Source organism: Ovis canadensis, chromosome 15, assembly GCF_042477335.2.
Source record: "Ovis canadensis isolate MfBH-ARS-UI-01 breed Bighorn chromosome 15, ARS-UI_OviCan_v2, whole genome shotgun sequence".
Lineage (NCBI taxonomy): Eukaryota > Metazoa > Chordata > Mammalia > Artiodactyla > Bovidae > Ovis > Ovis canadensis.
In genome coordinates this window covers 29,374,516-29,517,907 of record NC_091259.1, presented here as the reverse complement: position 1 = coordinate 29,517,907, position 143,392 = coordinate 29,374,516, and the positions used below count along the sequence as shown (strand labels likewise).

General features: G+C 44.5%; 3 protein-coding genes and 1 long non-coding RNA gene across 10 annotated transcripts; 3 read left to right on the top strand and 1 right to left on the bottom strand.

Moving 5' to 3' along the window:
* Window positions 1–45,599: 45,599 nt before the first annotated feature.
* POU2AF1 (POU class 2 homeobox associating factor 1) lies at window positions 45,600–71,690 on the top strand. The gene is made up of 5 exons (XM_069555082.1): window positions 45,600–46,236; window positions 65,589–65,719; window positions 66,210–66,252; window positions 66,337–66,602; window positions 69,582–71,690. The coding sequence occupies exons 1-5, from the start codon at window positions 46,221–46,223 to the stop codon at window positions 69,894–69,896; spliced, it is 771 nt and encodes a 256-aa protein (XP_069411183.1). The 5' UTR covers window positions 45,600–46,220; the 3' UTR covers window positions 69,897–71,690.
* A 21,693-nt stretch (window positions 71,691–93,383) lies between these two features.
* On the top strand, window positions 93,384–113,091 carry LOC138420384 (uncharacterized). Its single transcript, XR_011249227.1, has 2 exons — window positions 93,384–93,526; window positions 112,598–113,091. It is a non-coding gene; the product is annotated as an uncharacterized lncRNA (long non-coding RNA).
* Window positions 113,092–125,091: 12,000 nt separating this feature from the next.
* POU2AF3 (POU class 2 homeobox associating factor 3) lies at window positions 125,092–132,979 on the bottom strand. The gene is made up of 4 exons (XM_069555495.1): window positions 132,891–132,979; window positions 128,766–128,820; window positions 127,139–127,368; window positions 125,092–125,764 (listed from the first exon to the last, which is right to left on the bottom strand). The coding sequence occupies exons 3-4, from the start codon at window positions 127,205–127,207 to the stop codon at window positions 125,399–125,401; spliced, it is 435 nt and encodes a 144-aa protein (XP_069411596.1). The 5' UTR covers window positions 127,208–127,368; window positions 128,766–128,820; window positions 132,891–132,979; the 3' UTR covers window positions 125,092–125,398.
* Window positions 132,980–133,039: 60 nt separating this feature from the next.
* Window positions 133,040–138,562, top strand: LOC138421332 (uncharacterized). Of its 7 annotated transcripts, none has more exons than XM_069555494.1 (8): window positions 133,040–133,987; window positions 134,722–134,826; window positions 135,920–136,082; window positions 136,213–136,260; window positions 136,428–136,534; window positions 136,862–136,968; window positions 137,802–137,914; window positions 138,442–138,562. In XM_069555494.1, exons 1-2 carry the CDS (start codon window positions 133,122–133,124, stop codon window positions 134,768–134,770), a joined length of 915 nt encoding a protein of 304 aa, XP_069411595.1. In that variant the 5' UTR covers window positions 133,040–133,121; the 3' UTR covers window positions 134,771–134,826; window positions 135,920–136,082; window positions 136,213–136,260; window positions 136,428–136,534; window positions 136,862–136,968; window positions 137,802–137,914; window positions 138,442–138,562. The 7 variants fall into 7 exon arrangements, with proteins under 7 accessions (XP_069411595.1, XP_069411593.1, XP_069411592.1 ...); XM_069555492.1 differs by having other exon boundaries at window positions 134,722–134,941; XM_069555491.1 differs by having other exon boundaries at window positions 137,802–138,562.
* The last annotated feature ends 4,830 nt before the right edge of the window (window positions 138,563–143,392 follow it).

Below are 143,392 nucleotides of genomic sequence, written 5' to 3'. Positions count from 1 at the left end.
AGTTAGAAGATAAATATTATTATCTTTCTCTTTCTGACTCACTTCACTCTGTATATAGGTACTAGGTTCATCTACCTCATCAGTACTGACTCAAATGCATTCCTCTTTATGGCTGATAATATCCCATTGTGTATATGCACCACAACTTCTTTATCCATTCACCTGTCGATGGACATCTAGGTTGCTTCCATGTTCTAGGTATTGTAAATAGTGCTGCAATGAACAATGGAATACATGTGTCTTTTTCAATTTTGGTTTCCTCAGGGTATATGCCTAGGAGTGGGATTGCTGGGTCATATGGCGGTCTTATTCCTAGTTTTTTAAGGAATCTCCATACCGTCTTCCACAGTGGCTTTATCAGTTTACATTCCTACCAACAGTGCACGAGTGTTCTCTTTTCTCCACAGCCTCTCCAGCATTTATTGTTTGTAGACTTTTTGATGATGGCCATTCTGACTGGTGTGAGGTGAGATCTCACTGTGGTTTTGCATTTCTCTAATAATGTGCAACGTTAAGCATCTTTTCATATGTTTGTTAGCCATCTATATGTCTTCTTTGGAGAAATGTCTGTTTAAGTCTTTTTCCCACTTTTTGATTGGGTTGTTTGTTTTTCTGTCATTGAGTTGTATGAGCTGCTCATATATTTTGGAAATTAATCCTTTGTCAGTTGTTTCATTTGCTATTATTTTCTCCCATTCTGAGGGTTGTGTTTTCACTTTGCTTATAGTTTCCTTTGCTGTGCAAAAGCTTTTAAGTTTAATTAGGTCCTGCTTGTTTACTTTTGTTTTTATTTCTGTTACTCTAGGAGGTGGGTCATAGAGGCTCTTGCTTTGATTTATGTCATTGAGTGTTCTGCCTATGTTTTCCTCTAAGAGTTTTATAGTTTCTAGTGTTACATTTAGGGCTTTGTCCATTTTGAGATTATCTTTGTATATGATGCTAGGAAGTGTTCTAATTTCATTCTTTTACATGTAGCTGTCCAGTTTTCCCAGTGCCATTTATTGGAGAGGCTGTCTTTGTCCCATTGTATATTCTTGCTTCTTTTATAAAAAATAAGGTATCTATAGGTGCGTGGGTTTATTTCTTGGCTTTCTATGAAAAGTGTCTTTCTAAAGAGTTTTGGAAGCATCAAGAGAAAACAGTAGGTGCTGGGGTCTTGAGGAGATGTAACTGCTCACTCTCTAGCCCTCCTTTACCAATTTTTTTTTTTCATTTACTTTCATTTCCTGCTAGCAATCCTCCCCTTTCTCATTTTAGATTGAAGTATAGTTGATTTAAAATGTTGTGTTAGTTTCTGGTGTATAGCAAAGTGATTGTTATACCTCATTCTCTCTCTCTCTCTATATATATATATGTGTATATATATTCTTTTTCATATTCCTTTATTTTTCTTCTTATTGTACTAGTCTTGGTCATAATCTCTCATCTAGGTTACTACAATAGCTTTCTAACTGGACTTTCAATTTTTTCCTCTTTTCTAAAAAAATTATTTACTTATTTATGGCTGTGCAGTACTATTTTGGCCACCTGATGTGGAAAAGACCCCAAGGCTGGGAAAGATTGAGAGCAGGAGGAGAAGGGGGCAACAGGTGGCTGGATGGCACCACTGACTCAATGGACATGAGTTTGAGCAAACTCTGGGAGATAGTGAAGGACCGGGTAGGCTGGTGTGCTTCAGTCCATGGGATCACAAGGAGTCAGACATGACTTACTAACTGAACAGTGTCTGCGCCGTGTCTTCGGTCTCTAGTTGCGGCCAGCGGGGGGCTACTCTTCCTTGTGGTGCACGGGCTTCTCTTTGCGGTGGCTTCTCTTGTTGTGGAGCACAGGCTCTAGGCGTGCAGCCTTCAGTAGTTGTGGTTGTGGGCTTAGTTGCTCCGCGGCATGTGGAATCTTCCTGGGGATCGAACCCACGTCTCTTACGTCGGCAGGAGGGTTCCTATCCACTGTGCTACCAGGGAAGTCCCACTTTTCTCCTCTTCTTAAATTTACCTTTTAATCTGGGCCCAGATTAATCTTCCAAAAGTCTCCAATCATTTAAAACTGTCACTAACTCCCCAGGACCAACCCCCAAATCTCCAGTCTACACAGAAGGGCAGAATTGGGAGTTCCCCAGTCTTCCTTTTTGGCCTTCTCCTTGGGGGGACTGCCAGCTCTGTGAGGTTAAGGACTCTGTGTGTTTTGCTTTCTGGTGTAGCCCTGCGGTCAGCATGGGACTTGCACACAGCTCAGGAACTGGCCTGCGGCAGGGCTGAGCGGTGCTTGCGAACAACTTCCCCAATCATGCATGCTACCGCCTACCAGAGCCTCACTGCCTCCCCGAAACACCCCGCCTTTCCCCCTCCTCTGCTGCTGCACATGTTCTCAGAATGCATGTCCCACCATGTATGTTCCATTCCTACCCACTTTTCAAGGTCCACAAACCTTGCTTCTTTCGTGAAGTCTCTGTGAGTCCCCAGAGAGACAAGACCGCCCCTCTTGGAGCTGCAGTGGCAGTTTGTCCCCGCCCATGGCACTTGGCGTGGTTTACCTTTATTCTCACATCTTGCTCTACTAAGGTTTGAGCTACTTGAGGGTAGGGATTATCTTTTTTTAATTCATCCTTTGAAGTACCTGAGACAGTGTCTTTCTTTGAAAAGTACTAGGTAAATCTTATTGAATCAATAAATGAATACATAGGTGACTGGTAAATCTTTTACTCTTATCTGCAAGCCTGGTTGATTAGTAACCACACGGTCTTACTGCTTTAACGGTGATGAATGACTTTGAGGCCAATTAGCATTCACCTACGCGGCTGCTGCTGGCTTGACTAATCCACTCCAATAAATGTGAACAAATTAGCATGTGTTGTCTTACAGCAAAAATGACATCAAAGTGAATCCCATGCCAAGTTCTGAGGGTGCTGGATTGTATAAACTTGGGCTGCGGATGGGAGACGCCCTGAAGTTTTATCCACGAGGGCCTCCAGCTTTCTCCCAGCTGACTGCTCTCCTGGATCCTTCCAAAGACGCATTTCAAGGTCATGGACAGGTCAGGGGAAGTCAATCAAATCCTTGAGACTTTGCTAATTCCCTTTGTATATCTAGCTTCTCCATTAAGTTTTTTTTTTTTAAATTTCATTTATTTTTAATTGAAGCATAATTACTATATTGTGTTGGTTTCTTCCATACAGCAACATGGATCAGCCATTGTTATTGTTGTTCAGTTGTGTCTGACTCTCTGTGACCCCATGAACTGCAGCATGCCAGGCTTCCCTGTCCTTCACCATCTCCTGGAGTTTGCTCAAACCCATGTCCATTGAGTCAGTGATGCCATCCAACCAACTCATCCTCTGTTGTCCCCTGCTCTTCCTGCCTGCAATCTTTCCCGGCATCAGGGTCTTTTCTAATGAGTCAGCTCTTTGCAAGCACCAAGTGTATTATTACTCATTTCATGGACATTAACAGGTCCCTTAGATGTTGTGGGCTTGTGTTTAGCTGCCTGTGGCATGAGAGATGGGCAAAGTGTCTAAGGATTCCCTTGGGGAAGGTAGGCTAGCCCTCTGGGTGGCAGTCTGTATGGGCACTTGATTGAATCACCTGGCACACATGATTCTTTGGGCTTGGTCCAGTGAGGACCCTGAACACGTTCCATCAGTCTGGCCCAGTGCTAGGTTAAGGGCCTGTCCTGGGTGTCATTTCAAGTTCTTCTGGAAGTTCTGTGCTGTCTGGGGAGCCCTGGCATGGATATAAAGGTCTTTGCTTCTCAAGATCTCCAAGATAGAGCTGTGGTCATTTGTGAGCAGTGGACTGAGGGGCAGAACCTAATATCACAGGATGACTTAGGGGAAGATGACTCAGCCCACAAGCCTTCCTGGCCCAGCCACCACCGTGAGCTGTCAGCAGGGGGAGCTCTGTCACCGTGGTGCCTACTTTTGCTGCAGCTGGGGTGAGGGTCTGGGGTGAGCATCTGTCCGGGGTGAGTGTCTGTCCGGGGTCAGGGTCTGTCTGGGGTCAGCGTCTGTCCAGGGTGAGCATCTGTCTGGGGACCTGAGAAGGGGCTTCAGGACTGGCCAGTGGAGATTCTCTTCCGCAGGCCTGTGCTGAAGAGCCGCCATGTCTAGAGTCAGGGCTGAGAAGCCATAGCTGGAAAGGAAGTGGAACTCCATGGTGCCTGGTGCCCTTGGTTGGGAGGATGCTCAGCACACAAAGAAAAAGCATGAATGTCCTGACTGGGGGAGACTTAGAGGGAAAGGAGAGAGGGGTGTAGCTTCATCAGAAGCTGTCACAGCCCCTACCTACTAGGATTGCCCTCTCTTCCTCACTTGAGCAGGGCTGCCTGTGTGGACCAGCTGCGGTGGGGGCCCAACATGTGGAGCCCAGAGCTCCCAAGTGTTCCCTATGTGGGAGCCTCAAGCCCATGCTCCATGAGTGGCCCTCGGGGGTGCCCGCCCTGGCCCCAGCTGGTCTGCTGCACCCAGTGGCAGAAAGGCTCTAAACAAGAGGGTTTCCAAGTGGCGGTAGTCCTCCTTGACTCAGGCTGACTGTCTTCACTGCACTCAGATGGTGAAGAGGTGAGGAAGGGTCAAAGGAGAATCCTTCCCTTCCAGGGCTTGCGGTGGCTGTGTGAGAGCTTAGGGGGCCAGCCGTGTGTGTGCACGTGTGCTCAGGACTCATGTGGTGGAGGGTGGCGGCACAGGCGTCCATCTCCTGCAGGTCTCAAGCACAGATGGGGCTTGTATTTTCCTGCTCTCAGGAGACCTCAGGGCCACCTTGTCTCCATTTTCATGCTAGGTGAAGTCCTGGAAGCTGAGGGCAGGACAACATATTTGTTGTCAGTCCTGCATACATGTGAGATGCGGCTGTGTGCCGTGGGCTTTGGAGCAGGACGAGCCTGGAAGGTGTGAGAGGCTGAGCCTGGAGCCGTTTCTTCCAGGCAGGTAGGGGAGAAGTCTAGTAGAAGTGTGGCCCTGTGGCCTTGTTCAGATCCTCCCAACCCCTACTGGTGACTTCTGAGTCAAATTATTTATGCCTTAACACTGAGACTGAGATTGATGTTGGGGTGCCAGGGAGGGCTGTTGGCTCAGAGGTGGGGGAGGGGTTTGCTAGACACCTTAGTGATGGTCCCTGGGACCAGAAGAACATTCCCTGCATCCTTCCTTGGGGTCAGAGAAAAGACTGCCCTACCTGGGGCATCTTTGGAGAATCCTAATGGACAGAGGTTTTAGAGATTCTGTTTGAGTGAACGGAGGAGGAACCAGCTTCCTGTTTGTGATGGACTTTGCAGGGAACCACAGAGCTTCAGAGTTGGAGAAGTACTGACTCTTCAGTTTCCGTGCTCTGTGAGTCCCTCGAGTTTGGTCTCAATGGTACCTTGAGGAATCGCTGTGATGCGCCACCAATTGTGGGTCTCGATGTAGCGTTGCTGACCAAGCCAGCCTCCCTTTCTCTTTCTTGCACACTGAGTGGTCTAGGCCCTCTGTGGTGCGGGTACCATTTAATATGTGGTCCAGGTGGGAGCCCGCAAGGACAGTCTGCCCTTCAGCACATGCAAGTGCAGACTTTAAGTTTAGAAATCCGTTGGCTTAGCTCTGTTCACTAGAAGCAGAGTAACTCTCTTGAATTGTTCGGGTTAGAGTTTTCGCATCATGATGAACCCATACTCAAGATCAAACCTCCCTATCTGCATCTATGTTAGGTAAGCGGGCAGGGCTGAGGGCTCAGGTCAGCATAGCTGGCTACGTCATCTCTTTCTGCCCTGAGCTCTTCTATGGCTCCCTACTGCTTCTAGATAAAGATAAAAGTCTTTAGAAAGTCTACAAGGCCCCCACATGGCATAATTTCTGGAGAAACGTGCTCTTCAGACCTATCTTACATCATTCTCAGGACTCCAAACAGTCAGGATCTCTTAGTTAAGTTTTTTTTTTTCCATTTCTTCCCCAACTTTATTGAGATATAATTGATGTAAAACATTGTCTAAATGTAAAGTGTACAATGGGTTTACCTAGTGACTCAGTGTTAAAGAACTCACCTGCCAAGCAGGAGACACAGGTTCAATCCCTGGGTTGGGAAGATCCCCTGGAGAAGGAAACAGCAGCACACTCCAGTATTCTTGCCTGGAGAATCCCATGGACAGAGGAGCCTGGTGGGCTACAGTCCATGGGGTCACAAAGAGTTGGACATGACTTAGTGACTAAACAACAATAACAACACAGTGTACAGTGGGTTGATTAGATATACTTGATGTCATATATTGCAAAATGATGACCACCACAGCATTAGCTAACACCTCCATCACATCACGAAGTTACTGTCATGTGACGAGAACATATAATATTAACTCTCTTAGCAACCTTCAAACTACTATATATATATGTATAATGCGGTTCTGCTAAATATAGCCATCCTGCTGTACGTTAGATTCCCAGAACTTTTTCATCTTATAACTGAAGTTTATATCTTTTGACCAGCATCAACATCTCCCCATTTCTGTCACTCCTTTGCCCCCAATACCCACCATTTAACTATGTTTCTATGACTTTGACTTTTTTTAGATTTCATGCAAAAGTGTGATCACACAGTGTCTTCCGTTACCTGACATTTCACTGAGCATAATGCCGTCAAGGTCCATCCATGTTGCCACAAATGGTAGGATTTCCTTCTTTCTCATGCTGAATAATATTCCATTGTGTATATGTCTATGTCTATCAATACACATATCTGTCTATCTATACATATATATATATATATACACTACATTTTCTTATCCATTCATCTGCTGATAGGCACTCAAGTGGTTTCCATATCTTGGCTATTGCAATGAATATGGAAGTGCAGCTATTTCTTTGAGGATCTCTTAGTTTCTTGATTTTGTCGTGCTATTTCCAACCCAAGGCTTTTGCACATGTTACTCTTATTTCGTGGCATGCTTTCCCCTTTCCCCAGCCCCACAGGCTTGGAAGCCTAGGTGTCACTTAGAAAGAAAGCCTTCTTGGACCTCCCAGATAAGATCCTATTTATCCTTCCCTGGAAAACTATCTGGGTAGCCCATTTCATACTCTTTCTTAGGTGTCCCAGCCCCTCTCCACCTCTGCAATTATTGATATTGTCTATGAGAAGAATGGAGAAGGCAATGGCACCCCACTCCAGTGCTCTTGCCTGGAAACTCCCATGGACGGAGGAGCCTGGTGGGCTGCAGTCCATGGGGTCGCTAAGAGTCAGACACGACTGAGCGACTTTCCTTTCACTTTTCACTTTCATGCATTGGAGAAGGAAATGGCAACCCACTCCGGTGTTCTTGCCTGGAGAATCCCAGGGACGGGGGAGCCTGGTGGGCTGCCATCTATGGGATCACACAGAGTCGGACATGATTGAAGTGACTTAGCAGCAGCCGCAGCATTTTCCACAGTCATAAATACTTAGAGTTGTGTGATTATTTTCTCTTCCCCCTGTTACAGTTTAAGTTTCATGAGCATGAGGCCTATAAGTTACTTTTGTTCACCACCCAGCATAAATTAGACAGTCAACAAATATCTGTTGAATGAATGAATGAAGAGGGGATGGCCAGGTTGCCTATAGAATCCCTCTCTTCTTATAGCACACTCACTTCTGGTCTTAGACTGTGTGGATGATTTTCCACCTTACTACCTGTTGAAGGGGAGAACCACAGCTAAACTAAGTAGCTCTACTTGATGCTCCTGTGATGTTTGACGCTTGGCTATGTGATCACTAGTCTCATCTCCTCCTGTTTTATTTAATATCTCTTTGCTAAGATAGAGTCCAATCCCTGCCATGTCCCTTGCCTTTTCTCCTCCCTGTTCTTAGCCTTATAACCATTGTGTGAAGAAGATGGCTTTCTCTCGGCAAAGCCCATTATGCTATCTGGTCCAGGGAAGGATGTTGGCTCTTATCCCCTGAGTTCTAGCTCTAGAGCTAGGCTTCTTAGATTGGTCTACACTGCCTCATAGGAGACCGAGGTGCAGGTCATTTGAACTGCCTGGGATGACATCAGAAGAAGCTTTAATATCTCCTGGAGCAATCAGAATTTGGTTTTTGCAAGTCCCCCAGGACGCTGTACCTTGAGACCTTGATCAGGGGTAGCTGAGAAGCCTGCCCTGGAGTGTCTCATCCCCCAGAGAACTAGACTGTGGATTGCTGGCTGAGCTCTGAGCATCCCTAGGTCACCCCAGTTGTCTGCAGGGGGTGTGCTCCACCCAAGGGACTCCCTCACCTGCCTGTCCTTCAGCTCCCCTGCGCTGAGTCAGCAACATGCCCCCGCGGCCATCTTGGCGTTACGCAGTCCAGCCAAGCCAAGTCTGGTTACAATGAGTTGGTTCATCTGGAAGATCACATCCTGTACTCTTTTCCAATATGACATTTAGCCAACTGGCTCCCAACAGTGAAGAGCAACCCTGGGAGCGGAGGCTGCTCGGGACTCGTGACCTTGCACAAGCCGACAGGCAGGGCGGTGCTGGGGACAGGGCCGTTCTGCTGCCAGGCTGCCCCGTTTGTTCTATCTTGGTTCCTGTCTAGCAGCCCGTGGCTCTGGCTGGCAGTCAGCAGTCCACCGCTGGTGCTTGCTGGTGGCTTGGCTCTCCTCCATCTAGCCAGGGCATTTGGACCTTTTTCTTTGTTCTGCTTGGGAGTTTGGGAAGTGAGCCAGTGGGCCTCCTTAGAAACTGCCTCCATCAATGTCATTTTCCATCCTCGTCCTGAGCCAGACATGTTTCTTTATTTTTTCCACACGGACACCTTCTCTTGCCCTTGGCTCAAACCTGAAAACCTCATGTAATATCTATACTGGGGCGAGGGAAGGGACATGTAGGAGTTGGGGGTGGCAAAATCGGGTTCTGTTTGGTCACCTGTACTGGATGAATCTCCAGGCTTCTAAGTCAGCCAAGAGAGGAGGTGATCACAGGCCTACTTCTTGGCTCCTGAATTGATAACCTGTGGCTTTTATCAGGAATTCTCTGGTGCTTCTGTGAACACCAGGGTTGACCTCTGTCATGGGCTGAATTGAGTCCCCTCTCACCCTAATTCATAAGTTGAAGTTTTAACCCCAGAATCTCAGAAAATAATTGTATTTGGTGAGAGAATCTTTTAAAAAGGTAATGAAGGTAAACATGGGGCTTCCCTGGTGGCTTGGATGGTGAAGCATCCACCTGCAATGCAGGAGACTTGGGTTCAATCCCTGGGTTAGAAAGATTCTCTGGAGAAGGGAATGGCTACCCACTCCTGTATTCTTGCCTGGAGAATTTCGTGGACAGAGGAGCCTGGTGGGCTACAGTCCATGGGGTCGCAAAGAGCCAGACATGCTTGAGCACATGCATACACAAGGTAAAATGAGATCATACAGATGGACCCTAAGCCAGTATGACTAGTGTTTTTATAAAAAGAGGAGATAAGAGGGAATTCCATGGCAGTCCAGTGCCATGAACTCTATGCTTCCACTGTAGGGGGCCCTGGTTTGGTCCTTGATCAGGGAACTAAGATCCCGAACGCTGAAGGGCACAACCAAAGGAAAAAAAGAAGAGCTTAGAGAAAAGGCCATGTGAAGACGAAGAGGAGAAGGCAGTCATCTGCTAGCCGAGGAGAGAGGCTCTCAAAGAAACTAACTCTACTGACAGCTTGATCTTTAACTTCTAGCCTCCAGAATTGTGAGAAAACACATTTTTGTTGTTTAAACCACCCAGGCTGCAGTAGTTTGTTATGGCAACCCTAGCAAGCAAATACAGCCCCCCTCTAGACATAGCAGACAAAGTTTGCGGAAGGGCCAAGCCAAAAGTGCAGCAGGTGAGATGATCTGGTTTTGACCGGCTTCTTCACTGGTTGCCCAGATTGGTGGTAGCTCTCTGGCTTTTCTAGTTCTTTCTTCTTCAGGCAGCCGCCAATCTCGTCGTGTTTTGGTTGTTGGCCAAATAGCCACTATTATTGGTGGCTAACAAAAAGAACATTTCTTCTCTTGTTTCCTTACGACAACCTAATGATATGAGCCACAGAATCTCAGCATCACCAGCATGTCTGGTCCTACCCTCTGGAAGCTCGCATTCTGTCGGGGAGAAGGTCATGGTGATCATTTCACTGCAACATAGTAAGTGCAATGCTAGTGGTCAGCAGAGGGATATGGGACCACAGAGGAAGGCAGTCTGAGCCTGCCTGGGGAGGTCCTGGAGGGCTTCTTGGAGGTGATGGCAGAGCTGGAAGTTTGTTACTTCTGTGAAGATAGGAACCTGGTCTTGTTCACCTGCCTTCGCCTGTGGAATCTGACACAGTGCTTTGTATTATAGTGAGTGCTCATCTGGGCTTCCCCGGTGGCTCAGCAGGAAAGAATCCACCTGCCAATGCAGGAGATGCAGGAGACGTGGGATCGATCCCTGGGTTGGGAAGACCCCTGGGAGAAGGAAATAGCAACCCACTCCAGGTTTCTGGCTTGGGAAATCTGCATGGACAGAGGAACCTGGAGGGCTACAGTCCATGGGGTTGCAAAAAGTCGGACACGACTTAGTGACTCAACAACAACAACAGCAAGTGCTCATCTAGGTTGTTGGGTGAATGACCCTCTCAAAGTGCCTCCCAGCTTTATGAGTCTATGATTTTGCAGTCTTGGAGGCCCACAGCAGTAAGATGGTGGAGGGTGCTACTGGCACACAGCATGAGGGGTGAACAGAGGCGGGGGTTTGCCATATGCAAAGTCACTTATGAGCAATTAAACTGGGAGGAGGGTGGAGAGCATCATGAGCGTCCTTCCCATCTCGTCGTCTCTGGGAGAATCCTCGGGCGTAACAACAAGAGCCCAGCCAGCACACCTGCCCCACGTGCATGATCAGAGGCGATGTCTCCCTCTCCACAAAGCAAGGGCTGGTCAAGCCTCCTTGCAGCTGTTTCCCGCAGAGAGGAAAGCCCCTAAGTTCCCAGGCAGTGTAAACTGCCCGTGTGTTTATACAATATGCCCCATGGCCCGAGAACACGACAACGCCTCAGACGCACAAACTGGCAGCTGGTGCAGCGGGGATTCAGGGTGCTTGGGAGCGGGAAGGAGGGCGTGGGAGACGGGATGCTTGAATGCCAAATCAGCGTGGCTCTCCTCTGGAGAACACCCAAATGGATCTAAAACTGAAGCTCGGAAAATAACAAACATCCAAGCCTTTGAAACCCACGTTGTGCCCAGACATCTTTTAAAGCCGAGTGGCTGACCCCCAGTCGCTGTGCTGAGAGGCTGGGTGTGGACACTGCCCAGCACCCTGAGGGCAGCTTCTGCTCCCTGCCCGAGGTCTGCAGGAGCTTCGCTAAACGCCCACCTGCCTGGCTGTTGCAAGAGGGAGCACAGAGAGCCCACTGGTGAGAGGGCGGGAGTCGAGGAGGGTTCACTCTCTCTCCCTGTAGGGGGGTGTGGTGCCTTCAGATGAGCTGTTTTGTTTCACGCTGAGCTGAGCTCACCTGGGCGATGACCTTGTGACAAGAATACCCGGCCGAGTCCAGATCAGCAAAGAGAGGACAGGAAGAGGAAGAGGAAGACAAGCAGAGGCAGCCATGCGGAGCAGTGACTGGCAGAAACCTAGTCACAACTGCTGGTTAGCATCGTCTTTAGTCCTTCAACCAAAGTTGCTAAAACCTGGATAAGGGCAAGTCCTTTAGTTAATCTCTCCGTCTCTCAAAATGCTGGTTGAGACCCCAGGGGGCCTATGACAGGGGCACTGGAGTCGCAAACTCTGTCTGAAATATAAACCCACCCTGAGGCTGCCCTGGGACTGGAACCCTTCAAGGCACCGTGTTAGTTCAATATCCTCAAGCGCTCGCTGGGACTTGGGAAGTGCTGGGGGACCAGCTGCCTCAAAAATCTATTTTAAGAGAATTCACTGGAGGCCCAGTGAGGCTACCGATCTGGGGGAAACCCATGATAATAGTAATAAAATTAATAAGAGTGATGATTAGTTACTGAGTGATCTGCTCAGGTGCTGTGTGGGGCGTCACAGCAGCTCATTTAGTCCTGTTGAGACCATTAGGATCCTCTTTCTACATTTGAGAAAATGAGGTTCAGGGAAGTCAAATGACTTTCTCAAGATCACAGAGTATGCAGAGGAGCCAGAATGCAAATCCAGGAGCCCTAACCCGAAAGTCTGTGGGTCAGTGTGACCTCCTAGTGGGCAGAGACCTTCTGTCCCTTCAAAGGGTTCCAGGCTGGGAGGAGGCGTGAGTATTAAACTAGAATCAAGGTATGCTCTGGATCTACCCGAAGGACTCCAAATCATTACACTCCACTGGCCTGACCGACAACTTCTCGCATCTATTCTTCTGACCTGACCTCAGGAAGCCAGAGTCCCCCTAGGTCTAGGGTATGCATGTTCCTTCCCGAGTGAGGAACATACCTTACCTAGGAATCAGAGTAATCATATCAGCCCTGGGATTTCTTTGGAAGGAATGTTGCTAAAGCCGAAACTCCAGTACTTGGGCACCTCATGCGAAGAGTTGACTCATTGGAAAAGACTCTGATGATGGGAGGGATTGGGGGCAGGAGAAGGGGACGACAGAGGATGAGATGGCTGGATGGCATCACCGACTCAGTGGACGTGAGTCTGAGTGAACTCCGGGAGTTGGTGATGGACAGGGAGGCCTGGCGTGCTGTGATTCATGAGGTTGCAAAGAGTCGGACACGACTGAGCGACTGAACTGAACTGAACTGAACTGAAGAAGAGATTAGAGAGAGAGGGTGAGTCAGTTGTTTATACCAGGCCAAGAAAGGAGCTGAGGAAGGTCCTATAGACTCAGTGTCTACAATTCCAACCCCCAACCAGGCCACCCCGTAAGCTCCTCTCCAGCCTTCCCTTCCCCGCACCTTCTGAGCCCTTCTCCCTTAACAGCTAGATGTCTCCTGTTGCCGGGAATGAAAAATATCCTGAAACTTAACAAAGGGAGCTGCCAGATTCTATCATACTTCCAACCTCTGGGCCTCTGGTTCCTCTACCTGGTGCCCCTAACTCCATCCCCTTCCCCCAACTCCAACCCCCAGACATCCACTCCTTCTAGCTCTGTGACCAGCTGGACTTCCTTTCTGGAAGCCAGATTCTCTTTCTTGTTTAATGTGAATGTGTCTTGGCAGGCTACTGGACTGCCCGTCTGGGGAGGACATGCCTGGGTCCCACAGGGCAACAAGCCATAACCCCAGTTCATCCCCTCCTCTTCCTTCCAGGAGACACATGAGAAATCCCAGTCTCTCCTTCCCCAGCCTGACCTCAGGATGTCAGGTCAGGAGGCTGTGATTCTTTTAATTAGTAAATTAAGGGGGACTCTCTAGTCCTGTTATGCTCTCAAGCCTTCTACCCAGTGTGGCCTCTTAGTCTCTCTCTCTGATTTCTCAGGAAACAGCCTCAAGGTGACAGGTGTTACCAGCTGCTCCCTTGTATGACCAGGGAGAGTGGAGTGGAGAAGGAGAAGCCTTGGAGGAAGGAGGAGTGATCACAGTGAGATTTCCCTCCTCTGGAGCTGGCGGAGCTCGCTGGGAATTAGCAAACCAGGCACGAGTTGTCCTGAGACAGGCCCGCTCTGCTCTGTGCCCTGGGTGAGCACAGCCCTCGGCTTCCCGCTGGGTCCCTCTCTTAGGACACCTTGCAGCTGGCATACCAGCTCAGAGGCAAAGCTTTGTGTGCATCGGTATGAGTTCTTTTAGCTGTCTCTCTCTTCTGTCTTGCCAGAGCTGACAGCTCTCCTCATCCCAGGCCCCCCAAAGACCCCACCACTGGTTCCCTCCTAAGTACTCGTCTCCTGCTCAGCCCTTAGAGCCAGGAAGGTGGCAGCATCTCCCCAGCCCTGGACTCCAGGCTCTCTCTGCGAGGTAGGACTTGGCAGCCTATGCAAATCGGTTTTGCCTGGAGACCTTCTGAGAAGAAAGGGAAGCTCAGAGACCTTGATCTTCTTGCCCTGTGTTCTGGGAAGCTGCGTTTTTCTCTGCTGCTGCTTTCAAGCGAGCTGGATCTCATCACAGATATTGAAATGGGGCATGATTCTGAGGACGCGCCTGAGAAATGGGAACCTGGCTTGCCCGCTGCCTTTGAGGGTCGGTGGGGGGAGAACCACAAGCCCGTCCAGATCTTATCTCCTCAGGAAGGGGCAGGAAAACAACACAGCAAAACAGCTGCCGGCCGAGAACGCCACCCCGTGTCTTCACACCACACACCCACGTGTGGTGAAGTTGCTGTTTCCCATGAAGATGAAAGTGGAGGGTGAGGCCTGCTAGGGATTCCCTGAGCCCCGGATGGGAGGCTCAGCTGGGCGAGAAGAGACCATCCAGCCGGTCCATGGGCATGGACTCAGCACTCAGCACCCATCACCTCTACCTGCCTGCTCTCCCTGGAGGGACCTGAGAGAGGCTGGGCTGCTTCTGTTCTCTGGTGACGGGGCAGTCCATCGCCCCACACTTGTTAAATACGCACGGTCTCTGCCAGGGCTCTGGGGAACCCAGTGAAATCCAAGATGGTCCTGGCCCACGGGGAACTTAGGAAAAAGACCAGTGAGGAGACCAACCGCAGAGAGAGGAAAACAAATAACACAGAGCACACTCACAGAAATAACACGCAGGAGCGGTTACAAGGTGGCACATGACTAATTGGCAAATTAAAGACACGTTCACTCTCGGTTTGCTCCCACACTGACATTTTGCTGAAGAACGGAACACAGGCTGCCGCTAGCTGAGCTGGCGGGGGGGGGGGGGGGTGCCCTGAGTAGGGCAGCAGGTCACGCTACAGCTACCTCCACGGGTCCCGTTACCCTGTCGAAGGGAATCATTTTCTGAAAGGGATTCAGGACCATGTCTGCCACCCTCTCAGGCATCAGTAACATCCGCTCGCCTCTGCCCTCACTCTTTCCACTCCTGTGACACCTTCCCTTCCTCCACTGTCCACTGCAACACATACTAAGAGCTGCCAGCAGCAGCTTCTCTGTTTGTGTCTTGGCCAGGCCGCTCTTTTCTCAGACCCTAGGATGAATTTCCATCAAATTACTCATAGGAATGCAGACAGAATCTGAATTAAATTGGTTTGGTAACAAATCCCAGCTCTGAATTCATTAGGCATGTGGCTACGACTGTGGGCCTCAATTTCCTCATCTGTAAAGTGGGTACAAAAATGATATCTTTATTGTATTATTGTTTCAGGGATTGAAAGGGGTTGTGAATGTGAAACACCTGGCGTGTGTTCCAAGCCTCTTGCTGTGGGGAAATTCACCAGGCTATGCTAAAGTGGTGCTTCTCAAACCTGCAAGTGCCTTCATCCCCCCCACAAGGGGGGATCTTGTTAAAAATGCAGATTCTGATTCAGTAGAACTCAGTGGAGCTGGAAATTCTACATTTCTGGTAAGTTTCCCACTGATGCAGATGCTGCTGGTCCCAGGACCACACTGAGTAGTAGCAAGGTACTAAAAGACTTCTGGTTAGAATCTTGCATTTCCAGGATTTCCCTGGGTCTTCACTGCTTACACTGACTCCTGACTGCTCTGCATTTGGAACTTCCTGCCTCATCATTCTGGGCTCTGTTTTGTCCCATTCCCGCTGCTCACTTTCTTGGGTCTTTGACCCCTTCAGTCTCCAACTCTACACTTCTCTCTGCTGGACTTTGCCCCCCTAGAGTGGCACTGCTCCCACAGATACCCCCTTTTAACATTTGTGGCTTTCTCTCACAAAATTTTCTTACGATTTGCCAGAAGTCACCTTTGGCTAAAACTCATCCTATTTTCCTTTTTCCCTGGGCTGCCAGGAAGCTTACAGTTAACTTTATGGTGTGCTTTATCATTTCTTCCCCCAAGTTTTATGATAAAGTTAGTTTCCTCCCACACCATGTCTTTTCTTCTTTTATGACTTGGTTCTTAAATAATTTATTTCTTAGTTTTGCTGTAAACATTGCTGTTGGCTAGCAGAGTGATCTTGGATAAGTCACTTAACTTCCCTGGGATTCAGTTTTCTCCCCTATGAAGTGGGGATAATAACAAACAGTACCTACCTCAAAAAATTTTGGGGATGATTAAATGAGTTAACATCTGTAGAGTTCTTAGAAGTGTGCTTGGCACATGGTAAGCACCACATGAGTGTCATTTATTGTTTTTGTTATTTTATAAAGTGCTTCACATCCTTTGACAAGCAAGATGGGTACAACTGTCATCACCATCATCAACTATGTTGACATTAAAGTGCTATACAATAGACCTTGAAATTATCTTATTATCTTGGAATACTTGAGTTATGGTATAACATATAAGCTAGAAAGAAATAAATTTAGAACCAATTAAGTAGTTTATAGTACTTATTTCTTATATTCTAAAATCAGGTAGTTCCAATGGAGAAATAGAGAAAACAGACTTATGGACATGGGGAGAGGGGAGGAGAGGGTGAGATGTATGGAAAGAGTAACATGGAAACTTACATTACCATATGTAAGAGAGATAGCCAACGGGAATTTGCTGTTTGTCTCAGGAAACTCAAACATGGGCTCTGTCTCAACATAGCGGGGTGGGATAGGGAGGGAGATGGGAGGGAGGTTCAAAAGGGTGGGGATATATGTATGTATCAGTTCAGTTCAGTTTAGTTGCTCAGTCGTGTCTGACTCTTTGTGACCCCATGAATTGCAGCATGCCAGGCCTCCCTGTCCATCACCAACTCCTGGAGTTTACTTGAACTCATGTCTACTGAGTTGGTGATACCATCCAACCATCTCATCTGTCGTCCCCTTCTCTTCCTGACTTCAATCTTACCCAGTATCAAGGTCTTTTCCAAGGAGTCAATTCTTCACATCAGGTGGCCAAAGTATTGGAGTTTCAGCTTCAGCATCAGTCCTTCCAATGAATATTCAGAACTGATCTCATTTAGGATGGACTGGTTGGATCTCTTTGCAGTCCATGGGACTCTCAAGAGTCTTTTCCAACACCACAGTTCAAAAGCGTCAATTCTTCGGTGCTCACCTTTCTTTACAGTCCAACTCTCACATCCATACATGACCACTGGAAAAACCATAGCCTTGACTAGATGGACCTTTGTTGGCAAAGTAATGTTTCTGCTTTTTAATATGCTGTCTAGGTTGGTCATAACTTTTCTTCCAAGGAGCAAGTGTCTTAATTTCATACCCATGGCTGATTCATGTGGAGGTTTGACAGAAAACTAATTCTGTAAAGCAATTACAAAATTCTGTAAAGCAATTTTCCTTCAATAGAAAATTAAAGAAAAAAATCAGGTATTTCCAACATGAGTTAAATGGAGTAGAATTTGTCCTTCCAAACTGTGTGTCTTTAAACCAGCACAGTCCATGGAGGTACCGTATACCCTCCACCCCCCAGAGTGGGCTTTGAGCACTGCAGTTGTGCCTGAAGCAATTTTCTTGAACTTGTTTGCTTCTCTTTTGCCTGTGCCCTAGCGTTATAGTCCATTTCAGCTCCTGGCTCTTGAGCCTCACCTCTTAAAGCTGGCCCAACTCAATCTGTAAACCTAATGACTGGATCAGCTGAACTGATAAGATCCTGTTGCCTTCTTGGTCTCATGGTATTTCTGTCTGCTTCTGGAAATCAGCCTGTTGGCTTCCACTTGAACTCCTAGGACTTTATTAGGTGGCTTTCTGGAGTTCTCTCTATGCTCTCATGCTTCCCTTATTCATTCCCTCCGTGAAATTTATTTTGTGTCTTCTCTGTGCCAGTCACTGATATAAGTCAGTAGGGAATGTAGAAGTAAAAAAAGTTCTGGCCCTCATAGAGCTTTAGTGAGGGGAGAGCGAAAATGAATTAATGCATACTGTGTTCTCTATCTCCTCGCGACTTAAAGTGTAGTCTGTGGGCCACGTTAGGTGGAAATGGTGTCTAGAAAATCAAGTAGACATACTGAGGAGGCAGCTGCTTCATAAGTTCAGATTTAAGCGAGGTGTTTACTTGCATCTCTACCAACCACAGCATTTCATAGTTGAATGAGATGAGTTTGTGTGACGTGAACAGGCCTTTAACCAAGGGCACACAGTTAGTTGGTTGTAGAGCTTATTTTTGGTCTTTTCTGCTTGTGACACCCCATCTTTTCTTACACGATGTCTAGGTCAGTGAACTACTAAGGCAAATTGGTTTATTTAGGGGAATTCCCAAACCTGATGGGGTTGTGGAAATTTAGGAAAATCCATTTCTGATATTTTCTGTTAAAAATTCATTTCCAAGTCAGAGGGCTCCTGGGTTGGCTCCCACTAGGCAAATCCTGAATCTCTAATCATATGTGTCCTAAACAAGGAACACTTAGGGGTAAGGGACAGTGACAGGGCAAGTTCTTTTCTAAAACTCTGAAAGAGGGCTCTAGGCAAACAGATTAAGAGAGGGTTTCAGAGAGACTCATAGATTCACATGCAAATAAGGAAATTGAGGCTTAGAGAAGTCAAGTGACTAATTCATCGTCCCACAGCCGGTTAGCAGCTGGCCAGAGCCCAGAGCTAAGTCTCCCCAATCATGACAGAATTTAAGACCCGGAGGTTGAAGATCTGTTTGCCTCCCATCATTTCCATTAGCCGAGTCCCTTACCTTCCACTATAGACCTCAGCTTCATCATTTGTAAATTAGTGTTCATCAGATGAAGTGATTTACATAAGATTGTTTTGTGAAATTGCCTTTTTTCCTACCATAACATATGGCATTCTTTATGCCAAAACTTCCAAAAGAGAGGAAATAATCATTATCCAGATTGCTTCTGCATTAGGACGAGGACACTGACTCGGGAGAGATGCATGAACTTCACACGTGTATCTGGTCAACTCCTTTTTCAGCTCTCTTCATCACCCATGTGTGTGCTCAGTTGCTCAGTTGTGTCCAACTCTTTGCAACCCCATGTAGCCCACAAGGCTCCTCTGCCTGTGAGATCTTCCAGATAAGACTACTGGAGTGGGTTGCCATTTCCTACTCCAGGGGATCTTCCCGATCTAGGGATCGAACCCACATCTCTTGTGTCTCCTGCACTGGCAGGTGGATTCTTTAACACTGTGCCACCTGGGATCTAGTCAACTCCCTTTTCAGCTCCTTTCAGCTCTTAAAGTGGTGATTTTTTAAAACTTTCTCTTTTCCATCACCTCTTCTGTTGTTCTGAGAGAAAATATTGGCTGATGAATGAGAGTTCAATCTCCTATAACTACAGCGGACAAATATCTGTATAAACTTTCATCTTTACCTTCTCCTATTTCTGAACTGGCATTATCACACCCTTTCTTCCCATGGTTAACTCCAATCTCCACGTAGACTTCATAATGCAACTCAGAAGTCATGGCAGCTATCCTTATCCACCTTCCCTTGACTGATTGGCACCCATTCTGTTCTCCCAGAGCACCCTGTGTCTCCTCTACAGGCACGAATCCCATTGTCTTATGGAAGCTTTGCTCACTAGAACACAGGGATTCTATTTACTTCTATGTCTCCATGGTGTCTGGTACGTGTATGTTCTCACTAAATGTTTTTCGGATGAATGAATGTATGTGTGATGCTTACTTAGGTCACTGATAAAGATGACTTTATCAGTTTCTGTTTGCCATCCCTCGTGGGTTTGAATATCTTGGTGAGAGAAACGTCTCCAAGTTGCCTGGGCCCTCTGTACCTTCCAGCCTCAGGTGGAAATGAATGGAAACAGAGGTGCTCTCCTTGACTCTGCCCCACCATGCACCCGTGCCTTGCGTCTGAAATCTTCTTATGAATGGTGGAGGTGAGGATGTTGAGAATGGCTTCTGGAGGAGGCAGGCCTGCCCTGGCCAAGTGTTAGAAACTCTGGTTCTCTCAGCTGTGAGCCTACTCTTCTTTCTCCTGCTTGGAACCTTCCCTGAGGTGCTACAGCAGCCTCTGCCCTCAAAAAAAATCTCTCCCCAGGGCCAGTGAGTCAGGCTCATGGGCCTCTGAGTAGGTGGTGGTAATTGGTATTGGTGATTGGTATCAAAGCAACCAAGAGACCTAGGCAGTGGGGCATGGAGGAGAGACAGATGAGAAGGGGATAGGGCTGGCTTCTTGCCTCCTCCCACCCTGTTAATCAAGTGTGATCCCAACCCCCGTGACTCTGTGCACCCATTTCCATCTGTCCTCCAGATGCCCATCTGGGTTACCATAAGAGCTTAGAGGTTTTGGATGGGGAAGGCTGAGTGTTATAAGAGCCCTACCTCAGTAGAGGTGAGACTTCAGTGGATATGTGAGACGTTTAATGTTCTTTCACTGCCCTGACAGCACCTCTTTGCACCAGCACTGTTCTCTGGCTGTAGAGGCCTTCCTCCCTGTCCCTGTCCATCTTAATTCCCCCCACACTACACTCTTCCTGTCTTCTGACCTGCAGCAAAAGTCACACATCCTGAGGAATAAGCAGGGTGGTTGAGAACTTGAACTCTGGGGGCAGTCTGACCCAGCTGTGAACCTGGCTCCACCACGGACTGCTGTGCAAGCTACTCACCCTCTCTGAAGATTAGTTTTCTCATCCAAAATATGGCAACTATTATCCACTCAAGGCGTTTTGTGAAGATTATATTAGATAATGCTTACAAAGGGCTTAGCATATTTTGAGCTCATAACAGTTAGCTACTATTGTTGTTTTATAGCTGTATCTTTTTCAGATATACCTTAGAAATAACTACTCTTTCCTTGCTGCTACTAAAGAACATTGTAACAATAATAATAGTTATTGTAATTACAGTTTGCTGCCGCTACTGCTGCTAAGTCGCTTCAGTTGTGTCCGACTCTGTGCGACCCCAGAGACGGCAGCCCACCAGGCTCCACCGTCCCCGGGATTCTCCAGGCAAGAACACCGGAGTGGGTTGCCATTTCCTTCTCCAATGCATGAAGGTGAAAAGTGAAAGTGAAGTTGCTCAGTCATGTCTGACTCTTAGCAACCCAATGGACTGCAGCCTACCAGGCTCCTCCACCCATGGGATTTTCCAGGCAAGAGTACTGGAGTGCGGTGCCATTGCCTTCTCCGAATTACAGTTTATATTATAAAAATATGCTGTGTATAGAATATATGCTCTAAAGTATATGTAGATATATACTTATATGATAGTAATATAACTGTATATAGTGTTATTATATATAATATATACCATATTTAGTAACACATAAATTAGAGAAGGCAATGGCACCCCACTCCAGTACTCTTGCCTGGAAAATCCCATGGACGGAGGAGCCTGGTAGGTTGCAGTCCATAGGGTTGCGAAGAGTTGGACACGACTGAGCGACTTCCCTTTCACTTTTCACTTTCATGCACTGGAGAAGGAAATGGCAACCCACTCCAGTGTTCTTGCCTGGAGAATCCCAGGGACGGTGGAGCTTGGTGGGCTGCCATCTCTGGGGTCACACAGAGTCAGACACGACTGAAGTGACTTAGCAGCAGCAGCAGTAGCAACACATAAATATACAATACATGTGATAATAATAATAGCAACTAACTTTTATTAAATGCTTACTATGTGCAGATGTTGTTCTATGAGCTTTATATGTATTAATTCACCGAATCCTCTCAAGATAGGCATAATTGTTAGCCAGATTTTATAGACCAGAAATTGAGGAGCAGACAAGAAACTTGCTTAAGAATATAAAGTTAGTAAAGAGGATGAACAGCATACTAATACTAATACTGTGGTTCCAGTATTAGAGTTTGCTGTGTGTGTACTTTGCACTCATCCCCGGCCTGTAAGTGTCACGGGTGTGTTGCCTGTGTTTGATTCATCTTTGTAGCCTCCCCAGTGCCTTGCTCCAGATTTGCACTGGTTCTGGGTGCCTGTACAAAGGCGATGCCATGAGTGAAAACACCAGCTTTTCAGTAGCTGACTGCCCAGGGAGGAAGGGTGCTGGCTTTCTGGTGCCCACGTGCCTGCAGCCCAGGTCCTAGCTCCCAAAGCCCCCTGGCACATGTCTGGCCTAGCTAAGCTGGCTAAATCTGAGCTTGGCAGCAGATTTTTATCCCCAGGGAAAAGCACTTAGAATATACCAGGTTTTCAATAATGGGGCAAAAGGACCATCAAACTAATCAGAGCAAGAAAAATAGAGGTTCGTTTTGCAGCTAGGGACTGTGTTTGAGGAGCAAGCAGAGGCAAGATATAGGGCACAGGCATGGACTTGATTACGTGGGGTTGGTCTGTCTATGAAGAGAGACGATCCTCAGGAGTCTATCCAAAAGAAAAATCTACTGGGGCCAGCGAGGCCCTGCTGAGCCATCTGCCCCTGCCCCTCTCCAGCAGGACCTGAGGTCATCTGAGGACCACTCTCTGCACCATCATCAAAAGCCGAAATTGTATGGCCAAGTGAGTATAGCATTGCTAACAAGTCACTTAAGTCTTCTGATTTTATTTTTTCTCTTTTTGGTAGTGAAGATGATAATAAAATCTGTCTCCTGAGTTTGTTGAGAGATAGTGAAACATTTTCCTTGTGAAGAGTGGTAAAAATACCTTGTATCTGCAGAATGTTTTGATAATAATAAAAATCATAGCAATAATAACATCTAACCTGTACACAGCACTTGCTATATGCCAGGAACTCGTCCAAGTGCTTTTCATATATGAATCCTCACAACAGTCTTTGTGAGATATTCATTTTACAGAAGAAAAGCTAAGGCACAGAGAAGTTAAATAAATTATCCAAAGTCAAACAGTTGATAAGTAGCATGGCCAGCATTCAAAAACAGGCAGTCTGGGTCCGAGCCTATGCTCTTAATTACCATGTGGTGAAGATGAATGAAAGCATTTATAAAGTATGCCTGCATCCATCATCTCAGGTAATCCTCTCTACTCCCTGCACAGCACAACTCCTTGGAAACTCATTTCCCTGGGGAAATGGGTAATTCTTTACACCTAACTGAATCTGCCTGTTGGAGAAATATCCTGAGTCTGCTACAGGTCCCAAAGCCTGGGAAAGCTTGCTTGATGCTTGCAGAAAAATATCGAGGGTCATCTTTGTTGTTACAGGTAGAACAGATAATCTCCAAACTCTCTGGGTTCCCATGGTTCTGACATTTCAGTGCTGGCTCTGGCTGAGTGGAGGTTCCTCAATAAATCAGAACACAGTGATTCATTTGGCACCTATGCCATGCCCAGCATAGGGGCACGGGGGCATACTGTATAAAGAAGCAGGGTATGATCTTCATTTGCAAAGCATTAGCAGCCTAGTCGGGAGGATCAAACAGATGAAACTAGATCAATTAATAAACATGATAATACCATTAAGTAATAATGTGATAACATAAAATCATTTTTTATTGACAATGAGACCACAGGAGATGAACAGAACATGTCACTAACTGTGTCTCATTCATCTCCTGGTCTTTTTCTCAAAGCTATGAGTTTTTGCAGAAACATGTATGCAACCTGAGTGACCTGTCCTCCCTTTCCAGGGAAGAAAAGAAAATTCCAAGTAGAAGAATATTCTTCTCCCAGCCACTCATGCCATGTTCACCAAAATGTATCTTTGTCTTTTCCTATTTTTTTTTTTTTAGCATGGATGGTAGAGAAGCCAATATGAGTCTGTTATGCCTGTAATAACTGCCATAGTGACATTAGAAGAGGGGACCAGAAGTCGAGGGGTTGAGTCAGAAGGTGCTCTTCCGTCTCCTCCTTTTGTGGTGTGTGCTTACTTCTCCAGGAAACTTGAATCTCCTTCCTAACCCTGGAAAAGTAGGGTGTTTCAGCCAGGGCACCATCTGAAATCTTTGGGGAGCTTCAGCCCTTTATCTCCTAGCTAGGTGACTATAGGCAAGTTGCCTAATCTCTTTCAGCTTCATTTTTTTCTCTTCTGTACAACAGATACATAAAAGTGAATGTGAGGATGGGAACTTCCCTGGTGATCCAGTGGCTAAGACTCCAAACTCTCAGTGGGGCCAGAGTTTGATCCCTGGTCAGGGAACTAGGTCCCACATGGCACAGTTAAAGCTCCTGCATGCCACGAGGAAGATCCCGAGTGCTGCAATTAAGGCCTGGTGCAGTTGAATAAGTAATATTTTTAAAAAAAGTGAACATGAGGACGAAGTGAAATAATTAACAGAGTGCTTATTATAGTGAATGGTACATACATTTTTCAAAAATGATATTTTTTTGTTAACAGCTCTACTACCAACACCCTCAACCATCATCACCCCCATCACTGTCCCCACCATCGTTAGCCGTATCATTGCTATCATCTGCGTCATCATCGGAGAACACAACGGCAACCCACTCCAGTACTCTTGCCTGGAAAATCCCATGGATGGAGGAGCCTGGGAGGCTGCAGTCCATGGGGTCACGAAGTCAGACACGACTGAGCGACTTCACTTTCACTTTTCACTTTCATGCACTGGAGAAGGAAATGGCAACCCACTCCAGTGTTCTGGCCTGGAGAATCCCGGGGATGGGGGAGCCTGGTGGGCTGCCGTCTCTGGGGTCGCACAGAGTCGGACACGACTGAAGTGACTTAGCAGCAGCACGTCATCATCCTCCTCTTCCTCATCATTGCCATCATCACTGCCATCATCATCACTGGCAGCACTGCCATCATCTAACCAGCACACTCCCGTGTCCCTTCTCTTTGTTGTTGTTTAGTCTCTCAGTCATATCCGACTCTTTGAGACTCCACAGACTGCAGCACGCCACGCCTTCCTGTCCTTCACCATCTCCCAGAACTTGCTCAAACTCACGTCCATTGAGTTGGTGATGCCATCCAACCATCTCATCCTCTGTCATCCCCTTCTCCTCCTGCCTTCAATCTTTCCCAGCGTCAGGGTCTTTTCTAATGAGTTGCTCTTTGCATCAGGTGGCCAAGTATTGGAGCTTCAGCTTCAACATCAGTCCTTCCAATGAATATTCAGGGTTGATTTCCTTTAGGAAAAGGACATCTCTTAAGACCTTTTAAAATGACTTGGCTAATATGATCAATATCAACTTCTCCTCGCATGACAATGGCCTAATTTGTCACCCCCCTCATATAATATCTTTATTCAACTTTTCAGTGATGAGGGATTGACTTACTGAAAACGGATGTACCTTTGGATACTCCTCAAATCGCCTCCTCTGCAGCTGTTAGATCCGTTCCCAAGATAAATTCTTTCACAGTTCTCTGTTTTCCCACGAATAACAATGGAGACAATGCAGGTAAAGGAGACCTTAGCCCACTAAAATTATTTCCCTCTTCTCTACTAACTACAGTGTCCTGGTGAAGAGAGGACACTTCTTTTCAATTTTAGCCCCTGATAGTGGGAGTGCCTGGAGGAGAACAACAGAAACATTTGAGGTTGTGATTCTGAAGCAAAAAAAGCAGAATTAATTTCCTTTGGCTTCTCAAGTAGATTTCTATGTACACTGTTGTGTTGCGTTTTTGGAACCTGTGGCTGTACTTTGAGGGTTCCTGAAGTAGAGAATTACCTGTGCTGTATCCAGAGTCAAGAGTTCACATGAGTATGGATATGAACACCATTTGAAGACTCCACAAGAGAAGCCCTGCCCTGGAAAGATGTTTATTTGGTAATTGAGAAGGGAAGGGGGACTCTTTCTGCAATTTTTGCTCGGGGGCTCTCCTGTAAAGTTCCACTCTGCAAAGAGCTGTTCAGTTCCGTTGAATTTCTTCGCCAAGTCAAAACGAATGGCAATGTGGTAATGAGTGCAGAGACATTTCCGATGTGGCATTTCTTTTCTTGCCTTTGAATAAAAACACAGTCAGACCTTTGTGTACAATGCAGATTCTGAAAGGCCATGGAAGGCGGAGTGGGAGGACCTCTAAGGCATCCCAGGGGAACATTGAGCACAAACACAGCACAGGCCAACTTGCCTCAAGGCTGGGAGACCGAGGGCTTCTCTGCAGCAACCCTGCGCTTCCTACACACTCAACTGAAAGGAACTGGAAAGCAGCCCCTTGGCATGTACATGAGGTTTGATCCATTCATCCATTGAACAAATATTTATTGAGTGTCAGCTAATGCCAAAGTTATTCTAAGTACTGAGGACTCAACAGTGAGCAAAATAAGGCAAAAATCCCACCTGACATAAATTCGCTTCTCAGATTGGCTTAATATTGTTGCTGTGTTCTCTCTGATTATATATGTAACATATTACATGTACGTATATTCATATATATAACATATATATGTATATTCTTAGATTTTGTATGTAAATCTTAGATTTCTCGGGTTTATATACAAATAACACATAATAAAGTATAAATAAAATATTTTAAAATATATTTTCTTAGATTGCATATTCCAAGAACTTAGGGGTTGAGTTTATTTATAGTTGTGTGCATACAAAGCCTGGAATCACATCATTCTCTTTCTGAATGTCTACTCTGAGGTAGATGATGAGAATACAGTGATGAATAAGATAGAACATCTCTTATACAAATTATAGGGTAATTTAGTGAATATGGAGACAAAGATAGTGATGCTATGGCTTTGGGCATTTCCCTCAGGTTTAATGATGTACAAATTTAAAGTCTTATGTTTAAAAAGGGATGCCTTACATCCAAAGAGTAAAGCCATATTCATTGCTAGTTGACACATTTTCAGCTTTGACAGCTTTCTCCACTTCTTATATGATCTATTTTTTACCTTTTTATTTCGAGGTAATTTTAGTTCTATAGAAGACTTGCAAACATTAAGTACAGAGAATTCTGTCAATACTCTTCACCCAGCTTCCCCTAATGTTAAGATCCTATATAACCATGGCATATTTATTAAAACTGAGAAATGAACATTGGTATAATTATAATGCTGTTAATTAGATTATAGAGTTTATTTGCATTTCACCACTTTTTCAATTAAAAAAAATTTTTTTTCTGTACCAGGATCCAATCCAGGATACCTGGTGGCATTTAATTATCATGTATCTTTAATCTCTTCTGGTCTGTGACAATTTCTCAGTCTTTCCTTGTTTTTACGACTTGGACAGTTTTGAAAAGCACCATTCAGGCATTTTGCAGCAGGTCCCTGAATTTGGGTTTCCTAATGTTTTCTCATAATTAGACCAAAGTTATGGAGTTGGAGGAAGAATGTCACAGAGGTGAAGTGACTTTCTCATCTCATCAAGGGTGTACAACATCTACTTGACTTGTTACTGGCTGTGTTGACCATGGTCACTTGGTGAAGGTGGTGTCTGCCAGTTTTCTCCACCATAGTTATTCCCCGCTTTGTATCCTCTGCATGCTAGAAGTTAATCACAGGCTGTACTCACAGGACAGGGGATCAATCTACCTCCTGAAAGAAGGTTTCCTTTCTTCAGTTTTCCTCATGTGTCCTGCCTTTTGAATTAAGGGTTTTAGGGACCATGGTTTTATTTCCTCTTTAAGTGACACCAAAGTTTATAAGTTGAATCTCTTTGCACAGGACTTTGTTTAGAAAATCCTTCTTCAGGTTACAGAAATTTTTATCAGGGAGAGAGAGAGTGTTTTCATCGAAGGGTTCTGAAGTTCTTGTTACTTATAAACGAACTCCAGTACTACAGATGAAACACTTTTTCTTCAGTTTAATGCAGTTTTACCAGAAGCTTATTGTATTTTAGGGTAACTGGCTCAGTAACAGTTCAATAGTGGAATCATAGAACTCTGGACCTGTGTGATAAAAGAATCATTTCACTGAACCTCCTTAATTTACAGACGAGGAAACTGAGACCGTGCAAGGAGGCATGGCTTTTCTTTTTCTTTCTTTTTAATTGAAATATAGTTGATTTATACTATTAGATTAATTTAGGTGTAAAATATAGTAATTCAATATTTTTATAGATTGTTCTCCATTTAAAATTATTAGGAAATAATGGCTCTATTTCCCTGTGCTGTCCAATGTATTTTTGTTGCTTATTTACATATAACTTGTGGCTTCCCTGGTGGTTCAGATAGTAAAGAATCTGCCTGCAATGCGGGAGACCCAGGTTTGATCCTGGAGAAGGGAATGGCAACCCATTTCTGTATTCTTGCCTGGAGGATTCCCTAGAAGTCTGGTGGGCTACACAGTCCATGGGGTCGCGAAGATTCGGATGTGACTGAGCAACTAACACTTTCACTCTCACGCTTCTTTGCCTCTTAATTCGTCCATCTCACCCCTCCCTCTTCCCTTTCCTCACCGATAACCACTAGGTTGTTCTCTGTACCTTTGTCTGTTTCCATTTTGCTCTATATATGTTCATTTATTTATCCTAGATTTCACATATAAGTGATTATATGGAGTATTTGTCTTTCTCTGTTGATTGATTTCACTAAACATAATGCTCTCTAAGGTCATCCATTTTGTGCAAATGGAAGAATTTCATTCTCTTTTTATGGCTGAGTAATAAACACCAACTGAGATATCACCTCACCCCTATCAGAATGGCTGTCATAAAAAATGACAAACCCTGGGAGATGGTGCAAGACAGGGAAGGCTGGCATGCTACAGTCCATGGGATCACAGAGAGTTGGACACAACTTAGCGACTCAACAACATGTCATCAGAAATAATATAAATAAAGAATGTTGGCAAAGATGTGTGGAAAATGGAACCATAAATACACTGTTGGTGAAAACGTAAAGTGATGCAGTCACTAGGGAAAGTAGAATGGAGTTTCCTCTCAAAGCTAGAAATGGAGCTACCATATGACCCAGTAATTCCACTGCTGGGTATATATCTGAAGAAAAGAAGACACTAATTTGAAAATATATGCGCACCCCAATGTCCACAGCAGCATTATTAGCTAAGATATGAACTGCAGGGCTTCCCTGGTAGCTTAGCCAGTACAGGATCTGCCTGTAATGCAGAAGACCTGGGTTCAGTCCCTGGGTTGAGAAGATCCCCTGGAGAAGGGCATGGTAACCCACTCCAGTATTCTTGCCTAGAGAATCCCCATGGACAGAGGAGGCTACAGTCTGGCTACAGCCCATGGGGTCACAAAGAGTCAGACACACAAAGAGTGACTAAACACAGCACATATGAACTGAAGTGCAACCTAAGAGCCCATCAACAGATGAGTGGATAAAGATGTGTTATGTCTATACAGAGGCATGGTTTTTCTGAGGCTGTTCAGCTGGTCAGAGGGGTTCTCAGGGATCTTTTCCCCTGGATGTTCTGCACCGACACGTTCCCCCCTGGTCTAGGGTCTTCAGGACTCAATCCCTGCCCTTCGTTAAAATCTCTCAGGAAATCAGAGGAACTCCTTCACACTAGCATGTAAATCACTGATTCTACTTCTGCTTCAGCCCTTTAGAGAGATGATTGCCTCTAAATAGGGATAAATGTTTACTTGTGATTCTCAGCCTTGGCTGTGTGTTAGCATCCCTGGTGGTTTATTGAGAAATGAGGAAGCCCAGGCCCTACTGGAACCCTAAAACATTAAAGGTCATCACAGGTGATCCTCATGCACCCGCAGGCCTGGAAACTAGCCTTGGCTGAGTGAGAGGTTGTGTGTGTGGTCCCTGGACCAGCATCATCAGCTCTGCCTGGAACTTAGGAATGCAGAGCTGGGGGCCTGAGCCAGGCTCCCTGAACTGGAGACTCTGGCAGTGGGGCCCAGCCAACTGTCTTTTGTTAAATCTTCCAGGTGATCTCAATGTGCATTAAAGTTCCACTCCCAGGGACGGCAGAGCCTGGTTGGCTGCCGTCTGTGGAGTCGCACAGAGTTGGACATGACTGAAGCGACTTAGCAGCAGCAGCAGCAGCAGCAGCTTTCAAGCAAAAGGACTATGGTCTAACTGGTACATTTGATCAGGAGTTGGGGAAACATGGAGGGAGGCCAGGGGTGCCCTCTGAAACCACACTGCATAAATGCGGGGGCTAGTCTGTGGATGCATAAAGACACCTCTGGTTATTTTTTCATCAATTGACTGATGCTGTCTGAGATTCAGAGACCACATTAGAACCTTTTCTTCCAATAGAAGGGCAGTTTTACTTAAAGTGATGGCAACACACTGGGTAGCAGTATTGATTGGTGGTTGTTCTGTTGGTGGTCATAACTGGCCCCCTTCCTTCCTCTTATGCCCCGCAAGCCATAGACCACAAGTGAGGCTGGTGGACAGGGCAGAGGCAGAGAATAAGGTAGTGGTAGGGGAAGTAAATGATTTGATTTGTGAAGCTAAATTGGACTGAATTAGAGGCCATGGAACTCTTCTGCACAGTATTTCTTTAATCATAAACTTTATCTCAAAACCAGTGATCCTAAAGTGCTCACGTGAAGGGTAATGTCTTCATGGCCTGAAGTTTGCACATCCTGAGCACTGGCTGAAAGGTGAGGGTGTTTCGGTTTTATTCAACCACTTAGTATCGGGTATATATTGATGAACAAAAGGGACATGTTCCATAGCCTCAGGGAGTAGGATGAAAAATAAGTGCAAAGACTGTTAATGAAGAGGAGACATAGGAAAGACACTGTGTGAGCAACTGGCAGTTTCTCTGACCTAGGTCTGGGGCACAGGTAAGTCCTCTCTGGGTGAGTGATGTTTAATCTGAAAACTGAAGGTTTAAGAGTAATTGACCAAGTGAAGGCATGCAGAGGAGGGAGAGAAAGAGTGAGAAGAACATGAAAGAGCAGAAGAGCTCATGCGAAAGCCTGAAGTCGAGAGGGGGCATGGTATGGAAGTTTTAAGAACTGCAAGCCAATTATGCCAATCCTAGAAAGCACGGGCCACCTGATAGAAGGTGATGTGAGAAAGGCAGCAAGTCCGGATCCCCAAGGGCCTAGGAAGTTGGATGAAGGATTTGCACTAGGGCCTAGGGGTGATTGGAAGCCTGTGAGAGGTTTAAAGAGGACAGTGGAAGAAAACGACAGATTTGCATGAAAAATAAATCTCTTGGCTGCATTTTGGAAAGTGGATTGGAAGGGAGAAGAAGGGGTGTTGGGAGCTGGGAGGTGTGTGTTACACAGGCCAAACTTATGAATGTTTGCTTAGGAAAAATCAGAAAGGAACTAGGAAATTATGAGATTAAAGTTGTGTTTGTGCTTATACGCTTTTTTCAGTTTTGCTTTTCGGATGGAGCAGGTTTATGGCAGCTATCTTCACAAAGTGCATAAATATCTAACATGTGATGGACCTAGACAGTGCAGGGGTGACATAACCGATGCTGGTTAAATGCTAGCTGCTTGCAAAGCACAAAAGAAGACGTGCTGCTAGGCATTATAGGGGATTCCAAGAAGACTTGGCCTTTGCCTACAAGAAACCAACAACTGAATCATGGAAATAAACAGGAACACTTCAGTGTCCATGGAAAATTTGAGCAGTAAGGGGTGATCACAACTGAGAAAGGGGTCATACACTCTAAAAGGAGTGTTTGAAGTAGTTTCACAGAACACGTAGGTCCCAGGCAAGGCTTTGAGGATCCTGGGAAGTGAGCAAGCTGACAAGAATGGGGAGGACATTCCAGGTCGGGGGAGTAGGAGGAGCAGTGTGTGCAGTGATTGGACCCACATTTGTGGTTTCAGCTTGTCTTGGTTTTTAGGGAAAGTCGACCTAACTTCAGACGTAACAGCAAAGCACACTAGCTTTTGGCAAAGAAGAAGGGAGTGGTGAATGTTGCCATTTTAATTACTGGTCAGTTTTCTGCTAAACTTGCTGGAACTGCAGCAGAGTGGGGCCTGTGGGTGCACTTGCTGAAAAGGCATTTGGGGTTGACTTGAGGCCTGGGAAGGGTGGGTGGGCAGCTTGGGCTTTGCCACAGAGGAGCACGGTGGGCCTTCCCTAAGTGACCAGTCAGCCCAGAAACCACCGTGCTCTGGTTTTTAGAACATTACCTGATACCGAGGCAGTTTAGAAGTTACATCTAACAGAAGGGGCCCTTTCTGAAGCCCACCCCTCACTCTCCCAGAAGCCCAAGTGCGCTGACCCTTCGCACTGACAGAGTCTGCTCTTGAGTGGGAAGTTCAGCTGCTCTGAGGGGTAGATTCAGCTCTGAGTTGCCCTCACGTTTCAGGGACAAGTTGCTACTTCGTGGCCACCTGCCACTGTCCTGGGCTGGGAGTGAGGTGGTTGAAGAGCAGAGGGCCAAAAACGAAACCCTGTAACAGAAGAGTCAGGTCTGGGCCAGGCTGAGAGAAGACAGGCATATCTCTGAGGGGGCTCCTGGAAGACACCTGTTGCTGCCAGTGGGCCAGGGTGAGAGACTGCCAGGTGATTGGTAATACAGGGGGTGTCTCAAGGTTCACAAGGTGAGCTCAAAGAAGATGTCAAGGGGCTAGCCTTTCCAAATGTGTGCTTTCTGTGCAGATGCCCTGGGGCTGTCTGGACTGAGGGTTGGGGAAGCTAAAAAATGGGGAGACCCAGAGACAGCCTATGGACCCCACCCCATCTTCCCTGGAGCTGGGCCTCTTCTGTTTGTTTTATGGGGATCTGCTTAACAATTCACTCGGGGATTAAAAAAGGACTCTGATGATAGAAATCAGTTAGTGAAGTGAAAGTCACTCAGTCGTGTCTGATTCTTTGCAACCCCATAGACTATACAGTCCATGGAATTCTCTAGGCCAGAATACTGGAGTGGGTAGCCTATCCCTTCTCCACCGGATCTTCCTAACCCAGGCCCAGGAATTGAGCCAAAGTCTCCTGCATTGCAGGCGGATTCTTTACCAACTGAGCTATCAGGGACGTCCAGAAATCAGTTAAACTTTTATCAGTTAAATGACTTTCCACAATATGCTGTTTTGGTTCCTGATTGAAAGAATGTCCCCTAAAGAGGAGGGTGCGTTTTGAGCACCCTGAACCTGCGATGCCCACTGGGGTGGCAGTGATGAGCCCCAGGACCTGCTCAGGGGTTGCGATGGGCCAGCAAGCGGGAAGGAGGGGCAGAAAACGGCTGGCAGGAGGAGGAACAATGGGCCAGTGTGAGTGTGCCCGAGGGCCCACGGAGGTGACGGTCCACCAGGGCTGTGGAGGCGTGTTTGTCCAGGCAGGAAGCCACAGGGGATCCCGAGCCAGCCTGCCTTGGCACATCTCCTGACCACACCTGAGGCAGAGCCCTGGGTACCTTGAGGGTGGCAGGAGCTGAGCTGGGAAGCCCGCCCCAGTCCACCTGGCAGGGCCAATTCATCTCTGGTTTCCTGGTTGCACTTGATTACCCCCCTTCCACCCTTGGTCTGCACCCCCACCTGCCCCCTGCATTGTGCTCAAGTTGTCCAACCTTCTCTTTTTGTCGCCTCAGAGTCTCACTGTCTGGGAGACACAGCTTGAGCAGGGGTGCAAGTGGGGCACTAAGATCTAATGACAACTATCCAGGGCAAAGGGTCCCGCAGCGATGGGGGAGCCTTCTAGGTTCTCGTTGACACAAGTGGAATAGATGGTTTTAGGAGCTCTTCACAGCTCTCCAATTGTGTGAAGACCCTTGGGCCAGCACAGGTATAACCGTATCTCGGTGGTAATAGTAACTGTATGACAAGACGGTACCATTTCTGGTGTCAATGTCTTGGGGAGGAGGCCTCTCAGAACAGGTGGTGGGTTGGGCACAATTATCTGTGAAAGAGTCGGGGTGAGCCCACATGGAGACAAATAGTGGAAATGAGTGGGCAGTAGAGGTGGAACTTGGCATTCATTTGAACACTGTGTGTGGAAAAGGCAGAGCCTGTGAGCCAAGGGAAAGAGCTGATCATAGTGAGTTCTGAAAGCCAGAGTGTTGACTTGACTTCACCATAGCTGGTGCTGTACATGTATGTTTAACATATAACTAATCTAACTGTCACAGAAATGTTATCATCTTTGTACTCAGAGATGATAAGTAAACCTGCCCAAAGTTGGTGGAGGCAGGATCCAACCTAGGCATTTGGCTTCTCAGTCTGGACTCTCCATCACAAGTTATAGATATACCATTGCCCAGGTGATGCTTGCTTTCCCCAAAGTTCACAGCCAAGCCATGAGGGATGAAAGAGTCAGGCCAGGCCCCCCTTTTTTAGAAAAGACAGCTAGGTATTGTTGTCAGGAAGATCCCTTGGAGAAGGGCTTGGCAACCTACTCCAGTATTCTTGCCTGGAGAAACCCATGGACAGAGGAGCCTGGTGGGCTACAGTTCATAGGGTTGCAAAGAATTGGGCATAACTGAAGCTATTTAGCATGCACACATTGTAGAGGGCAACTGGGTAAGGCAGAGGTTCTCAAATGTAATCCCAGGACCAGCAGCTGCAGCATCACCCTTTGGAGCTTGGAAGAAATGCAAATTCTCTGGTCCCACCTCAGATCTACCACACTGCAAACTCTGAGAGTCATGATTTTGACATGTGAGAAAGTGAAAATCGCTAACTCGTCTCTGCCTTTGCCTATCTAAATAACTGTGGGAAGGTAATTTCATCTCTGATTCTGGTTTCCTCATTTTTTAAAATGAAAGGCTCATTCCAGATTCATTTACTTTTTATTAATCCAACAGGTACTCCAACAGGTAATCCAACAGGTAATCCACTCCAGTACTCTTGCCTGGAAAGCCCATGGACAGAGGAGCCTGGTAGGCTGCAGTCCATGGGGTCGCTAAGAGTTGGACACGACTGAGCGACTTCCTTTTCACTTTTCACTTTCATGCATTGGAGAAGGAAATGGCAACCCACTCCAGTGTTCTTGCCTGGAGAATCCCAGGGACGGTGGAGCCTGGTGGGCTGCCGTCTATGGGGTCGCACAGAGTCGGACACGACTGAAATGACTTAGCAGCAGGTACCTACCACGTGACAGATTCTGAGACTACAAAGACACATGGTCTCTAGAACGGAATAAAATGACAACTAGGTGGCTTGGGATCATCAATGGCCACCATTGTAGATTCAACCCGAGCTTATTCTTGCTGGAATAGTTGTCAGAAAGACTTTCTCTCTACACCTCCCCTTTCTCCTAACTCAAATATATCTCCCCACTGTTGCCAAAACCACATTTAAAGGGAGTATAACTCTGACCCTATTGCTTCTCAGTTAAAAATCTCCAATGGCCTTCCTGTTTGTTGTCTACACTTTCCAGGAGGATTGCAGTGAAGGGCCAGACTGCTTGCGATCCTTGGAAATGTCAGAGGCCTCGACACAACTCTGCTCAGCACACATAAGCCTGTGTGATGGTTAGGAGGAAGGATTCCTAGCCAGCAGAGGCCCTAGGTTCTACAGCACACAAGTTCATGGCTGAAAGAAGGAAACAATAAGATTCTCATGCAACATTTGGCAAAACTCTGCTCTCTCTTGGGGCTCATGTGACATTTCCCTGGACAAACTTGGTGAAGTTTCCTGCCTGCATTTCAAAACCTACAAAACATTCAGAGCAGAAGAAAATGGATGCGATGGCTCAAGACTCGTCATGGTGTGTTTTGTCTATGGTGGCAAGTGGGGCCATTGCGCTCACCGATCAGCAGCTTGAATCGGGCCCCTGGGACTTGGGGATGGCACTTAACCTCGATGGGCCGGGAATTTGTTCAGGTGCAGCCTTGACTTGTCTACATGGTTGTCTCACCCTCTGAAGAACAGGAGACTGGTGTCGATGAATCCCTGAGAGTTTAGTGACTACACCCTCTACAGCTGGCATTGTGCCAATTTTCCTGGATACAAAAGAAGTCTGAGATGCTTCCCCAAGGAACTCAACATTTCTTCCTCCAGAGGAGGTAGTCTTCCAAGATTTCTGCAGCCCACAAGCTTGTTGTCATCTACACACTGGGCAAGCCACACTCAAGGTGAGGTGGGTCTGGGACTGCTTAGCATCTGTCTGGAATTTGCTCCGAGTCTGAGCATCTTCCCATGAAGGCCACCTCACTGGTACAAAATAGTCCCATTGTTTCAGAAAGTTAAGTGTTCAGAGTTGCATCCTTGGCTCTGCATGTAGGACTGGAAGCCTTTGGAGAAAGAAGGCAGGCAAGGATGTCTGGGTCATATTAGGTTCTAGGCTTTTGGGCTCAGCATCCCCTGGCAAAATCTTTTTTGGCATCCATGGCAGAGAGGGAAACTCACCAGAGCCTTGACCCTACTTCCTGCTTATCTGACTGAGCATGGGCCTCCCTGAGTTCAGTTTCTACTTTTCCACTGTGAAGGCAATGGCTGGTGCTTAGTTGGTATTTGGTGAATGTATAATATCTGGGTTTAATGTCATTGATGATTTTATCTGTATCCCTTAGCTGAACTTTTCTTACTGTTTTTCTAAATGTGACCGGTGTAAATACCAGGCTGGAGGCCTCAAGATGTTTATTTGAAGAGATTCTTTTTGATCCACTGCTTTTGCTGTTTTGATGAAAAGAAATTTGTGCTGACTATCTCTCCTCCACCTCCGCCCCCTCCCCAACTCCCACTAGAATGGAAGCTCTTTGAAGTCACTAGAATGGAAGCTCTTTTTACTTTCTTGTTCACTGCTATATCCTCAGTGCCAAATACACACTGGATGACAACAGGGGGACAGTCAGCAAATATTTGCTGAATGAATAGATAGCTGAATGGCTGGTGGGTGAATGGATTGAGGGATGGGCAATGAATCACTGATTTCCTGAGACCTAACTCTCTTGGGAGGTAGTGTCACTGGTTGATTAAGAGGTGTGGAATCACACTGCCCAGGTTGGAACTCTGGCTCTTTTGATGAGCTATATGTTTTAGTCAAGTTTCTTCACCTCATTCTGTCTACTTCTTCATCTGTAAAATGAGGCTAATATTTCAAAGCATTGCTAGGAGGATTAGATGAAATAATACGTGCAAGTATTTAGAACAGTTCCTGGCATATAGTGAGTGTCCAAAATCTTGGCCATCATTTGCTTTGTGAACAGGAAAGTACATGTGGGGCTTTTGGAGTTGTTTGACCTCTGTCTTCTGCCCGCCCCCACTCCAATACTTTTTGTGTGTGTGGTGTGACTGTATCTATTTGTGGAATACAGTAACTAACCAACAGTTATTTATTTATGTTTTTAAGTTCTCATGCCAATCAGTTTATAGTTATTGGCTGTTACACTTCTTGCCCTGCTTTTGTTTTGTGTTTGCTTCCATACATAGTGGTAGAAATGCTGAGCTCAAGTCAAAAGCTTCCACATTCATTGTTAATAAAAAAGTTATACTAACAACAATAAAAACTACCGTTGGTAGAGTCCATGTGCTGGGCACTGCATACTTTGTTGGCTAAGTAATTGCCTGGATTGAAGGCCATGGATATCCAAGAATTGACTGACTGTTGTATCTGACTTTGTCTCTGGGTTTGTAGAGTCCAGACTGAGCTTCGTTCACTAGTTTCTCTCTTGTGTTACTTTGACCACACATGCCTCGCTTAGAGTTACTGTTTGAATTAACTGCTCTGTCTCTGGAGGCAGATCTCTTTCTCTTTGGATCTTTGAGATGTCTAAAATTCTGAGTGATCTTTCTCCCTTTCTTACCCTTTTCCCTCTTCATTTACACTTCCATTCCCCTCTTCTTTTCATCTGCTCCATGTCTTCATTCATTCATTCAAGTTGCTCTCCTTCCAAATTAGAGAAGTGGTAGTTCAAAAAAAGCAGCACAGCTGCTCACCCTGCAGCTCCACCTGTGACCGAAAGTTGCCCAGGAGCATGGCACGCATGCAAATAGACTTGTCTTGACATGCCGGAGCCTTTTCCTTTTTGTAGTCAACTAAACCTTTGATTCACAAGGAAATGGACTTTGGCTTTATTGTAATTCCTATTTTGATAGTGTGTGAGCACAAGTCATGAACTACACTTAGTGAAAATCCTGAGTCACTGGAGGGCTAGATGTTTCAGAAACAGGAAGAGGAGGAGGTGCTTTGTTGCATTTTCAGAAGGAAGGGTGGATGACAAGCATCACCTCAATCACTGGGCAAACTCCCTTCACTTTACTCCTCTGAGCCTTTAACTCAAGGGAAATGGGATTTGACAACATCCCTGAGATATGTTGTCTGGGGGCCTCTGGTCACTTGGGTCTTTTAATACCACACACAGAAGCAGTGAGACTGAGCAGTCTGCATCATGGGCATGCAGAGTGGGTGCCAGGCAGGTCACAGGGTCCCGATCACTATTCCCTGTGGTGGGAACTACAGGAAAGGAATTATCTCTGGGCTCAGAGTGTTCATGGTGCCAAGCTCCCTCCTGTGTGTGGAAAGTAATAGTTATGTGCTTAAGTAGACACGGGATCTTCTGTGCTATGCTTAACCTGGAGCTTTTTGTTTTTCTTCTTAATTAGCTTTTTAGGGGCATTCCAATGAATAAGAGTTGAAAGAAGATAGATAGAAAAAGAAATCTTGAGAAAAAAGGGAGGACTACATTTTGATTGCCTTCGTTGCTGCTGCAGCTGCTGCTGCTAAGTCGCTTCAGTCATGTCCGGCTCTGTGCGACCCCATAGATCATAGCCCACCAGGCTCCCCTATCCCTGGGATTCTCCAGGCAAGAACACTGGAGTGGGTTGCCATTTCCTTCTCCAAGGCATGAAAGTGAAAAGTGAAAGTGAAGTCACTCACCTGCTTCCTAAATCCCAGAGTAATGTCACCTAAAATTTTTTTTTTCCATGTAAGCCAACTAATCAAGCAACTGAGTCATGGCTCCTCCAGTTGTATTGAGCCAGCCTTTCTGAGGTTGGGGCCCAGAAATATCTCTTTATAATTATTCTGTATAATTGGATGGGAGCTACTCTCTAGGAACTCTTATGGGAATTTCCATTATTAAAAATTAGGCTTTTCATACCAGTGACAATTGCTTGAGCACAAGGCCTCTGTCTTCCTCACTTTGAAATAACATAAGTATTTGTAGAAGTATCAAGGAAGATATTTCTTGAAGGTGGCCATCAAATGTGCAAGTCTGTGGGGGAAAGTATTGTTGGTGACATGGAGATGACATTAATTAAGCCTATTATTCAATGTGTAGAGCCAGATGTTGGAAGAAACACATGGTGGATAGAATAATCTGGGAAATTTTCTCTTGCAAGTGCTGTTTTCCACAAACAAGGCCTTTTGCAAGAGCTGTTTTCCGTAGCTCATGGCTAGCTAGTCCCAACTAAATTAGTTTTTATGACTATCTTCCAGGATTTTTTATAACAGTCTTGGACCATAGATCTTAGTTATAACCTCCTGACTCTTGGTTTTCTCATCAGCAAAATGGGAGCATGAACACTTGCCAGTTGCCTCTATTGAAGAGAGGTTGTCTGTATGACTAGAGTCCATTCATCTAGTGCCAGAAGGCATTCAAGTATAGCCATAAAGAGTTGGGCATCCTCCAGACAGCCAGGGAGGCCAGGCTCTTACACATAATAAAGCCCTAGCTTCTAAACACTGGCATCCACCCAAGCCATTCGGACATAGGTCTCTGCAATTTTTGTTTGATCAGAATGGAAGTAATTTCCTTTTATCATTGATCCTAATCATAATATCTAGTTATTTAAAGCACAATAAAGCTGGAAATCTCAACCATTATGGCCATTCTTTGATAAGGATCTGCCAAGTAGCTGTCGGCCATATTTGCAGATGGTCCTGGGAACCGGGCGTGGTGTGGTGTGAATCCCACTACTTCTTTGGCAGGACCTGCTCTTCTCTTGGAAAAGTAAAATCTGGTGAAACTCAACAGGGTCCCTAGTGTGATTAAATTTGAGAACAAAAATGTGAAAGAAAATTCAATTATGTAGTCTCTTGATCAAAGTGAAACAATGAAAATTAGTATATATAAAAGGCTGTATACTAGGCTATTACATTTAATCATTGCAAGTAATATTATTATTTTTTGATGTGGAAGAAGAGAAAACTAAAGTTTGCAGAGTTTAAACAATTACCCAAGAACACACTGCTCTCAGTGTAGCCATATTTCAAACCAGATTCTCTTAAATAATCTCTCCATAGTGCCCTGCTGTCTTGCCCAGAGGCAAATTCTGTGGAAGAATGTAATGATATTCATTTGTAGGAGGAATGGATTTGGCTGACTCAGTGTGTAAAGAAAACACAGGAGATGGAATATACACAGCAATGGAGCTTGATATTATACACAAGGACTACCCATATCACTTGGGGGTCTCATTCTTGTTCCAGCTGAACTATTAATTTATCTCAAATATGTTAAAAATTTTTATCTCATAGTATTTATTTAAAATAAACAGTGGTTCTTAACCTTGAAATTCTCATGAACTCTATGGATTGTGTCCCAAAGAAAATGTATATATACTCCCCTTCCTCTTTAAAATCACCCAGGTCCTTCCTTCCCCTTTTACCACACCTCTAATGTCAAGAAATCTTTCTTTAGATACATAACTTTACAAATTCCTCCAAATTTCTGGGCCACAGAAAATCTTTATAGTTGAAGGGTTGTTCAACCTGCAGACATCAGATTTTCCATGCTCTAGTCTGTTCTGTGTCTTATAGAAGTATTTTCTCTTTTTTATTCCAGCCTTAAGAAAATTTCTATAATAAACTTTATCCAGGTGTTTGATCACCTTTTGCTCCCATATTTTTTGCAGTATCCTCTTGGGTTGCCCTTTTATCTGATTGCTTCCTCCAAGAGCAATTTTAATGTGAGGCCTTGTATGCTTGTGGATACTTTTGTTATGCTACAGCACTTGAATAACAGTTTAGTTGGATTTAAAGTTATAAGTTACATGATCTTTCCTTCTATACTTTAAAAATATTTTTTTCATTGTCTATTTGCATCATCTAGTGTTGCTGTTGAGAATTATACTAATCAGTATGATTCTTGTTTCTCAGCTGTTAATATGAACTTCTCAATAAGTTTTAGACTTTCCTCTTTGTATTAACTTTTTAAAAACTGCATTATAGTGTCCAAGTTTAGTTTTTCTTCTTTTTATTTTTTTTGGCCCCAACCAGAGATTGAACCTGTGTCCCCTGCAATGGAAGCACAGTCTCAACCACTAGGCTCCTGGGTAAGTTTCCCATTTTTCTTTACTTGTATGGTTTCACTGTTAATAAACCCTTTTTAATCTTAGATTTTTCATAATTTTTTTAAAATTTTAGGAAATTATTTTCAACATATATCCAAGAGAAGGACAAGATAAGAATAACAACTATCACCGTTGCTGTTTATCATAGATTGTCCAACATTATAAGGAAAGGAAAGAAGCAAGAGCTGTAAGGATTGGAAAGGAAAAGATAAAACTGTCATTATTTTCAGAAGAGATAATCATCACCCTAGCATAACCATAATAATCAACAGACACACTATTAAAGCTAAGAGAGTTCAGCAAGTTTGCCAAAAATAAAATATCACAAATATTATTATAGTTTTTCTAATAAAAAATAACCACTTAGAAACTATAATAAAAAGTAAGATACTCTTCAAAATGACAAGAGAAGCTGTAATTTCAAGACTTCACTTATCTAATAATTCTCTAGACTTCTGTGGATAAAAATTTAAAACTCTAATAATAAAGAATGTAGAATATGATCTCAGTTGATACTAACAGAACGCTATCCCATGCTTATCAGGGCCAAATTATTCTTATAACAATATCAATCCCCTCCTTTAGGCAATCAATACATGAAGTGAAAACCAACCAAAATTCCAGCTGGATTTTTTTGGAGGGGCTTTATAAACTTATTCTATAATATTAAGATGTACTGTAATAAAAATGAAAACTATAAAGTGTAAATACAAGAACACACAATGAGATCAATGAAATAAAATAGAATTCAAAGTCAAGCCTAGAGCCAAAGTATTTCTATTTAAAGAAAGGACGTTGAGAATAAAGTTGAATGGCAGGTTAGGAGAAGAAAATTTCTATTGAGTAAAACTGATAATACCTAGAATTGTACATATAAAATATATAAAGAACTTTTGGCAATCAGCATGAAAAACACAGCAACCCCAGTAGATTAACTGGCGAAGAAGTGAAGGGCATTTTAGAGAAGAGGAAATCTCGGAGGTTAAGAAACATATGAAGAGATGCCCAAATTTATCGGCATTAGTAATGTAAAATAAAACCACAACGAAATAGCACTACATCTGTTAGTGTGGCGAAAATTAAAATGCTGGATGATACCAAGTTTGGTGGCGAAATAGAAACATATAAAGCCTCACAAACTGCTGGTGGGAGTCCAGGTTGTATTTGGTTAACTTAAATATATGCATATCCTTTGACCTAGTAATCGTACCTCTGGGCATACAATTCCAAGGAAATGTTCACATGCCTTTGTAAAAGGATACATATCAGAATGTTTATTGATGGTTTGTTTGTGGAGGGAGAGGTTGGAGACAATCTGGTTAAGTATGATGCAGGGCTGCATTCCACCAAATACTTTCAGGTCATTAGGAATGACAGATGGAATGTATACATAGCAATGTGGATGGATCTTACAACATAGCTCTGAGTTGGAAAGGAAGAAACAGTTGAGTTCTGTTTTATAGCACCACTTACATGAATTAAAAATCCACATGCACAAAAGAATACACATTTTGTAAGAACAGGTACAAATGTCTACAGAAAAAAAGGATAGATGTTGACCAGATGAAAATAGTTGCTTTGATTGGAATGGTGGGTGTCTGGTGGAGGTAAAGGAAGTCAGAAAAAAGAATAGGCATGGAAGATAGGAAAGTGATAGGAAAGTGAATGGATGGATAACACAGTGAATGAATAAATAAGAGAGGGTACTTTCATGGACCAATGATGATAAAGTGCCATAGATGAAGAAGATGATAAAAGTCCAGATGAAAATGGAAAAATAATATAGTATAGACGATGGTACATAATGAGCACTTAGTAAATACTTGTTGAATGAAGAAATGCAGTTTGTGGTGAATCATTTTTTGCAAAGCTAAGAGGTTCTTTACTGAATTATTTTAGGAGCTTTAATTTTGGCATATCAATTTGTTAAAAAATGTGAGCCCATGTGTTTAGAGACATCTGGGTGGCATTAACAGAATTTTTTTTCTTCCACTGCTTGAAGTATTACATAAACATGGACACCTGGTCCTTTTCCAAACTATGCCACGTAGTTTGACTTTAATTCTGACTTATAGAAAATGTCTTCCCAGAAAATACTTGCCATTTTGATCAAGTCTTGATTTCCAAATACTGGCCTATACATGGTCTTTGATATCCACTTTGATATACCTAATTTCTTCGCTGGAAGCACTGAACTGGATTCTGCTTCTGAGCTTTGAGTCTGTCAGCCATCAGTTCAGTTCAGTCGCTCAGTGGTGTCCGAATCTTTGTGACCCCATGGACTGCAACATGCCAGTCTTCCCTGTCCATCACCAACTCCTGGAGCTTATCCCAACTCATGTCCATCAAGTCAGTGAGGTGATCCAATCATCTCATCCTCTGTCGTCCCCTTCTCCTCCCACCTTCAATCTTTCCCAGCATCAGGGTCTTTTCCAGTGAGTCAGCTCTTAGCATCAGGTGACCAAAGTGTTGGAGCTTCAGCTTCAGCATCAGTCCTTCCAATGAATATTCAGGACTGATTTCCTTTAGGATGGACTGGTTGGATCTCTTTGCTATCCAAGGGACTCTCAAGAGTCTTCTCCAACACCACGGTTCAAAAGTATCAATTCTTTGGCGCTCAGGTTTCTTTATAGTCCAATTCTCACATCCTTACATGACCAATGGAAAAATCATAGCTTTGAATTAGACAGACATTTAAAACTGGACATGACAGTGGACTTGCCTACTAACATTTTTTTTCTTCTACCACTGTATGAGATTTGATTTCTTAGAGCATCTCTGGGTTTGTTTTCTCCCTCCCTTCTTGCCAGAGGACAAGGATTTATCCCAAGGGATATAAACTTTTATTGAACTGCTCCAGGTTTTAATATTAGTGATCATATATTTCTACTAATAAGCATAATTCATATTCAGCTTTCACTGATTTCAACTTAACAAATGAAGTGTAACTATTTAAAGCTCCAGTTCTAGACAGAACTTGTATCTTACACCTAGCTTATTACCTAATAGCCCTGTGTGTGCTCAGTTGCTCAGTCGTGTCCAACTCTTTGAGGTCCCATGGACTATAGCCTGCCAGGTGCCTCTGTCCATGGGATTTCCCAGGTAAGAATATTAGAGAAGGCTGGCATTTCCTACTGCAGGGAGTCTTCCCCACCCAGGGATCAAGTCCACATCTCTTGTCTCTCCTGCATTGGCGGGAGGATTCTTTACCACTAGTGCCACCTGGAAAGCCCCAATAGCCCTGTGATACTGGGCAAGTTAAATTTCCTAAGCATTTGTTCTGAACAACATGGATAGAAGTTTTCTCAGAGAGTTGTGGGTGACGAGATGATGTAACTAAGGCTCCACATGGAGCTTGGTGTGTAAGTAGTTATGATTACTTCAAGGAAGTCATTATGCTAGGCCTATGAGGAGAGACAAAGATGAATAAAGAAATATTCTTCATGGAACTTGGAGAGAATGAGACAGATGCCCAAACTATAGAGCAATATGAGAGAGGACAAATGAGGTCACATTCCTCCTAAGAGACATCCAGAGAACTGCTTCTTCATTTTATAAACACGGATTACTTGACTTGATCAAGGGGAAGCAGTCAGTGAGTGCCAGAGCCTTGAAGGGAACCCATGTCTCTTCTGACGGAGCCAGACCTGATGGTCATGTCCCTGTTTCTGTGGACACTCCTCAGGGTGGCCCGAGGCCTCGTGGTGCTGCTGCCTGACAGGCCACGACTGTAGACCTCCATGTCTTAAAGTCCAGAGGCTTTGTGTTGAGGGCTCATAAGTAAGTCAGGAGCTAGACTTTTCTGTTTTTTGAGTAACTTATGGGGATAACATTTCTTCTCAAGGCTTGCCGTCAAATCAATAATCCATTAGAGACTAATGCATTACATTCATCATTTCATTTGATTGAAATTTTACTGAGATAGATGTGCTCCAGGTTCTTTGTTGGCATCGGGAAGACAAAGAAAAAAACCGTGTGGGGTCACACAACAACTTAGTGCCATGTGACAAACAGAGAATGTGCTCCAGGGCCCGAGAAAAGAGGGACACATATTTTCTGTACCAGGAGGTTTGGTGAGTCAGAACATTTTTCACCAGAAAAGGTACTGTTTGAGCTGGATCCTGAAAAAGGAGGTGATGTTCAGGTGAAGAACTGGAGAAGAGGAACCGAGGGAGAGAGGATGGTAGTGTCAAAGACAGGGAGCTGCAAGGAGGGCAGAGGTGCTTAGAAGACCACTGGGGGCCAGTGGTGGGGGCGAGCGCAGTGAGCCATGAGCCCGGGGAGGCCAATAAGGATTAGATCGCCAGGGGCCTTCTATGCCTCCAGCTTTGTGGTTGAAGGCAGCAGGTGAAGAAGGCTTTTTAAGCTGGAGAATGGCATGATTCAATCCAGGTTGAGGGAGCAGGTTTTGAGCCAGTGTGGAAGGAAGAGCAACAAGACCCTAGGGGGCTCTACTCAGGAGGTCTTGAACCCAAAGAGATAGGGTCATCAGGGCCTGAGCATGTGGACTCAGGAACCTAAGGGCAGACAACAATGAACTGGGAAGGCACCTATGGCCTGGCACACCAATCACTATCCGAGGGTGTAACCCACTGCTTTTCCGTCCTGAGGCTTCTTGCTAACGGGTGGTGCAGGCTGGGAGGGAGACTCCCTTCACATCTCCTCAGCAAGCTCTCTTAGAGTAACCAGCTCCAGACAAAGAACCCGGCCCTGGTCTTGCTTCTGCCTTGAGTGAGCTGGCCTCTTTCTCCATGGGCTCGCGGGGACCAACAGGGCTGGTGTTCCCCTGATTTCACCGTGATTAGGCCTGGCCACTTTGGTGGTGGTTGAGGTGGTGGGCAAGGGAAGGGGCTAACGTGGTTCAAAATGGAATACACAGAAAATCATTATTAAAAGAATGAGGAGGTTGTTTAGTGAGGCTTGAAGCGTCTACAGGTGTTTCCTCCTGTGTTGAGAACCCTTGTCCCCCGGGAATCGCATTTCCCGTCGAGCAGGGCCCAGGGCGGACGGAGTGCTGTCGACACCGGGGTGTGGTGGAGAGGCCTGAACGGGCGCCACAGAAAACCCGGAGCTTTCCAGGGGGTCTCAGGGCCCCTCGCGGGGGCGGAGGGGGGGACACGGCTGGACACACCTGCTCACGGAGTGCACACTCGTGCACACTCACGCACCCTTGCCCATGCCCCGCGCACCCACGAGGCCCACTCTGCAGGCCTCGTCCCGGCGCCCAAGGCCTCCCGGGCCCGGCCGTCGTGCAGATGCGGCCGGCGGGCCGCGAGCAAGCGTGACGGGGTGGCCGCCGGTGGCCCGCGAGGGCGCGCGGGCGGGTGAGGGCGCCCCACCGGCCAAGAGCCGGGCAGCGCCCGGGTGGGAGGATGTGATGACGCGGTGCCCCCGCAGCGGGAACTCGGCCTTTAAAAGCTGAGGAAGCAGCCTCCGAGCAGGCGGTGGCTCCACTGGAGGCAAGCACACCGGGTCTCACATTAAAGAAGCCAAACTGTCTGCTTCAAAGAGAAAAGGCAACATCCTGTCGCAGGCCATGCTCTGGCAGAAACGTAAGTGGTTTGGCCCGTGGCTGCCGGAGCCGTGTCAGCGAGGGAGGGCCCGGGCTCCAGCAGGCAGCCTGAGCCGGGAGGTGCTGGGGTGACAGGCAGTGGGTCCCCGTTCCCAGCCAGGGCGGCAGAAGGGCGAGGTGGGCGAGATGGAGCCCAGTGGAGAAACCGACCTGTCAGAGGTGATGCTGATTTTCCAGGTTGGAGGGGAACGAACGAGTGTTCCAAGGTGGGACAGCTCATCCTCTCTCCCACACGAATCACTGTGGTGAACAAAGGGCAGCTGATGATTCACCGAACAAAATTTGGAGGGGAAGGCAGTGCAGCGGTTTACCTGAGTGGCTTTCCTTTTATAAACAGCTACTCTTCAGCCTGTTGTTCAGTTCCGTGGGCACGTTCCTCTCTGGGTTAGTGAGCTTTCTGCCAAAGTCACAATGTGTCGCTGACTGCATGGGGAGGATGTGGAAACTTGGCTTGTCAAGCCTGTCCTCCACTGCTCTCCTATCTTGCCTCCCATCATTCTTCGCCTCCTGTGGCAAGGCTCCTGGGTTCCTGCGCAAGGGGGCGCGGGTTTACCGGGAACCCTAGTGTTTATCCCTGGAGTTGGATGGAACATCTGTGAACTTTATTTTCCACATGTGGGACTGAACAGACACTCCTGTTATTAATAATTGAAGTCACACAGAGTTTTTCGGCAGCATTCCTTTCTCAGAAAAACAGTCAGCTCAATAGCCTCATGAGAGCTGAACCCTCCTGGGGCTCTCAAGAAAGAGGTACCAAAAATTTGCTCTGTCTTTTTAGAGGTCCTTAGGTCTTTAAAATGCCTTTTAATGAATTCAGGTACACCCTACCACAAGCGAACTTAATACAAAAGAACCTAGGTTTACAGAAAAAGATAAATTAGGGAGCTTTATTTTTTACACAAGATAGTCTATTGGAGCCCTTGAAGTTCTGAAAACATACCTTCATTTAGACATAGCTTACAGTCACTTTATCAGCAGCTCATTGTTTCCTTTATTTCTTGTGTAAATTCTCCAAGAGTTGAGCTTGTTAATGTGTAATGTGAAGGAATGATTTCAAAGTTTCTGAGATTGTGAAGTCTCATCATTGTTTGATGTTGGCAAGATGCAGTTTTTTTTTTTTCTTCAATGAAAAGAAGTGAATTCTAATTTGGGTTTAAGAATGATAGAAACCTTCCAAGATACCTAGGGATATTCTAGTATGGATAGTGGCTATTGTTCCCAGAAGAAGGATCGAGCAAGATGCTCCCCTTCGGGGGCAAAGGCAGACGGCCCTGTGGAATGCGTTAATGGTGGCAGGTGGGCAATGATGTCCCTCCTGGGAGCTACTGAGTCTCCGTATGCCCTGACCCTGACCCTTAGAGCTCAGTCTGTGGGTTTTATGTGACCCCTGCAGGGACTTCTGCCTTAGTTCCTACCTGCTCAGAGCAAGTCACTTTCTTCTTTTTAACCCTCAGGTTTCTCATATGTAAAATAGGGTAAAAATGATAGCCACCGGTTCCACAGAGCTACCCTTAGTAAGCTGAGATGCTGCGGAGATGATGTTGTCTGCTGTGGTTCTGCTTCAGTGCCTGAGATATGGGTTGCTTCCTTGTGTACATGAGCTGCCATATTTCCCACTCTTGGTTACACACTGCCTTTTTCCTTCTATAACTTCTCCTAAGAGATTAACAGTTTCGTTTTAAAGGGGATGCTAGAGGCGTGTTTCCTGCTCACTCCCTGGAGGTCAGTCAGGTGCAGCAAAACTCCATCCCCAGGGAGACCACGTTGTAAGTTCACCCTCGGAATACCTGTGAATGATTCTACATGTTCAGATGTATGTAATCAAAATTCTTATTAATTGCTCTTTGGCACTTTAAAGGAAATTAGGAAAGGCCCTGGGCACTGGACCCACCCCCTTACCCCAAGTGAGGCCCTTGTCTAGGGCACTGAGGGTACCTGGGTGACTAAACCCTGTGGGAAAACCAGTAAAAACAGGGCAGCATTGTCAGCCCACTAGAATCACCTGATAGAAGGTCAGAATTTGAAATCAGACACCAAGAGTGCTGAAAAGGCACTTTCTTTTTTCAGAAAACACCCTCGAGGCATGAGCTGAAATGACTGTATTATGGGGTTCTGGAAAGGGTTAAGAAAACATTCACTTTGTAGATGTTGTTTCCTCCCTGCTTGGCCCATGACCCCTGTTTGCAGCCTAACTGTGAAGATGGGCTTTGGTTCAGATCAGCTGCTAACTGTAGGCACACAGAGGCAGAAATCTTCAAGCCACAGCCATGAATTTGCGATTTGCTTGACTGGTCAGTTGAACAAAGAAGTCATGCTCCCTGCAGATCCACTTGCTGTTCCTTCCCCTCAGGTTCTGCACTGAGTCCAGCAGGTCCTGCATGGATGTGAAACACTGACATCTACCCAGCAAGAAGCCCTTCTTAAGGCCAACTAGTAACAGTGCTGTAGAAACAACAGGCACGATGGGGTGAGACAGGCCTGGGTTTGAAAGTCGTCTCTGCAGCTTAATGATTTAACCTTTTCACATTCTTACAAATCTGGAAAATGGGGTTCTAATGGCTGCCTTACAAGGTTTTTGTCAGAACAAAAGTAGAGAATAGGGAAAGTGTCATCAAGTCTCCTGAGTATTAATGACAGTGGTATGAGAGCACCATCCCTCCTGGGACACCTCCCGTGGGCCCATCTTGGGTAATTTAGGGTTATGCCAAATCTTTTCCAGTCATTTTCCACACTTTGATTAGAATAGTTAAAAGGCATATCAAAAGATTTTTGATTGATAGGACCTACATACAGTTTTCCAAGGGTCTAAATCAGACAGGGGTCTGCAACTGTGGCCTCAGTGGCAAATCAGTCCCACAACCTATTTTTGTAAATAAAAACTGATTGGGGTATGGCCATATCTATTCATTTACATATTGTCTAGGGTTGCTTCTGTTCTTGATACAATGAAAGAGTAGAGTAGGTGCCCCAGAGACCATATGGCCTGCAAAAAACATAACTATCTGGCCCTTTAAAATAAGGTTTTCTGGCCTCTGGGTTTAAAATAACTTGGGTAGTACTTTAGGTATTCATTTTTCTGAGTTACTGGGGCCTTGCACAATGATAACACCCATGGGAGATAAAGCTAACAGTTAATTGATGATATGATTTACACAATGCTGAAAAGTTTGACTTGGTTGACTTCTTAAAGGCGATGGGACTGTGTATAGTAGACTCAACACTGCTTGTTAGAAAATGAATGAATTGAATGACTTTTTAAAAATTGTTATTCATGTTAGAGAAGGATCTGCATTATAACAAAAGAATGGCTTGACTGCTTTTCTTTGAACTGACTGCTTGACTTGATGTCCTATAGATTTGGTTTTGATGTTCCTTCATTGTAGTGCTCAAGGAGGCATCTTAAGCACAGGGCATACTTCTTATGAAATTATTATGGCATGAATATTTACTTTCAGATAATTTGAACAGAGATTCACCAAATAGATAAATTCAGATCTCAAAATTCTCCGTAATATAGAATTCTATACTTTACTCCAAGCTTCCTCTAAATAGCCAACTTTTTGAGAGCAGTTAAAAGTACAGTTAAAGATAAGAAAAACTTGTTATATACATATAGTATTTGGAACTCTCCTGCATAAATTCAGATGAACTTATAACTAGGAGTAATTTAGGTCTGTGGACTGCTTCTAATATTTCTATTCTGGTACAACTTTAGTAATATGCCTAATAAACACCCTTGCTTCTTACCAAGTTTATCTGTTGATTCAGTGGTTCTTGTTGATAAAGACAATTAGGATGCAAAAGATGGTCAAGAATTCACTGCACAGGAAGAGGTGAAATACGTGACATACATCAGCTAAACATACAGATTAATCAGTGGAAGAGCTGTTGTCTTCAAGGTGGACACTTTACTTCTTCTCCCTATATTAACTAGATAAGAAGGCCAACCTTATTCCCCTCTACAGCTCCAAAGTTCTTGAGTCCGAGATTTTGAAAGCTCTCTTCTGGTTCAAAGCTGCATATCTGGTCTGTTGTGAGGCACAAAAAAGAATCAAGGTTGTCCACACTTACTAGCTAAATACCTGGGCATTTAATTCACTCAGAAGTCCTGTAAATTTGGGGGTTTAAACATTCTTATTACAAAGTAAAGATATTAGGTTGTTTTTCACCTTCTAGTTTATTTCTAAAGTAGCTTATTTCCCACCAAATGAAGCTGTCCACCAATTTCTCACTTTGAGCCAAACAACCAAAGTTGGCTAATTGATCACTAGCCAACCAATGTTGCTAAGTGTGACCATTAACATAATTTTCAGCTATATGAAATGCTTAACAACATTGTGGTTTTCTCATTTTTGTAGAAAAACTGCCTGATAAGAGTGGGCCCGCCTGGGATGGAGAGACCTCCTCTGACCTCTTGTCTTGGTTGTATGTTGTTGCTGTTGTTCAGTTGTGTCTGACTCTTTGTGACCTCATGGGCTGCAGCATGCCGGGTCTCCCTGTCCCTCACTAGTTGTATGAGGTTATGGCAAAAATTATTCTTGCAGGAAGGAGACTTGGGTTCCACTTTCCAGTCTCTGGATAATTAGGTGTGGGGGCTTAGAGAATGCCACCTAACTGCTCTGGGTTGCAAGTTGGCCAGCCATAAAATGGAACTTCTCTTTTCCTGGCTGAGGGCAAGGGGACTGAACTTGACTAAAATCCTTTTCCAAGTTGAGTTTCTGAGTCTTCATGAGTACTTATTAAAAATAAATACTTATTTTCAAAAGAAAAAATACGTATTTTCAAATGCATCCCAGGTGATTCTAATGTGCAGTCAAGCTGAGAACTACTGACTCGGAGGCTGAAACTGATGGCTTCTGATATACTTTTGGACATCGCATTACTATGAGCATAGCAGGTTCAATCCTTTTCGTGGAGTAAACAATAGCTGTGGGGTGCTGAGTGCTTACCTGGTGCCATGCTGTCTGTCAGATGTTCTGTTTGATCAGTTTGGATTGCATTTGACTGTTATTGAAGAGACCAGAAAATACATGGATTTGAATAGGAAAGTGATATTCTTTCTCTCACATGGAAGTGGTGCATAGTAGTCTGCAGGGTTATATGGAAGCTGTAAGTGCCAACAGTCTCAGGCTACTTCTGTCTTTTTGGTCTGCTGGCCTTGGCATGTGGCCTTTGTCCTCAAATTTGCTTTCTAGTTGCACTGTAGCTCCAGCCATCACATCTGTGTTTTGGACCATGAGGAAGAATAGGGAAAGGCAAAAAGATCATGCTTCTCTATCATGGCCTCTCCCCACCAACACACTTCTGCTGACATCTAATGGCCACTCCTATCTTTGAGGGAGAATAGGGTCCTTGTTCAGCTGGACACGTTGTCAATCCTCCAAAACATAGGGGTAGATAGCAAGGAAGGAAAGGGCAGGTGTTGGGTGTGGTAACCACCAGTCTTTGCCGCACTTGAATGTATTATCTCGTTTAATCCTCGTAAAAACTTCATGAGGTGGGTTCTGTTTTAAGCTCTATTTCATAGATGAGAAAACGAAGCTTAAAGATGAGTTAGTAACTTACCCTGAGTGCTGTCTTGCTCACCTGTCCTGTCTCTCTACCAAAGGTTCTTGTCTCTGCTCTCGGAAGAAGCACAGGCCTTTCACGTTAGGTAAAGGACCAGGACACACATGCAGCATACCAGCTGGCAAATGTCTGTTCATACTTGGAAAACTCATTTTTGGTGCATGTGTTTCAGCTTGAAGGAAATTAAGTCTTTGTTTTCTTGCTATACTCCTTTACTGGGCTCTTTGCAGATATTTTACCTGCAATAGCAGAGTCAAAGGGCAGGGAAGGACCTAGAATCTCCCCAGAATAACAGAGCCAATGTGTTTTCTGGGCAGCTGTGTGTGGAAGCTTGTGCTAGGAGCCCAGGCTTTTGTCTTCTCAGCACTTCTTTCATTCTGAACCATCTGGACTTTGAAAAACTCAGGTTGTCCCTTCACATTGTATGTGTGTGTGTGTGTGTGTGTGTGTGTGTGTGTGTGTGTATTTGTGTGTATAAATAAGGCATGGAAAGCCAGGTTTAGGGGATTATTTTGATTTAGAGAGTGACAGCTCTGTTCTTTCTTTCCTCTTAATGGTTTTAAAGCTTAGCCCCTGGGGCAGGCAGATATGGGTTTGAATCCTGGATTTATGCCTCACTGGTTGTATGATGCTGGGGAGTCCCTCTACCTTGCTCTGCTGCCATTTCCTTATATGCATGATGGGAATGCAGTTCTTCATAGGGTTGTGGTAAGTGTTTACAACTGTGCCTGGCATTAAGTTAACACTCAGTAGCTGTTAGTTAACTGTCATTATTTTCCTGTTCTCTCTCACGTTACCTCTGAGAACAAAGTTTATGTATCTTGTAACTCATGATGGGGTCAATGGTCAAGGCTGATGGTGAAGCTGGCCATTCTGTGACCAAACTTGAAACTTGGGCTTGCAGTTTCCTACCAGCCTCATAAGGGGGAATGGTGGCAGGCTTGTACTGACTGGCAAACTTGTGTTTGTTTTTTAAATTCACAGGATTGGAATTGAGGTGTCATAATCTAGCTTGAAGTCTGCAAGAAATAGCACAAATGATACCGAAAACTGAAACAGCAATGTGCTGCCTCCTTTTCTTAGTAATGGTTTCATTAGTATCACTTTCTGGGAAGAGCAGGTAGCCAAAGAATTACATACCAGAATCATACTCAGACCAGGTGTTGGGACCAGAAAGGATCTGATCATGCTTAAGAAAAGCTGAATTCCTTTTTGATTCTCTAGCAAGAATCATACATTTAATTGGAAGAGGAGTATAAGGATTGATATGACTTCCAGGACTGAGAAATGCTGGGAAGATAGTGAAGTGAAGGAAAAGGGAGGCGAGAGAGTTGAAGATAGAAGCAAGTTTTAATGCTGGATGAAAGCAATACCAACTCTAGAAAGAAGGGGATTTAAGGAAAGTCAGCCATCCATTGCTCATCCCATGCAAGCCTGCATCCATCCAATAATGGGATTATTTCCAGCTAGAGGCATCAACCAATGAAATAAGTTATCTTCAGCAGGAGGGAGAGGAGAATGGAATCAGGGAAGGTGTCGTGGAGAATGTAGATGGCTTCAGATGTGCCTCCTCCAGAATAAATGGTGTTTAGACTTTTTGCTTAGATTCTGGGGACAGAAGAGGCTTCTTAGAACATGAAATACTTGGGGAGGGAAGTATGGGGAAGGAAACCCAAGGCTCTGTATGTTGGTGTCTAAAACAATTTTGTCGCCAACTCCTTTATTCCAAGCAAAATCACTGAAGAACTCTGATACAAAAATAAACATGGAGCAATTTGAGGAGGATCTTGGAGCTCTGATTGCTCCTTCACCCCCAGACCCCCCAGTTTCTTCCCTTTCTTGGCAGAATTATTCACTTTATAGGCACCTTTACTCTATTCCAGAGTTTTAGATCACAGCCTGACAATTCTGCTGGGGACCAGTCCTCTACTCTTAGCAAGAACCCTGATAGCTGGTGACAGGTCCTTGGTTTAAATACTTCCAGGGTAAGGACCTCACTCCTAGAGAATAGTGAGTCACTGTAGAACTTGTTGTATTAGTCTCCATGAAGCTCTGAAGCCATGAAAAGTCATGTTTTCAGTCTCTGTAGCTACCTTGTGACTAAGGAAGGGGGCACATTCCTCAAAGTTTGACCAAGTGATGTCTTTCCCAAGCTTGTTGTTCTAACTTCTTCAGTATCCTTCACAAGGGATTTCCCCCACATCACAAATTTACCAGTTAGTAAACCAGAGACTTAAAACAAAAGCTCATTTTGACTGGCAGTTACATTCACATCATGTGTCAATTATTAGGGCTACCTTCACTCATGTAGGCTGTACCCAGGGCCACCATGAGCCTTATGTCTTGGACAGTTGGGTTTGACCCAAACAGATAGCTGATGCTGGGTCTAAAGAGTCCTTCCTCCAAGGAAATTGTCCCCACCTGAAGGTCTCAGGAAAACTTTGTTTTTTTGTAGGAATCCCTTTGGTCTTAGAAATCCCAAACTAGATATTGCTCAAATCAAGGAACAAACAACTGAATGTCCCCTCCTCCAGCTTCTAACTATAGGTTTTTCCTGTTCTAGATTATACAGGCAATTCTAGATTCAGGCTTCGGGTCTCAGTCTAAAGAGGGAAGATGTATCTGTCTCCTCTGCTCCAGCTCCTCACTCTGGTCCTGCCTTGCTATAGAACCTGGGTGAGAAGCCTGGGCTGGGTCACCCTGGGTGTGGTCTAGTGCTCCCAATGTGGGTCCCTTCCCCTGTTTTGATCCCTATTGCTCTAGATAAAGCTGAGGCAATACTCACTATGTCAGCCAGAAGTTTGTCTTGTTCGAATAGGTGATAAAGCTCCCCTCTCTGTTCACTAAAGAGCCCTCCCTCATATACTTCCACGTTTCTATCCCACGTATGAAATGTGCTGCTAGGCTTCTAGCCCTTTAAAGATGGATCTGTGACAATTGCCTCAGTCATGGCTGCATCCCTGTCCTTTCGGAGATACATACAGGTAACTCTGTCTGCCACTCAAAAATCTCCAAGGTGCTCCTTCCTGGGGTAGTACTTAAAAATGAAAATATGCCACAAGTTTAATCCTCTGGTGGCTTTGGAATTAAAAAAGATCTTCTGCTCAGCTCCTGATGTCTTTACAAGAGGTCAATGCCAGGATTTTCTTGTCTCTTCTCTATTTAAACAGGCTCTGTTTGCATGTGAGATATCTGATCAATTTCTCTGTAGCATCATTGCTCCCTGTCTCCTGAACAGGGCCATCCTGCCTCTGGGGACATCAGGCCCAAGAATCTGAGGGATGACTTCCAGGAATACAATGAAGGCAGGTTGAGAAGGCCCTGGGTATACTGAGGATGGAGACATTCAGTATTAGGATGCAGCTCGATGAGGGCATGTCAGGGTCACTGTACCAAGGCTACTCTTCTGATGAGTGAAGGGCCACAGGTTTTTGGCTGAGAAGAAAGAAACAGCCATTTCTTGAAAACCTATTACATACTAGTTGTTTGGTTAATTTCATACAATCCTCATGACATTCCTATGAGATGGAGATCATTATTTTCATGCCACAAATGGAGAAATTAGGCGCACACAGTTTACATTATTTGTCAAGGGTCACACAGTGATGAGCTATATTGTCAACATTCTAAACTAGATCTGCTTGAGTTCCAAACAACACCACACCACTTTTCAGTGCCAAGGCTTTTAGGGTTGCATTAGATGCTTCTTCCCTTCCTGATTGATATGAGCCCACCGTTAGAAGGGGGTGGTCTCTGACTTCACTGAGAGCTGTTGTAGCCTGACTCAAAAGGCTTCCTGCAGATAGGACTGTCAGAAAGTTAGATCTGAGACTGTCTGGAACTCCTGAAGCCAGCTGATTTCCATCTTGGAATCTCAGTCTCTAGGTCTGGGTCTTCCCCTAGGGGACTAATCTGCCAGGACAGGATAAGTGAAACATCTTTGGGTCCCTAGGCTGAGGAAGGATCTTGAATGTCTGGGGCTACTTTATTCTATCTGGGGTCAGGCTTCCATGCATGGTGCGGGTTGAGCCCAACCCCAGAACTGTCTCATTGCACTGGAGACAGAACAGTTGTGCTCAAACACTCTCCTCTTCATACAGCCCCTGGAGACAGGGGCCCCCAACTTGCTGCTCATTCAAGCCTGACTGAACCAAGTTGAGGTGAAAATGAGCCAAACGAGCCCAGAACACTTCAACTGTGAGACAGATGCAGCTCCGTCCCAGTTTGTAATTCTAGGTTTGCTTGTGCTATGATCTGATTAAGTCTACATACTCTGCCGGCCTAGATGGTAAGCTCCATGATGACAGGGACATGGCTTGCTCTGCCCTGTTTAAAGAGCCCTCTGCCAGGAATCTCCTTGGTACCCTGAGACATGGTATGTGAGACGGGAGCCCTTTCTGCTCTGGTGACCCCAGTTTCTGTAAAAGGCGGGCAGATGCAGCTGGTTTCTCAGGTGAACCTATCCGCTGTCATTACGGTCGAAAATACCAAAAATAAAACTTTGTGGGGAATTGTGTGGGTCTCAGTTCTCGCCACTCCTCATGTGAGCAGGCTGCCGGTAAGCTTCTCATGGACTTCTCTCTCTCTCCTCAGCTGGGAGATGTCGTTTCTTGTGGGAACTGGCAGTCAAGGGAGTGGTGCAGGCCCAGACTCCCAGACTGGAGGGAGGGAGGTTAGAACTGAACAGGGGACCATTTGACACCAACCTCCAGTGTCGCCCAGAGGAATAAATGAGATTTGCCCTGGTCTGGGAGGAGGCAGAAAGTGAGGCAGAAGTGGACTGTACTTGGAATCAGATGTCCTGGGTTTAGTTGATGACACTGCTGTTTACAAGGGCAGTCCCTGGGCAAGTCACTGAACGTCTCTGAGAATCACTTTCCTCATCCGTGAAAAGGAGGGTGAGAGGAAGACTTTCCTGTCTATTTCAGAAGTTATGGTGAAAGCATTTGTGTCAAATTCTCTGTGAGCCACAGGACATCATGCAAAGGTGAGAGTGGTGATTTCTGAGTTTCTGGGAGTTAAGATTGTGAGCAGGAAACACACAGACCTTTGGGAGCCCTGCACTCAACATACATGAGTCTCCAAAAACAGAGGCCTCACTCTGACACTGTCTCTGGGAGTCAAGAGCAGAATCCAAGAGCCTTCTATACTCTACTTGATCTGCAGGAAGATTGGAGGAGGGTGGACGGCTGGGTGAGCGATGCTGAGCACTCTCAGGGAGGGACACCTCAGCAGTAGAGCCTCTGTGGAAAGAGTCAGAAGGTTCTGACACTAGAGGTCACATGGCTGACTCCACCCAAGGTCATGGATGGCTCATCCACAACTTTTGGGACAATTCAGGGACTTCTGAGGCTGCAGAGTGGAATGTTCAGACAGGAGCTTGGTGAATGAGAGGGGGCTCTGGGTAATAGGGCTCTCTACTTAAGCTTAACATAATTCAGGTGTGGGTGTGCTAAGTCACTTCAGTCGTGTCTTACTTATGCTTTGCAACCCTATGGACTGTAGCCCGCCAGGCTTCTGTCTATGGGATTCTCCAGGCAGGAGTACTGAAGTGGGTTGCCATGCTCTCCCCCAGGGGATCCTCTAGACCCAGGGATTGAACCTGTGTCTCTTAAGTCTCCTGCATTGGCAGGCAGGTTCTTTACCACTAGCACCACCTGGGAATTTGGGAGGAGACTAATCACCCTGGGTGTCCATTCAGTGCCGAATTTAGCTTCCTTTGACGGCAATGGCACCCCACTCCAGTACTCTTGCCTGGAAAATCCCAAGGACAGAGGAGCCTGGGAGGCTGTAGTCCATGGGGTCGCTAAGAGTCGGACACGACTGAGCGATTTCCCTTTCCCTTTTCACTTTTCACTTTCATGCATTAGAGAAGGAAATGGCAACCCACTCCAGTGTTCTTGCCTGGAGAATCCCAGGGACGGGGGGAGCCTGGTGGGCTTCTGTCTATGGGATCGCACAGAGTCGGACACGACTGAAGCGATTTAGCAGAGCAGAGAGCAGAAATAGGGATTACTTGGCCTCTAGACCCCTTGGATCTGGGACTCTACAGTCACCCCAAGTGTACCTTAGGAGTGTCCTTGGCTCCTTTTTTCAGGGTGTTTCCTTTGGGTCCTTTAGGTCTGGCCAGGTCGGGGGAAGTCCTAAATGACTGTGGACCTCCTTATGCATTTTCAATGACCTGCCTATGGTTGCTCAATGAGCTCTGTGGGGGCTGATGGGAATATGCCTCTTAGAATGGGGACACAGGAGGTTTGGGGGGTGGCCGGGAATACTGACCGTTCCCTTCCCTTCTGCAACTGGACCGGAGAACATGGGCTCAGCTTCCATATTTGAGATCTCCTGATGGAGACACCCTAGTTTACACATGAAGACTCACTCCTGTTTGGTGACCAGCAGCCTTCAAGCAACATCAAATCCTAATTCAGTTGAGGGTTCACTGTCCCGCATCTTGTGTACACCTTTAAAGCCACCTTTGTTGTCCATCTGTCTGTTTCTCCTCGGCCCTGATAGTAGATTGCTAAAGTGTGTGAGTGACTTGTTGCTATTTCCTGGCTGCAGGGTCTTTCTCAGTCCAGACATTAGTGAATAGAAAGCCTACATTTACATGCATATGGGATCTCTTTGTTAGCCGATGTTAAAAAAAAAAAAAAGTAAACTACAATCTAGTGTAAACTGGGTGGGAGAACCATTCTATAGCGTGTCAAGTCCAATCTTTGGCCAAAGCCCAAGTTCTTTCTTCCAGTTAGGAAAAAAAAAAAAAAAATCAGCCATTGTCTGTGAATGCAAAGAACAAATTAAAAAATATGACTCAGACCTTCACAACCACACTTGCAGTAGTGTTCAGTTAAGGATATGAATAATCCTTTAGCTGAATTGTGTTAAGCTTTCCCGGGAGTCCTCAACTATCTTAGGTCAAGAACGCAAACAAGCTTCTTTTCATTAAAGTGAAAAGTGACAGCAACTTTTATGACTTTGCTTTTAGTTAGAAGCTAGGTAGCCCTAGGCTTTGAATGCCTTGAATGCCTATTGTTCAATTATTTGGTTTTGGTTTTGCTATAAATAAAGAAAAAAATTATTGTGTTTCTCCTTGGTCTTTTTTTTATGTTTTGAAATATTACTAACGATTCATCAGCAAAAGAGAGTAATATTTACTGTTGTTATTTTGGAGTGATCAATACTGGGTTATGTGTCCTTCTGGGCCAGAAAAGTTTTATCGTTCAAAATGGCCTCATGTGGGTGCATCCTCAAGTTTCAACCAGTCAGTTGTAAATGGGAAGCGCTGTCAATGAGAGATTGTCAAGATGGGTGGGATGGGTTACTCTTCCTGGTTCCCTGATGATGGAAATGTAGGCTCACCCTGAATCCCTTACGGCAGCGGTCCCTACTGGGGTTCAGCTCATGGCCTGGCCCCGTTGGCTCATGGGAGATCTGTGACCGGACAATGGCTGGGAGAAGCTTTCAAGAATATCTTGGGAACTGTTCTAGGTACCTCCTGCCTGAAGAGGGCTCTCTTAAAGCTGCCCTGAGGAGATGCCTGGGTGTTGGCTTCACTGGGACCTACCTCTTTAGTTGTAGCTTTCTTACTGTGGTGTGAACATGGTTTGCATGGGGTCATTAAATAAACAAGTGCTGGCAATTTTGCATGTTTCCTTGGTGATGTTTATTATACCTCATCAAGGAACCAAGGGCCATGTTTATTTAAATCAGTAGAATCCTATGTTCCCGAAGCTTGGTGCAAAGCAAGCCCAGGGCCCACATGCAGCCAGGGTGCTCTCTCAGGTGACCCTTGGGCTTGACTCTGTCATGGTCTGTGCTTTCCAGTGGAACAGCAGCTGCAGGACTCTTATTTTTGTGATGTGGAGCATGTCCGGGTGCGTGGCAGGGGGAACTGAAATAGCCTCTGCTGACTTTTTATACCTTCAGATTTTTTCGTTGCTCATTTTGGAAAAGGGAAGCCCTCAGTGGGGCCAAATTCATAGGTTTTTCTGTAAATGAGTTTTGTTTTTCTCCCAAACAACATTGCCTACTGACTTGCAGTGGTGGAAAGATAATATGGCTGAGCTTCTCAGACTAAACCTGGAGATTCCCCGTGAGAGTCAAGAGGCTTATGTTTAGGTGGAAAGAGTTTTCTCAGTGCTGGACACGTGGATGCCCCCGAGAGACGTAAAGGGTCTTCAAACCACAGGATAAATGGTGAGAAAACGTAGGTTTTGAGAGTGTTACCTGTACCTGCAGTTCCATTGGGGGCTGTGAAAATCTCTGGTCAACTCCGCTTTGGGAAATTGGACTTTCGTCTCTGCTTGTGTGTTATTTTGTTCTCCAGTTTTACATTCCTTGGCTCTTCTTTTATTTAGTCTTATTATCTGAGGAAATTATTTTGATAATCTTAAAATTTTTTTAGTTATTTTATTGAGGGATCCAGAAGACCTAAGGCAAAGCAATTATGACTTCAGAAAAACTTGTTTTCCTCTTCCAAATGTCTGTTTGTGGGCTCATTTCTCATGCTAGTGGCAATAGGGAGTCCAGAGTTTACTGTGGAATTATGGATGGTTATTGCTGCTTCACAAAGGTTGGTGTGAAAGATGCCAACTGCAGGTTTTCCACCTTGCAAATACACTTGGGCCATTGGGGTCCTGTGGGAATTGTCTTGAGGCTTTGGATTCTGATATTTCACGGGCACTTTGCAAAGACACTGTCAGAAGCATCCTCACTCTTGCCTGCTCCCCTGACAGCAGTGACAGAATTCCTTGGCAGTGCTTGGGGACTCCTGGGTGGGCAGCCAGGAGGTCCTTGGGAGCTGTGGGAGTTTCGTGACTGCAGTAGGAAGAGGCGGGGACCTTGAAACTGCTCTCCAGATGGTGTTGTTCCAGGGCACACCTGTTGACACTGTGGGTTCTGAGGAAGTCCAGACCTCAGAGTGTGATGACCTCTGCTCGCAGCAGCTCCCCAAGCCCTCTTTGTTCATTGATTCAAAACCAACAGGAGGCGGGAAGCCCTCACTTGTCAGGAAGCGGGAAGTGCCCAGGTGGCTGCTTTGCAGCCTGGCGGTCCCCCTGTCCACTTCCGGGGAGGCAGTGGGATCCGGAGTCCCCCTGGCCCTTCCCCAGAAGTGTATCAGCAGATCAGTGGGGGCCGAATGATACACCTGTCTGAGGTGTGTGCGTGGGGGATCGTGCTTTTCTTGTGCCCCAGCTGAATGAAGAGCATGACCACAGTGACCAAACCCCCAAATAACTCTATCCGTCAAGTTTCTCCTGAATGCACAAGGCCTCAGGCCGCACTGTCTGCCTAAGAATAGCCAGCAACTCAACCAGAGACCAGTGTAGGTTGGATGATATGCTTGTGAACCTATCTGCTGGAGCTGTGAGTAACCCTGAGAATGGGAGGTCAGAGTGCGGGAGGGCAGGCCCTCCCCCCTGCCCCCTGCCCCGTGTCAGGCCACACCTGGGGCCTGCGGTCACCACTGGCATCTTCATAAGGGGAAGTGGCAGAACTTGTGCTGGAGTGGTGCAGACAGAAGGAAGGTTAGAGGGATTCAAAACACGTCGTTAAGAAGTAGCCGAAGGAAACAGCATGGGAATCACTCTTAATCAGTTGTAGACGTCGTCACTAACTACAAACAGAAACGAACTAGCTCTGTTCAGAGGGGACAAACATGAACAATATTCCTATTTTACTATATCTTGAAGCACTTCCGAGAGAGGTTAAAATTCATGAGCCCTGTCCCAGTGAGTTGTTGATCACTGAGAAGAAGCACAAAGGCAATCAGAACATGGGTTCACAGTGGCTGCTTTTTATGGCTGTCTTAACACAAAGTTCTTTGCAAATCTAGGTTTAATTTTTATTTATACACTGATGTTTGATACTATGGGAGGAAATCACAATCAACATATGGTAATTCAAATATTAATAATAAAGTTTGGCTATTTTTTAAAAATCACCAGCCAGTGCCTGCTTCTTTCTGCCTATTATTTTCCCCACTTTTATTGTGTTAATTTAGATTGCAATAAATTATTCTAATGTCCTCACTCTTTCTTGGATTCCAAAAAAGGAAATAGCTGAAGGAATGGAATGTTTTGTTCCGACTCTATAGGGCACCTGGGATCTGTCTTCACTTGCTGGGAGGGGACCTGCTACAAATATCAATGATGGTATTGCTGCTGCTGCTAAGTTGCTTCAGTTGTGTTCGACTCTGTGTGACCCTACAGACTGCAGCCCACTAGTCTCCCCCGTCCCTGGGATTCTCCAGGCAAGAACACTGGAGTGGGTTGCCATTTCCTCCTCCAGTGCATCAAAGGGAAAAGTGAAAGCAAAGTCGCTCAGTTGTGTCCGACTCTTAGCAACCCCATGGACTGCAGCCCACCAGGCTCCTCCGTCCATGGGATTTTCCAGGCAAGAGCACTGGAGCGGGGTGCCATTGCCTTCTCTGAATGATGGTATTAGCTCACATTTATTTAATGCTTTCTCAGTGTAAGCTCTATTCTAAGCATTTACATGTAATTCTCAGGTTACCTTACCAAATACAAACCATTATGATCCTCATTCTGTCCATGAAAAAGCTTTAAATGGATCATGAATTGCGAGTTTCATTAGAAGGTAACACAAGGGAAAATGCTGCTTGTCACCATGAGGCAGGTTGAGTAGGAGGAAGAGCTTTCTGACAGTAGCAGTCTAGAGAGGAAGGTGGACGTGGGTGGGGAGGAGGAAGGATAATAGCACGTGTTGAATGCTGACCACATGCTGGACATGGATTTGGAAGCTTCCCATGGATTATTTCAGTTAATCCTCACAAGAACCATGTGAGACAGGAACTATTAGCCCCATTCTACAGATGAGGAAATTGAGGCTCGGGATGTAAGTCAACTGAGACCTTTCCACCAGAAACTAATAGCCCAAGTATCTTAGGCTCTTAAGTCTGTGGTCACTGCTGCTTAAACAAAGATGATGGTGCACAGGGGTCCCAGGGTGCAGGTCCCAGGCTGGCTTTCTCTGCTACACACTCCTGCTTCAGCCTGAATTTCACAAGTTATAACTGCTTTATCATTCATCTGTCCCACTAGACTGCAAGAGGCGTGTGGGCAGTGGCCACATCTATCTTCTTCAGTGCTGTTTTCCCAGCATCCAGAAATATTTGAAAGAATAAGTGAATATCAGTAAGGATCCCTTGTTATGACAGGGCATGTTAGAAACAAGATAATAAACCTCTTCTTGAAATGTTAAAGGGAAATCAGGGATGAATTAGCAGTGATTCTAATCCCAGCAGAGCTTCAGAATCACCTGAGTGATGTTTATAAATACAGATTCATAAGTCCACATCAAACACCCAGAATCAGACTGTTCGGGAGCAGGGTCTGGGCATCTGTGTTTTGTATCACTCCCCAGTCACTTCAGCTTACTTGGCCAGGTTAGGAAGCCCCTGTGAATGTATCTGAGTCTGGGGTCCTCAGACTCTCATGTATTCCTGCAGCTCTTGGACACCCCTTCCTTCTTAACCCTGCTTCTCTGCCTGGGCTTCCAGGCCCGGCCATGTTTGTGTCTGGAGCAGGGATGGAGGTCTGGTGCTGGTCAGGCTTGGGGTGTTATCAGCTGGGTATTTACTGAGCAAAGTTCGGTTAGGGCAGCGCTGCAGATCCGGGTTTAATAGATATCTGGGCTTCCGGGCTTTTGATTCAGAGCCCAGGTCCCTGGGCCCTTATCAGTGATACCATGTGAGCTGAAGGCCCAGTGCTACTTGCCTTTCTGGGCTGACCCAGGTCTGCCCTGCAGGGGTCCAAGGCGCCAGGCTTCCATCTGGAAGGGCAGACTGTCACTGCCAGCCGTAGATGCTTTCGACTTGCTCTCCTGGTTGGGGAAAGCCCCGTGTTCCAGCCTGTGGTGCTTCAGTTTCCTGGCCTTGATGACAGAAGGCAGAGGGAACCTTCTCTGAGAGATGAAGCTGGACCCTCTCTGGCCCCAGGGATATGGGTCACCGTTGGTTATTTTTCCTGGGGGCCACAGAAACCCTGGGAAGCACTCACTGCAGCCCATTCTGAATGTCCAGGAAAAGTGAAGGGAAAATGAGTCGGCAGCACATTTTGAGAAACCATCCAACCAATTAATCAATCAATAACTTATTAAGTTTATTATGGACATGCTTGGAGAAGGCAATGGCAACCCACTCCAGTACTCTTGCCTGGAACATCCCATGGATGGAGGAGCCTGGTAGGCTGCAGTCCATGGGGTCGCTAAGAGTCAGGCACGACTGAGCGGCTTCACTTTCACTTTTCACTTTCATGCATTGGAGAAGGAAATGGCAACCCACTCCAGTGTTCTTGCCTGGAGAATCCCAGGGACAGGGGAGCCTGGTGGGCTGCCGTCTATGGGGTCGCACAGAGTCGGACACGACTGAAGCGACTTAGCAGCAGCAGCAGCAGCATGGACATGCTACTTGGGAAGATATGGAGAAATAAGGTATACTATTTCACCTTGGGAAGTTTATAGTCTAGCTAGGGGCATAAGAAATTCATAGCGAAAAAGGGATTATTAATTATTATATAGACTACAGATTTATTTGAATGCTTGTATTTGAATTCTGTGAAAGTGAAAGTGTTCAGTCACTCAGTCATGTCCAACTCTTAGTAACACCATGGGCTGTAGCCCACCCAGGCTCCTCTGACCATAGAGTTCTTTAGGCAAGAATACTGAAATGGGTTGCCTTTCCCTTCTCCAGGGCTTCTTCCCGACCCTGGGATCGAAGTTGGGTCTCCTGCATTGCAGGCAGATTCTTAACCATTTGAGCCACCAGGGAAGCCCCTAATTCTGTCTCTGATTTTATATTAAGCATGTACTATGTGTGTGTGTGTGCTCAATCACTCAGTCGTGTCTGACTCTTTGCAGCCCCATGGACTATATAACCTGCCAGGCTCCTCTGTCCATGGAATTTTCCAGGCAAGAATACTGAAGGAGGTTGTCATTTCCTTCTCCAGGGCTGCTTCCTGACCCGAGGATTGAACCTGCATCTCTTGTGTCTCCTGCATTGGCAGGTGGATTCTTTACCACTGCAACACCTGGGAAGCCTGTATTACGCTTCCCATTTACTGTGTCAGGGACTCCTTACGATACTCCTTTGATAAGAAATTGCCAGTTAAGAGGCACAGAGAGATGTGCCTGTGACTCACCCAGGATCACACAGCTAGAAAGTGTCAGAGGCAAGTTTTGAGGCCTGTGGCATCTGACTCAGAGTCCCTGCTCTTATGCCATCCTCTGCTGCCCCCTATGATGAATTCTAACCTGTCTGGAAGTGTTGAGGAGGTTGTAGGATGAAGCAAAGTCTGTGGGCCCTGGTGGTCAGCGAGGAGGGTTGTAGTAGTAGTCTTGGGTCAGGAAGAATCTCAAGAGGTTGAGAATAGTGAGAGGGACTCCTGACCCTGGGAGATCGCTGGCAGAGATGAGGAGGGGAGACCTTCACAGAAGGTGGAGAGGAGTCTAGACAGAGCTTCTGGCCCGACAGGATCCAGGAGGTGCTTAGTGTACAAAAAGGTTGGGGAATTGGGTTGAGATCACGCTGCAGTGCTCGAGCCTGCATCTTCTGGGTGGAGGGGAGCCTAGAGGGTTTGGGGCAGGAGGGGTGCTAACCCTGGGACAAAGTCCTAGGAAGTCACGTGTGGTCCCGCACCTTCAAGCACAGCTTAGGTGAGCAGGCAGACCCTGGAGGAGAGCGGGCCCCTTGGGCTGGGGGCTGTCTGCACAGGGAGACGAGTACCAGTGATGCTCTCTTTGCAGCCACAGCTCCAGAGCAAGCCCCGGCCCCACCCCGGCCGTACCAGGGTGTGCGTGTGAAGGAGCCGGTGAAGGAGCTGCTGCGGAGGAAACGGGGCCATGCCAACAGTGGGACATCGGTGACACCGACGGCGGTGAGGGGGCTGCTGTGATCGGAGTGTGTGTGTGCTTGTAGGGAGTGGGGAGTGGTCCAAGGGGGTCAGGCCGGGTGTATGTCCTTGCTCCATGGGCTCCTCAGCGAGGGCATGAGGACCACACGTCACAGAGGTGTGGCTCCTGGAGATCCGGCCCAGAGCAGAAGAAGCTGAGTTACTTGAAGTGGGGAGAGAAATCCCACTTGAGCAGCAGGTGTCTCACACGTCCTGATAGGATTTGAGGGTCCCCCTGGGACAGGGTGAGACTGATTCCCTAAGTGCACAGCCTTCTCGCTCAGGGGAAACACCCACCCCCCTGGGAAGTATAGGTGGTGCTGGTTGGGTCGGGGGGCAGGTGCTTGTTCTAACGACGGGGATTCTTGCCCTTCACCCCCTCCTTTCCTGCCCTGGGACCCTCTGGGTGAGCTTCCTGCAGACGGCTCGCTGGAGGTGGCTGAAACCTGGACCCCATCTTCCGTCCCCCCTCTAGGTGGTGCTGCCCCATCAGCCCCTGGCGACCTACACCACAGTGGGTAAGAGCTCCCCGCAGCCCCGGCCTCCTCCCAGCCCCTCGTCTGGGTGTCACGTGCAGCTCTGTAACGTCTTCCTTCCTGCAGGTCCTTCCTGCCTTGACATGGAGGTCTCTGCCTCCACAGTGACGGAGGAGGGGGCCTTGTGTGCGGGCTGGCTCTCCCAGCCCACCCCGGCCGCCCTCCAGCCCCTGGCCCCATGGACACCCTACACGGAGTACGTGCCCCACGAGGCTGTCAGCTGCCCCTACTCGGCTGACATGTATGTGCAGCCTGTGTGCCCCAGCTACACGGTCGTGGGGCCCTCCTCGGTGCTGACCTATGCCTCCCAGCCGCTCATCACCAACGTCACGGTACGTCACATGAAGGCATTTATGCAGAGGGCACCCTTCTAGAACCTGGGCTGATTTCCTGCTCCTGACCTTCCTTGCTGTTGATGCCCAGGATAATCAGATCATCTAAGCCCACCGTGTCCTCCAGGGTGGGGCTTAAGGCGATCTGACACTACAGGCAGAATTCAAAAAACTACCCTGTAGGTGGTTCTCACTCCACCAGAAGCATGGCTTTCTCAAAAGCTGTGTCACCTGTTGCTCAGACAAACCCCATTATTGGGTGAGTGGCCCAGGGAGGCCTTCTTTCACTCCCAGTGACTTCAGATGTCTCCCGTAGAAAGGCTGATGGCCTCCTTTGTCATGCCTTGTACTCCCTGGGCTGGCATGCCCACCTGCCTGCCGGTCTGCCCTATCTGCGCTGCTGCCTCAGATATGCTGAGTCTCAGGGATGGACCTCAGTTTTTCCTGAATGGGAAACCAGGTGATGTTTGCATGGAGTCTCTTGCCAGAGCCGGCCTCTCCTTTCTACTCAGATGATTTAGGGGGTGATTATTGACCCAATAATGGGATTTTTCAGAAAATTTCTAGGCTGAGCAACACATGAGACAACTTTTCAGAAAACTGTACTTTTGATGGAGAGAGACCCACCTGCAGGGTAATTTTTTGAGTTCCACCTCTGGTGTCAGATTGTCTGACACTCTGCCCCTTCATTCACTAGCTATGTGACCCCAAGCACAGTGCTTTAATGCTCTGAATCCCAATGTTCTCATCTGTGAAATGGGAATACTAACGAAAGAGTTGATGTCATGATCAATGGCCTGATGCACCTAGACTGCTTAGAACACTTCCTGGGCTCAGCCTGGTTTCCAAAATACAGAAAGCACTCAATAGATACGAGTTAACTACGATTGCCTCAAAGTTGACCAATAGCATTAACCAAGTGCTATCTTCAAGTGCTGGATAGGAAAGAAAGGGTTTGCTCCCCTAGGAATGGAGGAAGGAAGAGAAATAGTTTTATGTGAATGGTGGCTGTTTGACCAAAGGAATGGGAAGCCCCCAGGTGTTCAGAGGGGAAAAGACCAGTGGTTACAGCCATATCTAGCACCAGTCCAAGGAAGGCTGTGGGAGGCAGAGCAAGGCTCTCATGAGTCACTGCAGAGCCCACCCATGATGATGGAGCTTGCTTTGCCCCCCCAAGCCCGTCTGTTTACCTCAAGGTCCAGTGTTATCCTGAAGCTTCTCCCCTTCAAGCACCATCCAGGCCTGGGTTGCAGGACCCCTGTCCCTCCATGCCCACCCGCTGCTCAGCAAACCAGTGGTGGGACCTGAATGATGGTGGATGGGAAGCAGTTCATTCAACACCCCTCTCAGGCAGCTCATTTCCATATCGGAGGCCTGGGGTGGGGGTGGGAAGTGATGGACACAGTGGTTCCCAACCATTTCAGGACCAGGGATTCTTTTCCTTATCCCTTTCATCAATCCCACCTCTTGCTTTGAAAAGTTCTGTGTATCAAACCAACCATATTTATTAAGAAATAATTTATTTGTCTTGCCGTTTTGTAAATTAACTTATCAAAGCTGGTTAGAGCTAACAATTTCCACTTCTGATCTGCAGGAGATAAGACCTGTATGACGGGTTGATGTAATTCTATCCCTGAGCCAAGATATCTGCAGTGGTAATTGACCTGCCCAGGTGTATGCAGGATTTCCATTTGGATTTTTTAAATACTAGAAGTGATAAGGCTTTTTTGGGAGGTTGAAAAGTCCTCTGAGACCCTTTCCAGCTCTATTATTCTATAGAAAAATACCCTAAAGCCTTGCTGCTCAAACTGTGGTCCTTGGACCAGCTGCATTGGCATCACCTGGGATCCTATTAGACATGCAGAATCCAGGTCTGATCAGACCTCCTGTACCAGAATATGCATTGCAGCAAGGTCCCAAAAGATTGAAATAAGCTCTTCCTCAGTGGTGAAGAATCCACCTGCCAATGCAGGAGACACAAGAGACGTGGGTTTGATCCCCAGGTAGGGAAGATCCCCTGGAGTAGGAAACGGGAATCTGCTTCATGATTCTTGCCTGGATGATTCCATGGACACAGGAGCCTGGTTGGCCACAAAGAGTCAGACATGACTGAACACACAGGACTAATGACTCTAATAGTTTGTTCTCAAGACACAGTGGCCACTGGAGGAAATGTAGCAGGGGACAGAGGGTGATGGGGGAGGTTTTGGCCTCTCTCACACACATCATTCCATGCAAAGACAGTCCTCTCCTACCTCCTTCCTCATCAGTGGCGTCCAGGCCCTGGTTTTGGCAGCTTGAGCTGGGATTTGTAGGATGGCTGCCATGCAGGTGAAAGATACTGTTTACAGAGCGCCTGGGAGAATGGCCCTGACCTTTGGAGGTCCCTGGAAAGGCCACAGGGGGCCCAGCTAAGCAATAGCAGAGAATAAGGTAATGGGAGGCTAGTGGAGCTGAGCTCAAGGGGTCCTCAGAATCCCAAACCTGCTGTGTGGAGCCAGGACAGTCTTTGTGTCTAGGCACAGCAGCGTCCACTTGGCAATACAGCTGCTATGCTGTGTGATGGGCTTGTTGTTTAATATGCTATTTTATCATTGATTTTAAGATGCATGTCACCCCTGCACACACATATTTTGATATCTCTGAAATCTGGGTGCATTTTATATTCAATGAAATCTGGAAAAGCATCTGTTCTTCACTCAGCCCGGTGATGTCAGTCCTTTGGGGAATCTGTTTTACAGATGAGAAAACAGAGGCTTCAGGTGGGGAAGTATAAGAGGGCATATACCTAGTGAGTGACAGAGAAGGGGATGTGGAAGTTTGTCTGGCTTCCCCCTTGGGGGAGACTTTGCACAGGGGAAAGAGCCCTCTGGAGTGAAATGGCAGGACAGGGCTGAGGTGAGGCAAACAGAGATCCCCGCAAGAACTGGGGTGAGCAGTTCCACCCCTGCTAACCACCCTGCGTCTTCCCCATCACAGACGAGGAGTGCCGCCGCGCCCACCGTGGGGCCCCCGCTGGAGGGCCCCGAGCACCAGGCCCCTCTCACCTACTTCCCATGGCCTCAGCCTCTGTCCACGCTGCCCACCTCCACCCTGCAGTACCAGCCTCCAGCCCCAGCCCTGCCTGGGCCCCAGTTTGTCCAGCTCCCGATCTCCATCCCCGAGCCAGTCCTCCCGGACGCCGAGGACCCCAGGAGAGCCATCGGTTCCCTGACCATCGATAAGCTGCTTTTGGAGGAAGAAGATAGCGACACCTACGCGCTCAACCACACGCTCTCCGTGGAAGGCTTTTAGCGCTGATGCCCCCAAGAGCCTCCTGTTCAGCACCCTGTTCCCTGAAACTGGGATTTAAAAATAAGCCAGGGATCAAACCCTCCGATTCATTTCTGCTTGAAGTTGCCATTTCGTAACTACACTTTCTACCCTAAGCTAGAATTGTGAACCAGACTTTCTCCCACCCTCTTGCCCTCCTTCCATTCCTCCCCATCTTTCTCACTCACCCTTTCTTATTTCTTTTTCCATTTCGGTTCCCTTTTGGGAAGGAATCAGGGATTTTAAAGATAAGATTTGATGCCGGGTGTTGCCTAATTTCTGTGGCCCAGGGTTTTCACTTCTATCATGTTCCCTTCCTGAAGAAGGCCCCTTTCTCCAGTGCCCCCTGCTTCACGGTAGCAGCAGCCCCACTGAGCTGTCTGCAGGCAGCGACGTCCTGTGCTTTGCCATTTTGAGATGGGCGGGGTGCCCTGTGAGAAGACCAGTCCTGCCAGCATCTCCAAGGGCAGAACCAACGCTGGAGGCCTTGAGTGTCAGTTCCCACAATTGCTCCTTTGTTTGCTGTTCTCAGCTTTGGCCAGCTCTGCAGTCTAGGCAGCAGGGTCTCAAGACCTGGGGCTCAGCGAGGTGATGGGTGGAGGGTGGGGGGTGGGAAGGAACATCAGAGTGGGTAGGGGCTGGACCGATTGGGGGGGGACAGAGGAGGGATGGGGAGTTAGAGTGCATACTTGGGGGTGGGCGTGGGGGCAGGGGAGAGCAGAAGGACTGAGGAATGATTTGCTTTAATTACTTGGTTATTAAGAAGGGGAATGTACTTCAGAAAAATATAGCTTTAATAGATGGTTTTGCTGCTCTCCTTGAGGACACTTGCAAGGAGAGCTGAGCTTTCATAAACAGAATGACTGTATATGTCTTTCCATGTCCAGACCCGGCGGGGCTGAATGCAGGCCAAGACCCACTGAGGTCATGGTGCGTGGGTCCTGGCCAAGTATGGCCAATGTGCCTCTTGAGCTTCCATGGACCACCCTTCTGTGGAGTCAAGACCTCCCCGCCAAGCACCAACCTTCCTGGGGCTTCTAGAGCCTCAGTCAGAAGGACTGCCAGGTTTCATTTCCATTTTTGTTTTTATTTTTTTGCTGGAGAAACATCAGATTTGCAGGGGCCCAAGCACAGCTGCCACCAGAATGCTCATCTCCCGACAGTGGCTGTATGCATGGGAAACTAGCATTAGTTGGAGGACGCCATATAGAAGTAGTGGACTTTTCTGGGGAATGACATAGATTCGCCATTTAAAATAACATTTTGGAGAAAAAATGCCTTTTTTCTTTGGATTTTTTTCTGCTTTGGGTTTATTTTTGACTTAACTTTCTGGTATCTGCCTCAAGTCCCCAAAACTGATATCTTGAATTGTTTTATTCAGACTTAATTTTTTTAGATTTAAAAGGTTAAAATAGCATTTTAGATAACAAATTCCCATCTTTGTTGGCAGTGGTGTGAGTAGGCAAGAGAGAAGGGAGTCTCGGGCCTGTTTGATCAAAAGCCCTGGTTTCCTATAAAAAACACTATGCAAGATTTTCCCACTTACGATTGGAAGCTTTGAGAAGGTGCAGAAGCAGCCTCTATTAGGGAGTTTAAGTTGGCAAAACTAGCAAAGCAATAAAATCGAATACTTGACATATTTGCTAAGATTTAAGACGTGTTTTTTTTTTTTCTTCTTTTCTTGAGGTCAGATATCTTGATTGTAACCATCCATCTAAGCTTCTTCCTGGGGCTTTCTGTTAAGATGGAAACATTTTCAATAAAGATTTGCTCAGACTTTTCTGTGCTGAAGTGTTTTATTTCTTATCAGATTAATCCCCTTAGCTTGCAGTTCCATGTCAGGCAGTGTCGTCCAAGGAAGGAGCTTATACTAGTCTTGTTGACTTTGCAATGTGACCAGCTGCCAGGGAAGATAAGTGTAGCCCCACTCTGCTTGCAGCCCAGTTCTCCCAAGCAAAACATGCAAAGCCAGGAGGCTTGGTGTCCGGAAGAGTAGGGCTCTGAGAAAAAGAAGCAAATCTTTTTAACCCTATCACTCTTCCTCTTATCTGTCGAACATGAGTACCTGCTCATGATGCTGGGTGTCCAGGGATAAGTCAGCCCCTGGCACTTCCACAGCAGGTTCTTAGAGTCCACCGATCAGAACAGGGACACAGGGACGTGTGACATGGTGCCAAGTGCTATGCCCAAAGGAGGCCAATCTCTTCTTAGGACCAGACATCACAATGAAATGGGATCTCTAGAAGCCAGCCAGCCTCCTCTAACACCAGTCCTTGGCATGAGTTACATTTTGGAGGGGTCGCCTTTTCCTGGTGATTTTCTGAGTTACCGAGAATTTCTGAGCTCACTGCCTTCATTGGTATTATTTACTGGGATGATTGTCGTTTTTAAAAATGATCTAATTTATTCTGCCGTGTCCCTTATTTCCAGTTTGGGGGGACAAAAATACATCTGATTATTTGCTTCACTTTTGATTATCACCACCACTGTCTTCTTTGTTTATTCTTCATGTAGATCATAATCCAGAAAAAAGACCTGGAAGGAAAGGGATTCGAGGCTTTTTTCTCTAGATTTACTAAGGCGCAACTGAAGGGAAAGACCTTTTAAAAATGCGCTTTGCAGCCCTCACTCACCCCTTATGTGATAGAAGGGTGAACCACTTGCACTACAACATGAAGAGAGTGACTAGTTCTGTATAGATTGGTGCTTTACAGGATTCTGATTCACAAGGGTGTCCACTTTCAACGTGAAAACAGGGATCAAGGAGAAGATGAGTATGTGATAAGACAAAGAGGCTGGACGTATGCAAAATCATGAAAGTGTACGGCCAAGTGACTCAAATTCTCCAAACATTACATGTACTTACATGTACGTGGAAGTTTGAAGACACATTCTCGAGCTAAACTTGAATTTTTGAAATCGGGCATCATAGATAACTTATTTTTTACAAACTTACTTCCAATATGAGGCAATCAGTGATTCCTCATTGAATTGAATTAACTTGGGAGATCATTCCATTCCATTTAGGAAATACTGAGTGGAAGACTGCAGTTGATTATAATAGATTCTCCTTTAGTAGACTTTACAGATACGTGATGTTTCTTAGGTTTTGTTTTTTTTTTTTTCTTTTGAATATTGGGTAGGAACTGTTGTAAATTGGTGTTCCTAATCTATTTGTTAGTTCTACAAGGTCTTGTAGGTTTTCATAGACCATTCAACTTCAGCTTCTTCAGCATTACTGGTTGGGGCATAGACTTGGATTACGGTGATATTGAATGGTTTGCCTTGGAAATGAACAGAGATCATTCTGTCGTTTTTGAGATTGCATCCAAGTACTGCATTTCAGACTCTTTTGTTGACCATGATGGCTACTCCATTTCTTCTGAGGGATTCCTGCCCACAGTAGTAGATATAATGGTCATCTGAGTTAAATTCACCCATTCCAGTCCAGTTTAGTTCACTGATTCCTAGAATGTCAACATTCACCCTTGCCATCTCTTGTTTGACCACTTCCAATTTGCCTTGATTCATGGACCTGACATTCAAGGTTCCTATGCAATATTGCTCTTTACAGCATCGGACCTTGCTTCTATCACTAGTCACATCCACAACTGGGTATTGTTTTTGCTTTGGCTCCATCCCTTTATTCTTTCTGGAGTTATTTCTCCACCGATCTCCAGTAGCATACTGGGCACCTACTGACCTGGGGAGTTCCTCTTTCAGTATCCTATTATTTTGCCTTTTCATACTATTCATGGGGTTCTCAAGACAAGAATACTGAAGTGGTTTGCCATTCCCTTCTCCAGTGGACCACATTCTGTCAGACCTCTCCACCATGACCCGCCCATCTTGGGTGGCCCAGCTGGTATGGCTTAGTTTCACTGAGTTAGACAAGGCTGTGGTCCTAGTGTGATTAGATTGACTGGTTTTCTGTGAGTATGGTTTCAGTGTGTCTGCCCTCTGATACCCTCTTGCGACACCTACCATCTTACTTGGCTTTCTCTTACCTTGGGCGTGGGGTATCTCTTCACGGCTGCTCCAGCAAAGTGTAGGCGCTGCTTCTTACCTTGGATGAAGGGTATCTCCTCACTGCTACCCTTCCTGACCTTCAACGTGGGATAGCTCCTCTAGGTCCTCCTGCGCCAGCGCAGCCACTGCTCCTTGGACGTGGGTTGCTGTTCCCAGCTGCCACCCCGGCCTTGGATGTGGGGTGGCTCCTCCAGACCATCGCCCCTGACCTTGGACATGGAGTGACTTCTCCAGACCATTGCCCCTGACCTCCGACATGGGGTAGCTCCTCTCGGCCACGCTGTGTGCGCTGGCCATTGCAGCCTCATTCAAAAAAGATATCCTTTTCATTATAGGGGACTAGAATGCAAAAGCAGGAAGTCAAGAAACACCTGGAGTAACAGGCATATTTGGCCTTGGAATGCGGAATGAAGCAGGGCAAAGACTAATAGAATTTTGCCGAGAAAATGCACTGGTCATAGCAAACACCCTCTTTCAACAACACAAGAGGAGACTCTACACATGGACATCACCAGATGGTCAACACCAAAATCAGATTGATTATATTCTTTGCAGCCAAAGATGGAGAAGCTCTATACAGTCAGCAAAAACAAGACTGGGAGCTGACTGTGGCTCAGATCATGAACTCCTTATTGCCAAATTCAGACTGAAATTGAAGAAAGTAGGGAAAACCGCTAGACCAGTCAGGTATGATCTAAATCAAATCCCTTATGATTATACAGTGGAAGTGAGAAATAGATTTAAGCAACTAGATCTGATAGAGTGCCTGATGAACTATGTAATGAGGTTCATGACATTGTACAGGAGACAGGGATCAAGATCATCCCCATGGAAAAGAAATTCAAAAAAGCAAAATGGCTGTCTGAGGAGGCCTTACAAATAGTTGTGAAAAGAAGAGAGGCGAAAAGCAAAGGAGCAAAGGAAAGATATAAGCATCTGAATGCAGAGTTCCAAAGAATAGCAAGAAGAGATAAGAAAGCCTTCTTCAGCGATCAATGCAAAGAAATAGAGGAAAAGAACAGAATGGGAAAGACTAGAGATCGCTTCAAGAAAATTAGAGATACCAAGGGAACATTTTATGCAAAGATGGGCTCGATAAAGGACAGAAATGGTCTGGACCTAACAGAAGTAGAAGATATTAAGAAGAGGTGGCAAGAATACACTGAAGAACTGTACAAAAAAGATCTTCATGACCCAGATAATCACGATGGTGTGATCACTCATCTAGAGCCAGACATCCTGGAATGTGAAGTCAAGTGGGCCTTAGAAAGCATCACTATGAATAAAGCTAGTGGAGGTGATGGAATTCCAGTTGAGCTATTTCAAATCCTGAAAGATGATGCTGTGAAAGTACTGCACTCAATATGCCAGCAAATTTGGAAAACTCAGCAGTGGCCACAGGGCTGGAAAAGGTCAGTTTTCATCCCAATCCCAAAGAAAGGCAATGCCAAAGAATGCTCAAACTACCACACAATTGCACTCATCTCAGATGCTAGTAAAGTAATGCTCAAAATTCTCCAAGCCAGGCTTCAGCAATACGTGAACTGTGAACTTCCAGATGTTCAAGCTGGTTTTAGAAAAGGCAGAAGAACCAGAGATCAAATTGCCAATATCCGCTGGATCATGGAAAAAGCAAGAGAGTTCCAGAAAAACATCTATTTCTGCTTTATTGACTATGCCAAAGCCTTTGACTGTGTGGATCACAATAAACTGTGGAAAATTCTGAAAGACATGGGAATACCAGACCACTTGACGTTCCTCTTGAGAAATCTGTATGCAGGTCAGGAAGCAACAGTTAGAACTGGACATGGAACAACAGACTGTTTCCAAATAGGAAAAGGAGTATGTCAAGGCTGTATATTGTCACCCTGCTTATTTAACTTCTATGCAGAGTACCTCATGAGAAACGCTGGGCTGGAAGAAAAACAAGCTGGAATCAAGATTGCTGGGAGAAATATCAATAACCTCAGATATGCAGATGACACCACCCTTATGGCAGAAAGTGAAGAGAACTAAAAAGTCTCATGATGAAAGTGAAAGAGGGGAGTGAAAAAGTTGGCTTAAAGCTCAACATTCAGAAAACGAAGATCATGGCATCCCGTCCCATCACGTCATGGGAAATAGATGGGGAAACAGTGGAAACAGTGTCAGACTTTATTTTTTTGGGCTCCAAAATCGCTGCAGATGGTGACTGCAGCCATGAAATTAAAAGACGCGTACTCCTTGGAAGAAAAGTTATGACCAACCTAGATAGTATATTCAAAAGCAGAGACATTACTTTGCCGACTAAGGTCCGTCTAGTCAAGGCTATGGTTTTTCCAGTGGTCATGTATGGATGTGAGAGTTGGACTATGAAGAAGGCTGAGTGCCGAAGAATTGATGCTTTTGAAGTGTGGTGTTGGAGAAGACTCTTGAGAGTCCCTTGGACTGCAAGGAGATCCAACCAGTCCCTTCTAAAGGAGATCAGCCCTGGGATTTCTTTGGAAGGAATGATTCTAAAGCTGAAACTCCAGTACTTTGGCCACCTCATGAGAAGAGTTGACTCATTGGAAAAGACTCTGATGCTGGGAGGGATTGGGGGCAGGAGGAGAAGGGGAAGACAGAGGATGAGATGGCTGGATGGCATCACTGACTCGATGGATGTGAGTCTGAGTGAACTCCAGGAGTTGGTGATGGACAGGGAGGCCTGGCGTGCTGCAGTTCATGGGGTCACAAAGAGTCGGACATGACTAAGCAACTGAACTGAACTGAATATATTTGTAAGTTTTTTCCAAGTACAGCTATGACTACTGTGAGAGGGCTTAAAATTTTTAAATTTTGGTAAGAAAACTTAGATTTATCCTCCAAGTATTTTTTGACAATAAAATATTGCAACCTTTGTTTAAAATAAAACACAAGTTGACAAGCCTTGTGAAACAACAGGCTGATAGTGTTCCCATTTCAAGGGTCTCTATCCTCAACACATTAAGAAGTTTACAGCATAGTGTTGTTGTTTGTAAGCTTAATATGGTACATCAGATCTCTAGAACTTATTCATATTGCATAACTAAAATTTTATCCCCATTGATTAACAACTCCTCTTTCCCCCCTCCTCTTAGGCACTGAGAAACTCCACCCTATTCTTTACTTTTATGAGTTTGATTATTTTAAATATTTCATATAAGTATATGGAATCATGCAGTATTTTCCTTCTGTAACTGGCTTATTTCACTTACCGTAACGTCTTCAATGGATAAAGAAAATGCATATAAATACAATGGAATACTCTTCAACTTAAAAAATCCTATAAGTGTCAACATTAATGAACACTGCAAGAGGGATTCATTCATTCATTGAACATTTTTATCAAGTGCCAACTCTGGGATACACAGGCATCATGAATTATTACAGATTTCATTTTTGAAAAAAAGTTTTCTAGCTTGGTGATGCCAAAAATAGAAATTTAAAAGATGAGGTAAGTATAAAATAGATAATTTTTAGCTTTTATTTATTAATGATATAAAGGTGCTTTTGATCTCATTTACTATAAATAATATTTAGAGGGGGAAATGTTATTGAATATGTCTAATTGCTTTTAAAAATCTTTGTAATATACCAACTTGAAGATCTGGGTCTAAGTTCAATTTATTTCAGTACCTTTTGTATAGATATCATAGCTGAAAAAGATACCATACAAAGATATTTAAATCCAAATTAAAATAGTATATACTTGGCTATGCTAAATAAATTACAGAACTCATTTCAAACTCAATTTTGCAAAGACAATTTTATTATATTTTCCATTAAAAAATCTAATTCATTTTAATTGGAGGATAATTTCTTTACAATATTGTGGTGGTTTTTGCCATATGTCAACATGGATCACCCACAGGGGCACATGTGTTCCCCCTTCCTGAATCCCCTTCCCACCTCCCTCCTCACCCCATCCCTCTGGATTGTCCCAGAGCACCATCTTTGAGTGCCCTGCTTCATGCATCAAACTTGCACTGATCATCTATTTTACATATGGTAATATACATGTTTCAATGCTATTGTCTCAAATCATCCCACCCTCCCCTTCTCCCACATAGTCCAAAAGTCTGTTCTTTACATCTGTGTCTCTTTTGCTGACTTTCATATAGGATCGTCATTACTGTCTTTCTAAATTCCATATATATGCATTGATATACTGTATTGGTGTTTCTCTCTCTGACTTATTTCATTCTGTATAATAGGCTCCAATTTCATCCACCTCATTAGAACTGACTCAAATGCATTCTTTTTTTTTTTACAACTGAGTAATATTCCATTGTGTATATATACCACAACTTCCTTATCCATTCATCTACTGATGGACACCTGGGTGGCTTCCATGTCCTTGCTATTGTAGACTGCTGCAATGAACACTGGGGTACATGTGTCTCTTTCAATTTTGATTTCCTTGGAGTGTATGCCCAGCAGTGGGATGGCTGGGTCATATGGCAGTTCTATTCTAAGTTTTTTAAGGAATCTCTACACTGTTCTCCATAGTGGTTGTACTAATTTGCATTCCCACCAGAAGTGTAAGAGTGTTCCCTTTTCTCTACACCCTCTCCAGCATTTACTGTTTGTAGACTTCTTGATGGTGGCCATTCTGTCTGGCGTGAGATGATGCCTCATTTGGTTTCGATTTGTATTTTTTTAATCTTATTTATTTTTAATTGAAAGATAACTGCTTTACAATATTTTGTTGGTTTCTGCCTGTATCAACATGAGTCAGACATATGTTCCCTCCCTCTTGAACCTCCCTCCCACCTCTGATATCCCACCTCTCCAGGTTGTCACAGAACACTGGTTTGAGCTCCATGAGTCATACAGCAAATTCCCACTGGTTGTCTACTTTATGTAGGGTAATGTATATGTTTCCATCCTAGAGTAGCATGGGGGTCCCTTTAAAAGGGCACTAACCCCATTTATGGACTTCCCTGGTGGCTCAGATGGCAAAGCGTCTGTCTACAATGCAGGAGACCTGGGTTTGATCGCTGGGTTGGGAAGATCCCCTGGAGAAGGAAATGGCAACCCACTCCAGTACTATTGCCTGGAAAATCCCATGGACAGAGGAGCCTGGTAGGCTACAGTCCATGGGGTCGCAAAGAGTCGGACACGACTGAGTGACTTCACTATCACTAATAATGAGTGACGCTGAGCATCTTTTCATGTGTTTAGGCTTTATTTTAAAATTTGGCTAGTAAATTTCATCTTAGTTGATGACAACTAGTCTTGCAAACTCATTGAAAATGTTGACTTTTTATTATTTAACACATTGAGTAAAAACCCTCAAACTCTTATGTGGAAAATTTAAATAGCCTAAAAATGTCCATTTCTACTTTTTAAAAAATGTGTAAAGATACAGGCGACAGATTTAACTTAATTGTTGTTAGCAATAATATCACATAATGGTGGAATCATTCCTAAATATCCATTAGACCTCACTTTATAAAGTTTTTTCTGTTATTGAATTTCTAAAAGCACTACTAAAATATCATCTATACCCTGATGGCCTGGATTAAATGCAGATTGTGTTTAAACTCTTAAGACAATTAAAAAAAAATTTGTAGGTAGCATATTTTGGACAGTCAATTTATCAACCAAAAAGATGTGAGAATTTAGTATTATTGTATTTTTAAAAATTAGTAGTAATTTATTTTTAAGCTTGACAATTCTTTGGGATTTTCTGCCATGAGATAATCAGTAATTCTCTTTGTGGTGAAAGAATCTCATATCACTATAAAGATTGTATCCTTTAAAACTGTTGCACTTATAAAATTAATCACACTGATAATCACCTTGCAAACTTCAAAGGTTGTTGAATGATGGCAATGGATAAGCTGAGCGAGGGCGTCACCATCATCCCTTCTGTGTGTAACTTCTGCTTGTCCCTAGGGACACTTTCAGAGCCATCAGTAACACATATCCAAGTTGGGGACCAGCATTAGTCCATGTTAGGTGACCAGTTTTTCCTGGTTGCCTGGGACCTTCCCAGATTTAGTCCTGTGTTCCAGGAAATCCTTTAGTCTGGAGTAAATTGGGACCTTTCATCACCTCAGTCCACATATTAAATACAAGTAGATATTGATTTTTTCTTTCTCTCTTGTTTTTCTTATAAATTAGTAGATTTTCATCTGCACACCAATGGATTGTCTCACGTGATCCTTAGGTTTCATGTATCCTACTTCAGAACTTGTAATTGAGATTCTTGGTAAAAGCTCCTCTGGGTGCCACATGAGGAATGCTGGCTGTGGCCTTAAAAACCCGGTCATAAAGGGTTCTAAGTCAGTACTGACTCATCAGTACTAGGTGTAGGAACACCATGGATTCTGCAGGGAATGATCCTGGGGTTTCTCATCTGAGACAAGGAGTGGTAAAAGCATGAGATGCATATTACATTCGGGCTTCCCAGGTGGTGCACATGGCAAAGAACCTGCATGCCAATGCAAGAGATGCAAGAAATGCAGCTCCAAGTCTTGGGTTGGGAAGATCCCCTGGAGTAGGAAATGGCAACCCACACCAGTCTTATTGCCTGGAAATTCCCGTGGACAGAGGAGCCTGGTGGGTTATAGTCCATAGGGTCGCAAAGAGTCGAACACAACTGAGCACCCACACGCCACATGTTACGTACTGTCTCAAAACTAAAGTCAAGTTCTCACAAAAGGTTTTCTTTATCCAACCTGGCCTTAAAGCAACACCCGTACTAATAAGTCAATGTCAACTCTTCTGGGAATGTCTTAAGAGAAGGCACATTGTCCCTAAGGTCAGGGTAATGGCTTCTTTCACCCAATTCAATCAGGTGGGAAACTCTTAATAGGGGTCTCAGCCTCGATTGCACATTAGAATCACTGGGGGTGTCTTGAAAAATTCCTTTCCTATGTCCAGACCAAGACTTAGGCCAACTAAGCAGAATTTCTGGGAGTGAGAACTGGGCATCAGGGATTTTAAAGCTCTTAGGTGATTTCAACATGGAATCCAAGCCCAGAACCACTGCTCATCTACCCTCCAATGTCAGTTGTTTAGGGATGGCTGTCTGAAAACTGACAAGAGATTTGAGCAACTTGTGTGTGATACATAGAATTGATGCTGTACTATTTTGTTTTTTCTAAATTAAATTTTTATTGGAGTAGAGTTGCTTTACAATGTTATGTTAGTTTCTACTGTACAGCAAAATGAATCAGCTTTCCACATACATATATCCCCTCTTTTTTGGATTTCCCTCCCATTTAGGTCATCACAGAGCACTGAGTAGAGTTCTCTGTGCTCTACACTAGGTACCCGTTAGTAATCTATTTTATACATAGCGTCCATAGTGTAGATGCATCAAATCCAATCTCTCAGTTCATCCCTAATGAGATAGAACAGCATCTCTTTCTGACTGAAGTAAGTCAGAAAGAGATGCTGTTCTCTTCAATTAGTGTCGTGTTTTCCTACCAAGCCAGGCAGGGGTATAGTACTGTACCATCTCTTCATCAGAGGGTGGAAGCTTAGTGGTCTTAGCAATCACTCTATAAAACCTGTGGAGTGGATACATTTAGTTGAGAGATAGCAGCTAAAGTCATTTTAGATGCCCATTATCTGACAGCATGAGAATTTTCTTTCAATATGCGTAGTTCCTACAAGCAAATGCAAAAATGAAATGCAAAGGAAAGAGCAGGATGTTAGAATCTGTTCCCTTTGTCTCACCTGTGTGCTGTTAAACTTCAGTAATGGATTGATGTATTCAATATGGAGCCTCCTGGGCCAGCTGAAAATACGATGGGGCCAATAGCTATGGTAGAGTACCCCAGATAAGCTTATGGTTCTGTCAACTCAGGAGCCTCCCTGGGCAGAGGACTTTGTGATGTTCAAACTGAACAAAACATTAAAGCATGAGCCTTGTAGGACTGAGAAATCTGCTTTTTCCAATAAAACTAAGCCTTGACCAATGTTCTTATTTGCTATCTATGTATTTCAGTGGAGAAAGACCTTGATGCCTGGAGGGCCTCAGAGAGCTGGAGGACTAGGAGCCAGGAGTCTAAGGAATGTTGTCACCAACTGTGGGTAAATGAGACTGGAGAGCCTTGTTTCATTTACCAGGTGCAATAGCAATGGTGTGCTGGGTACTTGGGGAATTCAAGGAAAAGTCAGGCATAGCCCTGACCACAAGAAGCTCAGAGTTAGGATAAGTGGAAGGGTGCAGTAGAGTGAAGCAAGCGGGGGTGGCAGATCTACACACAAGTCTTTAGCTGTCCCACCTTTACTAATGAAAATGTTACTGCCCTCTCACTTCATCCTCACAAAAGACAAAGACTATACAATGTTAATTCCCATTCATAGGACGAAGAGACAGATTTAAAGCAGCTAAGTAATCTGTCCCAGTTCACATAGTCAGTAAGTGGCCTACCTTATCTGATGCTCTTCCTTTTAATCATTTTGTCGTACAGTCAACAACACTGACTCTAGTCTGAAGAGCTCTGTCACAGGTTCTAAGTCAGTACTAGGTCAAGAACACCAGGAATTCTACTAGCGAATGAATAATCCTGCAGTTTCTGATTTGAGATGAAGACTGGGGATGAGACCAAATGTATCTATTTCTTATCATGACCTGCAGTATCATAGTGAGCAACTACTCCATCCAGAATGGTGCCAGGATGCTTTGTTTTCCGACATACTTAACACAAATTGGAATATTTAAAGGGCTGAAATAAAATGCATTAATATTTCAACAAAATTCAGTTCTTTTAAAGTATTTGTTGGAGCCCCAATCTGTAGATATGCTTAAAAATGACTTTCAGAGGAAGGAGATGATTAATATGAAGTTTTTACAGAGATTATTTGAAATAGGTATTTCATGTGTTTCTGAAAGGGATTTTCATTTGTTTTCCCAAAAGGCTTTGATTTACATAGTCACGTTCCCCTTTTTGAACAGAAATCTGTAAGCCTTCTTATTAAGAAGAAGAAATAGCCTAATCCTTTCTATCCAAACCAGTAAGGGCTTTGAGGCTAAGATGTACTAAAAATGCCTTAGTACCACGGCAGACCTTAGTCTAGATGTGTGCTTTCTTTGTGGCTGGGGAAGTAAGTCAGGGTAAAGAGTTTTCAGAGTTGCAGCATTTGTTCCTGTTCACCCCTGGGAACAGTGACTCTGGTCTATGTACTTGAAGACGAGAAGGCAGACCAGACATCCTCGTGATGCTGAAGGGACTTTTGAACAGAACTTGTCTGACTACCACAGTGACTCAGCACCAGCTTACAGTGACTAGCTCAGACCCCTGTACATTTGTTGGTGTTTTCATATCCAAGTGTTGATTAGGTGTGCTTTTGAAATGGAATCACAGTCTCTTTCACATATCAAAAGTCGTTGTCTCATATGAGGCAGTGGAACATAGTGAAAGAAAGAATAATTTGGCGCAGACAAAATTCTGCTTGAATGGGGATAATATATGTGATAATATAATGAAAGAGCCTACAGTAATTTCTGACATTTCAAAAGCCCTCCAGAAATGTTAGTTCCTCTTAAGTAGAAGGTTAGAAGGTTCTACATCTTAAACTTTTAAAATTTAAAAGCATCTCACAGGTTTTATAGAAACACTTTATAGGAACAAAATTTAGAGGCAAATTAATTATCATATAGCTAATGTTGAAATAGAATCTCCTGGTTGGAAATAATTTACCTTCCTTTTTACAGCTGTCATTTTTTACCAGGTTTAGGTCTGAAATAAAAGTGCTGTTTTTTAAAATATAAGTCATGTAGTTGTCATAAGCTTTACCACACTAGTAATCACAGTTTTAAAGATTAGAATGTACACTTCTTGATCCCTGGGTTGGGAAGATCCCCTGGAGAAGGGAAAGGCTACCCACTCCAGTATTCTGGCCTGGAGAATTCCATGGACTGCATAGTCCATGGGGTCGCAAAGAGTCGGACACGACTGAGTGACTTTCACTTGTTGAAAATAGTAATAACTTATTGTGTTTTCTCTTTCTGGGAATGTTCAGTGCAGTGAATAACCTAGGTTTCTTGGAAGTCTGGGTGTTGGATAACCAATGTATGGCACAGGTGGGCTGATGGGCCATTATGCAGTGGCGAGAGCATGTCTACCCACGGCTGAATTTCTCAGGCTTATATCCTGAGGTCACCAGGGAGAGTTTTGATCTTTCACATGAGTGTTACTTTTTTCCTACTTATCATTTTGTTATGCAAATGTTCAAACACATGCAGAAATTTAAAGAATTGTACAGCGAACATCTATATACTTACCACCTAAGATTCTACAATTAATATTCTATCACAAGTCAGTCTGGTTCATTTACTCACCCACTATTTATCCTTTAATATGTCTGTATTTAGATAGATTTCAAAGTGAGTTGCTGATACAGGCATACTAATCCCTATATATTTTAGGATGCCTACATGAAATGAATATTAGATTAGGGTTTTTTTTTTTAATTGTGAGATCAAATTTGCATAAGGTGAAACAGATAAATCTTAAAGGTACTATTAAATTAGTTCACCTGCATAACTCTCATCAAGATGCAGAAAATTACTATCAACCCCAAAATTTTCTCACACCCCTTCTTAGTCAATCTCCATGCCTACCTTTTAAAGGCAACCATCATTTTTCTTTTCTCCAGAGATTAATCAGAATTGCTGATTGTAGAATTAACATGAATTGAATGACATAGTGAACATTCTCTTATGTAAATACTGCTTTGCTCTGTATAATATTTTTATATTAATCTGTATTTTACATATATAGGTAGTTTGTTCTTTTTTATTGCTGTGTAATATTTACTTGCAAGAATATCTACTGTAGTTTGCTTATCCATTTTCCTATTGATTGACACCTGCGCTGTTTCCAGTTTGAGGTTATTATGGATACAGTTGCTAAAAACATTCTTGTATAAGTTGTTTTATTTTGTGTGTGTGTACATACATTTTTATTTCTCTTGGGTAAATACCTAAGAATAAAACCACTGGGTCATATGGTAGATACATGTTTAATTTTATAAGAAAGCTGATGGATCTTTTCCAGAATGTTATACCATTTTACACTTCCACCAACAACATACGAGAGTTCCAGTTCCTCTACTGCCTTGCCAACATTTGGTCTATATCATTTTGGTTTTATTTTGCATTTCTTTGATGACTAATGATGTTGGACATTTTGTTCTACACGTATTTATTGATCATTCATTTCCTTTGTGAAATGTCTGTTTGAATCTTTTGCACATTTAATAGGGTAAATTGTCTTCTTTTTATTGTTATAGAAGTTCTTGATATATTGTGAATACAATTAATTTGTTAGTTATATGTTTTGTGAATATTTTCTTTAAGTTGAAGCTTGCCTATCATTTTTCTAATAGTATCTTTTGATGAGGATAAACTTTTAAACTTGATGCAGTACAATTCATTATTCTTTTCTTTTGTTGTTCAGTTGCTAAGTCAAGGCTGACTCTGTGAATCCCATGGACTGCAATATGCCAGGCTTCTGTATTCTTCACTATCTCCTGGAGTTTGTTCAGACTCATGTCCATTGAGTCAGTGATGCCATCCAACCATCTCATTCTCTGTTGCCCCCTTCTCCTCCTGCCCTCAATCTTTCCCAGCATCAGAGTCTTCCAATGAGTTGGCTCTTCGCATCAGGTGGTCAAATACTGGGGGAGCTTCAGCTTCAGCATCAGTCCTTCCGATGAGAGTATTCAGGGTTTATTTCCTTTAGGATGGACTGGTTGGATCTCCTTGCAGTCCAAGGGACTCTCAAGAGTCTTCTCCAACACCGCCATTCAAAAGCATCAATTCTTTGGCACTCAGCTTTCTTTATGGTCCAACTCTCACATCCATGCATGACCGCTGGAAAAACCATAGCTTTAACTCTATGGGCCTTTATCAGCAAAGTGATATCTCTGCTTTTGAATACTCTAAGTTTGTCACAGCTTTTCTTTCACGGAGAAAGTGTCTTTTAATTTCTTGGCTGCAATCACTATCCTCAGTGATTTTGGAGCCCGAGAATATCTTTTCTTTTATGGGTGTTTATTTCTGTCTATCTAAGAAATTCTTGCCTTCTTGCCCCCACCCCATAAGTTATACAGATATTACCCCGTTTTCTTATAGAAGCTTGGTAGTGTTATGTTTTATATTGAAACCTAACACCCATTTTGTGTGTGTGTATGGGGGAGGGGGTAGATATAGGAGTTAAAGTTCTTTTTTTTCCCCCTACATGAGCATTCAGTTTTTCTCATTTAATTTGTTTGAAAGCATTTCCTTTCTCTATTGGATTTCTCTCATGTTTTTGTTGAAAATAAGTGACTATGTAAGTGTGATTCCATTTCACGATTTTCTTTTCTGATCCATTGATATTTTTTTAATCTATTCTTACACCACTACCACACTGTTTTAACTAATATAGCTTTATAGAAACTCTTGAAGTCAAATATGTAAGTTCTCCAACTTTGTTTTCCTTTTTTCAAGATTGCTTTGAATATTATAGGTCCATTTCATTTCCATGTAAACTTTCGAATCAGCTTATTAATTCCTACAAAAAACCAAGTGAGATTATGATTGGGATTGCATTAAATTTGTGGATCAATTTGCAGACGATTGACATCTTAAAACATTGCATCTTCTAATCCATGAACATGGTATGTCTCTCCATGAATTTAGAACTTTAAACTTTCTCAGTAAGGCTTTTTAGTTTTCAGTGTACAAGTTTTATGCATTTAAAAAATTTATTACAAAAGTATTTTATGTCTTTCTTTTTTTATTGGTGGATAATTGCTATATCTTATGTTTTTGATGTTATTATAAAAGAAATTGTATTTTAAAATTTATTTTGTAATTGATACTAATACATACAAACATAATCATTATTTGTGGATTGACCTTGTATTCCTCAATCCTGCTAAACTTATTTGTGGGGTCTAGTAGCTATTTTGGTAGATTCCTAATGATTTCACATGTAAACACTCATGTTGGAGCTGGTATTTTACTTCTTTCTCTCCAATCTGTTTGGATTATTTCTTTTCTGTGTTTTATTGTATTGGTTAGAACCTTGGTAAAATGTCAAATAGAAGTGATGAGAAACAGTGTATTTGCATTATTCTCAATCTTAGAGAGAAATCAATCAATATTCCATCATAATATATGATATTCAGTTCAGTTGCTCAGTCGCGTCTGACTCTTTGCAATCACATGGACTGCAGCATGCCAGGCTTTCCTGTCCATCACCAACTCTGAGAGCTTGCTCAAAATCATGTCCATCGAGTTGGTGGACATCCAACCATCTCATCTTCTGTCATCCCCTTCTCCTCCTGCCTTCAGTCTTTCCCAGCATCAGGGTCTTTTCCAATGAGTCAGTTCTTTGCATCAGGTGGCCAAAGTATTGGAGCTTTGGCTTCAGCATCAGTCCTTCCAATGAATATTCAGGATTGATTTCCTTTAGGATTGACTGGTTGGATCTCCTTGCTGTCCAAGGGACTCTCAAGAGTCTTCTCCAACACCACAATTCAAAAGCATCAATTCTTTGGCACTCAGCTTTCCTTATGGTCCAACTCTCACATCCACACATGACTACTGGGAAAAGCACAGCTTTGACTAGAGGGGTCTTTGTCACTAAAGCAATGTCTCTTCTTTTTAATATGCTGTCTAGGTTGGTCATAGCTTTTCTTTCAAGGAGCAAGAGTCTTTTAATTTCATGGCTGCAGTCACCATCTATAGTGATTTGGAGCCCAAGAAAATAAAGTCTGTCATTGTTTCCATTTTTTCCCCATCTATTTACCATGAAGTGATGGGACTGGATGCCATGATCTTTGTTTTTTGAATGTTGAGTTTTAAGTCAACTTTTTCACTCTCCTCTTTCACTTTCATCAAAAGGCTCTTTAGTTCTATCACTCTGTGCCATAAGGCTGGTGTCATCTGCATATCTGAGGTTACTGATATCTCTCCCAGCAATGTTGATTCCAGCTTGTGTTATATCCAGTCTGACATTTTGCATGATGTACTCTTCATATAAGCTAAATAAGCAGGGTTACAATATACAACTCTGATGTACTCCTTTCCCAATTTGGAACCACTCTATGGTTCCATGTCCAGTTCTAACTGTTGTTTTGACCTGCACACAGATTTCTCAGGAGGCAGGTAAGGTGGTTTGGTATTCCCATCTCTTTCAGAATTTCCCACAGTTTGTTGTGATTCACACAGTCAAAGGCTTTGGCATAGTCCATAAAGCAAAAGTAGATTTTTTTCTGGAACTCTCTTGATTTTTCTATGATCCAGCAGATGTTGGCAATTTGTTCTCTGGTTCCTCTCCCTTTTGTAAATCCAGCTTGAATTTCTGGAAGTTCTTGGTTCAGGTACTGTTGAAACCTCACTTGGAGAATTTTGAGCATTTCTTTGCTAGCATGTGAGATGAGTACAATTGTGCAGTAGTTTGACCATTCTTTGGCATTGTCTTTCTTTGGGATTGAAATGAAAACAGACCTTTTCCAATACTGTGGCCACTGCTGAGTTTTCTAAATTTGCTGGCACATTGAGTGCAGCACTTTCACAGCATCATCTTTTAGGATTTGAAATAGCTCAACGGGAATTTCATCACCTTCACTAGCTTTGTTCATAGTGATGCTTCCTAAGGCCCACTTGACTTCACATTCCAGGATGTTTGGCTCTAGGTGAGTGATCACACCATCATAGTTATCTGGGTCATTAAGATCTTTTTTGTGTAGTTCTTCTGTGTATTCTTGCCACCTCTTCTTAGTATCTTCTGCTTCTGTTAGGTCCATACCATTTCTGTCCTTTACTGTGCCCATCTTTGCATGAAATATTCCCTTGGTATCTCTAATTTTCTTGAAGAGATCTCTAGTCTTTCCCATTCTATTGGTTTCTTCTATCTTTGCATTGATCACTGAGGAAGGCTTTCTTATCTCTCCTTGCTATTCTTTGGAACTCCGTATTCAGATGGGTATTTGTTTCCTTTTCTCCTTGCCTTTAGCTTCTGTTCTTTTCTCAACTATTTGTAAGGTCTCCTCAGACAACCATTTGCTTTATTGCATTTCTTTTTCTTGGGGATGGTCTTGATCACCACCTCCTGTACAATGTCATGAACCTCCATCCATAATTCTTCATATGGTAATATCATAATTACACATGATTTTTGTTATAGGATTTTTATCTGTAACCTTTATCAGATTGAGAAAATACCCTTACAGTCCTAGTTGTTGAGTTAAAAAAAAATCACAGCAGTGCTTAGTTTGAATTTTTTTGATCCATTGAAATATTCATGCATTTTTCCTTCTTCATTCAGGTCATGTGTGAAGTATATTGATAGGTTCTCTTGAAAGTCAAATTAACCTTGTATTCCTGGGATAAATTTCACTTGGCCACAATGCAAATTTTTGGTAAATTTTTCATCTATATTTATGAGCAATATTGCTCTGCAATTTCATTTTTATGTAATGTCTTTATTAGGTTTTGATATAGGTCATGTTAGCCTCACAAAATGAATTGGGAAGTGTTGTCTCTCACATTTCTGTACTAGTTTGTGTAAGACTGGTGTTAATTTTTCCCTGAAATGTTTGCTATAATTACCAGGGAAATTTTCTGGGCCTGTGATTTTCTTTGTGGGAATATTTTTGATGACATATTTATTTATGGTTCCCTAGATGTGGCACTATTGACATATTTGACTGGATAATTCTCTTTGCAAATTGAAGTATAGTTTATTTATGTTATTGGGTTAGTTTTAGATATTTCAGTCATATACATATATTTCAGATTCTCTCCAATTATAATTTATTACAAGATACTGAATATAGCTCTCTTTGCTATACAATAAATCTTTGTTGCTTATCTATCTTATATGCCATAGTGTGTATCTGTTAATCCTACACTCTTCATTTATCATCCCTCATCCCGTCCTTCTACTTTGGTAACCATAATCTTGCTTTATTTGTCTTTGAGTCTGTTTCTGTTTTATATATAGATTCATTTGTATTATTTTTAGATTCCACACACAAATAATACCATATAATATTTTTCTTTCTCTGTCTGACTTACTTCCCTTAGTATGATATTCTCTAGGTTTGTCCATGCTGCAAATGCAGTATTTCATTCTTTTTTATGCACACCATATCTTCTTTATCCATTCATCTGTTGATGGACACTTAGGTTGCTTCTGTGTCTTGGTTATTGTAAACAGCACTGCCATGCATATTGGGGTGCATGTGACTTTTCAAATTAGAGTTTTCATCTTTTTTCAGATATATGCACAGGAGTGGATTATTGGATCATATGGTAGCTCTATATGAAGAGCTACCATAGGAACCTCTGTACTGTTTTCCATAGTGGCTGTACCAATTCATATTCCCAAAGACAGTGTAGGAGGGTTCCCTTTTTTCCACACTCTCTCCAGCATTTATTCCTTGTAGACTTTTTGATGGTAGTCATTCAGCCTGGTATAATGTGATAGTTCTTTGTGGTTTTGATTTACGTTTCTCTAATAGTTAATAATACTGAGCATCTTTTCATGTGTCTATTGGCTACATGTATATCATTGGAGAAACTGAATACTTCTTTGTAGGAGGAGATTGACTTCTGCATCACAGAATGTTTAGGGCCAAACCTGGCCTCTACCCACCACATCCCAATAACTTTCCCTCCCCCAGCTGTAACAGAAAATGTCTCTAGATGTTGCCAAACATCCCTTGGAGAACAAAATTACTCTTGGTTGACAATTATATTTGATCTGTATTTTAAAGACATATCCTAAGGTCATCAATTTTTCTTTAAATGCCTTTTTATAATATACATATTTAAATCTATAAAATTTCTCTTTCACACTACCTTAGCTGTATTCCACAGATTTTGATATATTGTATTTTCATTATCATTCAGTTAGAGATATTAAAAATTTTTTTTGTTATTTCATCCTTGGCCCATGGGTTATTTTGATGTGTTTTAATTTCCAAATGGCATTTTCTATATATTGTAATATTATTGGTTTGCAATTTAATTCTACGTGAGAGAATATACTCTATAAAATTGTAATCTTTTAAAATGTATTGAGATTTGTTTTCTAGACCAACATTTGGTTTTTCTTGGTGAATATATGATGTTCTCTTGAAAAAAAAAACAACCACAAATTCTGTAACTGTTGGATGTAGTATTCCATAAACATTAATTCATCGAAGCTGGTTGATAGTGTTGCTTCCGTTTTTTAATGCATTTACTGATTTTTTTAAATTATTAATTATTTATGCTTGCACTGGGTTTTTATTTCTGTGAGTAAATTTTCTCTAGTTGCAGCTTGTGGAGGCTACTCTTTAGTTGTGGCACACGGGCTTAGTTGCTTCATGGCATGTGGACGAGGAATTGAACCCATGTTCTCTGAATTGGCAGGCAGATTCTTAACCATTGGACCACCAGGGAAGTCCTAGTGATTAGTTTTGTCCAGGTATTCTCAGTGGCTGAAAGGGATAGTAATATCTCTACCTATGATTGTGAGTTTATTTCTCCATTTAATCTTGTTGACTTTTGATTCATGTTTTGAATCTCTGTTATCAGGCACATACATATTTATGGTTGTTATCCCTTCGTGATAAATAGGTTCTTTTATCGTCATGAAATGGCTCTCTTTATCTTTGTTCATACTGTTTGTTTTAAAGTCTACTTTATTTGATGTTAATATAGCTACTTTAGTCTTCTTATGCTTACTGTTTGCTCAGTGGTATTGGTGTTCCTTTGCAAGCAGAAATACTATAATATTTTATATTTATATAATACATTACTTATAAGGAGTACATCAAGGCTGTATATTGTCACCCTGCTTATTTAACTTCTATGCAGAGTACATCACGAAAAACGCTGGGCTGGAAGAAGCACAAGCTGGAATCAAGATTGCCAGGAGAAATATCAATAACCTCAGATATGCAGATGACACCACCCTTATGGCAAAAAGTGAAGAGGAACTAAAGAGCCTCTTGATGAAAGTGAAAGAGGAGAGTGAAACAGTTGGCTTAAAGCTCAACATTCAGAAAACGAAGATCATGGCATCTGGTCCCATCACTTCATGGGAAGTAGATGGGGAAACAGTGGAAACAGTGTCAGACTTTATTTTGGGGGGCTCCCAAAGTCACTGCAGATGGTGACTGCATCCATGAAATTAAAAGACGCTTACTCCTTGGAAGAAAAGTTATGACCAACCTAGACAGCATATTCAAAAGCAGAGACATTACTTTGCCGACTAAGGTCCATCTAGCCAAGGCTATGGTTTCTCCTGTGGTCATGTATGGATGTGAGAGTTGGACTGTTAAGAAGGCTGAATGCCGAAGAATTGATGCTTTTGAACTGTGGTGTTGGAGAAGACTCTTGAGAGTCCCTTGGACTGCGAGGAGATCCAACCAGTCCATTCTGAAGGAGATCAGCCCTGGCATTTCTTTGGAAGGATTGATGCTAAAGCTGAAACTCCAGTACTTTGGCCACATCATGCAAAGAGTTGACTCATTGGAGAAGACTCCTGCCAACAGATTCCATGACTCCTTCTTATGGGGAAGTCAAGGTCTTAAGTGCCTCTCACCGAAAGAAATTGACCTTCCCTGAAGGAGCCCTTCCCTAATTCTCACCTGGCAGTCTAAGCCCCAGGTGGCCAATCTGTTGGTCCCCACGGGGCTGGGCTGCTCCAGCTGGACCCAGGAGCTCAGCTATGCAAATACCAATTATGAGTTTGTATTTGTGTTGACCTCACCTTTTGCTTTCAAACCTCTTAAGCCCACCAGAAGGAATCTATCTAGGGGATTTGGACGGTAGTGTTTTTGTGTAAGTGTGTGGGTGTTTTAGCTTGTTGTTTGTTTGGTTTTCGCTTAGGTGGTGAATTTTATATCTCAAAGACGTGAACTTGTAATTTTAAAAAATATGCCTAGCTTTGTTTTTTTTAAATGTTTCATTTATTTTTTATAGATATCCTTATTTATTTATTTGATTCTGACTGTGCTGGCTTTTGCTACTGTGTGTGGCTTTTTCTAGTTGTAGCAAGTGGAGTATGAGGGTTCCTCATTGTGGTGGCCTCTCGTGACAGGCATGGGCTCTAGGTGCGTGAACTTGGTAGTTGTGACTCACAGGGTCAGTAGTTGTGGCTTGGGTGCTCTAGAGCACAGGTTCAGAGGTTAGGTGCCCCATGGCATGTGGGATCTTCCCGGGCCAAACCTGTGTCCTCTGCATTGACAGGCAGATTCTTAACCACTGGACCACCAGGGAAGTCCAAAAATATACCCAGCTTTGTTATAGTAATTTTTCTAACCAAAAAAAAAACCTGCACTTTGCCTTTGTTTGTCCACTTCAATCACTTGCTGCTCCTAAAATGAGCTGTGGACTTTCCTGCCTCTGTGTCCATGACATGCCCCTTCTCTGCTGTTGATTCACCTCGCATACTCAGTTCAAATACCACCTTCTCTGAGAAACCCTCACCATTTGGTCAGAGTAAATGATTCTGAGCTCTCAAGCCCCACGGAAGAAATTCTTCCAACTCCAGTGAGCCCCAAGGATCCTCTCAAGGAAACACTTTCCCCTTCGAGACATTTGAAGAAACCGGTTGGGCTTCAGACCCACGGTAAGGACAAACCCAAGGGATGAGTTGTGTGCCTGTCACACCAGCCTGGAGAGGTCACCCTCTGCTCATCAGGTTGTCTTGTCCTGGGGAACCTCTTTCATTGATCAGTGTTGTCCGTTCTCTGTAGATGGATGGAAAGGGTTAAGCAGCCAGGCAATTCTCCAGAGGCTTGGTAATTTCTGGAGAATCCTGGCACAGGTAATTTGCATAATACAGACTTATCTCCTGGACAATGCAGTGCCCTGCAATCCCAATGCAAACGAACTGCAGCTGTATTAACCTCTGAGGCTTTGGGGGCTGTTTGGACTGTTGCTGGGAGCCCTTGCAGGAGATCACCCTTCCCCATCCAGCCCCAGGGACAGCAAAGTACAGGCAGAACTTCATTTGTCTAGGGTTGGAGTTATGCACAAGGCGATTCTCTGCTCAATTCATCCTATAGTAACATCAGCAGTCAGGCTCAGGAGACTGTCCGAGAGCTTGGCCTATGGGATTAGACAGGCCTGGTTTCAAATCCTCCTTCTGTCGCTTAGTGGCCATGTGACCAAGGGCTAGTTGCTTGGTTCCCCTCTGCGCCAGTTTCTCCATCTATAAAATGGGTCCTCAAAGTATTGCCATGAGGACTGGATGAAATAATATAATATAATGCAAAGTACTTAGCCTAGGGTCTGAAGTCTTGAGTGATTCGTGGCTGTGAAGATAAGGAAGAAAAGTACTCTCAGAGATTTCTCCCTGAAGCCTGCTATGAGATCTGATGTTCACCCTGCATAGAAGACCATCTGCAGTGTTCTAGAGACAGCAGAAGACTCTTGAGAGTCCCATGGACAGGAAGGAGATCAAGCCAGTCAGTTCTAGAGGAAATCAATCCTGAATATTTACTAGAAGTACTGATGCTGAAGCTTCAATACTTTGACCATCTGATGTGAAGAGCCAACTCGTTGGAAAAGACCCTGATGCTGGGAAAGATTGAGGGCAAGAGAAGAAGGGGGCAAAAGAGAATGAGATGGTTGGATAGCATCATCAACTCAATGAACATGAGTTTGAAAAACTCCGGGAGATGGTGAAGGACACAGAAGCCAGGGTGCTGCAGTCTATGAGGTTGCAAAGAGTTGGACATGACTGAGTGATTGAACAACAACAGCAAAGACAGGTGGCCCCCTCTCACTAAACTCTCAGCTCCATAGGAGGTGGCTAGGAGTCCCTTCTGCAGGGGGACCCTCATCTGCTCTGATGATCTGCTGTTTGTTGAGGGGTGAAAGGCAGCAAAGGATGACACTGAGTCGGAGATCCCACCAGAAGAGTCTTAGGACACTGTACAAACAGAAAACTCAGTCCTGTGACTTGTGCTCTGATTAGAGTCAGGATGAGCAGAAACTCCCCCAGCTCACACATGCCAGCAGAGCTTCATCCCAGGGAGTTACAAGAACCTAAATTCTCTGCCTTTGTCAATATCTACGCCTTGTGCATCTATCTGTAGGATCCTTGCCATCAGAAGCAGGAAGCGGGAAGACCCTGCTGGTCTCTGTGAATGAGGAGACCTAGGATGTGGGCTCACCTTCTCCTCATCTCCAAGGAGATTGTTTTCTATTCTTGCCCCTTAAAGGGGGTCAGGGATTAGGACAAGAATCTTGAGCATGGAACTGGGGTGTCCCTAGGGAAGACTCAGTGAAGAGGCCAGGGCCCTGGATGGCACAGAAGAGACTGAAGGGCCCCATGTGACCAGGAGAACTTGGCCTCCTGGGACAGGATCACCATTGCCCCTTTGAGACTTTACTTCAGGCTGGTCTTTTAGGTCTGAGATGTTTGGATGCCCTCAGAGCAGCAGACCCTGCTGGTCCCGGGTTGGATGGCTAAGATTTAAACCTGGATTTGGTCCCCAATCTCAGGCAGGGCTCAGCTCTCTGCCCTTCACTCCTCCCCCAGTCCCCTGCCACCACCTGCAGGGTATGGCACTGTAGAAGTTAATGAGTGATTTATTAAGTCCCACAGATGACATTCCTGCTATTCGCCCCCAAACTCAGATGGCTGAAGGAGACTTTCCTTTTAGGATTTAAGAGTTTGGAGAACTTCTTCTCCCGAGGAGGGTGGATTCGGATTTTTTATATCCTGAAGCGTCTCCTTTGCGGAGATGGCTCAGGAGAGACGCTAGTGGGCGTGTGGCGTGGGAGCCGAATTCTGCCCTGTGCGTTCCTTCTCCGGGGAGGCCTTTCCACGGAAAAGAGATAAGGCAGGTAGAGTCCTGGTTAATATTTAAACAGGGTACACGGATTCAGCTCTGCAAAGGCGACACTTAGGACTTCTGTTTGCAGTCTCTAAGTGCCAGGAAAGTATTAGTCCCTCCTGAGCATTTAGGGCAAGATTACAGAGTTCTTTCTCTAAAGTCAGCCGCAGGAATTCAGATGAATACGCCATCCTGCATAGTAGCCTCAGACCCCTTCCTTGTCAAAACCAGACTGGGATTCTCTGCTGGGTCGGGCTGGGAGGGACTGAGCCCTGTCCTCCTAACCGGACCTTCCGCGGCCCCATGGATTGCCCCCACCGGCCCAGTTCACCTCCTCTGCTCAGCCAGTGCTGAGCGTGATCCACCCCGTGGTCGCCTCGCAGAAAGGAAGAAATGCTGTCTTTAAGTTTTTCTATTTGATGCTCTTTCCAAATGACTTATTCTAGGGATTTGGTTTCCTTGGTGGTGAATTCCCTGTCTTCAGAGTGACAGGAGCCTCCTCGAAGTCAGGGATAGGGCGGTGGATGCCCCGCGGCTGAGCCCTTGGGTCCTGCCCTGCTTCCATCAGCATCCGCTGATCTCAACAAACAGATGCTTTCACCTGTTCTCCTCCTAACTCTCTTCTTGAATATCGCTTGCCCTCCCATTTCTTCTCCCACAGGGTGTGTGTCCCTGCGTGTGCCTGTGAACGGGGTACGGGAGGGGCGTGAGCTCGCTGTTTCCCTTAGAAATCTGGACGCGTGATGAGGTATTATTACTCGCTAGCGGATCTCTGCCAACTCCAAGGTGTAAATCACAGCTCCTCACAGATCTTTCAGTTCAGCTCAGTCGCTCAGTTGTGTCTGACTCTTTGCAACACCATGGACTGCAGTACGCCAGGCCTCCCTGCCCATCACCAACTCCCAGAGTTTACTCAAACTCATGTCTGTTTAGTCAGTGATGCCATCCAATCATCTCATCCTGTGTCATCCCCTTCTCCTCCCGCCTTCAATCTTTTCCAGCATCAGGGTCTTTTCAAATGAGTCAGTTCTTTGCAGCAGGTGGCCAAAGTATTGGAGTTTCAGCTTCAACATCAGTCCTTCCAATGATTATTTAGGACTGATTTCCTTCAGAATAGACTGGTTGGATCTCCTTGCTGTCCAAGGGACTCTCAAGAGTCTTCTCCAACACCACAGTTAAAAAGCTTCAATTCTTTGGCACTCAGCTATCCTTATGGTCCAACTCTCACATCCATACATGACTACTGGAAAAACCATAGCTTTGACTAGACAGATCTTTGTTGTCAAAGTAATGTCTCTGCTTTTGAATATGCTATCTAGGTTGGTCATAGTTTTTCTTCCAAGGAGCAAGTGTCTTTTTATTTCATGGCTGCAGTCACCATTTGCATGATTTTGGAGGCCCCCCCCCCGCCCCAAAATAAAGTCTGTCACTGTTTCCACTGTTTCCCCATCTAGTTGCCATGAAGTGATGAGTCCGGATGCCATAATCTTAGTTTTCTGAATGTCAAGCTTCAAGCCAAAATTTTCACTCTCCTCTTTCACTTTCATCAAGAGGCTCTTTAGTTCCTCTTCGCTTTCTGCCATAAGGGTGGTGTCATCTGCATATCTGAGGTTATTGATATTTCTCCTGGCAATCTTGATTCCAGCTTGTGCTTCATCCAGCCCAGCATTTCTCATGATGTACCCTGCATATAAGTTAAACAAGCAGGGTGACAGTATACACCCTTGATGTACTCCTTTTCCTATTTGGAACCAGTCTGTTGTTCCATGTCCCGTTCTAACTGTTGCTTCCTGACCTGCATACAGATTTCTCAGGAAGCAGATCAGGTGGTTTGGTATTCCCATCTCTTTAAGAACTTACCACAGTTTTTGGTGATCCACACAGTCAAAGGCTTTGGCATAGTCAATAAAGCAGAAATAGATGTTTTTCTGGAACTCTTTTGCTTTTTTGATAATCCAATGGATGTTGGCAATTTGATCTTTGGTTTCTCTGCCTTTTCTAAAACCAGTTTGAACATCCGCAAGCTCACTGTTCATGTACTGTTGAAGCCTGTCTTGGAGAATTTTGAGCATTACTTTACTAGCATGTGCTGCTGCTGCTGCTAAGTTGCTTCAGTCGTGTCTGACTCTGTGTGACCCTTTAGATGGCAGCCCACCAGGCTCCCTTGTCTCTGGGATTCTCCAGGTAAGAACACTGGAGTGGGTTACCATTTCCTTCTCCAGTGCATGAAAGTGAAAAGTGTAAGTGAAGTTGTTTATTCGTGTCCAACTCTTAGCAACCCCATGGACTGCAGCATACCAGGCTCCTCTGTCCATGGGATTTTCCAGGCAAGAGTACTGGAGTGGGGACTAGCGTGTGAGATGAGTGCAATTGTGTGGTAGTTGGAGCATTCTTTGGCATTGCCTTTCTTTGAGATTGGAATGAAAACTGACCTTTTCCAGTCCTGTGGCCACTGCTGAGTTTTCCAAATTTGCTGGCATATTGAGTGCAGCCCTTTCACAGCATCATCTTTCAGGATTTGAAACAGGTCAGCTGGAATTCCATCACCTCCACTAGCTTTGTTTGTAGTGATGCTTCCCAAGGCTCACTTGACTTCGCATTCCAGGATGTCTGGCTCTAGGTGAGTGATCATACCATCGTGATTATCTGGGGCCCGAAGATCTTTTTTGTACAGTTCTTCTGTGTATTCTTGCCACCTCTTCTTAATATCTCCTGCTTCTGTAAGGTCCATACCATTTCTGCCCTTTATTGAGCCCATCTTTGCATGAAATGTTCCCTTGGTATCTCTAATATTCTTGACGAGATCTCTAGTCTTTCCCATTCTATTGTTTTCCTCTATTTCTTTGCACTGATCACTCAGGAAGGATCATATACCTTTAGGAGCAACAAAAGTTGCCTTCAGTGGTTAATCACTATATATGCACAGGGTTAAGAGCTTTATTCATGACCTCATTTAATCCTTCACTGCACCTTCTAAGCTAAGTGTGATTATCAACTTCATTTTATAGCTGAGGATAAAGACACACAGAAAGACCTTAAATAACTTATTTAAGGTTACAGAGCTACTGAGTGGTAAAGCCAGGATAGAAGCCCAGATCTGTCTGAGTCTATTGCACCCTTTACCACCACATGCTATAACTTTTAAATGTAAATAATTAAAACAAGTTTATATTAAATTTACTATAATTGCATAGTAACACATGAATGTTATTCTTGTGGAAAATTAAAACTGCCTAGATAGAGCTGGAATCCTTTTTGATCAAATCCCCTATTTTTTGTTACTTTCCCTCATTCAGTGGGTAATTATTCTGTTTGGCTAATATAATTTCAGACCTTTTCCTATATATTTACATATATCTAAATATATGCTTGAGCTTCTCATGTGGCTCAGTGGTAAAGAATCCACCTGCCAGTGAAGATGATACCTGGGTTGGGAAGATCCCCTGGAGAAGGAAATGGTAACCCACTCCAGTATTCTTGAGTGGGAAATCACAAGGATAGATGAGCCTGGTGGGCTACAGTCCTTGGGGTTGCAAAGAGTTGGACATGACTTAGAGATTAAAAACAACAAACAAAAACAAATATGTGCATAGAAAACATCAGCAACACTTGTTTTTCAACAACACATGGAATCATGCTTACAAGCACCATTCTGGAGCTGCTTTCATTTCACAATAGGTCTTGATTCTCTTTCCATGTAAACGTAACAGATTCATTCATTCCTGTCACAGCCTAAAATTTCATGTTATGTGTATATAGCATAGTTTTCTGTCTTGTTGGTCATTCCCCAATCAGTGAACATTTGAGTTGTTATCAAATTTCCATTATCATAATGTTTCAACCAAGATTCTTGGACATAGCTCCTTGTTCAATTTTGTGAGTATTTTTTTGGGGCAGAGGAAGTGGGATTGATGTGTGACAGAGTATGAAAATTTTAAATTTCATTTAAATTTTTATTTTTACTTTATTTTACTTTACAATACTGTGTTGGTTTTGCCATACATTGACCTGAATCCTCCACAGGTGTACATGAGCACCCAAACATGAACCCCCCCTCCCACCTCCCACCCCACATCATCCCTCCGGATCATCCCTGTGCACCAGCCCAAAGCATCAAGCATCCTGCATCCTGCATCAAACATAGACTGGCAATTCGTTTCTTACATGATAGTATACATGTTTCAATGCCATTCTCCCAAATCATCCTACCCTCTCGCTCGCTCTCCCTCAGAGTCCAAAAGTCTGCTCTACACATCTGTGTCTCTTGCTGTCTTGCATACAGGGTCATCATTACCATCTTTCTAAATTCCATATATATGTGTTAGTATACTGCATTGGTGTTTTTCTTTCTGGCTTACTTCACTCTGTATAATCAGCTCCAGTTTCATCCATCTCATTAGAACTGATTCAAATGTATTCTTTTTAATAGCTGAGTAATACTCCATTGTGTATATGTACCACAGCTTTCTTATCCATTCATCTGCTGATGGACATCTAGGTTGTTTCCATGTCCTGGCTATTATAAACAGTGCTGCGATGAACATTGGGGTACATGTGTCTCTTTCTATTCTGGTTTCCTTGGTGTGTATGCCCAGCAGTGGGATTGCTGGGTCATAAGGTAGTTCTATTTGCAATTTTTAAAGGAATCTCCACACTGTTCTCCATAGTGTCTGTACTAGTTTTCATTCCCACCAACAGTGTAAGAGGGTTCCCTTTTCTCCACACCTTCTCCAGCATTTATTGCTTGCAGATTTTTGGATCACAGACATTCTGACCGGTGTGAAGTGGTACCTCATTGTGGTCTTGATTTGCATTTCTCTAATAATGAGTGATGTTGGGCATCTTTTCATGTGTTTGTTAGCCATCCATATGTCTTCTAGGGAGAAATGTCTATTTAGTTCTTTGGCCCATTTTTTGATTGGGTCTTTTATTTTTCTGGAATTGAGCTGCATAAGTTGCTTGTATATTTTTGAGATTAGTTGTTTGTCAGTTGCTTCATTTGCTATTATTTTCTCCCATTCAGAAGGCTGTCTTTTCACCTTGCTTAGAGTTTCCTTTGTTGTGCAGAAGTTTTTAATTTTAATTAGATCCAATTTGTTTATTTTTGCTTTTATTTCCAATATTCTGGGAGGTGGATCATAGAGGATCCTGCTGTGATTTATTTTGGAGAGTGTTTTGCCTATGTTCTCCTCTAGGAGTTTTATAGTTTCTGGTCTCATGTTTAGATCTTTAATCCATTTTGAGTTTATTTTTGTGTGTGGTGTTAGAAAGTGATCTAGTTTCATTCTTTTACAAGTGGTTGACCAGTTTTCCCAGCACCACTTGTTAAAGAGATTGTCTTTTCTCCATTGTATATTCTTGCCTCCTTTGTCAAAGATAAGGTGTCCATATGTGTGTGGATTTATCTCTGGGCTTTCTATTTTGTTCCATTGATCTATATTTCTGTCTTTGTGTCAGTACCATACTGTCTTGATGACTGTGGCTTTGTAGTAGAGCCTGAAGTCAGGCAAGTTGATTCCTCCAGTTCCATTCTTCTTTCTCAAGATTGCTTTGGCTATTGGAGGTTTTTTGTATTTCCATACAAATCTTGAAATTATTTGTTCTAGTTCTGTGAAAAATACCGCTGGTAGCTTGATAGGGATTGCATTGAATCTGTAGATTGCTTTGGGTAGTATACTCATGTTCACTATATTGATTCTTTCAATCCATGAACATGGTATATTTCTCCATCTATTAGTGTCCTCTTTGATTTCTTTCATCAGTGTTTTATAGTTTTGTATATATAGGTCTTTAGTTTCTTTAGGTAGATACATTCCTAAGTATTTTATTGTTTTAATTGCAATGGTGAATGGAATTGTTTCCTTAATTTCTTTTTCTATTTTCTCATTATTAGTGTATAGGAATGCAAGGGATTTCTGTGTGTCGATTTTATATCCTGCAACTTTACAATATTCATTGATTAGCTCTAGTAATTTTCTGGTGGAGTCTTTAGGGTTTTCCATGTAGAGGATCATGTCATCTGCAGACAGTGAGAGTTTTACTTCTTCTTTTCCAATCTGGATTCCTTTTATTTCTTTTTCTGCTCTGATTGCTGTGGCCAAAACTTCCAGAACTATGTTGACTAGTAGAGGTGAAAGTGGGCACCCTTGTCTTGTTCCTGACTTTAGGGGAAATGCTTTCAGTTTTTCACCATTGAGGATAATGTTTGCTGTGGTTTGTCATATATAGCTTTTATTATGTTGAGGTATGTTCCTTCTATTCCTGCTTTCTGGAGAGTTTTTATCATAAATGGATGTTGAATTTTGTCAAAGGCCTTCTCTGCATCTATTGAGATAATCATATGGCTTTTATTTTTCAATTTGTTAATGTGGTGAATTACATTGATTGATTTGCAGATATTGAAGAATCCCTGCATCCCTGGGATAAAGCCCACTTGGTCATGGTGTATGATCTTTTTAATGTGTTGTTGGATTCTGATTGCTGGAATTTTGTTGAGGATTTTTGCATCTATGTTCATCAGTGATATTGGCCTGTAGTGTTCTTTTTTTTGTGGCATCTTTGTCAGGTTTTGGTATTAGGGTGATGGTGGCCTCATAGAATGAGTTGGGAAGTTTACCTTCCTCTGCAATTTTCTGGAAGAGTTTGAGGAGGATAGGTGTTAGCTCTTCTCGAAATTTTTGGTAGAATTCAGCTGTGAAGCCATCTGGACCTGGGCTTTTGTTTGCTGGAAGATTTCTGATTACAGTTTCCATTTCGGTGCTTGTGATGGGTCTGTTAAGATTTTCTATTTCTTCCTGGCTCAGTTTTGGAAAGTTGTACTTTTCTAAGAATTTGTCCATTTCTACCACGTTGTCCATTTTATTGGCATATAATTGCTGATAGTAGTCTCTTATGACCCTTTGTATTTCTGTGTTGTCTGTTGTGATCTCTCCATTTTCATTTCTAATTTTATTGATTTGAGTTTTCTCCCTTTGTTTCTTGATGAGTCTTGCTAATGGTTTGTCAATTTTATTTATCCTTTCAAAGAACCGGCTTTTGGCTTTGTTTATTTTTGCTATGGTCTCTTTTGTTTCTTTTGCATTTATTTCTGCCCTAATTTTAAAGATTTCTTTCCTTCTACTAACCCTGGGGTTCTCCACTTCTTCCTTTTCTATTGCTTTATGTGTAGAGTTAGGTTATTTATTTGACTTTTTTCTTGTTTCTTGAGGTATGCCTGTATTGCTATGAACTTTCCTCTTAGCACTGCTTTTATAGTGTCCCACAGGTTTTGGGTTGTCGTGTTTTCATTTTCATTCATTTCTATGCATATTTTGATTTCTTTTTTGATTTCTTCTGTGATTTGTTGGTTATCCAGAAGCATGTTGTTCAGCCTCCATATGTTGGAATTTTAAATAGTTTTTCTCCTGTAATTGAGATCTAATCTTACTGCATTATGGTCAGAAGAGATGCTTGGAATGATTTCGATTTTTTTTAAATTTATCAAGGTTAGATTTATGGCCCAGGATGTGATCTATCCTGGAGAAGGTTCCATGAGCACTTGAGAAAAAGGTGAAATTCATTGTTTTGGGGTGAAATGTCCTATAGATCTCAGTTAGGTCTAACTGGTCTGTTGTATCATTTAAAGTTTGCTTAAATTTCAATAGATACAAGCAAATGATCCTCTACAGTGGCTGTGCCAGTAGATATCTTTAACAGTTGTTACACACAAGTTGAAGAAAAAATACTGTCTCTCCAGTGAGGACTGCACAAGAGAAAATGGGCTTAAACAGTAATAGGACACACACACAGGTAACAGGCAATGAGTGATGTGACTTCACAGACTTCTAGTTGGGCAGGTGACAATTTCTTTGAGCCTCAGTCTTCATATCTGCAAAATGGAAACAGTGATTTCAGTAACTCAGAGGGCTATTGTGAGGATTACTTTAGATGACACATGAAAAATTCATTGGGTATGACCGTACACATACTTGATAAGCTCGGATAGTTATTATTAGCTTCAGGGGAAGGAAAAGAGAATGGAGGAGGGTCAGAACTGTCTTTTTCTAGAGATCTTTAAGGACAGTAAGCTTGTGTCTGGGCTGGACCCAGGAGCTATTCCCTTGAGACAGGAAGTTAGGTGACAGTGTACTGATGCTCAGCCAATTTAAAGCAGAGCTAAAGGCCACAAGCCATGACCTTGAGCTTGACAGGCCCAGGAGTGGTTGAAGACCATGCAGCATGAACATTCATCACCTTCTTATAAAAATTACAAATTCATGGGAAATGCTTTGGATGTTTTTGCCCTTGAAATATCTTGACTTTTAAATCCTAACTTCCTTGATATTCTGTGTGGCAAATATTCAGGATTTCAGTCCATCATGGCAATGTTAGTAAAGTAATAATGCTTTATTTGGTGAGTTTTATTTTCCTATCAGCATGGCATAATTAGCTTGGCCTCTGACCTTCACTTGGGATGGGCATTCCTGAGAAAGTTGTGCAAACATTTTAAGTCCCAATCCTTTGAATAACTGCATGATAATACTATTTATAAGAAAAGCTAATGCTTTTTATGGAACACTTAAAATGTACCAGACATCGTGCTAACTAATCACTCAATGTGTGTTACTGGGTTATTATCTAATTTAATGCTCACAATGAGTAGAAGTAGGTGGTGGTCCCACGAGGCAAATCTGGGTTCAAATCCACTAGCATTAACTGAGCCCAAGTGCCGGGCTGGGCCCAACTCTCTTGGGGCATAGTCTTCTCTTGGGTCTGGTAAGTGAGACCAGAATGAGCAGTTCTTGGCTTGAGAGGAAGCAAAGGTTGTCATGCACTCCTGACCTGCTTTTGGAAACCTTCACTGGGATTGAAACCAGAGCTCTTGAACCATCTAGAGCTTCCTATCTATTTATTTTTGGCTGTTCTGGGTCTTCCGTTCTGTGGGGGCTACTCTCTAGTTGCAGAGGAGAGGCTCTAGGGTGTGTGGGCTTCAGTAGTTGTGGCTCCTGGGGCTCTAGAGTGCTGGCTTAGTGATGGTGGTGTGCTGGCCTAGTTGCTCCGAGGTGTGGGGAATCTTCCTAGACCAGGGATCAACCCCCTGCATGGACAAGTGGACTCTTCACCACTGAACCACCAGGAAAGCCCCATCTTGAGCTTCTTAAACCACCATCTCCCTTCTCCATCTTTCCCTACACCAAACTCCAGGTGCCAAAGCAACAGTGCCAAAGTCTAGTCCCCCTTTTTCCAGCTTTTGAACCACTGAAACCCAAGTGGCGGGGGGAATACCACAGGAGGAGCAGTACCTCAGCATCTGGGCACCGTGGAGCCTGTCAGAACTGGTTTCGCGTCAGACAGAAGTGCTGAGAATAGGCCAGTGAGGGCACGCCACAGAGGTCAGGTGTGGTGGTGGAGAAGTTTGGAGACTTGTGCTGTGAGGACAAGCCTACGCTTGGAGCCAAAGAGAGATGGAGACAGAGAAAGAAGGGGCTTCTGAAGAAGTCTATATGCTTTGCTTGGTGACCATCCCTGCCCTGGTGACTCAGTTGTCCACCCATCACCCTGGGACCATGAACTCCCTTCTTGGGAGGTGACAGCTGTCTTACTGTCCTCCCTGGGCAAACTAGCAGCTCACGTGGGAGCTCTGCGTGTTCAGGTGCCTCCTGGAAACTCCTGTTCCCTGAGCGAGCAGGACATGGAGGGGAGCCGGTCACAGGAACGTGGGTCTCTCTGGGCTTCAGAGGCTCTTTATCTGTAGGAAACCAGACATCCCAGGGCCCTTTCAGGGTCATGGCCAACAGCTCTTGGCTCATCGCCATCTTGAAAGGAAACCCATTTCTGGTGGGGGTATGCCTGGGAGCTGTCCCCTTCAAATTCAGCACAGTGTTCTGGCCCAGGGTGTGGCTGACTGAGCACAGGATTGGAGGCCCCAAGACCAGGCTTTGATAGTCGGTGACCCTGGGCAGGTCTCTTTGGTGTTGAGCTTCAGTTTGCTTCTCAGTGGAGTGAAGGGCTGGCTGAATGGGGCGGTGGTTGCCCCACAGTGGGTGAGGTTGGAGGCAGTGAACCAGCTTCAGCAGAGGAGGCACGTCTCTTCCTTGGTAAAACTGACAAATAACTCTCTTTGCGCAAAATTGACCTCTTCAGAGGTCCTAATGCAAAGCGAGTGAGTCTGAGGGTCTCATACAGGGTGAGGTCTGGGCTTCCAGACCTCTGTCTTCTCAGGGGAACTGTTTCTAGGGTGCCTAGCTGTCCCAGTTTGCCCAGGACTAAAGGAGTCCCAGAAGGGTGTCGGGGATGGAACAGGCTGGAGACCAGAGAAAAAAGGATGAACATGAAAAATGAGGCACAGAGAGGTGAAGTGACTTACCCAAGGGCACACAGCAGTAAGAAGAGCCAACATTGTAACCCAGGAGATTTTCTGAGTGCCAAAATTGGGAAAGATGGGCAAAACATGTCAGATTGGTCACCCTGACTATTCCCCAAGCCCGCCTCCTAGAGGCCTAGGGCAGGACCCTTCTGCCTTTGGCCTTGGGCTAAGTTCAAACCCACTTGCCCTTGGCTCTGACCCACTGGAGTCCAGCACTGGACCTTGCTTTTCTTACCCACGGGCTTGGTTTCTTTCTCTCCTCTGTACCTGCTCAGTTTCATCTCCATCACCCACTCGAGTCAGACAGTCCTGGATTTTGACCCTTGGAGAAGTTACTTGACCAGGTATTCTCATCCATACAGCTTAAAATGACACACATTGTGCTCTCATCAGGTGCCAGGAAAAGTGCTAAGAACTTTCCGTATCTTAACTCATTATCCCTCACAGCAATCTCATAAGCATTATTATTATCTGTGCTATCAGGCATTATTATTATTATCTGTATTAGTCAGAGTTCCCCAGAGAAACAGAACAGACATCTACCTGTCTGTCTGTCTAACTATCTACCTGTTTATCTATCTACCTACTGGAAAGATTTGCTTTAAGGAATTGGCTCTCATGATTAAGGAGACTGGGAAATCCAAAATCTGTAAGGAAGGGGCCTCGGGGAGCAGAAGGCTGCAGTCCAGGAAAGAACTAATTAGCTTGGAAAGTGAGGCACAGAGAGGTGAAGTGACTTGCCCAAGGGCACACAGCAGTAAGGAGAGGAGCCAACATTTGAACCCAGGCAATTTTTCCTTCAGAGCCTAAGCCCCTAATTACTATTGTAAATGGCCTTTGTAATATGGGGCTATTACTGTAACTGTTACCTTGCTGAGTTCTTGGGAGGATTAAAATACATACATTGCATACTTGGTGACCGACAGAAAGGAGATTCTCAATACTTGCTACTGGCCTTCTCCCTGAACTTTTCTGTTGCACAAAATGAGGCAGGTGGCCACAGATAGTCTGGCTGCTATTGCTATTAGACTCAGAAGGCTCAGCTCCCCTGAGGAATGGGTTTTTATCCAGGGGCGCATGTGCGTTACACGTGCTTGTGACGTTGGATGGCTGGGGCCACAGGGATGCTGAGTCAGTGACCTGCATTCTTCTGTGTGTCTTTAAACCAGAGCAGGGCCACGCCCTCAACCAGCCAGGAGCCTGGAGAAAGATAACAGGGTGTGAGGTGGTCTGTAAAGCCCAGGGCCCTGCAGCCAGCAGGGAGAGAGGGGCCAGGTGGCTTCAGGGCCCTTTGGGAGCCTGCCCTTTGTCCAGGGCTGTGGCCTTGGTATGCACCCAGGCTGGTCTCTGCTGCCAGACACTGTGGGCATTGGTAGAATGTAGAACTGGTCAGACGGTGACACCTCACCTGACCTTCCACCCGAGTTATCGGTCCATTTGACCTGAGACTCAGGATGAAATGATTGAACTGCTGGCTGTGGTATGTGCAGGTAACATTTACGCTTACATCTACACGCTATCGTGCCTACCTTTGTGACGCTGGTCAAGCCAATTGACCTCTCTAAAGCCTCAGATTCTGCTTCTCTAAAGTGGGGGTAATATGACTGATCTCTGAACTGGTTGGTTCAGTTAAAGGGGCTCACATGTGTCAAATGGCTTGGGCTCCTTTCTCATCTCTGCTTGGAATCACTCCTCATCTGCTTACGACGCTGCTCTGGGGCCACCTTCTCTGATCATCTGCTTTGTATTCTTTGAGTCTAGAAGCATCAAGAAGGGCTCATAGCACCTTTGGCTGGCCCCATGCTTGGAGCCTAGGTTTAGAGTGATGGACAAACCCAGGCTGAACTCCTGAGTGGGGGGACAAAACTCGGCTGAGACCCAGACAGTGGTGACAGTCTCCCTGCAGGGAGAGCACCCCACGCTGCTGGGGTGGATTCTTGTACATTTCAGTTATATCTCCTGGGAACAAGTTCTGGCTGGTTTTGATCTTTTTTTTTTTTTTGACTTTCAAGATATAGCACATGAATTTCTAAATTTCAAAGCCCTCTAGGCAATATGCAAATAGTTTTAATTTGAAGTGTAACAGACAGGTGGAATTGACCCTAGAAAGTCAGCACTTTTTTGATTCCTGCCATAAAGATGATCTCTGAAAAGCAAGATGATATTTATAGAATAATTTTTTTGCCTCTTCTGTCCTATGATTTCTCTAGGCTGTGGTGTTGAGGAAAACATTTAAGGAGAAGCTTCTAAGAAAAAGGAAGATCCTCCTTTTTGGGTTATGGCTCATTGTTCTCTGTGTCAGTTTAGCAGGAGAGGGTTAGGGGCTGTGGTCTGGATGGCAGGGTGTCAATCCTGAATCAGAGAGGAAGATGCCAGGCAACTCCGGGGCTTCCCCTAGGACCTGTTTTGATCCTTACTCGTCACATTTTCCTTTGTCTTTAACTTCTCATGGTTTTGTGTGTGGGTGGTGGGGCGGGGGCTGGGGGGAGCATCTGACCCTACAGAACAGACCTTGGCTGAGTAACTGGAATTAAGATAGCGATTAAAAGCATGAGCTTCCAGGATGGAATTTGTGGATTCAAATCCTGACTTTTCCCGCTACCTAGTCTTGTGGCTCTGGGTACTTCATTTAACCACCCTAAGACTTATACCTGTAAAATGGAAATAAAACCAGCATCTGCTTCATTTTGCCAGGGTGAAATGCATTAATTAGGTAACGCACACAGAATAGCACATGATACTTAAAAACCCCCTCACAGAATGTTTCCTTCTTTGTTTCATGCATTATTAACCAACTTGGGAGCTCCAACCCAACAGGTGATTGGTCCTATTGTGGTCCCAAATGGTGCTGAGTGCTCTGTGGGGAGACAAGAGGAAGATCAGCCTTATTTTTCGGCTCCAAGGAGCTCTAGGAGAGACAAGATGAGAATAGAAAATCATGAGCTAAACAGCCAAGCCAGTGTCTAATAAAATGCTAAGCTGAATGAACCTGGTGATGGAGAAGTTAAAATTCAGGGAAGGAGGCCTCTATAAGAAGTGAGGAGGTGCCCAGCATTTATTGAGCACTTACTATGTGCTGGCTTCATACAACTGGACCCAATTTTACTCACCAAGGGACACTCAGGCTCAGACACATGAAATAACTCACTTCCAGGTAGAACTGGCTGGAGTTGGCATTGGAGTCTGGATGATGGAGAATGGGCCTGAGCTGACCTGGAGAGAGGGATGGGGTGCAGAGAGGCAGAGGTTAAAGGGGATCTCTGTTCCTTGGTTTGCTGCCTTATTCCTTGGTTGCTCTCTTGGAACTGTGCCCTGCCCCCTAGAAAGACATAAGAAGTGCTGCCTGGGGCCCACTGCTGGTCTAGCCATGCTGGGCAGGCTATGGGCATTGGTGCCAGCCAGTCCTGGCTGGTGGAGACCACATATGGCTCCTACTGTGTCACAGCCCAGCAGTGAAACCTGACATGTGTCTTGGCTCCGCAAGGTGCTGGACATTTGCCTTCTTATCAGACTGGGCACATTCCATGACCAAGTGACCACCTGGGTTGCCTGTCAGGGTAGGGCCGCTTCCGGCTGTGTGTGGATTTGCATTGCTGCCTGTCCTGCAAGGTTTGCATTTTTGAGAGTCTGGCCTGGTGATGTGGGGGCTGGCACTGCAGTCAGCATGACTGAGGCATACGGCATCCTGGGACAAGTGTGGTTCTGGTAGAGAGGAACAGGCTTTGAATCCTGCCCACCTTTCTTGATTGTACAACCTGGAGCAGATCACCTCACCCCTTTAGGCCTCACCTTCCTTTACCATAAAATGAAAATGGTAAAAAAAAAATACCCACCCTCAGTTTCATTTTGAGTATCAAATATTATAAGGAGCCTGACCTACCTTGCTAGGTGCTCCATAAAATTAATAATCATTTTTAATGATAATGAGTCTTCCCTGGTGGCTCAGATGGTAAAGCGTCTGCCTGCAATGTGGGAGACCCAGGTTCGATCCCTGGGTTGGGAAGATCTCCTGGAGAAGGAAATGGCAACCCACTCCAGTACTCTTGCCTGGAGAATCCCACGGGCGGAGGAGCCTGGTAGGCTACAGTCCATGGGGTCGCAAAGAGTCGGACACGACTGAGCGACTTCACTTTCACTTTTAGTGATAATCAGTGCCTCTGGAATATTGAGAGCTCTGAGCTCTAAAATAGTGCTCAGAAGGGATGAATACAAGTACATGGTATGAAGCTGCCTCTGTGTCTTTCTTGTGCAGACTCGGTAGAGACCCAGCTTCTAATCCTCAAATGGGAGAAGGAATTTGAGCTGAGTTTGAGCTTGTGGAAATCCTGTGCTCCAGCAGATTGCTCAGGAAGATTGTGTGACTGTAATAAGACTTTGCCCCTACAAAGTCTCTACTGGGCTGACATGTGTCTTGAGGAGAGTTTAGCTCGAACGCATCACCCAGTAGGGTGCTCTAGCGATTGTAATGGGCAAATGCCCACTTCTCATCTGTCATATCTGGGGCTCAGTGGAGAGAGAACACTGTAGGTGTCAGAGCCTGGGGTTTCAACTGTAGCTTGCCATCGGGTGCCCCAGGGCACGTTCCTCCACTTCTTTTGGTCCCCTTCTCATGTCAGGAGGTCCTCTGCCCTCTTTTGTCCTTGGCATTTACAAGAGCCCTGCGAGGTCAGCATTATGATGATGGTTTGTGTGTGCGCGTGTGTGCGCGTGTGCTCAAATGTGTCAGGTTCTGTGTGACCCCATGGACTGTATCCTGCCCAGCTCCTCTGTCCCTGGGATTCTCCAGGCAAGGATACTGGAGTGGGTTATCACCTCCTTCTCCAGGGGATCTTACCAACTCAGGGATCCAACCCGCGTCTCCCATGTCTCCTGTGGACTGGCAGGTGGATTCTTCACTGCTGAGCCACCTGGGAAGCCCACTATTACTGAGCGATCAAACTTGGGTCACTTAGTGACTTGCCCAGGCAGTCCTGTAAGAAACCCAGAGTGAAAACAAGGTGTTGCACCAGGCTTGAGCCTCGTCTTGAAAACTTCATCCAGATCCCCCGGGATCCTCTGGAAGAAGTTCTGGGCCAGTGGTCCCGTTTGAAACCTTGAGTCCTTCCTTTGGCATCTTAATCACTGTGCTTTTCCAAATGAAATTCCTCTTCTCTGGTAACACTAACTAGCTGTTTGCATAGTGTATCTTTGAGAACAATCTCAGGCCCAAACCCTGTCATTTTATGAGAAGTTGGTTAATTATAAGGCGCTGCCAGCCTGCAGCATGGAACAGATAGGGCAGACTGACTATTTTCGGGGGTTATAAAAATTCTCTGGATGGCTATTGCCAAAAAAAATTTCTAAAATGGACTGCACGGTGGTTCTAATAGAGACATTTTTGGGGAGGGGGAGTCCAGCTTTATGGAGTCACTAAGAATAGTGCAGGTTGACCTGGGGTTTTGATTCTGATCAATTCAGTCTGAAATCAGCTTTATTCTCAAAAACCTGGTCGATCAGCCTACAGCCCTGAAGTCCCAGTCATGTGAACTCAAGGCACTTTTGGTGAGAGGGTGGAGGTAGTTCTGGTAGATTTAGGCTTCTGTTCTGAGTATCAATAAGTGGAATGACCCCTTAGGTGGCAGACCCATGGATTAAACATAAATTTTATTTTCCTCCAGGAAATAATTCACAGTGGCTGGAGGACAAGCTGTGCTTTTTGTGGATGCAGCCTTAGCATTGTTTTCTCCACTTGGGCCCTACTGTGGTCAGCAGGAGCTCAGGGTAGGGCAGCTGAGCAGGGAGCGGGGAGGAAGAGGAGCCGCAGCATGGACTGCACTTATCAGGAGGTGACTCTGAGACCTCTACTCGATCTGAACTTGCTCAGCTCCCAGTTTGGAGAGCCGGGGCAGACAATCCCCATTCCACCTGAGGAGATGAGGCTGGCAAAAGAGGTAGCTAATGGTTGCGTGAGTTAGGCCGAGCCTGGAGGCACAGTGGTGTGATTGGCAGGTTTTGAGACTGGAACTTGGGAGCTGGCTGACCTCTTAGCTTCAGCTCTCTGGCCCCTAGGTGGGTACCATTCTCCCCACATACACTTCATGGAATGTAAGTGAAGGGAACCAGAAGACCAGGAGTACTCCTCAAAGTGTTCCTTGAAGAAAATGTGGTTGAGTTTTGCCCTTTCCAGTCCTTCAAGCTGCCAAACCCATGAGTCTCTCTTTGAGTGTCTACATCTCCTTCCTGGCTTAGGTGGTGGGTTGTCCTTTTTCCAAGAGGAAATCAGGAGGCATCCCACAAGGGATGTTCTAATATGCTCTTGGCTCTATTTTAATCAGTGCTTGAGATGTGCTTGGAATAGGGTCCTTGTCTTCTCGTCTCCCTCTCCTCCCCTCACTCTCATCGGTTGCTCTCTTTCTCCTCTTCCTTTAACCTCTGTCCCTCTTTATTCTCTTTCCCCAGTCCTTTCTCCTTCCTTATTTTGATGTGTTGATTTTGCTTCCTACCACTGACAATCTTGCCTCCTTAACAGAACTAGGGGCTCCCTGAGGCCAAGGACCACGACTTGAACTTGCATCCCATCCGGCGTATGGAGAGACCCTCTTGAACCAGTTGTCAGCGTGGTTTCCAGTGAGGCTGTGTTCCTCCTGGCCTGTGACTCCGCTTCAGAGTACTTCCTTCCCTCTCCAAGCCCTCCTGGACTGCTTTCCTGGGCTGTGGCTCCTGTGGGGGCAGCTTCAGTAGCTGACGGGGGCTTGCCTCTGCCTTGGATGGCCCGTCCTGTCCTCAGCCCTGTCTCCATCGCCAGCTGCTGGTCTCCACTGCACAGAACACTTTCAGCAGCTGACGAGGTCTTGGACAGCGACTGGGCAAGGCTGAAGTTCCCCATTCTCGGCCATTTCTTTATCCCTCTGCTGGCAACAAGAATTCTCAGTGACTGGAAACACTACAAAGAGATCTGACCCAGACTGTCTGAAAAAAATAACACCAACAAAATAAAATAAAAACTGAATTTGTTGAACTCTACTTGTAAGATATTATTGTAGACAAACCATATATCATTATCCAGCTTTAACAGTGAAGTCTTGGCTTTTCATGGCTGGAGACTGATGGAGATTGAGACCAATATGCAGAAGATGTGTGACGGTGGCAGTCAGGAAGTCTCCACGGATGGCTTAGTTGAAACCCTAAGGTATATAGCTCATCGCCAGGCATCTGGCTAGCTGCTTCACGTGCATTTTCACTGAGTCCTCCAGAAATCCTAGGAGGCAAGTGAGTGTTAATTTTTTTTGCCCATTTTATACACAAACTACTGAAGCTTAGGAAGAGGTAAGCAGTTTAGCCGAAGTAATGTGCCCAGAGATTTAAGTCTGGGGTGACTCGGGTTGGAGCTCACGTTCATGGCCACTATACGGTGCTACCTCCAAAAGCAAGTGCAGAGTCAAGTTTGGAAAGCATCAGGAATCAGGCCCTGGAGTGAGGCAATCCAATCCATAATGAGCTCTCGGATGAATAAATCATCACGTTTGCCTCTGTATACGTTCATATGTTTTGGTCTATTAGACTAGCCCTAAAAAGTATATTGTTTTTACTTTTAGACACTATTACTACAGTTTGTGTCGCTGCCACAGATGAAGCAGCATCTCAGTCCCTTGCTACTCAGAGTGTGCCTGAAAGACCAGCATTGTCACCCTCAGCTGGGAGCCTGCTAGAAATGCAGGGTCTCAGACCCCACCCCAGACCTGCCCAAGCACAGTCTCCACTCTGAGAGCCCCCAGGGGCCTGTGTGCACACGGGGTGAGCTGGGCTCACAGCTCTGCCCTGTGGGAGTTACCTACGCAGTTGAAGACGGAGTTAGTTGATTTATGATGCAGTCCACCCAGCTTTCCAAAGGAACACAACATTTTATTATTTAAAAAATATTTAACCACTTCTGATGTAACTGATAACCCTGACTAGCTCATAAAAACTAACCATTTAAAAACATTTCTGTTAAACAGTGGAGTTTACCTGAATCCAAATACCTGGGCATACCTCAAGTACCTCGTTCACTGAACATCATCTTCTCTCTTTCTAGCAACTTCTGAGTCACTCGACAGGATGAAGTCCTTGAAAGTGGCTCAATGAAACATTTAGCCAGCTACGCACACTATTAGAGAAAAGAATAAGGATAATTACCGCTTACTGAGTACTTTCTACTGGGGGTCTATAGTGCGTTATTTGTAATCCTATTATTTTTAGGGGTGGCATGGGACGTCAACTTTTGCATCTCTTCTGGTTTATTTTGTAGAAGAGAATTTCATCTAAAATTGTGAGGTTTTATTGACAGGGACTATCTTAGTCATCTTTCTACCTGCAGAATGCTTGGTACAGCATTTTATATAGAGTAGTTGCACAGTAAGCATTTTTAAAAATAAAGGACAGTCCAGCAGCTCCAAGCTCCTCCTAAGGATGTTTCTTAAAGAGGACTTTTGATTTTTCTTTAAGACATTAAAAATAATAATTCCATGGCATCATTTGGAACAGAGCTCTACTGGAGCAGTTTTCTCTCAGAGACCATGACAATAGCTGATCAAATTATCTTTGTTCTCTTTCTGTTCTGCATCAAGTTTTAACCACAGCTTTTCATTTCAGCCTTTTATTTTTGTCGGTCAGGGATGCTTTCATTCTGCTGATGCTGTTGTCCATGGATGAAGAGTGGGTCAGTGGCATGAACTTCAGGAGAACTCTGTTCGAGAACTCTGTTCTAGGGCCTTTCCTAGGGCAAGGGGGTCATAGACTATGGGCTTAGACAGATTTAGGTTTGAATTATGTTCCTCTAACTTATTGACCTGGCATTTGACTCAAACATTCTGAACTTTAGTTTTCTCATCTATAAAATGGGATACTAATACTTAACTTATTGGCCGGTTTGGGGGACCAAATGAGCTGGTGGCAGGTAGGTGGCCTAGCAGGCACAAAATAACTGGGGAGCTCCATCTGCACAATGACCAGCTGGAGTCAGCAAGACCATGTTTTTCTCCTAAAGAAGAGAGAGAACAGAAAAACCAGATAGTTAGGGAAGTCTTTCCCAAAGGAATAGATACGGCTCTTCTCAGACCCTGGCAGCAGTGACAAAGCTCTCACAATCCCCATTCTCTCCAAGAGAATGGATGCCCTCTTTCCTCAGTGTCTTGGAGACTTTGGAAAGATGTTGGATGCTCCTGAACCTTTTTTTTTTTTTAATTGAAGTATAATTGACTTATTATGCTGCCAGCCCCAGGTGCACAAACAGTGACTCTCTATTTCTGTACATTACACGATGATCAGTACAGGAAGTCTAGTCACCATATAAAGTTATTGCAGTGTTATTGACTATATTTCTCATGTTGTACATTGCATCCTGGTGACAAATATGAGCTCCTTTTGATCAACTTAAAAAAAAAAAAAAGCATTCCACAAGTTGTTCCTAGGACAAAACCAATTTTGAAGAGTTTTTATGAATGAGTAGGTTTTACTCCATTGGTTTGTGTGCTCGGGTCACTGAAGCCCAGAGAGGTTAAGGCACTTGTCCAATATCACAGAGCAAATAGTCGGTAGAAGCAGGAATCAAGCCTGGGTCAGTTTGCTCCAGAGGTCGTAAGTCTGGGCTGTATGGAGTGGTGTCTGGGAAGCTGGATTCCCACTCCCCTCCTCCTGCTGCAGGAAGGAGACAGATGGCAATGCTCCTTTCTTCCCTTGCACAGGTGGGAGGGAACACGGAGGTCAAGCTCCGCATGGCTACCCAGATCAGGAGGCTCAGTTCTGTCCTCCCCAGGTGGCCTCCTCCAGGCAATCAGCCAGCCACCCTGCACACTCCCCCCCGCCCCCCACCAGCCCTGCTTGGAACAGTGAGGCAAATGGGATGGAGGGGGTAGGTTGGGGGGGGGGGGTTCCTCCTCCAACCATTCCCATCTCATGGAGAGGAATCCTCAGGAAGGACAGCCAAGCACATTGTAGCTTTGATCCTTCCTGCAAAACACTGGGAACACAGAGAAAACTTCAGCCTTTTCATTTTTTTATTCACAAAGCTCAGAGGAGAACTTTAGAGAGGCCACAGAGAGGACACTCCCCACCCCCTCCTCCACCATCTGAGTCTAGCTCTGCTTGCTAAGCCCGTGGCAGAGACAAGTGGCTCAGACGAGCCTGGCTCCTCAGACCCAGCTCAGACTGGCTGCAGCCGATGTGCGCTGCGCTGGAGGGAGGAGATCGGGGTCAGGAGCCCTACGGCTCTCACCTGCCACACCCTTCTGAGGTCCTCAACCCATGGCACTGCCCTGGGCTCGGACTCCAGTGAAAGGTTAGAAGGATGTCCTTGCTGTGTCTTTCTGTTTCAGGTCGAGGATGGCAGGCAGAGCGGTTTACTCAGGCTGGGGAGGTGCTCAGGCAGGAGCCTTCTCACTCGATGGGGCTACTCTCCATGCCCTCTTCTCGCTGGGCTGTTGGAGCAGTTGGAGGCTTGCGGTATAGGAGCAGGCTACCGCAGAAGGAAGAAACATTCCTGTGGCTTCCTCAGGCCCAAATGCACATGAAATAGAGACCCAGAACCCCACAGAGAGTAGGTGAGTGTTCCCACCGCCTGGTTCAGTGCCTCAGTGGAGATGCGAGGAAGGTTCCCCAGACAGAGCATGGCAGGAGGTCGTCTGAACAAGTCTGATTGCATGTCCCAGCCACCGAAAGTCTTTTTGCAACATGAAGCAAGGAGCCACGCAGAGAGAAGTTCAAAGGAAATGAGTGTCCACATGATGTTAGGCCCAGATTCCTTCCGGAATTCTCTGATAATAACAACCAGAGTGGGAGATGTTTACTGTTGGCCAGGGACTGTGCTTTTTATGAAACTTAAAAAAGTGCTTTTCAATAACCTTAGGAGTTTTGAAGGGCTACCAAAGGCTGGATTTTCTATTTGTCCCTTAAGGGGAACTGAACAATTAGGCCCATGCCCCTTCTGCCTCTTGCTCCCCGACCCTCCTGTCCCCCAGCCGTCTCTTCCTCAGTGGCTCCTTGTTGACCTGCAGTGGTTTTTTGTGCAATAAAGAACTTTTCTGTCAGAAGACAGTCCTATCCTGGGGCAAGTCATTTTGCTGCTCTGGACTCAGTTTCCCCGCCTGTGGAATGAGGGTTGATTGGACAAAACCACTGGTTCTCAGCACTGACTCTGCATTAGTATTTTCTTGGGGGAGTCCTGAAAACATATGAATGCTTACTTCATAGATACCCATACAACCATGACACATAAATGCACACATGTATAAAGGGTGAAAGCTGCATAAAATTTGTAGTCTAGTTAACAGCATTGTACCAATATCACCTTCCTGATTTTGCTATTGTGCTGTAGTTAAAAGATGTCAGTCACCACAGAGAGAAGCTAGGTGACGAGTGTATAGGATTCCAAGTACTTAGTACTATTTTTGCAACTTCTTGTACTTTTAAAATACAGAGTTGAAAAAATTCCTAATGCCCAAATTCTACCCCAGAGATTGCGATTCATTTGTCCAGGGCTTGGATGTCAGTGTTTTTTAAAACCTCCTCGGTGACTGTAATATGCTGCCACAGGGTTCAGAGCTCCTGAAATAGATGATATCTAGAATTGTTTCCAGCTCTAAAATATTATCAGCCAAATTAATCTCAACCCTTCCTCAAACTATTTAAATGTTCAACTTGTAGGGGTCATTTTTATTTTTAAGTTTATTACCCACTGCATAAAGTTGTTCTTTAATTTGTCCTAAAGTTACCCCTTGTCTGAGTGACCTACGCTTTCATTTTCAAGCACTGTCGTCCTCTAGCTGGATCTTGGAATTGCTGGTTCTAATTGATGTCCTTTCCCCGGGTTTCTTGCCTCTGCCATGGTTGACATTCATGGGCGGCAGTTCATTTCGCATTCACCCTAGACCACAAGCCCCTGCTTAGATGCAGCCAGCTCCACACAGGTCTCAGCAGATAAGGACGAATTAGGCAGGCGTCCATTTAAATTCTCTTTACTTTATTCTCTGTACTTCCACCCAAACCTCTATGGGGAACCAGACTTTCCTGAACCATTGAGGTTAATCACTAGGAATTATAACATGCGAAACGAAAGATTCAGACCTAATGCTGAATGGGACTGTGCTTGGCATTTGAAAAAGAGAAAAAAGCATCTCAACGTTAAATCTCTCACAGGGAGTCCACTTGAGGATTTGCCCCTGTTCAAATGCTAAATCCCCTGTCCTCTGATGAACAGTCTTTTCAGAGAACACCCATTTTTTGCACAACCACAGTGAAATTGTTACCCTATCCACCTTAAGGGAAAGTGTCATCCACGTACAAATTTATCTCTTTCAGTTATCAGGGCAATCCTAGTAATTGAGTAACTTCCAGAAGAGCTCTTCTCAAAATCTGACTTTTTCAACCTCGAGTTACACAGCGCAGGAGAGATGTGGGCTTCACTAGGACAGACCTATGTGGGCTTTGACAGGTCTAGTCCTGACAGGCTAAAGGCGAATGTTTTCTCTTTGCTCCTGATCACCCAGGTGGAAATGAACAGATGTCTCTCTCACTCACATACACATATTTTCCAGGAACCAAGTGCACATTCTCTATCCATATTAAGCAAGAGAAACTGTTTTTGAATGGACACAGATTCCTGCCCTCAATGAGTTTAGAACTTTATTGTGCGAACCTGTCTCCTCTCAGATTTGTTCATCTTCCTGCTGTTGCTGCTGCCAAGTCGCTTCAGTCGTGTCCGACTCTGTGCGACCCCGTAGACGGCAGCCCACCAGGCTCCGCCATCTCTGGAATTCTCCAGGCAAGAACACTGGAGTGGGTTGCCATTTCCTTCTCCAATGCATGAAAGTGAAAAGCCAAAGTGAAGTTGCTCAGTCGTGTCCGACTCTTTGTGACCCCATGGACTGCAACCCACCAGGCTCCTCCGTCCATGGGATTTTCCAGGCAAGAGTACTGGAGTGGGGTGCCATTGCCAGCTCCTACATTTTACCCAAAGGCCTACCGGGAGTAAAAAATGGGTTACGTTCCCTGCCCTTTAAAGCACAGAGCCACCTAGCCCTGAATACCCCTCACCCTTGTCTTGCTGCACTAAAATCTAGTCATTAGGGCTTTGTGATACCCCGCCCCTGACCAACTCTTGTTTTTTCGGCAGGGCATCTGTACTCTTCATCCATATGAAGAAGTGAGGAAGTATGAAGGTTAATTTTCTTGAGCAGCCATACCAACATTGTGCAGGCATCACAGAGGGTTTGAGGATTTAGAAATTGTTGTAAGTCCATGTTTATTTTAATCTATAATATTCACAGTTTTCATTGGCTTTGATTCTAATTTATTTAACCTTCATCTTTCTAGAATGAATAATCACTTTAAAAACCATTTTCTACTGAAAAGAGGCACTGCATGGCCCCTCTCCTCAGCTCTGCCTGGCTCCATCATTCCAGCTATCTTTATCTGTACCTTGTTCTCTGATGTCCACTTGCAGTCTTAGGCCAGCTGCCAAATGTCACTGCTTTGGGCCATTGATTGAGGTAATGGTTTCCAAATGTTTACTACTTTAAACTTTATCTCATCTTATCTCTCTCAGGCTTTAAGGTTTGACCCTAATTTCCTAAGAATTTGAAAATCAGTCCATGTCCATCCTCCCAGTTTTAAATTTTAAAAATCACATCCTTATTTCTTGTGTGTTTTTAAATTTAATTTAAAATTTTTATTAGAGGATAATTGCTTTACAAGGTTGTGGACGTCTCTGCTGTACATCAATGCAAATCAGTCATCATCATATTTATATGCCCTTCCCTTTTGAGCCTTCGCCACGATTCCGCCCCTCTAGATCATTCAGTTCAGTTCAGTTGCTCAGATCAGTTGTGTCCGACTCTTTGCGACCCCATGAATTGCAGCATGCCAGGCCTCCCTGTCCATCACCAACTCCCGGAGTTCACTCAAACTCATGTCCATCGAGTCGGTGATGCCATCCAGCCATCTCATCCTCTGTCATCCCCTTCTCCTCCTGCCCCCAATCCCTCCTAGCATCAGAGTCTTTTCCAATGAGTCAACACTTCACATGAGGTGGCCAAAGTATTGGAGTTTCAGCTTTAGCATCATTCTTTCCAAAGAATACCCAGGACCGATCTCCTTTAGAATGGACTGTTTGGATCTCCTTGCAGTCCAAGGGACTCTCAAGAGTCTTCTCCAACACTGCAGTTCAAAAGCATCAATTCTTCGGCGCTCAGCTTTCTTCACAGTCCAACTCTCACATCCATACATGACCACTGGAAAAACCATAGCCTTGACTAGACGGACCTTTGTTGGCAAAGTAATGTCTCTGCTTTTGAATATGCTGTCTAGGGTGGTCATATCTAGATCATTACAGAGTGCCAAACTGGGCTCCCTGTGTTACAGAGTGGTTTCCAGCTAGCTATCTGTTTTATACATGATAGTGTATATATGTCAATGTTTCTGTCTCAATTTGTCCCACCCTCTCCTTCCCTTGCTGTGCCCACTAGTCCATTCTCTACGTCTCTCTTTTAAATTTTTGACTGGATTGTGAAGGTGTGTAATCAGTCTTGCACATGATAAGCACTTAATTAATGTTTTGTTTTATCAATGTCCCTGATGGTTCTGAATGGACTTCCCTGGTGGCTCAGACGGTAAAGCATCTGCCTACAATGAGGGAGACTCGTGTTCAACCCCTGTGTTGGGAAGATCTCCTGGAGAAGGAAATGGCAACCCATGCCAGTATTCTTGCCTGGAAAATCCCATGGGCGGAGAAACCTGGTAGGCTATAGTCCATGGGGTCGCAAAGAGTCAGACACAACTCAATGACTTCACTTTCACTTTCAATGGTTCTGAATAACAAAATTATTCATTCATTTGAACTTATATTTGTAAACTTATTAAATGTCTCTGTGGTATGAGGAACTGGCTACAAATATTCGTGTCCAGATACACATGCAACTTTTAGGGCAAAGATCAAATTCCAACTAGATTATTCTTCCACGTCTAATGCATGGAATGTATGCTGAGACTATTAGAAGTTCTGATTGTGGCATCAGATAAACAGAATTTGAGGACTCTGTCTTGATTTATAGGTTGTGTAACCATGGGCAAGTTATTTCATCTCTCAAAACAGCAATTTTATCATTGAGAAAAATGAGACCATTATAGTGTCTGTCTTGTGTGGTCGTTTGAAGATTAAATGAGATAGGGCCCACTGTGTTGGCCCACAGAAAGAACTCAGTCCATATAAGCTATTATTAAAGCTTCTGAGTTCTTCTAAGTTACAAGGGAACAATCCAGACACGGAATATCAGTGTTTTTTTGTTTTATTTTTTATTGGAGGATAATTGCTTTACAACATTGTATTGTTTTCTGCCATACATCCACATCAGTGTTTTAAGTGTAGACAGAGGACCACCTATATCAGAATCAACTTAGGACCCACTAAATGAAAAAAAAAAAAGAATCAACTTAGACACATCTAAACAGGCAGATGCCTGGGCCCTACCACTGACTTACTGATCATGCTTTCTCACAATGAGGTGCTGTTTAGTCACTCAGTCTTGCCCAAACCTTTTCGACACCATGGACTGTAGCACGCCAAACTTCCCTGTCCATCATTATCTCCTGGAGTTCGCTCACGTTTATTTCCATTGAGTCAGTGATGCCATCCAACCATCTCATTCTCTGTCGCCCCCTTCTCCTCTTGTTCTCAATCTTTCTCAGCATCAGGGCCTTTTCCAAAGAGTCTTCACATCAAGTGACCAAAGATTTGGAGCTTTAGCATCAACATCAGTCTTTCCATTGAATATTCAGAGCTGAGTTCCTTTAGGACTGACTGGTTTGATCTTTCTGTCTCAACGGACTCAACAGTTTTCTCCAGTGCCACAGTTTGAAAGCATCAATTCTTCAGTGCTCAGCCTTCTTTATTGTCCAACTCTCACAACTGTATGTGAGTGACTATTGGAAAAACCATAGCTTTGACCATGTGGACCTTTGTTGGCAAGATGATGTCTCTGCTTTTTAATACACTGTCTAGATGTGTCATAGCAAGGAGCATGCGTCTTTTAATTTCGTGGCTGCAATCACATCCACAGGGATTTTGGAGCCCCCCAAAATAGAATCTGTCACTGTTTTCACTTTTTCCCCATCTATTTGCCATGAAATGATGGGGTTGGATGCCATGATCTTCATTTTTTGAATGCTGAGTTTCAAGCCAGCTTTTTCACTCTCCTCTTTCACCTTCATCAAGAGGCTCTTTAGTTCCTCTGCTTTCTGCCATAAGGGTGGTGTCATCTGCATATCTGAGGTTATTGATATTTCTCCTGGCAATCTTGATTCCAGCTTGTGCTTCATCCAGCCTGTACTCTGCATAGAAGTTAAACAAGCAGGGTGACAAGTTAAACAAGCCTTGACGTACTCCTTTCCCAATTTTGAACCAGTTTGTTGTTCCATGTCCGGTTCTAACTGTTGCTTCTTAACCTGCATACAGGCTTTTCAGGAGATGGGTAATATGGTCTGGTACTTCCATTTCTGTAAGAATTTTCCACAGTTTGTTGTGATCCACATAGTCAAAAGCTTCAGCATAATCAATGAAGCGGAAGTAGATGTTTTTCTGGAATTCTCTTGATTTTTTTTTAATGATCCAGCGGATGTGGGCAATTTGATCTCTGGTTCCTCTGCCTTTTCTGAATCCTGCTTGAATATCTAGTATTTCTCAGTGCATATACTGCTGAAGCCTAGCTTGAAGGGTTTTGAACGTAATTTTGATAACAATTGTGAAATGAGTGCAATTATACGGTAATTTGAGCATTCATTGGTATTGCCTTTCTTTGGGACTGGAATGAAAACTGACCTTTTCCTGGGCACTTGTATTTTGTCCAGCTTCCTAGGCATCTATTGATGAGAAGCGTTCTGGGTTGTCTCAGAGCTGCTGTGCAGCTCCCGTGTCACTGTGTGAGCTGCAGTGGGTAAGAGGCTAGCTGGACTGTGTCCATTGACTTTGTAGCATGTCAGGTGTTTTGTGGCCTCAAATTTCTGCAAAGATCTTAAGGACCATTTTATATGCTTTGTGCTCAGTCATATCTGACTCTTTGCATCCCCATGGACTGTATATAGTCTGCCAGGCTCCTCTGCCCATGGGATTTTCCAGGTAAGAATATTGGAGTGGGGTGCCATTTGCTACTCCAGGGGATCTTCCCAACCCAGGGGATTGAACCAGCATCTCTTGCATCTCCTGCACTGGCAGGCAGATTCTTATCCACTATCACCACCTGTGAAGCCCATTTTAAAGTTGGAGTTATTCATCATAATACACAGTAGAGATATTAGCTCTTGTCTCACATTTTTTAAAAAAATGAATCTTTTTCCATGCCAGATTTAGGGGAAAATTAAAGGACATATGAAGAAAGAACCAGACACAAGGAAGCAGGAAGTGCTCTCAATTAACGCTGCAAGGTCACCGATTCAGAAAGCAGAGAATAGAAGTGGAGAATGAAAAAAAGAATGGCATCCAGGAAAGAGATTTTGGTGCCAACCACTGGACATCTGTGTGTTCTTTGCTCTTTGTCTCTTTGGGGCAGCTGCTGGGGGTGGGTACAAGGTGTGCAGGGGCTTTGGGCTGTGTGCACAGACATTTGTTGACAATAGACCAGTTTCAGTTTGGTTTGAAACTATTAAAATTTTATTTTTATTGGTGTCTCAGAAAGGCAGTGATTGTTCCGTTCCCCTGGCACATCTATCCCAGAGGCAGGTTGTAACTTGTCCTATTTGCCCAAGCCTTAGTAGAGTCCCCAGGGAAAGGACAGTCAGATGGTGTCAATTTGAAAGCAACTGTGTCTCCTGATCAAAAGAAACCCACTGAGGTGGAGGTTTGTCACCTGCTTCCCCTCCATCTTCCAGCTCTTGTGCTTGGCACCTTCTTTTCCTGTGGGCAGTCCGACCCAGCTGGAAAGTTCTGACTATTTGTAGGCAGCTGGGAACACAGTTTTGTGTCAACAGGGAGGTTGGGGTTTAATGGAGAATGATTCCTCAGGCTCCTGAGCAGTCTTTTACAAATGGCAGCTCAAACGTTTCACCAGTGGTGAGTAGGGAGCACCTCTTGGTATTTTTCAGACCCAAGAGCAGCCACTTATTGGCTGCGTGACAGTGGGCAGGTGACTTAACTTCTCTGAACCTCAGACTTCTCATTTTGCTATCAATGTTATTGTGAAGATTGAGATGATGTGTGAGAAGATCAACAGACAATTCTGGCACATAGGAAGGGCTCAGAAAATGGTAGCTGTGGCCAGTACCAATGGTACCAGTATTTCTTCCATTGTGCTGAACCTCAGGACATGGAAAATGCCCCCAGACCTCACTGTGGAGATGAAGTCCTGTGCCTTCATGCCTTCAACAAACAGAATTCAACAGTATAGTTTTAGGATAGATAACTTTAGTAGCTCCTTTTCACCTTGAAAGACAGTTGGCCTTGTTCAAACAGATTAATCAGAGGAAGTTCAATTGTAAATAACACGGTCAATCCTATAAATCAATCTGTAAAGAAGTGATGCATATTTAAAGACCTAAAGCAGAAATTCAGAAATAAAAGGTAACAAAGAACTGCATGGCAGCTCTCAAGAGAAAGATGAAGTATTTGCCCTTGAAGTTTACAAAACAGGATTTTGGATATGAAAAGAATTATCTACAGTTTAACCATGCTGTAGGTAAGATGTGCTTTTGGGGCATCTTAACCTTCCATTGACCAGTGATAGACACGAGAAACTAATGATTCATACACGCCTTTCTCAGATGTTACCCCAACACGTATACCCCCGTCTAATGGTGGAGGCTGAATGTCCCTCTTTAGCCATCACAGCTGTGTCTACCCTCCTTGCCCACAGGAGCCAAGGCACCTCACCGCATTAAAATAATTTTCAATCTGTGAACAAGAGGGATTAAATACTAAATAGTGATTCTTGATTTCTAGAATAACTTGATATTATTCATATCAGCTGGGGAATGACTAGTGGAAAATTTAAAAAACAAGCCAAATTTTAGTAATACAAAATTATTTATTAGTTAAAAAATTATCATTTGTTCGTTACACAAAAAAAGTAAAACAACCGAATGTTCCCTACAAAAATTTTAACCGTAAGCAGGAGTAGGAGTGGAACTATGACTGAGCCTAAGGACTCCGTCTTAATGCCTTAATTAGTGTCAGAAAACCAAAAACGGTGACATGTAAACTGCACCTGTGATACTTTGTTAGCAGGTTGTATATTTTGAGTTGTCATCTAGAAGTGGTAAAAAAGAAAAAATAGATGTAAGCATGTTATGTTCCAAATAGGCGTCATTTCTATTAACTGTAGCAAATGTCCCAATTTGCTTCCCTCTTATAGAAATCACTGCTTGCTGCTGCGGAGGGAGCGAAATTCACATAGTCTGTGCTGGGGTAGGAAAAGCAGTCTGAGGCTCTGAAGGCGTCCAAGCGTTCGGCCTCACAGGAGGCACAGCAGCAGATGGAGGCGGGGGAGAAGCTGTCATACTGGGCATGCGCGGGCGGGTGAGCGTAGGTGTAATCTCCTGACGGGTGGCCGCAGTTCCTGGTGTCCAGCTGGGGGACAGCGGTGTGGCTCTCCGCGGCGTATGAAGGCAGCTGAGCAGGACAGTAATTGTAGTCTAAAGAGCCAGAGAGAGTGGAGAAATCCGAAGGCGATTCTGGCGTCTAGAGAGGTGAAAACCAAGGACCAATAAGCGTGATAAATTAGACAGGATTAAAAGAACTGAATAGAGCGGATTTATTAACTCAAAGTAAAAGAACATTAGGGGTGAAAAAAAAAAGCACAACAAAACCATCCGACTCAACCCAAATCTGCAGAAGTAATTTTATTTGCTGGCTGTGTGATTTCATGACACCACATTCTCTATTTACCTATTTCTTTCCCAACAATAAATTGCCCTGCTTCACTGGCTTTCTTTGTTATAAGCATACTTTACAGGATGCTTTGTTCTTGAAACCACAAAATCCCATTGTGCCTGGTCACCTGCACATAGAATCTTGCTGTGTGCCTCGATGTAAGGGGCAAGTGGCAACCTGGATGTTTCTCCACACCCTTGACTGTGGAGAAGAAGGTGAACATAACACGGGGAGAGCTGGGATCCTCACGGAGCCACTGTTTGGGAGGCTCCAAGACTCCAAACTCCTGTTACAGGCACTGAAGTCTTGTCCTCTGTGGAGAAAGGTACTTTCTGCTCCCTCTTAAGCGGGTCCACGATTGTTACTGAGAAAGCCTAACTTGGAAGCTGGAAGAGAAGTGGATGTTTGGGTGGCCCCTGTGTGTATATCTTGTAGAGTTAATTTCTTATTCCCTTAAAATTCACTTATTTACATGGACTTTTGACAAACCAAAAGCAAGAAAGAATTTACATTAAAAAAACCTGTTTTTAAGGTTTAACAGTATCTAAAAGACATCTTCAACAATTGGTAACTACCAATGGAAGCCTCACTCCATTTAAACTGATAACACATTTTCAATAATTTAAGGTCCGATATGGACAATGCAAATGTTTTCAACTATTAGGGCTTCATTTTTCACCAACCATCTCAGACCAAAATGGGCTCTTGTGCCTGTACCAGACCAATACGACCAGTTAGGAGAGCCAATTAAGTGTCAAAATAAAACAGAAATAGCCCCTTATCAGATGACAGTTTGCCTTGTTGACACAGCCTTAATTCCATTTTCTAGAACTCAAAACTCCAAGGGCCATTGTTTAAATCAATGATTTTCAACGAAGAGAAGTCTGAATTTTACAGTTTAAAAACATTAAATGAATATTGCTGGGAAACCTCTTTTTATGGCCACACACCAATGTACTTGGGCATAGCTGACTCAGGAAATCGTGATTACGCATGTTTCCAGAGGTTTTTGCCCTTCAATGTGTGGCTATTTCTACCTCTATTGGGTTTTACATCAGTCTTTGCTGGCTTCCTGGATGATTTCCTTGTTGATAGCATTTGTATGATTTCTCACGAGATGATACAAACTCTCTGCCCCATAGTAGGCAATAACAGGTTTTGTAAAGAACAGAGATAAATTACCAGGCTCTGGTTAAAGCAGAAAGGGGCAGCTTGGAAGCTGTCTGGGAAATAGTGTGGAGTACTTTGCATGGAACTGAGCGAAGGATCCGGGTGTGTCTCTGGCTGAAGGTAGGAATCAAATATCTGGTCCAGAAAGCCTGGGCTTTCTTCACAAGAAACACAACTGGAAAATTCTCGGGGTTGGAAATAATTGGGTGTGGAAGGAATTGGTTCAGGCTCAAAATACAGTCCTAGAAGAAAAAGGAACAGGAGAGGTTTTGGTTTAAAAACTGCACTTACATATTTGAATGGAATTCTAGTCTATATTCTGAACATTTACTACATCTCGGGGGAAAAGGGGAAAGTTTGAGAAAAGTAAATAGGCAGGCAATTTGGATTTTTAAAGTTGCCTTAGTTAATTCAAGCCCAATGAAATGAATCTGATTAGTAACTAGGGGATTTATTCAGAAGGTGAAAAGAAAAGAATGGTGATCCAATTTCTGTCCAACTGTCACAGCCAAGCTCAAACTTTCACTGTCCAGTTTCTTGGACTATAAGGGCCAACACCCAGCCCCTATCTGCAGTCCACGTGAACCTCATCTCTCAAAAGTAAACTGTAGAGTTGCTTGAGGCTTTAAGAAAACTGATGCCATGGCAAATAATCCTCTTGATCTAGGGTTAATTGCTTTCTAAAAGTTTTCACACTGAGTGACTGAACTGAACTTATTTTGAGGAGTATTATAAATGACAACACAAATCATAAAAGGGAGAAACCAGGAATATAGAATACAAACTAGTATTATTTGTTTTATATTACAAAAAGCAAAAATGTTTTGTTAGTGAACACATTACGTTACACGTGATCAAGGAATTAATCTAAGGGATTAAATACCAAACAAGAATAGCTCTGAAAACATGACTCTTTTTCCATTTTACTATTAATAGGCCCCAAGTCTGATTATTATCCTGAAATGCTCAAAGAAGGCAGGCTTAGAGGAAGGACAGAACACTGGAGGTTTTGAAGTCTCAAGGCTCCTTTAAGGTTGTTAAAGTGGCACATTCAGTGGGGAGTTCCCATAGTACAGGTTTCCTTATAGATGACCTCCTTCAACTCTGAGCTGTGAGTGGCATGGGTAGGAGTGTTTATGTAATAGCGTTATTCGTAATGGGCTGAGAAAACACACTTGTTTGAACTGCTTTCTGGGAAGAGAGAAAAGAAGGGGAGGGAAGCCCCTGTCGGCTAGAAACTAAGTGAAACAAGAGCAAAGGCATTATTCTAGGACCTCGGGATGTTCTGTTTTCCACCTAATAGTACACTTAAAAGATAACAGCTTTCAGAAAGCAATTCTGATCTTTTAATCAAGATTAGTTACTTGGAAATGAGGACCTGGAACTAATGTGAGGAACAAGCTCTTGGGACAGAGTAGATAGCAGAGAATAGACAGTTCAGAAATGAGGACAAAATGTTGCACCTGTTTCCTTGCTGGGCTTATATTTGGAGTCACCATGCCTTTTTTTTCACCTTCTGATTGGTTGGATTCCAATTAAATGGTGGTGCCTATCTTAACCCCTGAATCAAGTACTAAAAGCCTTTCCAGATGGACTTTTGCAAGTGTTTTGAGGGAATTGTAAGGCTGGCTGTACTGACCTGCAGAAGATGGTGGGACTGGGTCTGAAAGGTGGACACTGTTGCCTCCGGACTGCTGCCAAAGTAAGATGACCACAAAGCAAAGTGAAATAAGAGTTCTTTAAAGGGAAAGCTAAAACATTTTGACATGAACTATGTTGCCTTCTACTTTAAGGTAAGCCAGATCCTTTCTTCTAAAAAAACTTGCTGATGTGAAATACAACCGATGTTATATCTTATTCAGATTCAACTTTTATTTTTGCTTGGGGATTTTTTTCTAATGTCTCCCACTTAAATTTTTATTAATTTTGATAAAAATTAATTTAAATGATTTTTATATTACATAAATGAACAGTGCAAGAAAACTCAGTAGAGTCTATTAAACTATTTAATTTAAAATTAATAAGGACTAACATTTATTTAATCCCAATTAGCTATAACTCAGTCAATCATTTCCTCAAAAGTTTCTTATACTATCTGTTGGCTTAATCCTGGATAGCTAAAAATAGTCACATGTTCTTCCTAGCTATGATATAACAAAATATTTTCTTAAAGTTGTAGTCAGTAGCCTGTAGCTTATCTACACTGTAGTTAATGGTTGGGAAATATTTTACTTCTCTGGACTTTTTATGCTATCTTCTATAAAATTTGCTTTTTTTCACCAATAAATACCTGAAGTTTACGAGTCTGTTCCTTTTAACTATTCAAAGTAAAGCAGCCTGTGTCCTTTGGTTAAATTAATAACTGTACTAATTGAGTAATTTAGGACTTTTTTATTTTAGGTTTCAGGTGGTGGCTTTAAAGTTTAAAGGGACCAGCATCGCTCCAAGAGTCTGTGCTAGGAAGCAGAGCTCCGCATGCCTGTCTCCTGTCTCGCGGGGTACACTCACAGCTGTACACTGAGCCCCTGGGAGCCTGCACAGTCAGTCGCTGCTGAAATAGGAGGTGGTGTTAATTTTGAAAATGATCCATGCTGTAATGTCATGAACCAGGAAGCTGGAATCCTTCACCAGCTCTTTATGCAAATATTTGGCTGCAGCTTGAGCTCAAGCACTTGGAAGGAGTGGGTTTTAAAAACTCGGCTTCATTGTAGAGCTCTCGTTAACCCCATTCCTCCCCCGGAATGGTCCCTTTGTAGACCTCCCCAGGTTATCTCCCTCAGGTATGTTTACAATATCCTACGTGATATTATCTTGCTAGTCATGGGTTCACTTTCTACTCTGCTCCAAGAATACAGTCTCCTCTCTCTAGATTTCAAACAGCGCAAAAATCTACAATCTATGATTTATAAAAACATATCTGTTTGAAAAAAATTATAGTAGAAAAGGGTAAATTATGTTTTTTGGTAAGTACTAATTCAAGTTTCTCTTTATCCTGTAGGTGAGAGAGTTATGTGTGTGTGTATGCGTGTATGTGTGTAGGGCTGTTTGTAAACTTATTCTGCTGAAGGAAGTTTTTGAAATGGACAAATCTGACATGCATTTGTGTCTCCTGGCACTACTGGATACCTTAACATTTGTCTCAATCTATAACTTCCATCCAGGATTGCTTTCTTAAAATTTCAAATTGTGGATACTACTTTGTCTTTATAACAAATTATGATAAATTTCTTCCTGCTTTACGTATTTGATAAAAAATCAACTCTTTCCTTGGCTTAATGCTTCCCAAATGTCTCCTTCAACCACTGAACAAATGGGAGATGATCTCTGTTAAACCAGAAGCAGGCATACATACACCATCCCCTGCTACCTGCCATCCGTGTCTACTGACTATACCTCCTAGGCTTCCTAGAATCCCAGATCCTTCTGCTGGTTCCCAGTGAGGAATTTTACATCTGACTCTCATAGTTAAATCATCTCTGTGTTACTCCTCCATGCCTGCGAGGACCTGGGTGGATATCATCTTCCAGAAAGCAAAGTTGGGGCCAGCTTTGCCCTGCATGTTCCTGCAAGGCACTGGTTTAGAAGTACTGCTTGATTATTTTTCAGAGAGGAATTCAGAAAAACTTAGATAAGTCAAACTGCTCTAGGGAATAGATACTGGTCAGATACACAAATGAAATGTTTCAGCCTTGCTTTCATTCCAGCAGCTAGCGAACAGGAAAACGAACAGGAAAACGGTGGCCAAACCAACCCAGAAGTGGCCAAGAATAATACAGTAGCCATGTGCAAGTGGGGCTTCTCCAGGTTGCAGCTGGAACAGAATGATACAAGGTGCCAAAGCCCCTTAATGAAAGATTACATTTTGTTAACATCCTGATGAATTTTTTTTTTCACCACTAGTATATCCCAGTTCCTTTGTTCCTGGGATTTTATTAATTTTAAAATAATCTCTGAAATAAAGGAGTTGGTAGTTAAGGCTACCAGACTCCTGCTCAGTACAGCCGGATCTGCAGGAAGATGAATTTAGGGAGCCAACAGGTGGGAAGGTTGTTTGTTTTTTTTTCTTTTCAAAGAATAAGCAGGTCTTGGTCCCACTTTTTGCTCTACCATTAGCAACTGTAAGGCTTTGAACTTTAGCTGTAATAGAGGCATACAGATCCCTGATCCACTCACCTCTCCTGGTTATTATAAGAACTAAAAGAAATAGTGAGTGTGCAAAAGTGCTTTAAAAGAACCACTGGAAAGCCCTCTACAAACGGAAGAAAGTTTAAAACTTTAGCATGAGCTGAAGTTCTACATATGGAGGTCCTGACTTTGCATGCATGCTCACTGGCTCAGAAGTGTCTGATTCTTTGCAACCCCACAGACTGTAGCCCACAGGCTCCTCTGTCCATGGGATTATCCAGGCAGGAATACTGGAGTGGGTTGCCATTTCCTCCTCCAGGGGATCTTCTTGATCCAGGGATTGAACCTACATCCCTGTGTCCCTTGCATTGGCAGGTGGATTTTTTTTTTTTTAACCACTGAGCTACCTGGGAAGCCCACCAACTTGACATCCAGCAAATATAAAATTTGTACTGCCCATGCCATATCACAGCAACCTCTAAACTCTGAGCAAAGGCTGTGAATGAACACTAGTGAATATCTGACTTTTAACTTCCGATTCTAATTTTATTTTAGCTCCTAATAATGATAGCTAACATGTATTGAGCACTTTCTAAGTGGAAAGTGTTCTTCTAAGTGTTTATGTGTAATAACGCATATACTCCTCACAAAATCCCATTATCTCCAGCTTAAAGATGAGGAAACCAAGACATGAGAGACTGAATAACTTGCTCAAGCCTTCACACAATGGAGGAACTGAGGTCTGAACCCAGTGCACTGGTTCTAGAACCTGTGTTCACCACGCTACGGGATCTGCATCTTCCCCAAAAGGCCCATTTTATGAAATCAGGCGTTGCACACAAACAGCACTGGACACAAAAACTGTTGTGGGACAGATGCCAATAAGCTGAAGACAGGACCAGTCTTACCACTGGCAATATGGGCCCATCCTTCGTATCTGAATCTACAGCCAAACCCACCCAAAGGCAACTGTGATCATGGGCTCTAATTGCCCTCTCTTGGAGGAAACCACCCTAGTTTATTTGGTTCTGCTGCTGAGCATTCTTGCTAGTATCTTCTGCTTTAGGATGCACATAAAGTGGTAGGTATCCTTATGACTGCCCAGGTCTATCTCATAACCCGGAAGTGCTTAAGGCTTCATCACATGTAAGGAGGTGGTTCTATATTCCAAGCTGTCTCCTCTGAGGCTACACAGCCCCTTTCAGCTGGGTAATTTCAGTGCTTGGGATCAGAAGAATGAGGACAGAGGGTGCAGTGAGGGGGAGGTTCCATGGAGAATCGCCCCATGAAGGGCTCCCTAAAAGGACATTTCTGGGAGAGATTTCCTTTGCCTATGTGAGGGCACATACACTATCTCCCTACAGAATAAGAACCTACTTACCTACTGGCTGCTTCTCTCCCTGCACTGGATCAACACGCTTGACTACGATCAGTGAGGTCTGGGCTCCCCCAAGTTCTGAGCCCCACAACATGTCTGTTCTCTGTGGTGAACTGGGATGAAGGTGGGCACAGGTGTTATAAGATCAGTTAAAGAAGGCCAGGTCTGGGGATGGTCACGGGAGGCCTCCTACACTTTCCCAGACACAGGGCAGAATGAAGCTGAACGCCATTTGGGAACAAGTGAAGGGTTTATGCTTACGGTTCCCCCCGAGGCTGCCTGGTGTGCCCTTCTCTGCCGCAGCAGCTCTTTCACCGTGATCTTCACCCGGACACCTTGGTACACCTTAGGTTTTTCTGGGGAAAGGCAACTGAGTCAGCGGTCAAGGGTAAGGTCTGCAGTGTCAGGCAGGGGTGTAGGGGTCTTAATAAACGATGGCATCTAATGCCAGATCTCTAGGTCTGGACAACGCAAAAGAATGCGAAAAGGCAGATGGGAAAGAAACTCAAATTTCTCAAACTTGAAAGGATGAAGGGATTACCACGGGCAGATTTCAGGGCTCCAGTGGAAACAGAACCTATGGAAATCTGTGGGCCCACCCACCCCAGGTTGGGCACAGGTTTTTCTGCTCAGGAATGTGGAGACCAGTCTAGGGAGCCTCTCCCCCTTGGCTCAGTTAGGGAAACCCAGGGTTCTGGTCTGGAAGAGAGAGCGGGGGGAGGGTCTGGATGCTTCAGCACTGACCTAGCCCACCTCACTCCCACTCCAGTGGAAGTTCCGAGTCCCTTCCTTTCCCACGGGACCAGTGGTGGCTTCTGGGGAGCCTCTGACCTCAGTGTGTCCCTGGTCTGGAAGCCAGCCCTGGGGCAAGCAGCGGGCGGTTGGGGTTTGGCCGACCCTGGGCCTTGGATCGGCGAGGGGCGCACTAGGCTAAGCCCAGTAAAGGGACCAGGCCTGAGAACTGCCCCCCATCCCTCGCGTCTTTTTCTCCTGCCTCCTCTCTCCTTGCCCCCTTTCTGCGCCTTCGTCTCTTTCCCGCCTCCCTCCTTAGGCCCCGCTCCTGCTCGCCCCTATTCCCGTCTCTCCCCACCCCCTCCCTTTCTGGGGCTGGCATTTCCCGGCGGCGCCCGAAGCCTCCAAGTCGAGTCCGCGCAGCGCGAGCCCTGGGGAGGCGTGCGGGGCGGCCCAGGGCCGCGCGCTCTCGGCAGGGAAGCCGCCCTCCAGAAGGGGCCGCCCCGGGCTGCCCGGCTCCCGGGAGAGGCTGAGCGCCCGAGGGGTCGGCGAGGAGGGCGTCCGGCGCGCCGGGAGCTCGGGGCAGCCGCGGCCCCGAGTGGCGGGTGGGGGGACGCGGAGCCGCGGTGAGTAGGTCGGGCCGGGCGAGCGTTCGCGGGGAGGAGGCCGCGGGCGTCCGGGCGCGACTCCGGCCCTGACCTCGACCCCGGAGAGCGCGAGTGCGGGACAGCCGCGCGGGGAGGGGCGGGCCGCTCAACCGGCCGGAGCGCCCGCGACCGTGTCGGGCCGCCAGCGCCTCGCCTGGTCACTGCAGAGACCGCCGCAGGACCGGTGGGAGCCCCCGGGGCCGGGTCCCGGGAGCTAGACGTCTCCCCCCGCAAAGGAGGTCGCGCAGTTCGTCGCCCAGACCCAGGGGATCCGCATCTGGCCCGCGGGGCTGGGCGGCCGCACCCCCGCCGCCATCCACCGTGTCCCGGAGACTTCCTCCCCGGGTCCGCGGCCCCACGGGCAGCGAGTGCGGCCCGGGGTCCGCGCAGGAACCGCCACGGCCCGGCTCTGGGCGGCCGGCGCGCGTCCCTGGCTCATCGCGAGCCTCTAGCTCCCCCCGCCGCCGCTGCTGCGCGCGCAGAGTCCGCGCCGCCGCCGAGAAGTCCCAGGGTCACATCTGTGGCCAAGTGAGCGGGCCGGTGGTGGATCCCGCGGGACGCGGACCGCCGCGGCGGCCGACTGGGTTTCTGGGCCTCTGCCCTGGGGACCAGACGCCGAGTGGGAGCGGCCACAGCGTGGCCCGTGCCCTCTCCTGATCGATCCAGGGCTCCTACTTGCATGCCCTGACTTTGTGCCTCTCTGTTCCATGCAGGAAAAGTCGTGGAAATACACCCGGATCAAAACGCCCCTCGCCCTCGTGACCCTAACCCAGAAGAAGCAGCCGAGTTACCCGACATCGTGGTCAGCAGAAGCTGAGGTGGTGGCTGGATGCTGCAGCTGCAGGGACTCAGCGTGGAGGAGGGCTCCTGTGCAGGGGGAGAAGCAGAGATGCAACATTTTTAAAGTTTCACAAAGCATCCAGCTGCACCCAGGTTCCTGGAGCAGGAGACAAACAGAATTAATGTTTTATACCTTCGGGTATAGGTTTGAGTTTTTTCCCCCTCATGCCAAGTATTTAAAACCTCTAGAAACCCATGATTTGACAATCAATGATTGCGCGATACTTTCAATTTGAATATTCAAAGGCTTAACAAAATGGACTATCTTCTGCAGAAATCCTGCACACAGGCACCCCAGGGAGAGTCCACAGAAACAGGGAGTGAGACCCCTTTTGGTCCTGACCCTTGCTTTTACTGTATTTTGAGCATTTTGCCCACCTTCCCACAGAGAGGGCAGAAATCCTCAAAGATGCTCTGTGTTTCTGCCTCAAAGGGAGCTCTGGGATCCATGAGTGACCTAGGCTGCCCTTCATGTCCACCTGAGCCAGACTGACTGGGCTGACTGGTTTCCATCTCCTCAGTCTCTGTTTTAAGGGAAAATCTCAGGTTTTGGGGAGTGAACGTGGCAGCCAGTAGGTATGGCCTGGCAAGAAGTCACTCTGGGCCCAGGTTGCAGGCTGGAGGCCTGCAGAGGGCTTCGCTCTGCTCCTCATCTCCGTCTGGCCCCGCCTGGCCACGTGCCGGCTTCCCTCCCCTTTTCCCCCCTGCTCTGTGTCTGTGCCCCAGACACTGGGGTTTCAGTACAGAATGCCTGCACATTAAGACCCTTTGCTCCTCCCCACAGAGCTGGGGATGCCTGTGGGGCCTCACCCTCTGGAGAGTTTCTGATTCTGGTGGTTTTTCACTATGAAGTTCCCTTTTTGTTTTTTTTTTTCTCTCCTCTTTTTCCCTCTAGAGCCACCCCTGCCTTTTGGCCACAGGAGCGTGTGTTAAGAAAGGATAATAAGCTTGGCTTTTGCTCATTTTAGCTGAAAGAATATGGATTTGGGTTCAGGCCTTCACACTTTGGGTGAGAGGTGGGAGGGCTTTGAGGTCAGCTGCCCCCTCGGTCCCGGCCTAATCCCCTCACAGATAACCTGACGTTGCGCTGGGTTATGCTCTCCAACCACCTGCTGTACCTCCCCTGTGTGATCTGGAAGCTTGAGAAGATATGAGAGGCCCAGAGAGTGAATGGGTGCCAGGCAAGATCCTCTCCTAGCCCCCAAGGGAAGGCAGAGTGGGGTTCCCTTTCCAGGTAAGCCAAGACATTTCCATGTTGCCAGGACAGGCAACGCTTATAGGCCCCTGTTCTTTGTTCTCTGAAATGCGTACAGTGGATTTGAGTGTAAAAAATACCCAGATGCTCTGGGATGTGTTGGTTGCAGGGTGGAGAAAGGAGTTCTCTAAGAGTGACAAGACACCAAGAGTGGTGGGTAAGTTGCCTGACAAGTGGAGCCATGTCTCTGGGGGAGGAGATCAGGGCTGGGGACCCTTGAGGTGGGCCTGGCAGTAGATTTGTCAGCAGTCCACCCAGAATCTGTCAGCTCTGGAGCCTCTTTCTCCAAAGGCACTGAGCCTATGTTTTTCTGATGGACCTTAGGACCAGCCTGGTGAGGAGGGGAAGGCCACCGGGAGTTTAGAGAGGAGAGCCCCTGTTTCCTTTCTCCATGCCCTCTTGTGCATGGGCACAGCCCTTCTCAGGAAACAGTGAGTCAAGCAGCGCAGAATTAGGGACGGTCTCTTGTCCTTCTATCTTCCGTTCTCTTTTGCCCTCCTTTTTGTTTTACACTTATTTTCTTTTGATTTGCTTAAAAAAAAATCTTCTCTTGCACCTTTGTGTTATTATTATTATTTTTTTCCTGGGTTTCTTTTTTTTTTTTTTTGGTCTCTCTTTTTGTCATCACTTTCCTCCATTCGTTATCTGTATTGCTGTTTTTCTCCTGGGCTTTGTGTGTGTGTCTGTTTTCCTGTGTTCTGGGGCGCTGTCTCAGTTTTTCAGGCTTAGTCACCTTCCTAATTTCTCCTTTCATGCAGAGATGGGCGGGGATGGCAGGAGCCATAGAGTGCCCTTAGCGACATCATGGAAACTGATGGTGGTGACTGGTTGCCCTTTGGAGAAGGCAGGCAGGGCTGCGTGAGAGGTGAGCGGTGTGGAGGCCACAGGCTCTATAGGGACAACAGAGACCTCTCTGTCCCTTCCTCCAGAAGCCTCTGCCCAAACCAGAGCAGCAATTCTGGGGGCTTCTGCGTTGGCCCCTAGCTGAAGTGATGGATGTTCCAGTGCTGTGGCTAGCTAGCAACTTTGGAAAACTGGATTTCCTTAGGCTGGAGGCCTGATTTGAGAAACAAGGCCCCCGCACCCCTCCTGCCCTAGTTTGCAGCCTAACATTAAGGAGTTTGGTTTCCACTGTTTCTATAATTGCAAAACCCTAGCACAGATACTTAAGAGCCAGATGCCACACCTGTAGGGTGAGGGAGTGTTCTTTCTAACTTGCACCTGTAAATTGTCCTTGTGGGGCCACGTGAGTCTTGTGGCCTGGAGCAGTGAGCTCGGCTCTGAGACCCCATAGCTTTGGATGTTCCTCATGGACGTTTTAGAGTTTGTCCTTCACTGAGTGTTTGTTGCAAGTCATGCACTGAATGGTAGAACCTCCCCAGATCCCAGATGAGGAAACAGGGTCAGAGGGATGAGCAACATGATCAAGATTACTGAGCAGGTACATGCAGGATTAGGAATCAAAGTTTCATAAATCCCTTACTCTTAACTATCATAGTTATCTCCCTGATCTTTTATAGCAGACACTTTCAAACTTTTTAGACTTCAACCCACAACTAAGAAATTCATCTTACACGTTCACATATTGTAACAGTATTTATATGCTTATAGAACAAATTTTCGTGGAACAATGTACTCCTATGCGTGTAATATGTTCTGAAATTTTCTGTTCCATCTTTTCCATCTCGTATTATTTAGGACAAATCTATGTTGATTGGGAGTCGCTGAGATAATTTAATGATCCGCGGATGAGTTGTGACTAAAATTGGAAAATCCTGGCTGTGAGACATGCGGACCCACTCGTCAGAGCTGTGCGTGAACAGCACGGGCTGTTGTGTGTGGACTCTGTGCGCTGTCTGCTGTGCTGTTGGCGTGTGTGGGGAGGCTGGGGCAGTGCAGATACTGACTGGAGAGTGGTCTGTAAACACTGGGGTCACTGGAACCCCGAGAAGAGGCTGCCTGGAGGGGAGGAGGAGCTGCTAATTAGGCTAATGACAGCTTGTGTGCCTCAGACTGGGAACTCTTCTTTCTTGCTGGGGGCATGTGCTGTGCTTAGTCATTCAGTCGTGTCCAACTGTGTGTGACTCCATGGACTGTAGCCCTCCAGGCTCCTCTGTCCATGGGGATTCTCTAGGCAAGAATACTGGAGTAGGTTGCCATGCCCTCCTCCAGGGGATCTTCCCAACCCAGGGATCAAACTCAGGTGCCCCACACTGCAGGTGGATTCTTTACCGTCTGAGCCACCAGGGAAGCCCAAGAATACTGGAGTGGGTAGAATATTTCTTCTCCAGGGGAACTTACCAACCCAGGAATCGAACTGGGGTCTCCTTCATTGCAGGTGGATTCTTTACCCACTGAGCTACCCTCATGGTTACCTGCTAAGTGTCTGCCCTGAGGTCCTGATCATCCCTTTGGAGTTTTTAATAAAAGACTGAAAAATAAAATGTTGTGGACTTTAACAGTTTCTCTTGCCTCAAAATGTAACACAAGGTCCTGATGTTTGGATGTTTAAAGGGATCTCTGAGGTATTGAGACAGACTTGGTGTGTTTTTCAAACATCCCTGCTGGTGGTCGTCTGGCCTAGGCTCCCTCTACCCTTGGGGATGAACTGTAGGCCTGTAGATGAGTCTTGAGGAAATGGGAGCTCACTGCATGTCAGGCAGCCTGTTCCTCTGCTGTAAATGTAACGATCACTGGCTGAGCCAAAATCCAATGTGTTGTGTTAGTCGAGCACCATCTACGTGCGTGGCCTGGTATCAAGCACCAGGAATACGAAGGCAGAGAGTCCTGCTTTCTGCCATCAACTGCTTGGTGAGTAACGCGGATTACCTGTTCTCCCACTTCCACACTGCTGCTCCTTCATTATGGGTCTGTCCAGCACATTCGTTGGTTCATTCATTCATCCAACAAGTGTATAATGATGACCTGCTTTGACCAGGCCCAGAGCTAAGCCTGAAGAAGTTATCACACTTCCTTCCACTCCTGCTGCAAACCTCTTCTTTTTGAGGTTCACCATCCATAGTTCCTCTAAGCCTTCATGTATTACAATATTTCAGATCTCTGAGCCACTGACCTTAGAAACCCTTAGTTGGTCCTTGACCGTCTTGAAGTCCTGTAACACCAGAAGAATGGGAATAGAATACATTTCTTTTTAAAGTTTTAAGCTGAATATTTTAACTGAAAAGTTTTGGCAGGCTTTTGTATGCAAATGACACTGCAAAGCATGATATTTTTCCCCCAAAGTAGGAGATTTTATTAAATTACACACATTTGACACATGGATATGGAAAGACTTTCAGTATAAGAAGAAGAAGGAGTTTATTCCCTCTAAATTTGACTATGGCTATAAATTCTCTTTATTAATGCAAAGTTCTTTTGTCATTCTTACTGAGGAACACTGTTACCAAACCTTGTGTGTAATATCAAGTTCCAAAAGTATGGAGGAAACAAGTACTTACTGGGACCAGTGTGAATACGTGGTCCATATGAAAATGACCAGGAAAACTATTATACGAAGGTTATTTAATGATTTGTGGTAAGTCAAAGTCTTTCCATAAAACAGATTCAAAGTTTTTACTTTAAGAGACTTCCGTGGGGAATGAGCATTTGATAGTTTATCATTTAGGAAGATACCATCAAATTCTTCTTGAAAAGTTCATCTTTTACTTAAAACATTTTTATTATGCAACATTTCAGACATACGAAAGCATTAAGATTACCATGATAAAAGCCTATGAATATATTATCAAGGTTAAGAAATATTATCAAGGCTAAGAAAAAATAATCGCTCACTTATGTTTAAATTTTTGGATTTTTCTACCTAAGATATTTGGTTAAGAGAGAAGGCTATTGATTTTTCTAATGTGAAGAGCTAATTCTTAGATATTGTTTGTTTTATCCACATTTTTTCCCTTCAGAACTTGGACATTTTTTACCTCTTTTCCTTTTGGCTTGTAATATACTGACAATTGCATATTACAAACCCACATATCTTATTTATCAGGAATTATGAATAAAGGACACTTTAATATCAAAGATCAAATAAGTCATGGTCTTATCATTTACAAATAAGTATAAAAGATTTTCTTATTATTTATTTATTCTGATCTTTAGGGTTTCTAATTCCTAATCTATTTATCATATTTGTTTTAATCACACCAGATATAATACCAAACACTGAGTAACTTTTATTTCTAAGAATTCTTAGTAATATTTACAGTCTACATAGATCCTAAATGAATTCATAAAACATTTTCTGTGCTACTTCAAAGGTTCAGTAATTTTCCTTGTTAAAGACATTCAAAAATACAAAATTAATCATCTTAAATATATTACCAGTAAAACTCAATATCCAGTACACTAAGTTAAACATTAAACCTGGCGAGGATTTTCTTGAACATCAGAACTGTCATCCACAGTGTTGGGATCTAAGTTGTTATTCATCTTTGTGGTATCATTTTTGCTCAATTTAACAAAGACTAACGGTAACACCTACAGCCTGCTGGACGCTAAGCCAGCTTCTGAGGACATAGAATTGAAATAATCAGGAGTCTTTTCCTTGATGAGTCTAGTTAGAGAAGCCTCTTTAGCCAGAGGGTACAATTTTGCGCTTAACCCCTCAAGAGTCAGCATTTATCGAGTATGGTATATAAGAGGAGCAGGTTAATATTGTTTTCAACGGAAGGGCTACCTGATAAAGAACTTAATGACAGAGTGTAAAGAATGAGTATAGGGACTTCCCTGGCGGTCCAGTGGCTAAGAATTCATTTTGCCATGCAAGGGACATGTGTTTGATTCCCTGCCGGGGAACTAAGATCCCACGTGCTGCTGGGCAACTAAGCCAGGGTGCCACAACTGAGCCCGCACGCCTAGAGCCCAGGCTCTGCAACAAGGGAAACCATTGATTGCAATGGGAGGCCCGTGCAGCACAGCTAGAGCAGCCCCACTTGCTGCACCTAGAGAAAGCCCACACGCAGCTAGCAAGACTCAGTGGAGCCAAAATAAAATGAAGGAGTAAATAAAACATTTTTAAAAACAGTATAATTTTAGTAATTTTTAATTTTTTTTTGGTAGAATGACTGTAACGTAATGTGACTTAAACCTTGGACACCAATTGTTATTTCAATTCTTTAAATATAACTGATGTTTTATTTTTATGAATGTATTATTTAGATTTACACAGTAAAAATGGATCACAGAGGAATGACTAATACCTTTATACATACACACATATATATATACATGCAAATATTTATTTTACTATTGGGGTTAGTAATTCTTTTCCCTTTGTGGAATTTTCTGTACAAGAAGTACTCTAGTACTAAAATCTCCCCCTTTTCCACTAGAGCCATCATATTGTATTAAATATTAACTGGGCTGTAGCAAGTCATAATGCTCATTTACAAGAAGTTATTTAATAAATGAGGCAAAGCTATTGTTTTCTTCTCTCATTCTTTGGGATTTGTATAGTATTAGAAGAGAAATGCAAACACTTTCAACTACATACTATAATATCTGTATTTAGTGATTTATAGGCAATCGCCTCTATTTTAGTTTTTGCATGGGCAAAGTTTGCTTTCCATTTTTTGTGGACATTGTCCTCTAGGGAGATAGCTTGAACTTGATATCACCATCTCTGCTTACATACTTTGTTTATTTTAAAATTGTTATTGGAGTATAATTTATTTACAGTATTGCGTTAGTTTCAGGTGTACAGCAAAGCAAATCAGTTACACATATACATATATGCACACTTTTTTAGATTCTTTTCCCAATAGGTCATTACAGAGTATGGAGTAGAGTTTCCTCTGCTATACAGCAAGTTCCTATTAGTTCTTTATTTTATATATAGTAGGGTGTGTATGTCAATGCGTCTGTCAATCCCTTTAATCTCTGCTTATTTCACATCTTAAGAGACCTAAGAGGGATGGTGTTTTGAACCTAAGCTCTTAAATTTTCTCTCACTTCCCCAGAAAAGCTGTGAGTCTGAGAAAAGCAGGTTTAATAAGGAGAGGGAAAGGAGGTGTATTATTATTATTTTTTTGACATCGTGCATTATTACAAAAAAGGCACAGTTAGTCTCTGGAGTGCTCTAGGAAACAAAGAGTACATGAATGGGAAATGGAATAGGGAAATAGAATTAACTTCCCTGACATAAGTTTATATCTTGGTTTCACTTTTTAACAAGTATTGTAAATCCCCAGAGCAATAAAACAGAATTAAATGAAAATATATGCAGTATAGCAATACACTGTCAAGCTAAATAGAATTCTTAAAAATTATTTACTGTATTGAATTATTACTACCATTCCCCACTCCACTTGACCTTTTAGACTGGAGAACTGAAAAGGACACAGCCTATGGGCTGGTGTGTGTCTCCTTTTTTATAAATTAAATTTCCCAAACACTACGAAAAGACTTGCATGCTCTAAGAAGGATGTAGACACCACTGGTCACTGAGCTCTACTTATCTGAGAGCCAGGTTATGAGAAGAAGAACATGACAAATGAGCAGAAAGCAGCAAACCAAGAGAAAAAAGCATGCCTAATATTTAGTGTTATAATCAAATCAAAATTAAAGTTACAGGAACATATTTATGATTTACGCATACATTTATAATATCTGTGTTGCGTGATACTTGGTAACACAGAGAAGCAGTAGATGACTGTAATTATTATCAATTTCATACAGTCGATCTAGAAAAGTGACTTTAAGACCGTTCCTTGTGAAGGATCCTGTACCTCCAGGGATGGCCAGATCTTCTCCTAATGAGGGGCTTGTCGTCCAGGTGTGAGTGAAGCTGAATGACAGATGGCTCTGCCAAAGATACTGGTAATCAGGACTAAGTTCTCCAGTTTGATCAGACTTCAGAAGGGCAGCTCCCTCTCCTGTTGTAGAAGCTACCCCCTTCCATGGTAGCTCAAAGTGAATACTGAGCAAAGTAAAGATTAGGCTGTGGGAAGGAGTGTGGGAGGAAGAAGCAGCCAGGGGACCTGGGAGAGTGCGGTCCAGCAGCTAAGGACCACCAGTGCTCCTTCCATCAGCATCTGTTCCTCTGAGGATGCTCTCCCAGGAGTGGGGTGAGGAGTAGGAGTAAAAGAGGCTCCTATTCAAGCATTTCTGTGGGGATGCCGCAAATCAGGAGTGTGGTTGCTCAATCAGAATATACTCTTGAATGCCCAGAGAAGGAACATCAATTATTCACTTCTAAGTGTGAATTACTATCCGTTTTTGACTTTCTAGACTTGTAAACAGAGCATGGGACCCTGTCACAGAGGATGTGGTGGAAA

Excerpts from the sequence above, each read along its gene's own strand:
- POU2AF1 (XM_069555082.1), top strand. Across the intron at positions 66,253-66,336 it reads GGCGACCTACACCACAGTGG|GTCCTTCCTGCCTTGACATG; the intron begins GTAAGAGCTCCC and ends TCCTTCCTGCAG. Across the intron at positions 66,603-69,581 it reads CGCTCATCACCAACGTCACG|ACGAGGAGTGCCGCCGCGCC; the intron begins GTACGTCACATG and ends TCCCCATCACAG.
- POU2AF3 (XM_069555495.1), bottom strand. The coding sequence starts at position 127,207 with ATGCAAAGTACTCCACACTATTTCCCAGACAGCTTCCAAGCTGCCCCT. Across the intron at positions 125,765-127,138 it reads TCTGCTTTAACCAGAGCCTG|ACGCCAGAATCGCCTTCGGA; the intron begins GTAATTTATCTC and ends TCACCTCTCTAG.
- LOC138421332 (XM_069555494.1), top strand. The coding sequence starts at position 133,122 with ATGGGAAAGAAACTCAAATTTCTCAAACTTGAAAGGATGAAGGGATTA. Across the intron at positions 133,988-134,721 it reads TGGGGGGACGCGGAGCCGCG|GAAAAGTCGTGGAAATACAC; the intron begins GTGAGTAGGTCG and ends TGTTCCATGCAG.